The following is a 144,179-nucleotide window of genomic DNA, read 5'->3' as shown; positions in this document are numbered from 1 at the left end:
TTTCTATAAATACATCAACACAAAAAGGAGGACTAAGGAGAATCTCCATCCTTTACTGGATGCGGGGGGAAACTTAGTTACAAGAGATGAGGAAAAGGCGGAGGTGCTCAATGCCTTCTTTGCCTCAGTCTTTAGCGGCAATACCGGATGTTCTCTGGATACTCAGTACCCTGAGCTGGTGGAAGGCGATGGGGAGCAGGATGTGGCCCTCATTATCCATGAAGAACTGGTTGGTGACCTGCTACGGCACTTAGATGTGCACAAGTCGATGGGGCCGGATGGGATCCACCCAAGGGTACTGAGGGAACTGGCAGAGGAGCTGGCCAAGCCACTTTCCATCATTTATCAACAGTCCTGGCTATCAGGGGAGGTTCCAATCGACTGGCGGCTAGCAAACGTGACGCCCATCTACAAGAAGGGCCGGAGGGCAGACCCGGGAAACTACAGGCCTGTCAGTTTGACCTCAGTGCCAGGAAAGCTCATGGAGCAGATCCTCCTGAGAGTCATCATGCAGCAATTGCAGGGGAAGCAGGCGATCAGGCCCAGTCAGCATGGCTTTATGAAAGGCAGGTCATGCCTGACGAACCTGATCTCCTTCTATGACAGAGTGACGCGCTGGGTGGATGAGGGAAAGGCTGTGGATGTGGTCTACCTTGACTTCAGCAAGGCTTTTGACACCGTCTCCCACAGCATTCTCCTCAAGAAACTGGCTGCTCTTGGCTTGGACTGGCGCACGCTTCGCTGGGTTAGAAACTGGCTGGATAGCCGGGCCCAAAGAGTCGTGGTGAATGGAGCCAAGTCCAGTTGGAGGCCAGTCACTAGTGGCGTCCCCCAGGGCTCGGTGCTGGGGCCGGTCCTCTTTAATATCTTCATCGATGATCTGGACGAGGGCATCAAGTGCACCCTCAGTAAGTTCGCAGATGACACCAAGTTAGGTGCGTGTGTCGATCTGCTCGAGGGTAGGAAAGCTCTGCAGGAGGATCTGGATAGGCTGCACCGATGGGCTGAGGTCAACTGCATGAAGTTCAACAAAGCCAAGTGCCGGGTCCTGCACCTGGGGCGCAATAACCCCAAGCAGAGCTACAGACTGGGAGAGGAATGGTTGGAGAGCTGCCAGGCAGAGAAGGACCTGGGAGTGATGGTGGATAGTCAGCTGAATATGAGCCAGCAGTGTGCTCAGGTGGCCAAGAAGGCCAACGGCATCCTGGCTTGTATCAGGAACAGCGTGACCAGCAGGGCGAGGGAGGTGATCATCCCCCTGTACTCGGCTCTGGTGAGGCCGCACCTCGAGTACTGTGTTCAGTTTTGGGCCCCTCGCTACAAGAAGGACATCGAGGTGCTTGAGCGGGTGCAGAGAAGGGCGACGAAGCTGGTGAGGGGCCTGGAGAACAAGTCCTACGAGGAGCGGCTGAGGGAGCTGGGCTTGTTCAGCCTGGAGAAGAGGAGGCTCAGGGGTGACCTTATCGCTCTTTTTAGGTACCTCAAGGGAGGCTGTAGCGAGGTGGGGGTTGGCCTGTTCTCCCATGTGCCTGGTGACAGGACGAGGGGGAATGGGCTTAAGTTGAGCCAGGGGAGTTTTAGGTTAGATGTTAGGAAGAACTTCTTCACTGAAAGGGTTGTGAGGCACTGGAACAGGCTGCCCAGGGAAGTGGTGGAGTCACCATCCCTAGAAGTCTTTAAAAGACGTTTAGATGTAGAGCTTAGGGATATGGTTTAGTGGAGGGCTGTTAGCGTTAGGTTGGAGGTTGGACTCGATGACCTTGAGGTCTCTTCCAACCTAGAAATTCTGTGATTCTGTGATTCTGTGAAATATTCTCACAGTGTAAAGACCCTGGAGAGTATTTGTCACCTGCTTTGGACCTGTGGCACCAGACATGGATATGAAAAGATGGCATGGAGCTGGACAGGTGTGTAGTGGGTTTACGTGGCAAGGTTTTGGTAGCAGGGGGCTATAGGGGTGGTTTCTGTGAGAAAGATCTAGAAGCTGCCCCATGTTTGCGAAGGGCCCCATTGTTTTCCAGATCTGAGCCAATAAGCGATGTTGTTTGCGCCTCTGTGAGAGCATATTTAAGACAGCGAAAAAAACGCTGCGCCAGACAGCAGCCAGGAGTGAGAGAACAGCCTTGCACGTGCCAAGGTCAGTGTATGAGGGAGGGGGAGAGGTGATCCAGGCGCCGGAGCAGAAGTCCCCTGTGGCCTGTGGTGAGGACCATGGTGAAGCAGGATGTCCCCCTGCAGCCCATGGAGTACCGCGGTGGAGCAGGGTTCCACGCTGCAGCCCATGGAGGAGACCACGGTGGAGCAGGTGGCCCAGCACCGACGGAGGCTGCTGCCTGTGGAAGACCCCTGCCGGAGCAGATTCCGGGCCGGACCTGTAGCCCGTGGAGAGGAGCCCACGCAGGAGCAGGTGACCCGGCAGGAGCTGCTGCCCGTAGGGGAGCCAGGTTGGAGCAGTTTTCTCCTGAGGGATGGACCCCGTGGTACGGACCCATATCTGGAGCAGTTCTGGAAGAGCTGCTGCCTGTGGGAAGCCCACGCAGGATCAGTTCATCAAGGACTGCATCCCGTGGGTGGGACCCCACAGCACAGGGGACGAGAGTGACCGAGAAGGAGCGGCAGAGAAGAAGTGCTGTAGACTGACCATAACCCCCATTCCCCCATTCCCCTGCGCTGCTCGGGGGGAGGAGGTGGAAGAGGGTGGATGGGGGGGAAGGTGCTTTTGGTTTGCTTTTTCCTTTGTTTTCTCACTTCTCTCGCTTGTTAGTAATAGGCAATAAATCTTACTATCTCCTTATGCCGAGTCTGTTTTGCCCGTTACAATAATTACTGCGTGATTTTCTCGTCCTTATCTCAATCCTTGAGCCCTTTTCACATATTTTCTCCCCATTCCTCTTTGAGGAGGGGGAGTGAGAGAGCGGCTGTGGTGGAGCTCGGCTGCCCACTTGAGCGGAACCACGACAAGGTGACACTGAGCCATGTCTCTTCTGTCTCTCACATTAAATAGGGGGAGTTTCTGAGATGGGCTCCAGCAGTGGCCTCTCACAGGAGTGGAGCTGCTTGCCCCTCAATGCAGAAAGTTTCCCCTGCCCTGGGTGGCAGTGGCCAGCCTGCCCGTTACACTGGGCAGGGGTGACAGGTCCTGGCTTTATTCCTTCCTCAACCTCAGATAGGGAAGGAGGAGACAGGGCCTGGCAAGCAAAGAAATAAATAACATACACATTTAATAGAGTATAATCAAACTCATCTGCCAGTGGAGCATGCTAATTAGCTTAATGAGATTTCTTGGAATGAGAAAATATTACTTATTTCATTAACTGCATGACAATTGTGCTCCTAAATGAATCAAGAAATAAATCTAAGAATTAAGATGTAAAAATAAAGCATTAATAAAATAACCACTGCCAGACAAGTGCTTTAACCCAGGAAATCAGGTTAGGTTTAATACCCTGTAATATTTTATGAAAGAAATGACATGAAGCATCTGGAATATGACTGCTTGCTTCCAAGACAAGCTGCAAAGAGCTTCTCCCCTCCATGTCCCCAGGGTCCCAACACTAAGCATGCCTTCTGCAGCAGTTGGATCACACCTGAACCCAATGCCAATGAGGGGAACAGCATGGGTAATGGTCCACGATGGGGGCACCTTATGGCACCCACACTTCTGAGCTCGTGTTCATCAACAGCACTGCTTCTTTATCACCAGGGTGAGGGTGCAAGAAAAGTGATGGGGACGGGGCTGTTACAACACAGTTAGCCTTCTGGAACCTGCCATGGAAGTCTCCAGTGATCTGGTGGAGCTGTCAGTGGCTCAGACACCTCCTTTCCCAGAGCACAGGTGATATGTGGAGCTGGGCTGGTTCACTTTGATGCTAGAGAGCAGTAAGGGTTGCTAGGTTTGAGAATTTAGCTGGTAGGCTGGTAAAATTTGATGAATAATAGGAAAACTGCACTGTGAATAACAGGCATATTGGATGAATAATCTCTTGGCAAATAATATCTGATCTGCTTGAGTTGTCAGCAAGGGACATGTGCTGCCTGCGTATGCTGTGGGAAGGCACCGAATAGTCTGCAGCTTCAAATTTAAGCTTTGTTAAACAAAGCCAAACAAAGCCCATATGGTTTATGAATAGAAAAGGTTTTCATCCTGTTAAAAAAATGCAGTCATGTAATCAGTGGCTATGCTGAGCTGCTGGGTTGGGAAGGGAGTTAAAATGAAACAGTACAATCTGATTTCACTGTAATGGCAGAGAATGAAAAAAAGCAAGCAAACAGGGTCAGGGCCTGCACTTTTAAACACCAGAAGTTTCATTAAAAAAGTCACCTTAACAGGTCTCAGAGACTCCTTTCAGCTCCAAAACAAGGGGACCAGCAAGGAAGTCCCCAGATCATCCCTGTGCTGTGTAAGCATGTGCCAGTGGCCACGGGAAGGTGTGGGCACAGCTCATGGTGCTTCGCCTCACACGTGCTGCACGGACAGAGGTGTGAGCATCCCCCAAACCAGTGCCTGAACTCCCCCAGGTCACAGAGTCTGAAAGCAAAATGGAAATGTTACCTTGGGAGCCCACGGACACAGGGAACCTAATTCCTGTGTTACTTGCACGGTTCTTGTGTGCCTGGGGAGTGGATCCTGTCACATTCACTGAGTGTACCATCACTGCTGGCTCTGTGCAGCCCCTGACGTACAGAGGCAGTGGATGTAGCCAAACACTAAAAAAGTGGTGTTGGAGTGCAGGGACTGCTCCTCTGACGTTGCCCTCTTTCCCAAGCTCCCCCAGTCTTTGCTTTTTACTTTCCCTCCTGTTTTTCTGTAGACACTGTCGCACTGCATCCCTCTGCAAAGTGCCCAGTCCCTTCCCACAGTCTCCTCAGAGCTGCCCTTGTACAACTATCCTGATTCTGCTAAGACAGTGTTAACAGTTATTTCAGACGTTTTTTTTACTTAAAGAAAAGAAGCAGGATCCTTTCTGGGAAGCAGGAACCTACACCATGGTGATGTGCTTTTGAAGTGACACCATGCCTGGGGCTGGGTTGAACTGATTTCCAGAACTAGGAGTTTTCCAAGTACCGTGACAGGGTTGACCACAGCCACGGTGCATTGGTTCTGCCCTCTCTGGCTGAGTCCAGAGAATGGGGAAAGCACTTGCTAGTGTCCCCACACAGAACTGGAAATCAAACCTGTGAATCAGAGGAGGGTTCCAAGTACACGTGGACTACTTCAGTGCCCCTCTTTTTGCTGAGTCTGTCTGCATCAATGGCTTCAATTTCTCTGCTGCATATTGTGTGCCTTAAATGATAGTGATGAGTTTCAGCCCATGCTGCATTGCCAATGAGCTGCAATGGGAAATGCGTACTTTGAAAATGATAGCCAGCAGCTGTGGTGTTTCTTTTGTCCCCCGAGATCCCTGTTTGTTTAATAATCTTGTATTTTTCTGAACAGCACAGCTCATTGTGAAGGTAATCTTAAAGGGAAAAAAAAATGCCTGTGAACAGAACTGATTAAATATCAGAAAATACAAAGCATCCCGAAACCCAAATGACAAAGCCACCTGATGAAAAATCTACAAAGACATTTTAATTAAAATTGATTACAACCAGAAAAAACAAACATCTAAAAAGTCAAGATTAAATCCTTTAATCAATAAAGACCTTCACACTAATGGAGCCCTCTTGATCCTTCTGACATTGGCCCAATCCATTCTCTGAATGCCCTCTCAAAGAATGGAGACAATGAAAAAATGTCTAATTCAGCAGATTTCACAGCTGGATGGAACCAAAAACCCTGAAGCCACCAAGATCTCCTCATGTCCCTGGCCTTCCATCTCCATGGCAGCAAGGCATTTTCTGTCTGACCATGTCAGCTCACAGCACACCAGTGTCCTGGGGACCTTTCTTCTGATGTTCACCTTCCACTGCACCAGACTTCGGAACACAGAAAAATATTTGTTCTACTTGCATCCAAACTGCTTTTATACCTTCACTGAGGGCTCCACTTGACCTTTCTCTTGCTGAATGCACACCCACTGCCACCTGACAGTGTGGGTAACTGGATTTCCTGTGCCTACAGCCCAAATGTTCTGCTCTCCGTCAAGTGAGAGAAGATAGGGGTGGCCCCACGTTACTGCTGGGCAGTGACATCCTATTGCTAATAGTGTCCCCAAGAGGGACTTGAGTCCTGCTGTGTCACCTGGGGCACAGAGGGACCAGTCCCAACCTGCAGCACCCTGAACCCTGAGTGCTGCAGTGTTCTGGCTTCAGGAAGCCAGAGCACCATTCAGCTTCCATTGGTGAATATGTTAACCAGAGAGGATCTTTGTGAACTTCAGTGGGCTCAGAGCTTCTCCCTCACTACACTGATTGTCACCTTCTGGCAGCTGCCTTTGCATGACACACTCTTCCTTGGGACAGACCAGGCCAAGATTCGGATAGCAGGGCCCTACACCCACTCCAACACACTGATTGGATTTTTCCTACTTTCTTTTCTAGCAGAGAAACAACCCTCTATCAGGCCAGGCCAAAAGGACATCTGGAGCATAATTTCCACCAGGTCTTTGGTTTCTGTGTCTTCAGGGAGGGGATCCATCACCGACCACCTTGTGGTCAGACTCCTCTGAGACTGTCACAGGGAATGAATGTAGAAATGCATAAAAGGCACTCTTTGGCCAGAACCACCTAGGACAAAGTGCCAAGGCTCCATTTGATTTAGTGTGGATTTTATTTTGCATTTTGAAATAAACAGCAAGGACTGAATTCATAGTCTCTAACAAAACAAGATGACACCAGTTACAGACAGAGCAGTTATTCTAATGTCCTGCATGTACCAATTCCCCATCGAAGGGTAGTTAGTGATAACCAGCCTGGTGCCAAATTCACTAAGCCACATGGGTAAGTTGGGTGCAACTTTGCTAAGAGTCACCATTTTCTTAGTGTAGGACCAAAATAGACTTGATAACAGCATTTCCATTGATTTTTTTCCCCAGTACTTCCTTCCAGAATGGCATAGTGCCATGAATTTAGATCATTTTGTATATTTTGTAATATTCATTTCACAGAATTAACCTCTGTACTAAAAGACGAGAGAAGATTTTTGGTACTGGTGTCATTGAAAGTGGATCTGGTTCCCAAATAATAGGATCATCAGATAACTCAAGGGGGAAAGGATCTTGGGAGCTCTCTAGTCTGATTTCCTCCTCAGTCAAGGGTCAGCTCTAAGAACAGACCAGATAACTCAGGATGTGACCCGGTCTGGTCTTGAAAACATCTAAGGAGAGAGACTGCAGAAACTCTCTGGGCTACCACTCTTAATCCTTGTAATGTTCCTAGGGTGGAGTTTTTGTTACATCCTGTTGGAATGTCTCATCTCAGCTTGTCTGCAGCTTCTCATTCTCCCACCATGTGCCACTGTGAGAAGCCTTGCTCTTCCTTCTTGATCCACTGCCCCAGACAGTGGGAGCATCCCTCAGGTTTGGAAGGGAGACAAGGTGTTTAATGAAGATTTCAATAAACATTGTTCTGAAGACCTGGGGACCCAATATTGTTCTTGGATTTGTGGTGGTCTGGAGGAGCACTGCTGTCACAGGTGGTCCTGTCATCACCAGGACAGAGAGGAAAGCTGGTTTCTTTGCAGCTGTGACTTGCCTCTGTGCAAAGCAGCCTGTATCTCTGAACAATCCTGACAGTGCAGCAAAAAAGATTCCTGACAAGCATATAATTCAATTAGCTTCTCGCTTTCACATCAATGCAGTTCTAGCTCATGAAATTGCTTGTCATTTATCCATCACTCCCAGAGACTCCAGAATCCAATTGCCTTTCTTGAAGCCAGAAATGAGACACTAACAACAGGACCCATTAGAGATGTCATTCAGGGCTTTCACATCTGCTCTCCCTGATAATAGATGGAACTTTGTAGCAGATTGCAACTCTGGAAGAATTCGGGGCGGCTTTTTCCTTCTCTCTGGAGCCTGTGCAAAGTCCCCCAAGACCTCATGCAGAGGCAGACCCTACAGATGGCTGTGTCAAGACAGGCCAGCACATCTCCAAAAATACACCCAGCTGAAGCAGACCTGACTTTTCACGGTAATTGCTTGCACCAACTGATTTTCTTTTTAATAATGATTAATTTATTTGATGAATTTCACCTTTCTTTCCTGTTTACTAATTGCTTTCAGACAGATTGCAAAAATACCATAGTTATTTGGAGACTAATTCTGGAAAAGCAAAATGCCAGAAGGCCAGAGGCTTCCAAAGGGGACTTCATCTGTTCTCCTATGGTAGAAACCAAGCTCGCTGTTTGGGAGGGAAATCTGGAGCAGGCACAGAGGTGGAACAAGACAAGACAGTGGGACAAGACACGTGGGCTGCATGCAGAGGGGTACCTGGAGGCAACAAATGTTCCCTGTGCACATAAAGACCCTTCAGCAGAGAGAAACAGAATCAGTTCCTGACTGTCACTGAATGTCTGTTGGATGCGTGCAATCTTTATTCACCCATGGTCAGAGTTTTGGATAATGACCTACAGCCTACTATCCATCCAGACTTCAGCGGCTTTGTCTTTCAGGACAGAGCTGATCAAAGCCCAATTCCAGGTAAAGGGTTGTGTTTCGTTCTTCCCTTTGTAGCCAGGAGACATTGGGATACAGCTTAGTGCTGCCTCCATGCATGTGAACATATGGATACCTGCTGATGGCAAACAGCCTGACTGGAGTCACCTTTCTAGCAAAGCAAAAGGTTTGAACTTTCCAAAGCAAAGCGTGCAGCCATGCCCTTTCATCTGGTGCACCAGGGATGATGGTCTAACATAATGGCTGCACAGTGGACTCCTCCCTGGCACACATCTGGGAGTACCCACCTGGTGGAACTGGCCAGGCCGTGATCTCACAGCCCCTGGCTTTTTGTGTCCAAGACCCTCCTTCCTTGAAGCTATTGGCCTGCACTTGGATAGTTAACATCAAACCCTTGGAGGAGAATGCAGAATTTCTGTGAAGTAGGGCTACAAAATGGAATGTAGCTGCAGGTAAAGGTTTGAAGCATAACAGAGGAATCCAGTATACACCAGCACTAGCACCAGCATCCCAAGCCATTACCCTGTCTAGAAGAGCAGGCTCTGGCTGTTTATGCTGTCTGCCTGTGCCCTCAGAGTGCAAATATTCATTTTTCCTGGGATGTGATGCCAACAGGAACTGAATGTGCATGAGAGACCCAGCTAGCAAACAGGCACAGGTGGCTTTTATTCTCACTGTTCATTCACTGTGGCCATGGCTTGATGGTATGGACACTGGCAGCAGTGACATCGCAGTCACTGCTCATTGTCAGTGCCAACACAACTGCTTGGGAGATTGTGCTGAAACCAAGAAGTGAACTCATCTAATTTTACTTGATTAGCAAGGCTTTGCAGGTTTTATTAATGTTGGTCATGTCTCCAGCTAAAGGCCAAGGACAGGCCTAGCAACAGCTTTGTGGACCTGGCGGGAGATAAGAGCTGCAGCACAGGGTGAGGATAAACAGAGAACAGGGACATTATGGGATTGTCTATAGGCTGGAACCTTCCTCAGAGCCCTTCATCACCAAGCCACAGCCTGTGTAGCCTGCTGCAAAAGGCATAGCAGCCTTTACAGCCTACATGAGAAACACAAGGAATGGAACTGGGATTTAAGGTCAAGTCAAGTTAGATCTCAGGCACCACATACTGACATACCATCACTCCAAGGAACAAACAGAGCTGGGAAAACACTGGCATTTCTTGCTCACTGAGATTTAGGTACCTGAGAACACTCTCAAAACACGGAGTCTGGACTGTGGATATAAATATTCTTATTTGTCTGCAGACTCACTAGGATTTCCAGCCTATACAGCCCCGGCATTCACCCGTCTACTTCACTGCCATGGGTTGAGATGCTCCAAGAAGCAGCATGCAGTTCTGTTACCTGGAGCATCCTCTTCTCAGTGGAAGCAGCCAGGCTGAAACCTCATGTAGAACAATAATTAAAAGAAAATACAAAGCCAATTCTGCCCTTGACTGAGAGTTGCTGGAGCCCAGCAGGTTTTGGTGCTGCAGCTGTCGCTGCTTCCCTGCTGAGTCTGGGGCATGATCTTCACCGGGATTAATTCCAGACAAATGACTGTGGCCCTCCATCTGCTAGTTGGCTCTGAGTTTCCTTACTGAAAGGTCTCTGACGACTCAAGGAAATTCTTTTTGTTGTTGTTGTTGTTGTTGTTGTTGTTGTTGTTGTTTTTTTAACTACCCACAGAGCAGCACTCAGTACCATGCCCTGCGTGCGCTTATGATATTAACTCATGCAGCCTTGTTGAGTTGTGGCAATAACACATCTTATGGGCATGAATATTTTGAAAGACCTAGTCATTCAAAAACAAGGGCTTTAAAATGCTTAATATCTTTATAACTCCTTTCCAAAGAGATTATTCCCTCCTTTCTTCAGTCTTTTTCTGCACTTGCCACTGCACTAAAGCAAGCTAATTGTTCCCTGGTGCCACAGACACAACAGCCTATAAATCCCATTTAGGAACTATAGGTAGAGGCATAAGCCCAATTTGCACCAGGGCTCGGACTAAACATGAACGCTGGCCCCCATTACATGACCTGCTATCTTCCTGACACAGTGGCCTTCATGTGCAAAGAGCAGAAGCTCCTGGATACGTCACAAGGAAGCCACACAGCTACATGGGTGCAGGATCTGGGCTTCCCAAGCCCTTCTTACCTGCAGCGAAGAACAGGTTCACTCCAGCACACCGTCAGTGACTTTGTTGCTACTAATTATAATTCAATACTGTGTCTGTGGTGTCCAGAAGACCAAACCCTTTTCCTGTAGAAGATGGATCAGATGCAGAGCGAGATGCCTTACGGTGAACTTCTTACTGCCTGCCTTCTATGAAAGACTGGAGGAAGGGATTTCTCTTTAAAAGATGTTTTTTAGGGATGATCCATCAGTCTCTACTGTCTTTTCAGCAAGGAAGCACCTATGTGCTTTAAGGCCATCGTCTTGAGATACAAAAACATGCCACATGAGCAGCATCCAACCAGAACAACTTGGGTTTTGTACAAGGGATGTTCCCCTCTAACAGACTGTTGAGCACCTGCAGCTGGGAAATTATTCACAGAAACTCTGCACTGAGTTATTTCATAGATGTGAGAGAATAACAATCTGCCCACGAGCAATGTATGAGCTGAACAGGAGTTACACACCGAGAAAAAAGCTTTGTGCAAATCCTCCTCCTCCCCGTGCCTTTCAGAGCTTTTATTTCACCAGCTATCTGTGGGTCAGGCTGCGTACAGAAGCATGACAGAAATTGTGGCAGAAACATCTGTTTTGGAGGGAGCAGAAAGCATCTGCTGTCTGCAGATTGAAAAGGTAGAGCTAGGGTGACCGCACACCTGATGTGACCTGGTGATACCTGTGTCTCATTGACACTGAGAAGCACCAGCAAAGAGGGGCTGTTTGTCCTGCTCTATACATGGGAAACCTGATTTCCCAGAGGCAAAGGCAAACTGGTGGGTGCTGTTTGTCTCTCCAGCACTGCCCTGGGTACTTGCTGGTGTGACTACCCCCTGCACTGGCAGGGGCTGGTCACAGACAAGGAATGGATGGGACACTTGCGGTCAGTGGAGGTGAGGCATGGTGCTGGTCACTGTGTTGAAGTGGGCTCGATGGTGACCTGCTCCCTCTGGGTGTGCTCACAGCCTCAGCCCAATGGGGTGTGAACGTCACTGAACAACACCAAAGTCTTTGATTTTGCTCAGAGCTGCTCCCAGAGCTGTGATAGTCCTCAGAGAAATGCCTAGAAGGGTTTCTGAACACTGTCAGACTGTAGCACTCTCCACAGGCTACAGGGCCAACCTGAATCACTGGTTCTAGGAAAGTCACACTCTCAGCCTGCTAAAGCTACCGAAGAACACCACCATATACATTTATGTGGCAGCAGCTCTCTGTGAGACCAGAGCCGTCACTCCATCACTGATGATCCCTGGTACTTGGTCTGGCTGACAACAGAAGATTCCCTGGAACTATTTGCAGGTGGGTGTAAAAATAGACCTAAAAGTGAAGAGCAAGATACCCTCACCATGAGCATTGTGCTCCTCTTGATGGAGGATCCTGGATGACAAAAACTTGCCACCATCTCCCCTGGAGGTCTTCTGAGGACCCTGAGGGACACAGAAAGGGTGAACATAACCACAGAGTACAAAGATAGGTGTTAGGGAGATTTTTGTGTAACAAGTTTAGCTATTTTATTCAGGAAACTTTTCCATAATTATTAGGTAATTTGGACTATTATACTACTGACACATCAGTTTTACTAACAATAAATTATTTCCCCTATATTTAAGATGTATTTATTTCTGCTCATAATGACATTTTGAATGTAACAGTGTGCTTTAATATCCTCCCTGTAGACAGTGAAGGGATCATATCAAGCAGCTCTTTGAAGTCAGGTATGTTCCAGAACAAATCTGCTGAGCAGGTAGGGTTTGCACAGGGGGAACTGAGAAGTTTGCTGCTGCCAGGTGAAGTGGACAAGATGTTACACTGGTCAATGAGCCTAAAGATGAAAGGCAGAGAGGGAAAGGCAGTTTCTAATGACAGGAGCTAGTCAAGCCTGGAGAATTAATATTTCCCATGTGAGCACAGAGCAGGAATCACAGAATCACAGAATTTCTAGGTTGGAAGAGACCTCAAGATCATCGAATCCAACCTCTGACCTAACACTAACAGTCCCCACTAAACCATATCCCTAAGCTCTACATCTAAACGTCTTTTGAAGACTTCCAGGGATGGTGACTCCACCACTTCCCTGGGCAGCCTGTTCTAAAGTCTAACAACCCTTTCAGTAAAGAAGTTCTTCCTAACATCTAACCTAAAACTCCCCTGGCTCAACTTAAGCCCATTCCCCCTCGTCCTGTCACCAGGCACGTGGGAGAACAAACCAACCCCCACCTCGCTACAGCCTCCCTTGAGGTACCTATAGAGAGCGATAAGGTCGCCCCTGAGCCTCCTTTTCTCCAGGCTGAACAAGCCCAGCTCCCTCAGCCGCTCCTCGTAGGACTTGTTCTCCAGGCTCCTCACCAGCTTTGTCGCCCTTCTCTGCACCCGCTCAAGCACCTCCATGTCCTTCTTGTAGCGAGGGGCCCAAAACTGAACACAGTACTCGAGGTGCGGCCTCACCAGAGCTGAGTACAGGGGGACGATCACCTCCCTAGCCCTGCTGGCCACACTGTTTCTGATACAAGCCAGGATGCTGTTGGGCTTCTTGGCCACCTGAGCACACTGCTGGCTCATATTCAGCCGACTATCCACCATCACTCCCAGGTCCTTCTCTGCCTGGCAGCTCTCCAACCATTCCTCTCCCAGCCTGTAGCTCTGCTTGGGTTATTGCGCCCCAGGTGCAGGACCCGGCACTTGGCCTTGTTGAACTTCATGCAGTTGACCTCAGCCCATCGGTGCAGCCTATCCAGATCCCCCTGCAGAGCTTTCCTACCCTCAAGCAGATTGACACACGCACCTAACTTGGTGTCATCTGCGAACTTACTGAGGGTGCACTCGATGCCCTTGTCCAGATCATCGATGAAGATATTAAAGAGGACTGGCCCCAGCACTGAGCCCTGGGGGACGCCACTAGTGACTGGTCTCCAACTGGACTTGGCTCCATTCACCACGACTCTTTGGGCCCGGCTATCCAGCCAGTTCCTAACCCAACGAAGTGTGCGCCAGTCCAAGCCAAGAGCAGCCAGTTTCTTGAGGAGAATGCTGTGGGAGACGGTGTCAAAAGCCTTGCTGAAGTCAAGGTAGACCACATCCACAGCCTTTCCCTCATCCACCCATAAGCTGTCATGGGAGTCTGAAGGATCAGTTTAGCTGCAGAAAGTCAGCTCACCTTGGTTTTAGCAGGTTAAGGTGACAAGCAGTGTGACAGAGGTTCAATTATTTGCTTTGGTGTTTATCCCTTAGATGACTGTGAACAGCTCTCTCTGCTTCTTTTTGTGCAGTTACTAAAATGGCCTTTCTAATGCAGAGGGTGTCAAAACCAGACAAGTGGGAAGTCTATATGTATGTATGCAGAAGCAACTTTACAGGTTTGCACACTGATTTAGTGAAAAAAGACACCTTGCTTCAAGTCAATACAGTGCCATAAAAGCGTGTCTGGAGGGATCCTAAGCAGAAGTTAGATAATAATCCTCTTCACTACTGCACCGGAGGCCCGGCCAGGTTTGCATGCACAGAGCTGTTCTCTCCAAGACACTGCAGGAGGAATTGTCTGTGCTTTGAGGCTGGAGCCCTTGAGCGGACTTGGCTCATCACCAAAGGTTGTTAGTTGTAACGATACTGAAGATGGGGTCTTCAGTCTCTGCAGCTGGAAGGGCTGATCTAATTTTCTGCAATGAAATCAACCTCCTTAAGAGTGGTGGACAGCAGGAAAAGGGGCTGAAGCCACTTACAGCTGAGGCACTTACAGTCAGACTGGACGTTAGGAAAATCATTTTCTCTGCAATGTCAGGCAGCACTGCAAGAGGTAATGCAAAGAGGCTGTGGAATCCGTCTCTGGAGGCTTTCAAGACTTAGTTAGACAAAGCCAGGGGGACCTGATCCAAAAACAGCAATATCCAGATGATCCTGCAGTAGTCCTGTTTCATGGGAAGGTCCCTTCCTACCAACCCTTCTCAGTTTTTTTCTTCTCACTCAGATCTGAGGACTTCTTGGAAGCACCAGACTGATGGATAGAGGTGCATAGTTATGCTACACTTTGAAGAAGGTGTATTTCAAGGTGGCACCAGGCTGCAACCTAAAGAGAAACAGTCTGGGTTATAACTCTGATTTAAACCTGAAGCAGCCTTCAGCCCAAGCAGCACTTCAGGCCCACCAGTACCCCTGCCTGCTGTCCAAAAGACACTGAAGTGCTAATCAGCAGATGGCAAAATATCTGTTGTTCTGGCAACCAATTAATTCCACGTTTTGTAATGAGCCAAAACGGAGGTGGTAGAAGAGAGGTGGAGACAGTGGGAAGAATGTTTCTGAAGACATTGTTCTTTCTTACTAATCAAGTAAAATTTGCAGACTCTCCCAAACTCATTTCATGCCTTTGACCCAGATGCAGACTGATTTTAAAACATCCCATACCCATGCTGTGGTTCAAGTGAGCATCAGTAGATGTACAAGTGAGTGCCAGTGATGAGGAATGCCAGGAGCTGTGTTATTCAGCTGTGTTAAACAGTGGTTGACTTCACCTGGTCATTCCCACAGTCTTCCCTGCACTTTGCTGAACCACCACATTGTTAATTTGGATGCTGCAGGACTCACCTTCTGGAAGTCTAGTGATATTTGGTGGCTTCCAGAAAAAATTGGTCATGTTTGAGTTGTCTCTGAAAGGTGATGCATGGGCAGGGCTTCTTATGGTTAGAAATAGTTTGTGGCATTTGAGAGAAGGTCAAGCGGTGTGGTCATATCCCAGTCAAGCTGTTAGGCACGTGTCAATGTCCCTGACAAACCCGTTGCTCAGCACAGCCCAGCTGCTAGCAGAGTCTCTGGGAATGAAGTAGTACCCCCAGTTGGGAAATACAGAGTTAGAGAGCACTTAAGGCAGGCATAAGTACTTTGAACTGGATAGGATGCATCTGGATGGACCTGGGTTTTGTCCTTGTGAATTTCTAACATTTTTGAAAGGTCATTGTAACTGGAGGAGGTTCATGACAACTGGGGAAAGGCAAACCTTGTACCCATCTTCAGAAAGGAGCTAGGGAACTCCAGGTCATTCAGCCTTACCTCGATCCTTGGGATGGTTACGGAGCAAGTCCTTCTTGAGGCCTGGGGGAGAGCCAGTAGGGACTGACCAAGGGCAGTACAAATCTCTGTGCTACAGAAAGAATTGTTTGCATTATTTTCTAAAAGTCCTTTATTTTGACGTGAAAAAGTGAAGTGTACTTATATATGTATCTAGAAATCCCCCCTTTAGCCCTCTGTTTCTTTGCTGGTAATGTGAGTTTAATTCTAAATAGCAGTGTATATCAGGAGTGTCAAAACTCAAGGTGAATGGGAGTCTTTTGATATTCATAAAGAAAGTAAAATGGCTTTAACAGCCACTGTCTGTCCTTATGAATGTTACCGCTCAAAACAGAAGTTTGTCTGTGGTGGAAAATAAATGTCCTTATTTACATCCTAGCTCTTGGAAATCACAAAAGAAGCAGTCAAAACCTTGCATGAAAAGAGAGAGAGAACCATTGCACAAATGAGAGGAACAGTGAGCAGTTACAGATGGTGGAGAGACACTTTGAGATGCTTTGGAGCTGAGACATTTTCTAATGAGAAAGTGAAAATGAGCTTAACTGGCACAATATGAAAAAGGCACTACCTAAGAGATTGTCTTCTGCCTTAATCCAAAGGACACTAACAGGGATCGAGGAAGAACAAAGGTCTGAGAGAGAGCTAAAATTTGGACCAAGTGATTTAAATGGAAAGTTTCATCATTAAATCTGATTTACTGTGTGATTCTTAACTTGTAGGAAGCTCCTGAAACAGGAGTAGGCACCTGATGATCTTATACTCTGTGTGAAGAGCAGGTCTGAGGACGTTCATGTCCTCCAGACACACTGGACTGGTTCTCCAGCTGTGTTACCCCAAGAACAGGCAAAAAAACAAGAAGCCAGAACCACCATGGTGTGTCAGATTCTCCTTCTCCTTTCCACCTGATGTGAGGACCATGTTTCTTGGAAAGAAATTATTTGACCAACAAAGAAGTTAGATGAAGGTGAAATTAAGGGTGATATTTTCTGGTCCATGAGACCAGAAAATAAAGAAAAGGAGAAAAGGAGATCCAACGTGTGTCCTGCTATCTCCACTGCCTCCTCCTTTAAGCAGATGGCAGATGGGAGCAGGGGTCCCAGCCCAGCCCTGGCTGTATATCACAGGCCCAGAAATCCCTCATTGCCTGTAGCCACCCTGCTTTTGGCCATGCACCAGCCTGGACATGTCCGTGGAGGCCCTGTGCTGGTAGGAGGCTCCTGAGGAGCAAGGTATTCCTAAGAGCATGGCACCATCACCATGCCCCCGGGGGCTTTCCTGCCAGATCCCTCTCAGGAAAATGTCCACAGTGTTTGTATGGGGAAACTCTGTTTTACTTTGGTTTTGCCTTTGACAAAATATACTGACATGAATTTTCTAACTTTTGCAAAGTACTTTGAGTTACAGTGACAAGAGCCCCTGTAGTACTGCCTAGAATTTAGTTATTCAATTATTAATTACTGCTATCAATAATTCAAGCATTCTATTATTAATTGTTACTATTACTCTTACTCAGGCCAGAGGCTAACTTTCACAGAGCAGCTCACAGCCTGCCTAAGAGCAATGCACCTTCAGTTTCTGCCTCCAAAACTGCTCTTGTTTTGGCAAACAGCTTGCACATGCTGTTGTACCGGACCTTCACAGTCCTGTACCTCTCTCTTCAGCACCTAAATCCAAGCAGGAACCGTGGGTCTTTTCTGCACCTACTTGTATGGAAGAGCTGCAGTCTGAACACCTTTCACCTCCTGGTAGATGGACATGGTGTTTAAAAAGCAAGCCTGTTGTTCCATCAGTTTTGCAAATGAAAGTTAGAACTGCAGATATTTGGGTGGTTGGGTGATATCCAGGAATGCATGCAGTGCTGGGACTTTCAGTGTGGGCATGGCTGCATGGAATCAATCTTAAATTAGTGTGTTGTTAAGTCCCGTCCCCCCCCCCCTTTTTTTTTTTAATTCATGTTCTGATTCAAGCAGAGCTTTTTTTCATTACACACGTGATTTGGACTATAGTAAAGGTCACACAGCCTGTGTGCAAATCTGTTCAAAGAGACCTCAGCACCTGCACTTTGCAGAGATAAAGCCATCTGACCACTCAGCGCTGGGCAGTGAGCAACACTGGATGTAAATTCTCCTCCTTTTTGAACAATGACACAGAATCTACACCAAAAAGCCTAGCAACAGGAAACGAGTCAGTCTGAGAATAAATATTGCTTGCAAGCAGAAGTAAAATTCAGCATTAAACCCTCCTGAACCAGCCTTTAAGGTCAGCAGAGACAAATAAGCCTCCTGGGGTGTGATTCCTTTGAGACAGATGAATTGCTCCCTGGGAAGCACTCTCCAGTGCCCACAGAGGGTCTCCAGGATATCTGTCCAACTGAAGACATGCTTTGTAAAGTCTGGTGCTAGGTGCTGGGGGTAGTCTCTGGTCTCACCACCTCTGGTAGTGCTCACCCAACACTACCCCCGGGAGCACTCTAACAGAGTGATTTTGGTTGTAGTGAATGGCAGCCAACAGCCTGACATGAAACCAGCTGTCAGGAGACAATACCAAAACAATTTCACCAAAGACTCACTGAAGATGGAAGTGGAAATGTTCAATGAGGCTGTCAGCAGAGTGGTGGGGCAAGATCCTTACAGCATGGTGTAGCCACCGTGGCTGTGTCTCACCATGTGCACTGTGCACAGACAGTGAACCCTGCTCCACCATGGTTCATGGACCAGCTCTGTCTCCCACTGACATCACACTGCTGCTGCTCCAAAGCTCTTCAGTTAGGGATCATCTTTCTCCTCATCCTGAGTAACATACAACAGCACACAGAAAAACTTCTCTGGGCTAAAGTACTGTTGTTTTCAACCACGTCTTACTAAACACAGATACCTAAAAAGGATGTGAATTATTTTAGGAGGTCCTGAAGTAATTTAGTTCTTCTCTCTGCTATAGGAAGAACCCTTCATCCAGCCTTAGTTGCCTGTCTTAGTTTGTGATGAATAATTTCTGGAAGTGATCACAGAAACAGAAGGCTTCTCTGAGGAGCTCAGTACTGACAGAAAGCAGCAAGGCCAAATCCAGCTCCCCCAGTGCTACTGATGTTTTCACTCACTCATCTTTGTGCATAGTTTTGGCCTAAAAATTCAAGCCAAATCCACAGACTAAATGAGTTACTATCAGGGTCAGAAAATTGCCTCTGATTCCCATGCTGGCTCAGGGGATTTGACAGAGTGAGACAGCCCAGCAGAGGTGCTCCTTGGCAAAGCCAGATCCACTGTGGGAGGACGGGGCTATGCTCTGCAGAGATACAGGTCTCTTGCTGTCTGTCTGTAGGCTTGGACACCGAAGACCAGAGCAATGCAGTGAGAGCTGCTCTTGTCAGAAGAGCAGCATCACCGGAACTGTACCTCCTGAGCCCAAAGACAATGGCTATCACCTGCGGGAAATAAAATACACCTGAAATGCAACAGAATGTGGCTCAAAACCCTGAGACAAAACAAAACAAAGCAAAGCAAAACAAAACAAAACAAAATAACAAAAAAGCCTCTCTGGACAGTGGGTTTTGGCCAGGGGTTTGGTTTTGTTTCATTCATTTGATATTGATGGATAGATGCAGGATGAGGGTGTCCCATAGCACAGTTCTGCTGAATAGGTTACATACAGTCTCTCTGATAGCCTTCTACTGTGTTGTGACTTTAGGTCCATCAGATCCCACTCTATAGAGGTCTCACAGGCAACATAGACCAGCCTTTGCCAAATTCTCTCAGGCCCTCATCAGCCAAAAGTTCTCCATGCTATACAAGAAGCTATTAGCACCTCCCAGTGCACAAGCTGACATGTTCTGCAGAGCCTATGTTGCTTAGCAAGATCCTATTTACAAGGAAATCTCTCTTGTGTGGAAATACATTTTCTCACACATTATTTGCTCTGCCTTCCTCTTGTACTGTGAGATTTTCCTTCACACAGTGACAGGAGTGAAGATTCACAGGAGGGTTACCCTCTCCTCTATCAATAATATTCCAGAAAAGTGAACTTCACTTGAAATAGTGTGGGGAAGTGTGACAGCTTCCAGTGATGAAATCCTGAAAATAAGGTTACGACAAGTTAGCGGTATCACTCAGCTGCACCCCATGCTCATTTCTCCCACAGTAACAAGTTTTCTCTGTCTTCTGTTCTGGTACTTGATACTTTCTCATCCCTGCATTGTTTCTGTGCCATCCAGTCACACACAAAATCCCATCATTAAGATCCATCGTACATGAAACTGGCCTGGTGGTGTCCCTAGAAATTACTCTGTCTAATTCCTACAATGCATCTGGAAGGAATTTCTTTTCAGAAGGCTGAAGAGTGTTTTGATTTTCTCTTCTTAGAAGCACATAATTAAACTTTTATCTTCTTATTGTTATTATTTTTTTCCCTGTTGTTTCAACTCAACTCAAAATATTTCCTTTTTGGGGGGAGGTCTTTGGTACACCTTCATGTGGAGTCAAGCAGTGGCTTCCTGGAATGACAAATAACTAAAGGTATGCTACTACTGGTGGCTCTGAAACTCTCCTCTGAGGCTGGCAGTCTTATCACTCTGCATTTGCCATGATAAATTGCACTGAAGCAGAGACTCTGCACATCATGGGAATCACAACATTGTTGGAGCCTTGTGATCCACCCAGTGATGGATCTGACCCCATAGCAAGGTCTGTGCCTCACGTGTTCAAACTACTGCTCCCAGAAGGTACTTAGCCAAACCAGTAAAACAATCCCAGGACAGATTTGGAATATCTGGTCACAATGACAAAGTAATACAGTATCTTCTGTCTTGGGAGTGTGAATATGTTTCATATTGACTGAAAACCACAAAGTGCAATGAGTTGTGACTGAAATACTTGGGAGTGGTGTGTTCTATGAAAGAATAATGTGGCCTTTTCTCCTGTGAAAATAAAGCATCCTTAAACCATACACAGATTAAAAGTTGTATGTGTTCCTCTCCTGTGAGCTGTCCTCCCCATGTGGGGACAGTACCTGGCCAGTGCTGCTGCATTTGCAGAGCAAGAGGCTGGAGCATGAGAACTGCAGTGTCTCAAGCTCAGGTCCATGGAAAACCCATTCCATACTGTTTCACAAGGAATGATGTAAGTGTCACTCTTATCATTATGATCATTTCACAATTCTAAGCTGTGGGCATAGCAAAACAGACCCCAGGCTGGCAGGCACGCAGCATGGTGGTTGGAAGCTCTAGGTCTGCTGGGCCTCAGGGCTGGCCGCCTGCAGGACAGCACCACCAAGCACGGCTGTGGGACATGCTCCTATCTGGCTGGAACTGTGGCAGAATCACCTGCTTCTCCGAAATGGCTCATTCCTGACAAATTCCTACAGATCTCTTTATGGCAGGATTTCCAGCTGGGCCACAAACTGAAATCTTGGGCACTTCCCCTTGGCATTTTTTGTTTCCTCTCCAGGACTTGTCTAATTACACTGCACAGATTGTACCAAACAGTTGATGGCAGGATGTTGTGTTGTCTGTAGCCTAATGAGGATCTGCTTTTAGACAGGTAAATATAAACCTGTAATAAGCTGTCCTCCATACAGACAACAGCTCATACTGTTGACATGACCTACTCACTTATTTACAAAAATTTGGCCTCTGTGTGGCTATCTGCAAGAAGTGAAACACACTCTGTGTGAACCACAGTCATTTGTGAAGAGGGTGGAAATCCATCCCTTTTGTGATCATAAAATAGCTATTGCTGGTAACTTTGGTGGTAGATGCTAATTGCCAGTGATGTGGACTTGGACAAACATGAATGGCAACACCTATGTGCATAGGGAGTAATTAAGTGAATATTTCTGTCACTAAAACTATATTTTCATCATAAAATCTGAGTCAGACACATTATGTTGAAGGTAATTGCTCTTTGGGCTGCTCAGTAACATCAAATGCAATTTCACAGTACTTTGCAAGAACCTACTATTAACAACTGTATTAGAGACATTTGTCAAAGCTGTGGGAGGAAGTCCCAGAGTTTTTGCAATGAGGCAGGGGTGATCCTGCTCCCGAGCACGGGCTCTCTGGGAACATCTGAAAGCCTTTCACTTGCTACATTTTCTTTCCCAGGCGCTGAGCAGCAAAGTCTCAGCTGAACAGAACACACGGATGTCAAAGCTGTTTTCAAACATTAATGAGCTCCACAAATCTTTACTGCACACTGCTTGCATTTTTTAAATTAACATATTTGTTCACTGGATCTGTTCAGGGCTGATGAGCACCGAACCCCCACCCCCACCCTGTCTAATATTAGTGCTGCAGAGTTCAATTGACATCCTGCTCGCTACAGCCAGAAGCAAGCAGCGAGGTGTTCAGGGTTTCCTAAGAGCACGCTGTCAATGCAAAGCCCAGGAGGGTTTTCAAAGTTGTCCTTGCCTCATATGGAGTCCTTCATCATTTAGTGGCTTGGGCTGTGCCTTCTGGTTGCTGAGCTGACCTTCACAGTGCATGTCCCCCACCCTGCAGTGGTTAGTGCTGGCCGTCACCTCCCCACAGAGCTGCAGGGGAAGGCAGGGGGAGGCTCTAACACAGGGGCAGCGTGCAGGAGCCGTGTTCTTGGAGCCGTGTTCTCTGCTCTCTGGGGAGAATGCAGAAACTTTTCTACTCAACAAGCAAAGCCCTTGATAACCTGAGGTGTGCCTCCTCCCAGCCCAGCTCTCTTCCTGAGACATTGCCAGAGCAGGAGCTGGAGAAGTTGCTTGTCCTGCACCCCAGGAGATTTGTAGTGAGAAGGTCTGGTAGCAAAGGTCCCTCTCCTGAGGGTGTCCACCCTACCTCCCACCCACCCACCACCTTCAGTGTGCATCTGACCCTCTGTGCTCAGTGCCAAAACACAGGACAGAGAGAGGCTGGGAGCACCCCTATAGCTTCTTGCTGGGAGCTTGGTTTTGCTGCAATAAACTAGAGAGCAGATGAAGGTGGAGGGCAGAGGTGTGCAGGAATGTCACTGAGCAGCACCAGGACAACCAAAGTTACCACCAAGAACATTCAGGTTTGGAATTTAGGTCTAAACTGTACATACTCTCTGGATCTCTTCAGATTGAAGCAAGAGAATTACAAAAAGCAGCGGGGTGAGCGGTGAGGAAGTGATCATCACTCACAAGGCAGGTGGGTGTGATGGGCTTTTCTCTGCTGGTAATTCCTGGAGAGAGACTAGGCATGTGATGTACCAGATGAGGGAATCTCTTTTAAAGGGAAAATAGTGTGGAATGAGTAACAAGAACTCTATTTCCAAGGATAAATTACTCTGTGGAGTCAGGGCTATTTGCATAAGCACCTATCATGAAATGAATATTTATAGATCACCATATAGACTCCTGTGGGACAACTATACGAACAGCAGTCTCTTCCTTTTCCTCTGCTCGTGTGGTTCAGCTTGTGACTCCAGGGCCTCCTCTCTGTCTCTCCACACAGGGCAGAGGGAAAGATCAAGCATGATGTTTTGGTTTAACGTAGCTAGAAAGGGAGAGGGGCGCTTGGGACCTGACTTGGGTCAGCAGCTCCATGCTTATTCTTGGTTCTGTTGACATCTTAGTTTTTGACATGCTGGCATTTTTAAAAAAAACTTGTCCACCTCCTATCCACCCACCTTTTCTCTAATTTATTTTTTCTTTCTTTTTTCTTATTTTTTTATTTTTTCTTTTTTTCTTTTATATTTTTTTCTTTTATCTTTTTTCTTTTTTTTTTTTTTTTATTCTTTTTTTAAAATTATTATTTTATTTTTTTTTTTGTTTTTTCCTTTTGGTGTAAAATTGAGTTTCAGAGGCTTAGATTCTTTATAGGTACAACCACAGAGATTGTAGATGCTCTTCCAGAAAGAGATAATCTTTGTATTTTGGAGTAGATGAACTGTCTTTTTGACAGCAGCCTTCCAAGTCCTGCTGATTGCAGACACATACAATTCATACAAAAAGAAGGACTGCTTGAAATGAATGAGTTAATCAGGATGACAAACAGCTAGGAATATGAATTTCTTTTGAACGTTGCTCTAATTCTTCCCCTGACCTTGCTGTTAACATAGAATGAACTTCCTCTGGCTACATGTTCCCCTAGCCAGGTATTGCTGAAGCTGTCTTCTGCTGGGGAGCTGTCTGCTTGGACTCATCAGTATCTACTTGTTCTAGTTTATCCCTGTCCTTCCAGGTAAGACCCCTTAATGCCTGTCAGTGCCACATACAGCTTCAAAGAGATTGTACTGCGAGCAACAGGTTGCCTTTGAGGCTCATACAGACTTGCATCTCCAGCCAGAGTATTTAAAAGGAGAAACTATTTCTTTCTCCAGAAACTCATCTGAGCCTCTGCTCAGATGCTTTCAGTTAGAGATGGTTTAGATTAACAATGCTGGTTCTGAGTCCTTGATATTACATTTGACTATTCATAACCATCACAAAGGACAGATTATTTTTTACCATAATCCTTTAAGAAGCTGTAGGGAAACCTGTCATTTCCAAGGGAAACAGAGAATAAATTGGGACCTCTTCCAGAAGCAAGGGAGCATCACATATCTGGCATGTCAGTGAGCAACAGACACATATTTTTTGTGGTCAAAGATAGACTGCTTAAGTAGCTTTGCATGCTATTTGAGCACAGTATCAGCCTACTAAATGTAGCACTGCTTATCAGAGAGGTAGTTTTGAGTGACCCCCATGCAAGTTGTATCAGTGTTCACCTGCTCATGACAGGCAGTGGTGCCATGGGCTCCCAGTGCCTCCCCACGATGTCCCAGCCTACCCCAAACCAGAGCCCCTACATCTCTTCCTGAAACTGCAGAAAGTTCTTTGTAAATTCCTGTGAAACTTTCTTCTTCTGTTGAGAACAAATCATTTTTAATTAATGTACAGTATCAAAAGCTGCAGAACTTCATAAATTAATGCAAATCTTGTGTTTGTACAGTAGTATGAGTAGGCATATTACAGAGAACCAGTCTGAAAAAAAAATGAATAATAATCTCATGGTTTGAGTTCAGTGCACAGATGTCTACTCAGTAATGGATTTCTGGCAATCAAATATTTTCTTTAATGTTATAAGACAGCTTGGTGGTATTTGATCATGATTACCCAAAGCATCCCACCGTGTTTTGGGGTGTAATTGGATGGAAAAGTATTCTAGCAATTTATTCTATAAAGCAATTGTCCCATGAAGTAAATACTTCTGTTTATGAGATGCAGCTCATTGTCAAGGTTTCATTTCATAAGTATTTGTGCAATCTAGATCTTCTACCCTTAATACTTAACCCTGTATCTATTTTCTCTACCCTTGCTGGAAAAGTATGGGTGAATCTGGCTGCCAGAAGTACATAAAATCAACAGAGGAAGGTCAATTTCTCTGGCGATATGTCTAGAGAGGTCCAGTTAACCTGTGTTATAGAGATACTGCTTATACAGAACCAGAGATTCATTGAACTGCCTATGCACATATAACAGAGTTAAAAGCCCCTCATTTGATTTGTTCTCCTGCTGCCTTCTTTTTTTTTTTTTTTTTTTTTTTTTTTTTAAAAGGAAGCTGAGAAATAGCAGCTCAGACGAAACACACAAATCTGAACTACCTAAAATTATGTCGTTGGGATACTGCTACTGAAAGCCCATCCCAAAACAGCAAACTGCACTCAGGTCTTGGCTTTGGTCACTCCACGCAAATGTGCTGAATTTCCTCCACCCTCAAGGGGTGTAAAGCCAAAGCCCCAGATCTACAAGTCAGGCTGTGCACCACCTCCCTGGCTAGGGCTGCTGAAACAGTCTGGACATGGGAGAGAGAGAAATGCACTCTCTTGCTGAAATTCAGAGAACATTGCTTGCCTGGAGCCTGTGAAGAACCTCCACATGCGTGGTCGGACTGACCACTGCTGGCACTGTTGGGCTGACCACTGCTGACGTTCTTGGACTGACCACTATTGATATTGTTGCACCGACCTCTGCTGAAGTTGTTGCCCTGCCCACTACTGCCTAAGGACATTCTGAGAAGGGCCTGTCCCTGGCCACGTACCTTCATCCCGGTGGTAAATCATCTCACGATGTACCCCAAGAAGTCCCAGAAGGCTCAGCAGCTGTCCTGCTTTTGGGGAATGTGAGAGGTGCAGGTTAAGACCGCTGAGGACTGACCAGTGTCTGGGCAAAGGCTCTCACCTGGTTGACTGAGTGCAGTAGGTGATTCCATCTTCAGTTTGGTTAGGGGTAAGGATAGGGACAGGTCCTTTGCTATTTGCAGCTGGAGCCAGACTGAGATCCTACCTCCACCTCAGATGGCTAGTGGTTGTACCTGGAGCCTTGTTCCTCTAAATAGATGCTGCTAGAAAATTGTGACATGTCAAGAGAACAGTGAATGGAGGAACTATCGTGTCTGTTTTCTGCTTCAGAAACATTTCTCCATGTTTTCCGTGGAAAACTCTGATCCTGCCTTATGCAGAGAGCAGAGGCATGCCTGGCTTTTTGTTCCATTTCTATGCAAGTTTCCAGAGTCAGAAGGACAAACCCAAAAAGAAAATCTGACAACTTCTCTGTATTAGAACAAGAAACAGAGGACAGAGAGGGCAGAGTCAAGCTATGGATGCCTCTCGAATGCTACAGAAGCCTGATTCAGACCAGAGAAAACACACAGCACCTTACAGGATCAAGATAACCACAAAGGTGAGATGCTACAGCCAAGACACATCAGCCTGGTTTAGCTTCTCCTTTAGAAGTCTGTGAGGAGAAGGAAATAAAGTATTTGTATAAGTGCAGGTGGAAAGGGACCTCTGGAAGTCTTCAGTCCACTCTGCCTCGCAGAGCAGGGCAGTCTCCAATATCTGATCAGATCAGCTGTGGCTTTGTCTAGCTGATCCCAAACACCTATGAGGACAGACTATTCCTCCCAGAGTGAGCTGTTTCAAGTCTGTGCTACACTGAAGATTTTCTATATTAAAAAGAGACAAGACACAGGGGAGAAATATTGGTGCACAGAGGCTTTCCAAATGCTGATTAAATCAGTAGATGAAATAATTTGCCAGATCCTGCTGTTGCTTATCTGTTGCCAGATGTTCCCCATAGCTGTGAAACTGGAAGCTCATCTGCTACTCTTCCAGCATGCCCTAGTCAAACCTTACCCAAGCCTTCAGTATATGCAGTTCATCTGGTGTTTGGTGCTGCACAAATCTAGCATTGAGGGCATATCAGTTTTCTCATCTGCAGTTCTCCATCAGAGAAAATGCAGCAAGTGATGGCTTCCTAATCACAGCCTGAGACAAAGGGACTCATTAAGTATTAGAAGTCCCAAATTTAATTATTCTGATTTCTCTGCACCTTTTTTTCATTCTTCACAATATTGTCATTTATATTTATGAGATTACAGAGAGATTTAATGTGTTATAAACTTCCTAAATCCCCCAAGTAAAAAAAAGAAAAAAAAAAAAAAAGCTTTTAAAAAAAAGCCAAGTTGGGAGGATGCAGGAAAGAAGAGTGAGTACTGTTGAGCAGGGACATGTGGAAAAGCAATTTGGGAATATATTTCAGTGAACCTTGTCCATACACAGGATGGGGTCAGCCTATAGGAAGCCAGGAAGTTCCTCAGGAACTTATTCTGACTGTTCAAAGAGGGCCTGCACATAAGGACTAGTGTTTGGGTTTCCACACAGGGATCAGTGCAGCTGGCAGCTCCCCCACTGAACAGCCTTCTCCCACCCTTGGTACTGGCTCTGCTTTGCACCTTGTGGTGGGTGGTGGGGCACCACGGTCATTCTTCACCTCTGTGACTTCCCGCACCCAGCAGAGCAGGTTGGCCAGCAGTGACCCACCAAGGGACCTCGTTACATGGCTTTACCCTGGGCCCACCATGGAGAGAAGATATTCAAGGGGATCCACTTGTCTCCATACCAGTTACAGCACTGCTGTTGGGAGGTTTAGAGGGGGCACAGTGTTTCAACACAGCAGGACACACCTGATTTACAACTAGAGGACATGGTTCTCTTGGAGAGACTGGGTTTGTCCATGCAAGTTAAATTGCTGGAATTAGTCCCAGCTGCAGAGCAATCTCTCTTGGAAGTAATACTTGGAAAGCCTCAGGTGGTAGCCTCCTGATGTGGCAGCTATTTTTTCAGAGAAACAATGTGCATTCTTACCAACTGCATGATATACAGATTTCACCCCCTGTCTCATTTGCCTTCACAAATTCTTGGATGACTTCTTTACCAGAGCTCTCTGCAAAGAAGACTTCCCAGGTCTGCCATGTGCTGCTTTGCTTCTGCCCCTGAATCTGCCCAGGGATTTGGAACAGAACTATGCTAGCCTAGCAGATGATCGGACACTTTGGGATGGGATAGATGACACATAAACTTTTTTTTTTTTTTACTCAAAGTACAGGAACATTTAGGTCCCAGGCTTCATTTTCTCATCTGTAGTTATTCAGGATATCCTACAAAACCATCCAAAGTGTGGCTTTGACCAAAAACATCTCCTGAAATCACAATGCTGGAGATCAAAAGTCATGAGTCAAATCAGCATGAGATTGCCCACTTTCTCTGGGCTGTGTCACAGCACAGCAGCCATGCCTGGGGAGTACAAGGCAGATGCAGCCCTCCATGCCTTCTGGCAACTCAAGGACTTGGAACACAGCCATACGAAGGGAGCCAGGGCACTCTCATTCCCAGGGTAGACTGAGTTGCTTTGAAGACAGGCACTAGACCCGGTGGAAATCCCATCACTCGCAGAAGTTTTCATGTTGCATCTGTGTCCTGTGGGCATTGATCTTGTTCATCCTTTGCCTTCTGCTGGGGACAGCAGCACTCCTCCCTGCACCTGGAAGCTGCTCAGCCAGCACTCCTTAGTCTGGGCTGAATCAGCCCCTTCATGGCTGTGGCAATATTTCGGGCATCTCTACCCGTACTGCTTCTGGCCTGGCTCTTCTGTCTCCTGCAATGCCTGAAGACTGCAGATCTGTGCTGCCCTGTAAAAATTGCCCAGTTTCTGGCTCAAAGCTTGTGGAAAATAGTACCAGCAGTAGCCCTGTTTGAAAGCATGGATCCAGATGGGAGGCAAATGTCCTCTCCAGAGCAGAACTGTGCTTTCTAAACACTGGTGCAGCAACTGCAACCACTTTGTCCACTGCCGAGCCCTCTCACAGAGGTGTCTGTACCAGCTTTTCTCCCTAGTCTTGTTTAATTATTCTCCTTACTTTGAAATAACCACAATATTTGCAGAAAGAAAAAGAAAAAAGAAAAAAAAAAAAAAACCTTGCTGATGAAGTTCCAAAAGGAAACAAAGGAAACACAGAAGAGTGGTGCAGAGAAAGCCATTGCTGGGTCCCTTCTTCAAGGGATGTTTAAGGGAGCAATGAGTCTCCATGTGGCCAGGCAGCATTCTCCTGTCTCCATCCACACATGAAAAATCCTACTAGCACCTGTAGTACTTTCATAGGACACGTGACTTTGCCAAACTGGCAGATAGATTTTGCACACACTCAGAGGTGATTTGCAGCCAAAAAAAAAAAAAAAAAAAAAAAAAAGTTAAGATGCAAGAGCAAGAAAACTGTGTCAATGGTGTTTGGCTGTAGCCCAAGCCCAGTAACACAGCAGGCGTGGGAGCTCCCTTGGATGTTTTTGCTTGATGAACTCCCACTTGAAATGGCTGATGAATTTCAATATTTGGACAGATGGCTGGATTCCCAAATCTGATTCTAAAATACACATTGAATCTCCTCAGAGACTGCAATATTCTCCTTTGCAGGTTGTTATTTGCTTGGAAAAGATATTCTTCCTTTCTTGTTTTGGTGACTACAGTTGGTATCTTCTTCCCACTAGTAACTTCACTAGATCTGCGATCATGTTCTTGCTCAGTGTCTCTCCCCATGATGTTTGGAAGTGTTGTGCTAAGGTTTATTGTGTTTGCAATAGATAGATTCCTTCTGCAGTCAAGAAGGGCTCTGGTATTACCAAGGAACAAAGACTTGCCTCCATCTGCAAAGATAGGATGAAAATCATAGAATCACATTATAGTTGGGATGATAAAAGGGAAGTGAGAAAAACAAAACCAAAACATGATAATCTTAATTATGGTCATTTAGCCTTCCTCCAAATCAGTGTCATTCTTCTGAAAATCTTCTAGCATGGTCTAGCCTCTGCTGTACCCTTGCTAAAAGCAAGGCACCCACAGTGGAGAAGACATTCACAGTGGCCTGGATGAGAGCATAGTGTGGGTCAGAAGAAGAGTCAGCATTAAAAGAGAAATTACTGACATCCAGAAGTCCTCATCTGGCCACTAAGGGAAAAAGGGGAAAAAAAAAAAGAAAAAAAAAAGAAAAAAAAAAGAAAAAAAAAGAAAAAAAAAAAAAAAAGGAGGAGAAGGAAGTTTGTGACACCAAGTTTAGATCTAACTTAGGGTCAGGAGAGACCTCCATGCTGGTCAAGGGCCCATCTCCACTGTCCAGGTGACGATGGGCTACCAGCCCAGAAAAGACTTCCGTCAATAATCAGGCTAACACTATTTCTGGTTACTTCAGGGAGAAAACAAGGATGCTGAAGTCTCCTTGGTGGTTGGCAACAGTAAAACATCTGCAAAGCCCAGACGGAGGAAGAAAAGGAGAGGATCTCCTGGAAAAGCAGGAAGTCTTCTGAAGATTCTGCATCACAAAAGGGGCTGGCTCCAAGTGCTGTGTCCAGCAGAGGTGACCATGCTCTCCTGATGGGGCTTGGCATGGCATAGCCCTGGATCCTACCATGGATGTCAGTGCCACAGTGTCACACATCCCTTAGGGCATTGCCAGCATGGGGTATGAGCATTCAAGGCCATAGGCACTGCTCCATTCTCACAATTTCTGCTTGAGTTTGTTAGGTGGCAGGCTCCTCACTCAGCTGGGCAGTTCTTGCTTTAGACTTGTCCACGGTTGTGCAAATAGAACTTTTCTTTTTTTTTTTTTTTTTTTTTTTCCCCAGCAACCAGACCAGGTTGTTTTACTGACAATGATTTATGAAAGGCTCTCTTCTTTGAGGATATGGTGTTAATTAATTGCTTCTGGAGTACTTGGATAAAAAGAATATTTACTTACGCAGTACTCACAAACTAAATATTTTGTGCTTTTCACAAACATTTCTAATATGTGTCCACAGAACAATAGATCAGCCAAATGAAGCAGCTGCAGAAGAGACAGATCATACATACTTCTGAAGTAGTCAATTATTTAAATTAATTAATGAGTAATGACTATGCATGCATTTTGCATATAATTTGACTATTACAATGCCAGAGCATTCAGCTGGTGCCGTAGCAGTCTGTTACTACGCCTTCAGCAGAGACAGACTCTTCACAGCAATCACAGGGGGTGCTGCTTTACAGAAACTTCAGGGTTTCCCTCCTGGTGCTGCTGCCTGCCAGGAGGCCTTGAGAAACTGAAACTGCATCTCTGTGGATTAGCAGAGTCTCCTGTTTAAACTGGTTCCAAGGAAGAAAAATATGTGTAGGTATCTAACAGAGTAGGTAGGCATCTATTGAGATTTATTCTGTAAAAGGCTAGGCACCTAAAGCTAGATTCTTATCTGTATTCAGGTGCCTTCCTCCCACAAAATTGCTAGGGATTATGTGCTTTTAAAATTCCTACTGGGTGCTTATTTGCATCCTTATGTGCCCAACTACATTTCAGAAACTAATCCTGGCAGCCAAGCCTAAATGAATCCAGGGGGAATCCCCTCCCTGCTTTGGGCTCGCTCTGCAGTGCGGGGCATGTTCACATACCCTGCAACAAACACTCTGCTACCCATCGCTCATCTGCCCAGCCTTCCAGAGGTCCGTTGTTGTCTGTGTAGGACCCTTTCCTGCTAACAACCACCAATGCCCATTTTTTTGTGTCCTTTCACCCTTTTTTCTGGAAATTTTCATGAGCTGTACAGCTGTAATAAAATTTGTATGGAAAACTCTCATGTCACCAAAATAATGTAAATAGTGGTTGACATATGAAGACCCATTTTAATGAAACTGTGCCCATGGTGGTGGGGGAGTCTAGTACATATATAGATTTATTTATTTATTCATTTATTCATTTATTTGTACATAAATGTAAGTTATATGTATAGACATTAATATAGAGAATCATTTTTAATAAAACAAATGTTAAAAGTGGAGAAACAGTACTCTACAATTTGTTTAAAAAAAAGGAATTTAATTTATCTTGTATACAGACCATGTTGACAGCAGTCAAAATACAAAGGACATATTGCATGGAGCTATGCAATAACCCTGTTGGCTTTGTTTTGCATTACATCGTTGAGATCTTGTTTTTTGTTTTTTGGTGTTTTTTTGTTTGTTTGTTTGCTTGTTTGTTTGTTTTTGTTTTGTTTTGTTTTGGCATGTAATTGGGTTAGGAATTTGGAAGATCTGATGCTGCAGCACACTCTCCCTGTGTATTTACAGATTTCTTAGGACCCTGTATACCTCCCCCATAATAGAGGGAGGACAACTAATGACTAACACTTTAACCGTTCAGAACTGCTTCTCTCAGAGGTAACCATGGTCTGAGTGTTTTAGACTAAACACCCCAAGGATTCTTTCCAGTCCTGACTTTGGTGCAAGATAGCTAGTACAGCCATACAGCCAAACTCTGCAAAAAGGTAGCTGTTTCCCCAGAACTCCATGAAAATGGTCCCTGGTCCACGCTAACCCCCGAGGCATTCTGGTTAGTACAGCTCTAAACTGTGCCATGAAGCATGCTTCTGATCAGACACTTTGGGCTGCTATGCCCCCCTGACTTTGCTGAGATTCTTAGTCTGGATGTAGACCCAGGCTCTCCAAGGCAGGCTGCTGTTATCAGCTTTCAGTGTACTGAAGCCCATCAAGCAGCCCAACTGAGACAGAGAGATGCAGGGAGACTGCTTAAGCCTTATCTTTGCTAAATATCATTCTGGTTTAAAATGTTTAAGAAGCAGAACTGTACCTGAAGGAAATCTCCAGAAAGATTTGCAAAGGGCTAGGGAGCAGCGAGACCAGACAAAAGCTGTTTCTTGTAAGCCTGTAAGCCCTGCCTTGACATTGAGTGTCATTCAAGAGGAAACCATGGAGCTGAACACCAAGGGCTCCTCAATTATTTCACAGAGGCTGAGTGGGAGGGTGGCATAACCTTCAAGACCCTCAATAATAACTTCTGTCCCCTGGCAGGCAGGGAGGAGTCTTATAAATGATGCAGGTGTCATGGAGACATGATAGTGTCAGAGGAATTAAATCAACTAGAAAAGCATGCTGAAAGTGTCTTCCTGGACTGAAGTGGGGCATTAGCCCCTCTGAGTCCTGAAGCAAGGATGGGAAGCACAAATATAAGGGTGCCAACAAATTGGCCATGCTCCTGGGGCTACAGAACCCCTCAAAGAAGCCCTTTGTCCCCATTCCCTCTATACAGAGAACCTGGTGACCTGCCATGAAGGCTCAGAGGACTGAGTGGCCCGTTTTTTTCTCCATCCTGGTTGTTGGCTCAGCATCACATGTCCCTTGGTTGCTCCACAACCTGGTCTCAGCTCTCTGCAATGACTCTGGGGATTCATCTGTCTGTTCATTACAAGAAGTTGAGCCTTGGGGCACTCTTGGGCAAAATCCTCTCTTTCACTGTGAAGAAACGACCTTCTTTAGTGTGGAGAGGTGGAGATGGAGCCACTGCCAAGAAAAGCAGCTATACTGGAGATGCTCAGCTCCTGAGTGGAGAAAGATTCATCTCTACCAGAGCAACAGCACCAGCAGAGCAGCAGGTACAAAGGCCTTCCTGGTGGGCAGATGCCTATGTCAAGTGTCCATGAAAAGCTGGGGACACCAAGGTGAGTGAGAAGCTAAAGGGCTAATGGATGGCCTCCAGACTGCCATTATTTATCATAGAACAGAATGACTCGGGTTGGAAGGGAAGGTCATCCAGTTCCAGCCTTCTGTCATGTTCAGGTCCACCACCCACTAGATCAGGTTGCCCAGGGCCTCATCTAACCTGGCCTTGAACACCTCCAGGGATGTGGCATCCACAACCCCTGGGCAACCCGTTCCAGTGCCTCACCACTGAATTTCCCCTCTTGCTTGTTTCCCAAGCTGTGTGCATTGGTGTAGAGGCACTTCAGTTGGGCAATCCGTCATATCATGTTTCCAGAACAGTTCCTGATTACATTGGGACAGTTCACAGGTATTTCCCTGTTCCTGCTTAGAGTGATGGTGTTCTCAGATATGCTTTCTTCACTCAGAGAATTAGAACAAAACCAAGAACCCACCAGGTATGTCTCAGTGGCCGGACACGGGATTACAAGAAATCAAAGCTGATAGAAGTGGAAAAGGCTAAAGATTTGGAAGACTATTTCTGTATAGCCTGTAGGCAACCATGTTTATGTGGCAAGGAGGAAGCACTGCCTTCTCAAGAGATCACCTCACAAGATACTAAAAGGTTAAATTTTGAAGTGTAAGCCTATGATAAATAAAATACAACTGAAACTTGATGACTGCACGAAGAGCTATGGGTTAGCATAGCTTGGAGTGAAATGCAAGTCTGTGGGAGTGTGGGGAGAATGTTATGCACAGTATGCTTGGCAAATACTTTGGATCGTGAAAGCAGTTATAACAGAAAAGGCTTAGGGAGAGTCTTAAAGACTCAGTAAATTTCTCCCAGCTGGACATGCATGGGACACTGAATTCAGGAGCATTCAGGACCGTACGTATTGGTATGGTTTCAAGGCTGAAAGCAAGATGTAGCCCTGCTAACAGTTGGCACAAGTGTTAACTCTGAAGGTGCATTTCTATGAGGAAGAGCCTTTGAGACTGACAGCCCAGGTGGCCTAGGCCACAGGAGTGGTGCTAACGCAATCCCTTTCCTAGGCAGTCATGCCAGTATCAGCTCAGGGGCATGTTGCAGCAGAATCAGTCAGCTGGCATGCACATTTCATCCTGTCCCAAAGCAGGGTAGCTTGTGCTGGCACCCCCACCACAGTGCTTCACAGTCACATCTTCAGCAGCATCCTCTGCCACATCCCCACCACATCGCCATTGATGGCCTTTAGCAAACAGCAGTGTGACAGGGTGAAGGGTGTGGGCAGAGCTCTGGGGTCTGATTCCTCATGGGATCTCCTCATGGGCACTGCAGTGTGCTGGTGGGATTGGTACCCATTGCAGGGGCAGCTCTAGTAAGGTGGAACATCTGCTTTCATAAGGAAACCCACATTGTAAATACTTTTAAGCTCATTTTACTTTGCTTACAGGATGAACCAAGAGCTGAAACACTGTCTGCAACCCTAACTCTGTGAAGGAGAAGTAACTCATTAGAGGAGATTACAACAGGTGAATTTTAAGGTAATTCGTTAAAGCAAGATCATTTTTTCTTTGCTGCTTGCACCTCTACAAACCTCCAATGCAGATCACTGTGTTTCTCCTGCAGAGCTGCATGGTATTGTCAACATCACAGAGGAGCTCCATCCCTTTCAAACTGCTCAGGGAGGAGATGTTTTTAGTGATTGCTTCTTCTTCTTTATTTTGTTTTCCTTTGTTTTCCCCACAGATTAATGACAAGACAGCCCAGCCTCCGCAACTTGAAAGAATTTTTTGTCTTTCTTATTTTTTGCATTCAGAAATAATGAGTGTCACATGGCTGGAGAACCAGCGAGTGTGAAGGGCAGCAGAGGACAGTCCAGAGATGTAGGCAAAAAAGATATGTGGCTGAAGTAGAGATCCACAGATACTGTGAAGTGAAAGATCTCCTTGAAAAGTTCTTTGCCATAAGGGAAAGTTATCTTTCAATTTGCTGGAAAGAAGGGAAGATCTAGGAGGAAACACAGAGAGAAAACAGAGATCAAAGTCCAGCAAGTACATCGTTCCATCTGTCATGTGAGTGAAAACGGGAAGGACTGAGCTGGTGCTTCAGGAGCTGGGGTTTCAGGACATCCTCTTGAACAAGTCACCAAACCCCTCAGCCCTGGGGAGTGGGAAGACCTGTGATGTGCACACACCTAGCCATGAGATGACAGCAGGGTTGGTGGCATGGTGTGAGGGGATGTATCATTTATATTAGCAGCATGCCACCCTGAGCACTACTGATAGGTTATGAGCATGATGGGGTCTTCTAGCTGCAAAATGGCATTTGGTTGGAACCATGAGCCACAGGGTGAGTTTGACCTTGTGGTACTCAGTGTGAAACCTGTTGTTTTGGAGCATCACTTGCAGAGTATTGCTGAGCTTAGGAGTAAGAAGAATTGTGGCCTGATTAAACTCAAGGCACCTGGGACACTTTCACACACCAGGAGCTCTCTAAGAATCACTCCTGTGTGATTCTGAGTGATTGCAAGAAGTGCTTGGAAGCACTGCAGCAGAAAAGGAGGTAATATAGTGTACCGGGTCTGGCTGGAATGTTAACTTTCCCTGCAGAAGCCCATACAGTGCTGTACTCTGCACTTGTAGTTGGAACAGCAGTGTTATCACACCAGTGTTGTGTCTACTGCAGCAGTGCTGGCACAGCATCGGGCCTCTCTCTAACCCTCCTAGGGGGTGGGCAAAAAGTGAGAAGAGAAACATCACCAGGGCAGCTGACCTAAACCAACCAAAGGGATATTCCATACCATGTGATGTCACACTCAGCAAGAAAAGGTGGAAACAGGAAGAAGAGGGGAGGGGTGGGCTCTCGTTGTGAAAACATCAGTCCTCCTCCTGAACACTGGCTACGTGCGTTGAGGCCCTGCTTTAAGGATGTGGTCAATCATCGCTCATTTGTGGGAAGTAGAGAGTAATTTCTTTCCTCTGCACTTCCACATAGCCTTCATTTGTTTCATTTGTTTGTTTTCCTCCTTTTTCTTTTTTATTTTCCCTTTCCCCCTCCCTTTTCCCCCTTCCCTTTTTATTTCCCTTTAGTTAAATTGTTTAGATAATAATCTTTATTTATTTATTATTATTTATATTATATATATATATTATATTTTTATATTTTATATATTTTTATATAATTTATATTTTTATATAATTTATTTATTATTATTATTTCCCTTTAATTAAATTATCCTTATCTCAACCTGTGAGTTGTTCTTTGCTTTACTTCTTCCCCTCCTCATCTAAAGAGGGGGAGTGAGAGAGCGGTTGTGGGGTTTAGCTGCCCAGCACAGTAAAACCACCACATACAGGAAGGGAGTTTTCAGTCCCTACTGACTGAAGGAACCCATGGAGACACGGACTCTCTAAGGCAAGATCATTTCACTTCATTTCCACTACTCTAAGAGTCCTGCCCAAGGAACTGCCAACTTGACCAACAAGAAGAAGAAAAAATCAACCTCTGTACTCATTTTGCTGGAGCCTGTGTCATCTCCTGCTTGCTTCCCGCAGCAAAATAGGGAACAGTTGCCAAGTGGACTTGCTGGGGTTGGTCCAAGCTGTCACTGTGCAGTTTGCAAGGGGAGCTGAAAAAATGCAGTTGTCTGCAAGCCAGGAAACTTTCAGCTCTTTTATGATCTCCTTGAAGGTTTGGAGCTTTGTGCTAGTTGAGGAATGCAGGTGCTATAGCAATTAGGACTCAACACATTTTCATGAAGCCATTGAACATCCCAATTATACTGCGTTGACAAAGGCTATATTCATGACCACATCTGTTATTTTGACTTACAGTAGCTCTTTTGTAAGCCTAGATATGTATTACTCTTGGCTAGCTCCTCTGGGAAATCTGCTTGTCTCACTACCAGCCTTATGATTGCCCAATTACTTTTATTCCCACCTTTGCCCTATCCCATCCTATTGATTTATCCCCTGCTTTAAGGGTGGTTTTATCCAGTCCCCCAAAGTGGAATAGGCTGCCAGTGCAGTTAGCAATTTGTCAAAGCCTAAAGGTTCTTGGATCATGGGAAGAAGATCAATCCTGCAGAAAAAGAGTCTGGAACAGGACTTAAGCCCCAGCTTGGAGAGCACCATGCGACAAGGCTCCTTCATGCACGAGGTTCTGTAAGCACCAGACCCCACTGACAGCAAAGCCAACAGGGGTATGTGTCAGACCTGCTGGTCACCAAGACAGCCTGTCCCACTGACTCCTGGACAGGCAGCCCAGGTCCCAGCACTGCCTTGCAAATGAGGGAGATCCAGGAAGGGCTGCAAAGGGACATCAGCCACCGTTCTGTTCATCGCTCTTTGAGTCAGGCTTGACCAGTTGGATGAGAATAGGAGTAGTTATCTGAGTAAGAGGAGTGAGGAACACGCTTCAGTGAGGTTTCTTAATAACCTCAAGCTCTACATTGGCTTTCTGAATTTTCTGGCAAGTGACAGTCGGGATGATAAAGGAGCAGTGCCACTTAAAACACCATTTTTTGTTGCTCCATGGAATAATGCAAATGATGAAAGAAATCATGAGACTAAATTCTGTCAAAGATGTCTGTTTCTTTCCTACCCATCATTGGAACAGCGTGAGTCTTCAAGAGGTATCTCTTGCCCAGATAAGAGTCAGCAGTGCTACCACCCACCTTATATGGGATGACTCCAGTGAACTGAGGGCAGAGGATTGGTAGATGATAGAAAAAAATATGAAAAATGGTTATTGAGTACCCATCTAAACACAATCACAGCATGGACAAAAGCAAAATAAATTTATTCACATTCCCATCCTCTCCTGCGCTGCAAGTGCTTATATCTGAGACCATTTTTGTGCTTTTCATGGAGATCTGGTCTGTCATTTTGCAGAACTATTAGGTACTCACTTCATCATCTTTGTGGCAAAATGTTCTTGTGTTGTTTTTGTTTTCCTCTTTTTTTTTTTTTTTTTTTTTCCTCATTTATTTCCTCACTAATTGCTTTCTTTCCTTTCCCCTCCAAGCAGAGCTGGCTGGTATGAATGCTGAGCTAGCTCATCTGGGTGTGGAAGAGTGATCTTCCAGACTTCTCCTAGCAGCAGACATGTTGTCCTTGCTTGCTTTAGTGAACTTTCCCAGATTCTTGGCTGGTTCTGTGGACTGACTCTGGGATGGGATTTCCCTAAGCAGATGTCACAGAGCTGCCCCACTTGGAGGCATGAGAGTGCAACCATAGAACCATGGGTTACAAGTTGTTCTTTATACTATGCAGACCTCAAATGGGGCTCAGTTTTCAATTAGATTAAGCGTCTTCTTGCCTGTAAGCCTTGGAGTCTGAGAGTTCCTGTAGTTTTCCTTCTCATGCATTGTTATAAGAGGCTTGAAAGCCTCAAAAAGGGACCCAAACACCAAACAGCACCGTTGGACTCCTTTGAACTTTCAAGTCATTTGATACCCATAGCTCCAGCATTATCAAGGAATTTAGGCAGGTTTCAATGGCACCAAGAAGAGTAGCCAGCATTGCCTTCTCTGCTAGCAGTGTGCCCTGACACACTCATTTATGGCTTTATAGAAAGCCATAAAATGTTCTTTTTTTCACCCCAGGAAACCAGTAGGGCTTAGAGGACAGGGAGGTGGGTCCATGGAGCTGATCGGGTCCATTTCTCCAGGTGTTTTGAAGAAAAGTTATGCACTTTGATTTCCTTCAACGATCATCACAGTAGAGATAATCTGTCATCAGGCTGATGTAGTTTGGTTCAAGTACAAATACCATCAGCGGAAGGCCCAGAAAGGAGCACAAACTCACATCAGAAATGACTGTTCCCCTTGTCTCGTTGCTGCCTTGCACCAGCAGCCTTTCTGGGGCTGATCTGGTAACTTTCACCACATCCTGCATCACCTAGGCTGTTTGGCACTGACACAGAGCTGTCCCAGAGTCACCCCAGCAGACATCAGACCTTGGTTTGCCTCTTGGAGTTACTGAGAGCACTCTGAAGTTAAAATACATGAAGGATGCAGTTGTCCATCGTTTTCTATCCCCACAGAGCACAGCTACATCTAGACAGGGAAAAGATAAATGTGGGAACTGTGTTGGAAGCACTCTATAGAAACAGATACAAATGGTTCATCAGGAAGTGACTCCCACAGGGGGCTTCATAAGATGGGACCCATGGGGACATCCCTGTCAGTGCTGACCTGCAGAGGGACTGTGCGAGGAGGGTAGCACAGGAGTACAAAGGTGGGGTTGAAAGAACATCTGCTCCACCACACAGGCTGTGGTGCTGGTGCCCTCACAAATGCAGCACAATGCATCAGGGCAGCAGCAGTGCAAAGGTGCAGAGCCTGTTGAACAGGGGTAACCAAACTCAGGCAGTTACTGAAAGGCTCCCCAAATCCATATGTTGGACCCTGACCTGTCAGGAAGCAACAGCTAGAAATAAACCCCATGTGCAAATCTGTGTTATGGTAGTAGTAGACGTGCTGTTTGTGCTGGGTTTGGGTCACCTATTTAGGGGTAAAGAGCTGTATTCTGCACTGAGTATTCCCTGCTGTTTTTCACTATATGGTTGCATAGACTGAGGCCTTATCATCTAAGACCTGTCCTATACCTAGTTTTCATACAGTGTGGCTTCTGCTGAGTGTCGTTTATTAAGATGTTGGTCCAACCCCTACAGGGGAAGAATTCAGGAGGAATGAGATAATCTGGAAAAGCTCCCTTTTAGAAGTTGCTAAAGGCACCATCAGATCTGGGTTTGGTATTTTTAGTGTTTCTCCTGGTGGGTGGGGTGGGGTGGTGGGAAACAAAAAAGCTGCTCTTCAGGATAATAGGTAGGGAAAATGCATCTTTTCCTTGTACCCCTTGCCAGGTTTGCTGGATGAATGCAGTGCAAGTAAGTATTTTTAGGTGAGAGGGCTTATCAGCTCTAGAAAAATATTACCCAAGCTGATGTTCAAATGAAGATTAAAGCATGAAACCTAGCCAGAAAGGTATCACACACACAATTCTTCCTTGCAAAGCACTGGTTATCTTTCTTAGTGCCCACGGTCTCTTCTGAGAACCATCATCCAAAGTTACACTAGTTAGTCCAGTTGGCACTAGTAACGTTTTTGGGAATACATGAGGTGAAGAATCCTGAAGGTAAACAGTTAAAATATTGCCAGACCATGTCCTTAACCTACCAAGATTTTCTAAAGTAGATAGAAAAATAGATGTTTCTTTATGCTCCTTTTATCTATTACCTAAAAGACCCATGATGAACAGTGTAGTCCTTGATGTTGCATTGATTTAAAGCTTGTGGGACCACAGAAAATGCTTTGGGATATATCAGTTAATTAATAGTGAGTTTTGGAAAGACATCTCTTCTCTGCAAAAGAATGGATGCTGGACAGAAATTAAAAGAATTTGTGAAGACCCCAAGGCAGAATCCAATGAGTGATGGATCTGGTTTATGTATTCTTTGCAGAGGACCAGTTCCCTTGTCACTATTCCTGTAATGCTCTGTTAACTCAAATTCAACTTTATACTTCATGCATAAGCTTTAAAGGAATTAGTTCATGAAAGAGAAAGACACTTTTGTTTATACACTGCACTCATGTCTGAATGATTTTTCTCAGGTTTCTGCCAGTGGCATCAGCAGCCTTCGTCGACACAAATGCAAGGGACAGGACTGTGTGATGGGACTGCTGAGGTGCTCATTAGATCTTGTTTGTTTCTACCGTAAAGATCAGATTTAATTTAGCTGTTAAGTTTCATCTCTCGGTCTCACCTCAATGACTGGGCAGGATGTGAAAACTTTCCCTAGTGCCAAGCAGTTTTCACAGCGGTTTCAGTTGGTATGTCAAGATCAAGCAGAAGGAAGTGGAAACAGAATCCGAACAGGACTACATGAAACCAAGTGTGGGACTCCTCAAATTTATTTGTACATCAGTTGCTGATTCAAAGTTGGTCTTCAAGGTGAAGATAATGGCAGATCGAATCAGCCCAAGGAAATTCGTTTAGTTTATCAACTAAAGCTATGCACTGCAAGCAGTTCTGTGAGAAGACCCTGATATACCAAGGTGCTGAGAGACTCCTGGAGAAAACTGACAGTCCATTCTCTGCTTGGGTTGCATAGACAGTCTCTTTGCTAAAAATTGCTGTCTAGTTTTCTATCATTGAATCTGAGTCAGTTGTGACGTAGGGTATGTCTGTGATTCCCTGGTTTCTGAGACATGTCTCAATGGAGCCATGGAATTCAGTGGGTGTAAAAAGGAACAGATATGGGCATTTTTCTCAGAGCAAGATCTATGAATTAGACAGGCAAAGGAAGAAGTAAGAGATAAAAATGGGGAAACAAAACATAGGAAGGGGTCAAAGGGAATGCAAAGGCCCTTAGAAGTAGGACTTAATGAAGGAATTGGACTTGATTATCTTTCTGGGTCCCTTCCAACTTGGGATAGTTTTTGATTCTGTGATTGTATGATTAGAAATATCTCTCAAAGAACAAACGCATGATGGGAAAGCATAGCTACATAAGAAGCAGAGAAAGTAAATGGTGGGTAAGAATCTGTCTTCCTCCTTGGAAGCTTTTGAGAAGGAATCCAAATCGTCCATAAAGAAGAAGATGAAGAAATGACAACTGCAAGGAAGGAAGTGAAAGGGAGAGAGGAGGACTTGGGCAAGCACCCTGCCTGCAGATGGACTGGTTCATGAACTGATGGTGTTTGTAACACTTTGCTGCAAAATACATGGACGGCTGAAGGAAGGCAACTATGTCTCTGACTCCCAGCAAGATATGAAATTTCTACACCCAGAGGCTGATAGATGCCAAGAAGATGGAGTGAGTTCTTAGAGGAACCCCTGTTTGATGCAAAGTCTGCTTGGGTAGAAATGTCAGCCATGGATGACAGAGGTCACTCACAAGGGCATCATTCACTAACTTTGCAGTCCCTTCATGCATAGCCAGGTGGGTCAGCTCAGTACAAGCTTGCCCAGAACCAAGGAACGGACAGGCATGGGATGCAGGAGCTCTTGAAGTGCTATCAGGGGTTCCAGCTAGCTCCACCTGCTGCACCAGAGAAATATGGGGTGCCCCCATCCTCCAGTGTCACATCTTCCTGCCCCAGAAAGCTGTCTGGGACATGCTGGCCTTAAAGCCAGGTCCTGCCCTTGCCTTCTGAGTGCCCTTCACTCACCCCATGGGGTCTGAACCTGGACCTCCCAGGACAAAGTGAATCCTGGTTTGGGGAGCTGTGTGGAGAAGAATGCCAAGAATGTGCACGTCTCTGTCATATAGCCTTTGGTCCTGTGTCCTGAAAAGATGGAACTAACAGACACTCCTACCTGGGCTAAAATTATCTATCAAGCCATAAGTAAATCATTCCAAGTAGGTTTTACCTTAACACCACCAACAGTCACAGCAATCCCATGACCTGCTCACACTTGATCTCAGTGTAATAGCTGTCTGGCTCTGCCCACCACATTCTGTGACATGGTTTGGGTAAGACAAAACAGCACACGAGTTTCTTCTCTGTTTTCATTCTGGTTTTCATAAATTTCAGATTTCCAGCACTTTGTTCTAGCTATATAGATTTACTTCTCTGGTGACAAAAATATTTTTCAATTTATAGAAATGCCAGTTCAATACATCTCTATAGAATATGATGAGACTGGAATTGAATTTCCTGCTTGTTCAGTTTTTTTTATTAGTGTTTCTTTATCAAGCAGTCTGGCAAAACTAAACACATTTACTTTATATATTCAGTGTCACCATATCTCCATTTACCTTCTGCCTTCAAAATTGAGAACAATAATGCTATTTAGTTCTTTCTGAAGTGGACCCAGACTTTCCAGGTGTGCTTGCCTGAATGTCAGGTGGGCAGATGGGCTCTGGGGCATGAATTCAACATCTTCACCTGCATTCAGAGGGAAGGAGGAAGGAATACGGCATACAGCACTGTAAGCTGGCATGAGTGATGCCAGAAACAGCGTTACCATTGGCAGGACAGGAGGCATCACAGCAAAAAGCTGGGCCATAGTAACCAGAGGGGATTTCTGATAGCACAGTTTTCAAACACCACGATCTGCAATGCTAGAGGTAAATGAAAGAGATGTCATGGAAGGACAAGTACTGTGCTTTGCTACTAGCACAGTTATCTCTGGTCACCTTAGAGGCAATATGCATGGCAGAACCAAGAGAAGGAGGTGGCAATGGGAGGAACAAGAAGACTTTTGTGATGCCAGGTCCCAGAGCAGACTGGCAGCTGGGGAGACCAGCAGAGTGGGGACAAGTCACCTCAGCGAGGACAGTCTCCAGGATTATTTCTCATCTTCCTGTTTGTTTGCTTGTTTTGCTTGTCCCTGCTATCACATCCTGGTTCGTGCATTCACTGGAGCTGGGCTGTCATGATTGGCTGTGGGGGGGCAGCTGTGAGGAGTCTCCAATCTGCAAGAGGTGGATGTGAAACTCAGCGACTGGTGTTGGGGTGTGATGTGCACCTTGCCAGACCCTGAAGGGGAAGGCTGCCATTGAGACGATAAAGGAAGACATATGAAATAGTTCTTCAGGCTCCTCTGGCTTTTTACATAACAGGAGCAAGTGTCTCTTGCAGCACTGGGGCTCCTCAGTCACCCTAATGAAAGCAAAATGTTGAAGTGTTGACAGTTGCTTTTGATTTATTTTATTTTTTATTCCTTTTTTTTTTTTTTTTTCTCATCTGTTTTTTCTTGTCTGGTAAGCAGAGCAGGGAGCATTAAACAGACATCCCTGGCACTGCAAGAATGGAGCAGAAGACTCCTTACAGCTGGTTTACACAACTGCTTCTCAATACCTCTCAAGGCTTCCTTGTGCGGTGATGTTTGTGTGTCTAACTGGAGCCACCTAGCACAGAGCAAGACTGTTCACCCAAAAGCAGGTAGCATGGGTTTAGACTGACACACTTTCTGCTGGACTGTGGTTAAAAGCTTGTCCTGCAAGAACTAAGGAGTGTGTGTGTGCACGAGTGTGTTCTGTATGGAGCAGAATGGCAGGTTCTCACCCATGGAGGAACAACCAGAGTATGGACCTGTTCTTATGGGGAAGGAGTCCTTGTCCCCAGCCCTACCTACCTGTTCTCTTGTATTCCCAACAAGCTGGCCCAGGACTGGAAGTGCCAGGAAGCCTTGGCTTCTGTCTCATTGTCAGGTGCCCTTTATAATAAGTTCATGACGTATGGGATGCAGCTGGAGAGCTGGGTGCCTACCCAACCACTTCATCCCTCAAAGACCCAGCTCTGGTCTGTTGTGTACAAACATTTTCTTCTTCTCAGTTGACTCATTTCCCTGGGTGCGTGACCTGAGCACCAGAAACACCCTGACTGCATTGTTAGGTCAGTATCTTCCAAATTAGTGCTTTCTTTTTACATCTGACACTTTACATAAACACCTGGAGCTGCCAGAAGGCTTGTCAAAATGACAGTGGCACAGAGCAACATGCGGTGGGTGCCGCGATGCTGCCAGGGAATTCAGCCCCAGCACTGGCCAGGGCTCCTGCTAGACTCCTGCCCAAAAGGCTGTCTTTGGCCTGGGTTTCTCTGGCAACAGCTAAATAATAAGCAGGCAGACTCTTTTGCAAGGAACAAGTACAGACAGTTCAGATGCGTCTGGATCTGTTTGGAGCTACAGGAGTCCTGGAAAATTTGGCATGCTGCTGCTGATTAGCCTTTAATTTGCAATGTTGTAATTAAGGCCAAGTGCAGGGAATTCCCAACAATGCTGTAATCCTCTAAAACCAGGAGATGTGAGCAAGCCATCTCTCTCTGTGCCAGGGCTGTAGTTTCCCAGTTTAGTGGCAATTCAGACTTACTGGTTCTGGATCAAAGGAGAAGCTACTGATGCTGAAAGATAAAATAAGCTTTGGTTATTTTCCTGCTCAGAACAGAGAAGAGCTGCTGTCTCCTGCAAGACTTGCATGCCCAGGGTGTGCTGTAAGCTTTGAGCCAAAATTCCTCCCTAAGTGTGGTACATGACTTGTGTGCATCATATAAAGGGGGCCACTGATGGAGCACTTCCAGCATGGTTACCATTGAGGACACTTGTGTGGAAAACAGAGCAAGGGTTGATGGTCATCTGTATTCACTGGAGAAGGCTGTGATACTTGCAGTGATTGTCTTTTCCAGAGCTGTTTTGTGTCTGCAGAGTATGTGGCTGGTCATCCCAGTAAAGCTGGGTTTGTTGTTGTCTCCATCCATCGTTCCCAATCTCTGTGCACAGTGACATCCTGAGAGATGACAGGATATCTCAGGGAGGAGAAGGAATTACCCCTGCAAAGATCAGTTACCTGTGTTTGTAGGCAGTGTGTGTGTCTGGGAAGTCACAGCTTCAGGATGGAGAGGGCTATGGAGAGTTTGGAGAACCCTGAAACGCCCACGGGATTCACCTTCCGACCTCTGTACAATCTCTTTTCTTGAGTAGGACATTCAGAAGAAATTTCTGACACTTGGGGATCTGCATTGTTCTCCCTCCAGAGCCTGACAGTTCCCTGAGGCTAGATTTAGGGAGAAATTAAGGAAGGTGGTTTCCCTCTCCTCCCCTCCAGAGCCATGCCCAGAAGCAGACTGACAATTCATCCGTAGCCTTGCCTCACAGATGTGTTTGCTTCAGTGAACTCTGTAAAAAAAAAAAGAAAGAAAGAAAAAGAAAATTAATGCATTCAGTTCCCTGTAACTAGTGTCTTTTAATTTCTCATGAATAATTATTAGTCTATAACTCCAATCAGTTCTTAAGATCCTGCACCTCATCAGGAAGTTAATTACACTTAGTTAGCAATCGCAACAAAAGACGTGCTTCTTGTTGACTGCACCAAAACCTCATTTCTTTTCCTGACAGGGCTTGTCTTATCTCACTGGGAAGCATCTTGGCTATCGTTTATTTACAAGGCTGTCTTTATTTCAAAGAAATATTGAAGTGACATGACAGGAAGAAATCTGAGGAAATTATGAGAGAAGACTCATTGATGGTAAAAAACAAGCTGAGATTTCCAGTAATAAGTGTCAACTCCAGCAATGAGACGTCAGATCAGCTTACTACAGTGCATGAAAGACCTAATTCTCATCCTGCTTGTCTCCCTATCTTCCCTAGATACTCAATGACTGGTTATGGAATTACTTTTTCATTTCCAATTTGCATAGAGGACTGGAAAGCATGTGAATCCTCTCACTGCAATTTTCTCCCAGCTTTACTACACCAGCTCCTGAGTTTGTACACCTCATCTCTCCTGGCTAATATTCCTCTCTGAGCACCATCAGCATAGAATCAGAGAATGGTTTGGGAGGGTTGGAAGGGACCTTAAAGACCATCTGGTTCCAGCCTAGGTTGCTCCAAGGTCTATCCAGCCTGGCCTAGGGCACTGCCAGGGATGGGGCACCCACAGCTCCTCTGGGCAGCCTGCAGCAGGGCTTCATCGCCCTCTGAGTAAAGAATTTCTTCCAAATATCTAACCTGAATCTCCCCTTTTTTAGCTTAAAGACATTACCCGCTGTCCTACCACCACACCCCTGACACAGAGTCTCTCCCCAGCACTCCTGCAGCCCCCTTCAGGCACGGGCAGGCCGCTGTGAGGTGACCCCTGGAGCCTTCTCTTCCCCAGGCCGAACAGCCCTGGCTCCCTCAGTCTGTCCCCACAGGAGAGGTGCTCCAGCCTCTGAGCATCCTCGTGACGTCCTCTGGACTCCTTCTAACAGCTCCACGTCCTTCTGGTGCTGGGGACCTGGAGCTGAGCTCAAGGCCCCAGGTGGGGTCTGACGAGAGCACAGCAGAGGGGGACAATCCCCTCCTCGCCCTGCTGCCACGCTGCTGGGGGCAGCCCAGGGTGCAGTTTCTGGGCTGCAATTGCACACGCTGCCAGCTCATGTGGAGCTTCTCATCCACCAACACCCCCAGGTCCCTCTCCTCAGGGCTGCTCTCAGCCCATTCCCTGCCCAGCCTGGATTTGTGCTTGGGATTGCCCCAGCCCAACGCAGCACCTTGCCCTTGGCTTTTCTGAACCTCACGAGGTCCGCACAGGCCCACCTCCCAGCCTGCCCAGGCCCCTCATGACGGCAGCCTTCCCTCCAGCACATCGACCGCACCACGCAGCTCAGTGGCATCAGCAGACTTGCTGAGGGTGCACTCAGTTCCCCTGTCCATATCCCTTACAAAGATATTAAACAGTGCCAGTCCCAGTGCTGATCCCTGAGGAACACCACTTTGCGTGAGTTTCTCCAGGCTCCTTTTCAATGTTCTGGAAGAAAAGGCTCTCTTTTTGCCCTGAATGTGCGTATATGTCTCCATGGACTGGGAAGAAAGCCTTGGCAATCAGATCCTTTGTGGACATCTGTATAAACAGGTAATGTTGCAAATGTGCTACAGGTCTCTGCTTTCTGTTTGGAACCGTTCCTCCTAAGGAGGTGTGTAGTTACCAAGTTAACGTAGCATTTTTTTGCTCTTAAACAAAGGAGTCAGTTATTGTTAGTGTAATCTTTATCTCATTTATTCTTGCAGTTTCTGTAATTGTGTTTTTTTGTTTGTTTGGTTGGTTGGTTTGTGTTTTGTTTTGTTTTTTTTTTTGACTCATAATTTTACTAATTCTGATCATTCTCTTCTTTTTATTTTTGTTACGGTACCAGTGTTGCTGGTACCAGAACAAAAGGTGCTCTGTCTTGGACTCGATGATCCTCATGGGTCCCTTCCAACTCGGGTTATTCTATGATTCTATGATTCATCATGATGCTATGAAGAGTCTTAAAAGTCATAGGGGAAAATCATACAAACTCTTCCTTGATGCTTCTGAGCATCTCAGCCCTCACAAGTTGCTTAAAGATGCATTGTCACAGGGAAAGGGCATCTGTGAAATCTGTGAAATTCTTCTTTCCTTTAGATCAGTATTTTGAGACCTGTTATACTTATTATGGAGTCCAAATTGAATTGGCTATAAAGCCATCCAACCTCCCCTGGGGCAATCGTCTGAATAGGGAAGTTTCAATTGGCTGAAATTACCTGTCTATGTTTCTGATTTTAGCAGCAGCTGAAAAGGATAGGATTCTTATTTCTGAAGACTTTATGGATCATCTTCTCCAGGAAGGAGATCTATGGCAGATTTCCGTGCAGAGTTATAGTGCTCTTTAGTCTGCACAAGGTCCATCGTACCCCTTTGTATAAACTGGTCATGGAAGCTGGTGTTCAACTAATGGAGCAAAAGGTTAAAGGAGGAAAATCTGAATAGTAAACTAGAAGATTTCATAATTTTCCTTACATAGAGAATAGGTGCATAATATACCAATAACTTTAAATGTTTGCATCTGAAAATCAGTAATGAGCAGCCATCCTGAGGAGCAATCCTGGCCCAGCACAGTCACCTGGAACTGGAAATGCCTCAGGAGGGACCTGCTGGGCTTGGCTGCAGGACCAGGAGCCAGGAAGTCATGCCCTCCTCTAGCTTTGTTGATGCCCTTCGGGATGGGATGCCTTTGGGGACACTGTTCACAGAGTTCATGTCTCTGCTTCTCTGCTCAGTCTCTGCTGTGGTGGGAAAAGCACAGAGTAGAGCTCCCTGAGGCCCATATTTCACCTGCAATCAAACTCTTGGCATGGCTCATGACCTCCAAAATACCTTGGCTGGTTTAGGAAGAAGGGCTGGCTCAAGCCCCACGTCTGGTTTGCCTTACTCTTCCTAGCAGGTCTGTGCTTGATCTCAGCCTCTTCCCCGCTCCTCTTCACACCCAGAAGGGCACAGATCACAAGTGAACACCTCCAGGGGTCTTCTTCATTAGAGCTTTTGCAGCCCCACCTCCATTCCTGCCTACCACAGGGGGTTTACCCGAGTGTCTGTATGGCTCTGCTGCCAAACCCAGGAGTTCTTCACAGTACTTCGAGCATCTTTCTGTTTGTTTATAAAAATCCTTAATGTCTTTCACATTCATTAGCAGTTTGCCATCTGCTGTCTTAATAAAGTAATAAATGAGTGCCGTGGTGAGTTTCTTGACAAGGCTGAAAGCTTCATTTGCATATGCATTTTCATCCATCTTTTCTAATTCTGCTCACTTTCATCTGCAATGTGTTCTGACTCTGTGTTGCTATACATACCTTCCTAACTACTGTGGTGACACTGAGACAGGTGCTAAATAAAAAAATAAAAATAAATAAATAAATAAAACCCTTTGTGAGATTCCAGGTCTATCTGTTCTCAGTGGAGCTGCCTACAGCAAGAGGAGCGACCTTCACACCACGTCAGCATGGACCCAGACCCTGTATGCCAAGCCCTGCTGCTTAGCCAGAGTAGGCATTTCTCGGGTTCTTAAGACAACAAAGCAGGGTAGTATCAGGGGGCTTGTTCCCTCAGTCCCTCAGTACTGCAATATTTAGATCAGATATTTAATATATATATATATCCATTTTAACAGCTGTTCTTTTCTTGATATGGCATTATGCAGCAGGGGAGAATGATCCCATTCTATGGCAGTGCCTCAAGGAGTTAAAGACACCAGCAGAGAGTCCAAGATTGTTTCCCTTCTGGCTTTCTTTCAGCTTATCAATTATTTCTTTATTGCAAGAACAGCAGTGGATAATGATGGGCTAGAGTATTTTGGCATTCATCACCAGGCTCCTCAAACCCTTGGAGGCAGAAATTAGTTTGGGGGGCAGGTTTAGCATCAGGTATATTTGGAAAAGGTGACAATCAACCACAGGTTCCAGTTCTGTAGTTAATGATGCCCCAGAAACACAGGGTGAAGGAAGACTTGCCCAGTGGGATGACCTCGGTCACCCCTTCCCTGAAGTCCTGCTTCAGAACAGACCCCACAACCTGGGAAGCAAACTGCATGACTCATAGGCTAAAAGACGAAATAAGGGACTTGGCTGCAGATACCGTGTGTGATAGCCATTTTTTACTTTTTAAGAGAAAAGCTGCCAAAGACTGGACAAGCTCGGGTAGGGGGTGAATGGTAGAATGTGAGACAGACAGCCGGGTGATTTTGGGTCTCTTTTTATTTTCCCTGTGACAAATAGTTGATGTTCTCAAAAAATGCCATTTCAGAACTTTTTGTGAATAAGTAAATAGTTTCAGCTGGGAAAAAAAAAAAAAAAAAAAAAAAAAAAAAAAAAAGCAGAAAGAAAGAGAGCGAGAGAGAAGAAACAACCCAAGTTAAAGGCAAATACTTTCATTTCAATATTTTCCAGACTCACAATTTTGTTTTGAAATCTGGCTATAAATTATTGTTGTAGGAATGAAGGAAAACCAGCAAGGTCAATTGGAATGAGTTGTTTTTACTGTGTATTTCTTTTTTCTGCTGTTGCCGTTCATCCTTTGAATTCCATGAAGAAAATGGGAAGTTATTTACATCCCTTTTGTAAATCCCCTACATTGCTACCAGAGGTAATGCTCATCTTGGTGACCAGTCCAAAATGTTTGCTTGGAAGATCTTCATGGTCAGGGTGAAGACAACAGCCCTCTCCTTTGGAGAGTTGTAAAGGATGCTAGTGCAGCACTGCAGGTCACCGGCCTGCCTGTGTCCTTCCTCTCACTCACCTGCCTTGCCCACTGCTATGCTGCTGGGGGGGCTCTGCATTTTGTATATCTAGGGCAGGCTAAGGAATCAGGCTTGCACCTCCGTCATTGTAAGCCCACTCTCCCCAGATGGCCACCTGCCCCAGCCACTATTCCTGCCCCTCGGGGCAATGCTGCTGCAGAGTCACCCACCCTGCCCCAGCTCTGGGATGGAGAGAGGCTGGGCTTAGGTGAACATCTCCAGTTCTGCAGCAAAGCATTCCTGCTTGAGTGAGGAGCAACTCATGCTCAGTGCATTCAGCACTGGTACCTCTCCTTGAAGACAGGTGGGTGCAATTTAGCCCTGCCTTTTGTAGGCAACAGCTAATGCCCTTTTCCAAAATTCAGTTACTTGAACTGTGCTGGGAGGCGGCAGCCAGCTCTGCCCCCCTCCATTACTCAAGCCACTTTTAACCTAATGACAACTCTACTAACAGCCAAAATCAATACAATCTTGGGGTCTCAATCTAATCACAGCCAAAGAACAATCAGGGCTGTATGAGTTTCAGTGTGGGGTCATCTTGCAGTTTGAGTTAACCCTAAAGGTTCACCAACTCTTTTTTTTTTTTTTTTTTTAATCTGCAGAAGCACACCTTCTATGGGCCAGACAGGCAGCATGGCCTAGCCCCTTTGAAACAAACGTTAACTTGTCTGGGGACAAACAGAAAAGACTCACCAAGACTCACCAAAGAAGCTCTTGAATATTTCTCTATTTGTGGATGAAGATTGGGAACAATTAAACATGAGAAAAAAAGAAGAAAAAAAAAAAAAAAAAGTTGGCTTTGTCCCTGTGCAGGGACCAGATACTAGATTTGTCTGGGAAACAGCCTCCAACGGGTATGAGTTAAGAGAGCATCAAGGCAAGGAATGAGTATGCTAACGTAGGCACAGGGCTGGCGGAGACAGGCAGTCTCACTGGTGAATGTCTTCAGAGGTTTTGTGCATTTTTGCTGTCATACACACTTCTGTTCAGCTGTTTTCCTTTCCACCTCAGAAACTACGGAAAGTTTACTAAGAAAAAATCTTTTTCTTTTATTTGAAGTGTGAGGCATTGAGGCTGAAATTAAAACGTGTATCTGTTAAAGAAAAGCAGTTTTATTCAGAGAGGAATATTCTTGAAAGAAAAATAAATACTTAAGGGTTTTCCAGTCACTTATCCTAAGATACTGCAGTTAATCCATGCCCAGTGCTGGGCTCTGCAGGTTCTTGGGTTCTCATCTCAAGCCGCTGACAATTTGGTCCCTTTTGGGGAGCTTTCTAGAGGGACTAGGAATGTCATCTCCTTTTACCATGTAAATGTGCAGGACAACTTTCAGGTCAGCATTACAGGAGTAGGGAGGGGAGCAGTAATATGAAGAGAGAGGAGGGAAAGAGTTTGGTTCTCCCGCCTGGTTTCCCCAGAAAAAAAGGTTGATGCTGCTAGACTTGTGCCTTCATCGTGCCCATGAATCCCTTGTTCCCAAACACCTTGGTATGCACTGAGCTGATTCAACCACAGCTGGCAGTGCGGTGACATTGCAGGGAGGGCTCAGGTCTGGGCCAGCAGGTGGGTTTGGGTGTGCAGAAAAAACAGAACAGCCAGGGAGGAAAAGTCCTTGTTTCACCTTCTAAAGGATCAAATATTTGGGAATTTCCCTGAGACAGGGCAGACTTGCCCCAGATTTTCTTACAGGGGTGGGTCAGATTGTACCAGGTCCCACTGCACACATGGGCAGGGGAGGTGAACACTGCCGAAAGGTTGCTCCAAGCCCTGCAGAGTGCAGTGGGATGTTTTCCTTGCAGTGGAAAATGGCTCAGGGATCGGAGTGCACTTGAGGCCCTTCTTGTGCAGTCTGCAAGAGATCTTATAGCTCTGTCTTGAGTTTCAGAAGATGGAAGAGCAAATTCAAAGCCATGAGTGCTACATGACTCTGCCTGGTACATACTCAACAAACCCAGGAATTTGGGGCCACTCATCACTCAGATGGTTCCTCTGCATTATGTTTGCTGGTTAACACACACAGGGTGTCCCCAGCATGATGGAGGCGATGAGGAGTGGATGAAGAGTTGTGTGTAATGTGATGATTGTCACTTTGTGTTGTAAAATTCTGCTAAACTGTGGCCTTGAAGAAATCTAGTGACAGTGAGTCACACTAGAGACATGTCGCTGGTATCAGGGTATCATGGTGTCCTACCATCAGCTTCTCATATGTCACCCCAAGCCTGAGTCAGGGGAAGGAGAAGTCCATGTCTGTGTGGTCTAAGCAGGATTTCACCCCCCGTCCTGCCCCCTGGCACCCCAGGCAGTGCAGTGCCATCAGATCGATCGTCCCCTCTTCTACTGCTGCCCCAAACCTGGGCTCTGTCTTTCACCCATGACTGACTGCTGCTCCTTTCTGATGCATCACAGCCGAGACAAGGGATCTAGAACTGAACATAGCATCCCGAAAACAGACCTGACACAGTACCATTGCAGTATTTCCAAAGTGATGCAATCTGTGTGCTGTGGTGTAGCTGTTGCATCAAACCAAGACCATCCTCCAAATACAGCTGCTATGGGCATCCCGGGAACATGGAAATTACTGCAGGTGGAGTCACAGCTCCAGCTTCTGCAGTCAAAACAGGGGGGAATTAAGCCCGTGCTTAGTTTCTGACACCTTTCCTATTCGGGGGGGAGGGGGGAGAGGGGGAAGGCAGGCCTCTTGCAGGGAAGCTGCCAGCCTCACTTCTTGCTGGCATCCCATTTGCCTCTTGGATCTGCAACACATGGCAAGGAAATGCATAGGCTGCCAGAAGGGGCCTGGGAGCTGAGCAGCCACCTCCTGGACCAGAAGCAGAGCGGCTGGACCCCAAATTAATTCCAAAGGGACACCAAAATCAGCATTTCCCTCCTCTTAACATCTGAAGGACTTGATTAAAAATACTCTGCCCTCCCATCCATTAAGTGGTTGGTTTCATGATAGCTGACAAATCACCAAGGTTTTCAATGTACACAGATTTTTGCTGCTTCTGCAAACTTCAGTAGGATAAACAAGAACATTTTTCATTCATTTTAGGAGCACTCATACCAACTTTTGATTTCAGTTTGAACCAAGATTTTCCTTGTAATAGAACCTCTGACATCTGTCTATCTGTTTTGTCTGGGAGGGCTTTGAAAAACTCTCTTCAGATTATCCATGCTGGCATGTTTGACTTTCCAAATACAGTGCAGGGATGAAAGGTGACATGGCCATGAGATAATGGCATTTCAAATAACCTCCTTTCTTCAGGGTTTCAGGCAGAGTCACACCTTCAAAACCCCTCAGTTACAAACCACAAGTCAGAAGCATCTCTGCATTAACACACAGCCAGGCATTGACAGTACTTAATAAAACTGACTAGCACCTCCGGCAAGAACAACACAAACATCTTATGTATTTGAAAACAATTAATACTCCTGACTGAGGACAGGCTGCTCAACAGAAAAGCACACCACAGATGAGCTAAAAGGAGACAGTTTCATGGCAAGATTCACTAGGGCAACCTCCTGCCCACATGAGGATTCACTTGGCACCTAGAGCCCAGATAATAATAATAATAATAATAATAAAAAATTTTAATCAGAAAATCATCCTTAGAGGAAGGAGTGGTTGTTGTGTCTCTATTCACAGTTCCCTTCTCTGTTTTTCTGATGCTCATGCAGACACCAGTAGGACAATAGAGGGTGTAGGTTAGAGGGGATGGGATGAGAAGACCCAGCTGGGGTTCTGAGGAGCAGGCTCACAGCTGAGTCCTGGTCCTGGCACAGTTTGTGGTGGCCAGACAAAAGTGTTGGAAAAAAAAAAAAAAAAAAAAAAAAAAAAAAAAAAAACCTGCTGGTGAAAGATCTACATGGTCATCAGCACTCACCAGGGGATGTCTCTTCCTCCTCTCATCCATTTAATATTCACAAATTTCTTCCTGCACTCCATGAGAGATCCTTTTGCACTTGGTAATGACCATTCCTAAGGAACTGCCTGCAGCTCAGACAATCTGCTGTAATGCAGGCGACATCCCAGACTGCAGATTCACCTGAGTTTGCCATAACGTAGCACTCGACACAGGAGCAGCAAGCTATATTGCAATGAAGCAATGCTCCTGAGCCAAGAACAGATTGAAGAGTGAGACCACAGCTCCTGTGCAACAACCCTTGTTAGCAATCAGAACATCAGCAGTGGCTTTCCAGGGCATCTGTGCTACATCCTCTTCCCTCGGAGCCAAACTTCAGCTCATTTTGCCCAACTTCTGCATGAAAATAAAAAAGGCTTGGGACCCCGTAAGTCCTCTTATTGTAGGTACAATGTTTAGTGCACCACTGTCTCTCCACTGAGACAGCACTGCCTTACGGTAGGAGATGGGCCTGTTTCTCCTTTGGAGTAGCTTCTTGCTCAGCATGTTCCTCCTCTGTGCAGCTCCTGCTAACCCTGCACTCCTGCTGTCACAGGTATGTCTTTCCCCATCACAGACTGCCATCAGCTGAGCTCTCTCAAAGATCAGTGTGGCTCACGGTGACATCTTGGTCCCTGCTGGACCTGAAAATGGAAACTCTGGGAATTTGCAGAGTGTCAGGCCAAGCTGGATAAAATACCATCAAGGCTGCCCTTGACCCCTCTCGCTCCTCCTGGGGACCAGCCAGGGAGAGGAGCTGCTGCAGATGGTGAGCAGCACTTCTCTGAGCGCTCCTGAAGGGAGAAGGAGGAACAGCCAAGCTGCTCAGCATGGCCCCAGGCCCTCCACTCTGCCCTTGGCCCTGGAGCTGTGCAGATGTCTCCTCTGTTCCTCCCCCTGGCCACTGACTTTTTGCAACAACCTGGAAAGAAGACAGGAGCTTCTGCACAGCTGTCCACCGCAGCCAGGATGAGGGGCAAGGCAAAGGGCAACGTGTCCTCGTGCAACATCTGGAGCAGCTCCAGGGAGATCTCCCACTTCTCCAGAGAACAGGTGGTCCAGGTGGTCCAGGGATCAAGGGTGGCAGAACTGGCAGAGGTAGACCACGGCCCCCCATGCTTTAAAGCCAATCCTGCAAGCAGAGACGAGATGCTTGGCAGTGCTCTCCCAGCTTTGGGAGCAGCAGCACCAGCAGCTCTCAGAGGACCCTTCTTGCAACTCTCTGCAGAAGAACATTCATCTTCAGGGCCTTTTAAATAAGATCCTTCCAGCAATGAAGAGAAATAGCAGCCAATAACTATTAATCCCAGGATGTCTGTTCTCAGGAGGGAGTGGAAGCTCACTTCTCCTTTCCCTTCTTTGCTCAGACTCTTGCGTTACTCAGGTGCTAGTGCACAGGGTGGCACGGGGATGCAAGGCAGCAGCTGCATGCGGAAAGTTGTGTGCACATCCCTATGGACACACTGCTGCTCAGAGGGAAAGGAGACTTGACTGCTGTGTGCTGGCTGGGTGTGCAGCAACGAAAAGAAATAAAAGCTAAAGCAAATGTACATTTTTCTCAGCTTCCTGGAGGTATCACATGCCAGCTTTCTCCTGGAGATGCTCCTGAACATCTATTCTTACAGATATATTTTCACCTCTTTATTCAGGTCTATAAGAAAATTGTCTCTCAAAACTGCTTTTAAACCAAGTTTGAGGCAGGACAAATGCCAGCACAGGGAGGACGGTGGATGACCTTGGCCAGCACCCCAGAGCTCCAGGGAAAAAGCAATTTTGCATTTCAAGACATGGATTTACACTCCTACGAAGAAAAGCAGACTCATATCCTTCTGCAAATGGCTGACATGCAGTTTCTAAGGGCTAAATGAATTTCCTGAGAACTCATTTGTAAATCCAATAATTAGTTTATGAATAACAATTAATTAAAAATTGGCTCCCCCAAGAAATGTAGCATGTTATCCTGTCATTTGTCCTGACTGATCTTCACACAAGAATACTGCAAATGCCTGAGACACATATATAGGAAAAATTAACTGAAACCTGGCACAATGGCTATATTTTAGTAAAAATTGATTGAAGTGAAATGCAATTATTAATGATAGTCATGTATAATTGCTATGATTACAGGCTGCATTCTGGTGGAGGGACACATAATTCAGACAATTGGCATGTCAGAGAAAACTCAATTTGTCACCACCTCCCTCCCAAATACATCTGCTCACCATGGGGCACAGTGCCCAGCTGGAGACATGTACCCTGCTCTTCCAGGTTGCTGTGACCCTGCTCTGCATGCTCCCCACAGCAGGATGGGGCTTTTATCCAAGAACAGCAGTGAGTTCACAGCAATAGGCTTCATCCTGGATTTTAAATAAAAGCCAAGCTGGGAAAACTTGCACTGTGCTGCTCTGATGAGCCCATACGAGCACAGAGGTGGAGGCATTTGGGGACTGAGGTCACAGTAACCCAGACCCTCTAAAGCTATGTTCAGACTTCATTTTAACAAACACTGAAAGTACCAGAAAGCAAAAATTCAGAGGCAAACTACATTTCAAAGTGACAATAAATGTTCTGGAATTTGACCCCCCACTGAAGTAAAAAGATCTAGTAGGAGGGTTAGGTTCTGCAAAGAAGATGAACATTTCATGTCAATGGTAAATTTGAGTGGACTAAAAATAGTGTTTTTAAAGGCAGTGTTTGTCTCGCTTAAAAAGAAACAGCACCAATTTTGTTTCAGTGTGACATGTGCCATTTTTCTTCTGATTTTTTTTTTTTTTGGGGGGGGGGGTTCAGCTGCTGAAGCAGAATATTCATTCTTTTTCCAAATCTGCATGCAACCACGGAGTTTGTTTAAAAAACGAAATACTCAACATACCAGTACCTTTTGTCTGCTTTTCACTAGCTGAGATAAACCTAGACCAGCTCACAGCTGTACCCGCTATGATTTTTGGTCTCTCACTGAATCTGCCTTTATTATTTTTGAAATGATTTCAGGCTGATTCTGCATATCTTCCCATGCTTAAAAAGGAGATAATTTGGGTTCTTGATTAGTTTTTGTGTACAAAATTCTAAATTATTTAGAGTAAGTGAGGCAATTCCCACAGAAACAAACAGTAACAGTGACAAGTCACAAACGAAAGCAGCAGCAGAGGCAGGATTCATCCCTGCTGTCTCTTAGCATCCCAGAGTGAGAGCTAGTTGCCCCAGTCCCTTGCTGCAGCCAGAGGAAGGGCAGAGGAGTCCCTTTAAAGGATGCCTGTCTTTGATGCCTATCACAAATAGCCCAGTCACCTTGCCTGTAGAAAAGAGTTTAAAAACACTTCCCATGGTGATTTGCAGCAGGGTGGTGGGCTGGGACTGTGGGAGAGGAGCCTGGGCAGAGAAGGAGTGGCCCAAGCTGAGGATCCTTTATGGATGACCAATGGAAAGATGTTCAGAGGTGGAGAAGTGATGGGAGGAAGAGTGGCTTGTCGCAGTGCCACTTCTCCCGTGGGCCTTGTGCCCAGGCACGCATCCAGCATTGCCAGTGCTGAGCATCCCCTCTGTGCCACACTGCCCACCTGGCCACCATCCCTTCTGCGCAATAGCCCACCACCCTCTGAATCAATGCACCACATCCCCTGTGCCCAGGAGCAATGTGGGGATACAGCCCCACGCCCCCTCATTCCCAAAGAGGGGCAAAGATTGTAGAGAGAACTCGAGATTTCCAGCTTCCTTCTGGCAGTGACATTCCTCTCTCCGTGCAGAAGCTGTGGGACATGCTGGCCCAGGTTCTGTGCAAGGTTTCTGCATAAAGAGAGCTTTGTCGCAGTGATCTGCAGCTCTGCTGTACCCCATGCTGTACCAGGGCTAAAAGTTCCCATTTCTTCTCCTTTGCTAACAGAAGTTTCTCTTTATGATCTGTTTAGTGCTCACTTTCTTATAGCCTTCTCTAAACATCTAGGAAGTCCCACTAAAATACCAGCTTATAGCAATTTCAGTGCTAAGTCCAGAGCACAGTGTGTTTGGGCGGGGTTAGGCTTATGAGACCTCAAAGCAGGAACTGTGGTAAACTGCAACTTGGGGATCTTTTCACTCTCCTCCAAATCATTATTATAAACACAGAAATTCACTTTTTTTTCTTTGTTTCCTACATGCAGAAGAAATAGCAACATATCGTGGTCCTGAAATGTATAATTAAAGTCCTAGACCAGTTTTAATGCTGTCTTGCAATAATGATGAGCAATAACATGTTATTGTCAGAAAGCATCTGAGATCACACACATCCAGGTCTTTAAAGCTTATTTGATCTTTTTCTTTCTTTTTTTTTTTTTTTCTTTTCTTCCCAATCCTCGTATTTAGTCCTCCTTCCTCCATATGAAGAACTCTTTGAACTGTTTGAATAGGCAGCAAGACCATGCCCTCTTCTCTGATGTCAGTGAAAATCGTCACCCAAAGATTCATCCCCTCTTTGATTGGTTTCCTAATGACCTGGCAGACATGAACTTTTGCTTCCAGCATCTTCCAGTTCTCCCTGCTCAGGCTAAAAAGATAAGAAAATAAACACCAGTCCATCAGAGGAAGAAAGAGGATGATGCAGACAAATTATCAATGGGGGTTCCTGGGAAGGTCACCTGAAACCTCCGAGAGATGAGACCCAAAGAGAAGAATCCTCTTACCTGGGTGTCTTTTCCTTCATCTTCAAACTCAGAGGGACTTCATCAGCTCACAGATAGCCTGGTGTACTGAGCCATTTGGGAACAAATCTTAGGGAAAAGGCTTTCCAGCATAATGATTCTCCAGCCAGCCCCTGCAGCAATGCTACACAGCACATTTGAGCTGGTGTAGCTTTGATCTCCAGGGAGAAACAAGTCTCTCATGTTTAGCAACACCACTTGGAGTATTATTAGGCTGCAGAATGAACACTGGAAGTTCCACCTGAAACTAGGGAATATTTTGAGCAGGAGTACACCCTTTTCTAGATCTAAAGTTTAAAGGAAAACAACAAGACAAAGTTATCTCCTCATGAGCCGAGGTGCTGCAGGCCTCAAAAAACCTTTTGAGGTGGAAGGGGCAAAATAAGCTCACACAGCCAGAGCAGAGCTGTCTTCTCCCTGATAAGAGAGAAAGCATTTTCAGGGGGAAACTTAGGTTTCCAAACTCTGAATCCTTCCTGGGGTAAGTTCACTGGAGACCTCTGAGATGTGCTCAGGCACCGTCCATGGGTCAGAAGCACCCAGCATCCCATTTCCATAAGGTGAGCAGTTAGAGGAAGATCACACCCAGATGATAACGATTTTTGAAATCTCTGTAAGGGAATCTGTAGCCCACTAAACCTTTTGTGAAAGTTTATGCAGTGTGGGAATGGCATAAGGTTTATGTATGGGCAGAACAGGACCCATAGGTTTAGATAACATTGGAGAAATATTGGAGCAGACGTAAAATTCATTGTCTGAGGGGTTTTATAACCACAGAATAACAAGACATGTAAAAGCACAAACCAAGAGAATATTCCCTGAGAATATGCTTTGTTTTGGCAAAACAGAAATGCAAACTTTTTTTTTTCTCTCTTCAAAGGCAACGTTGTTCTGAATGTCACCTCTGAACAAAATGTTTCATTTAGAAGTATTGACTCAGAGCACTTTCCCCAAATTGGTATTTTGATTAAAATGACAAAGTTAAACCAGTCTTTTCATTACAAACAGATGTTTTCCAGCCCACCTGTTTGGCTGCTGAGATGGATTTCTGACACCCTGTCTTCCCCCAGGCCCTGATGAGGTCTGCTGGACAAGAAAGTTTGAACATGAGCAGAGATGGAAGGCAGATTGCCTCTCCTGTCTGTGACCCAACTCATTGCTAAGAACATCTTCCTGGAAGGGTCTAGATCCTGCCTGGACCCACGACTGGGACCTGGTAGGACTGGAGTGGAGTTTACCCACTCACCCCTCTTAAAACCAGAAACAAGTGGCCAATTTTCACACTGGTGCTGACTCTGCTACTAAAATAGAGCTGAGGTTTGCACCTGAAAGGGCATTCATCACATTCTGTGTTATGATTTTCATAAATCAATTTCCTCCTTACCTATAATAAATCCAGATAGTTTTTTTCTTTTCCTTTCCCCACCTACCATACATCATCTCTGAGTATAAAATTAATTGAATGGATGCTTAGTAAAATTAATTGTATGTATATTTAGTGGAAAATATGTTAATTGGTTTATGATTCAAAATTAATTAAGAGAGTCTTTTGGGAAATTTAGAATCATTTGTCAAACCACTTTCTTGCTTATAGGAAGTCCAAAATCAAAATCTCCCATACTTCTCCCAGTCTTCTTGGGGGATTGGACTGGATGATCTTTCAAGGTCCTTTCCAATCCCTAACATTCTGTGATTCTGTGATTCTCCAAATTTCTCTTGAGTTGAAGCTCATAAAAACTTTTTTGTTTGTTTGTTTGTTTATTCCTTCACTTATATCTGTGCCATAGATTGGTATTAATTTTCAGTTATTGACTCTGACTGTTGAGTGTCTTTGTCACGGTTTGTGCTATCTGTAGCCCACAGGGAATTCCTTTGTCCTGGTAAGTCTGCCACCTCCTTTTGTTCTGGATGTATTTTAAGCTATAGGTTCCCATTAAAATCTATGTCTTTGAGACTCTCCTGTAGTCATTCAAAAGAAAGAGTTCTTTGGCAGATGAGAGACATTAAGCAGTAAAGCAGAAGTGCTGTTTTCTCTGCTGGCTGAAAGGGAGTCTGGATGAGAACAGCCGAAGACGATGTCAACAGAGCTGATGTTGGATGTCAGATGAGATGCTTGCACCATGAAGCAAGACTCCAAGTAGATAACAGACTTGAGATAGATCTGTCCACACCTTTCTCTTAACAGAGCACAAAAATAGCAAAATGCCTCTTGAGCTTAGAAAAAAATGTGTTATATGAACATAGATTAGGATAAAAAGCTCCTGAAGTTAGAGAAGCTTTGCTCTGTTTTAAAAAACTGCCCACCTGCAGCCAGCAGGCCACCCTATTGTCTCTGCCATTGCAAGGGAGAAGAAGTTTGCTTTGTTTGTTTGTTTGTTTGTGTTTTTCCCCACAGTCCTCCTCCCAGTTCAAAACTCTGTGATACCTTTTGGTTTTCAGTAAAATCTGCATTGCTCAGGCAAAGCCACAATTTTTACAAGCTGCGTGCCTGCTCCTGGCTCCCCCAAGCAGATCCCAGCACTTGTTGGTGTTGCTGACTCCTCCTGGCCGTGCCTCCTGCCCTCTCCTCCTGCCTGTCCCACCAAGGCAGGGCAGGGCTCTGCCAGTACCATGGGGCTCCTCTGGAGCTTTGCTCCCTGCTGCCAAGCTGCACCACTTCTGTGCACGTTCAGGAAATGGCAAAGAGCTGGTAGCTAGATACTATCCAGTAGAGAAGACAATCTTCTGCATTATTGTTAAAAATAACTAAACACTGAAAGCAAAGCACTCTTCTCCTTGCTGAGGAAAGGGAGGGTGGCCATTTTGGCAGAGAATAATCCTCACTCACACATAAAGATAAAATAATGAAAAAAAAAAAAAAAAAAAAAAAAAGATTTCTCGAGTGGCAGTTTCCTTTATTGCTCAGTTTAGTATCTTTCCCCTAAATCAACCCCTGAGTATGAGAAATGCCCAACATTGCACTTAAATCAAAATGTGCGTAGCCCACAGATAATATCAGTGCCCTGTTCCTATTTCATGAATCGCCTCTGTAATCCTCTGGGATCACAGTCTAGTAGCAGCAAAGCAACTGTTCTGAAATGAAAGAGAGGGGCAAGAATAATCTGAGAGGTGATGGTGAAGAAAGGACCATTGTAGCATTATTTCTATGCTGAGCTTTTTTTTTGATAACACAGACTAGGAAACTATATCCTGAGATTTCTTCATCAAAGTCACTGCCTGTGTTGGAAGGATGGAGGAGTACTCAGAAAGACACTGGAAAATGGTTGAGAAATGTGTGGGTTTTGAGGAAATCCCCATCCTTAGTCATGGAGTTGCAATGGTTAAATACAATCAGCTAGTTTCTAGTCTGAGTTTCCTTGGCTTCAGCTTGCCACTTTTCTCAGCTGGCCTTTAGCTTCTCAAACAAGATCTGTGCCCTCAGCTGTTGGAGGCTTCTCCCTGTACACATTGTTAGACAGAGACCAGTGAAGTTCTGTAATCAAGAGATTTTCTCTTCCCCATCTCACCCTGAGCAGGGCCATGAAGACCCATGACCTTGTGGGTGAGGTTGGATGGAGCCGTACATTTGACTGCACTGCTCCAGGGCATGAGAAAGTGGGTTTGGACAGTTTGCCGTCCTTTACCCTTGAGTCATCACTGATCATTGTCACCTGAACACCTTACTTTGCCTTAGGCTTGAACAACTTTTGCCAGCCTTTGGAGTTCCTATCAACTGCTGGTGATGGGGGCAACACAGGGGAATCATTCTGAACTGCACAAGAGATTAACAGTCTGAGATGGCTCCAGCAGTAGGATCTGTGTTCTTGGAGGGAAGTGTTCTTGGCCTTATATACCTGCTGTGGGCATCTATGTCTGTGTTCCAAAACCAGGGCCATGGGTGGCACTAAGCCTGAGGCACAGAGGGTATCAAACAACACACAGTAGAAAATGAAGGATTTTCTCTTGTCCTGCAGTACATGGACCAGACTTAGACATGGGGCTGGAAGTGTGGGGTGGCCTGGGACAAAGCCACTGCACCATGCTAAGTCTTTTCAGAGGCTAGGCAGGGCCCTGAATGTCCTCAGCTGGGCTCTTTTGCCCTGTCCACCACCAGCTGTGTTAAAATGGACACCTAGCTGTGTGTGTCTTTGTGCCTCCCACGTGCCACAGCTGCTCTCGCATTCTGTGAACTTGGCAAGATCTTCTGGACAGCAGTGGTCTCATTTCATCTCCTTTCCATCAGCTTCATGGGGGACAGAGAAGAAAATGGCACAGCAGAGCACACAGTTAATTTACGGGGAAATTGTCTTTTCCTGTGGTCGGTTTTGTCTCCTGGCAGTGCGCAAAGGCAACACCATTATCTGTTTCTGCCAGCACTTCTAATGCTGAAATGTCTCTAATTAAAGGCATGCCGAGTTGTAGATACAGGATATCTTAATTACATGTGTGTGAATAAAGCATTTAACAAGATGTGAGAGGCCCTTCCCTTCCCCTTGGAGCCACCAGATCAAAGAGCAAACCCGCTCCCTTGGAAACAGACAAAATGTATTGGTTTCTGGAGGGCTGCTTTGTCACCAGACTTCTCTCCAGACTTTTACTGGGCTAGTGCCAAACTTTGAAAATGATTAAAGAGAGGGATGGTGCAAAGAGTGCACAGGAGCTCCTTCCGTTTGAGAGGTGCCCTTGCACACAAGGAAGCCCACAGCGAATCAGGGCAATGTTAGCTGCACTGCAGTATTGGAGTCAAACCTGCCTCCTGGAGCAAGACCTGAACTGTCCAGTTTGCCACTAGCTCATGGTCATGCTGAGTGGAATATTTTCATTCATTGACTTCCAGCTGGCAGGAACATGAACATCCGGTACCCTGCCACAGAGGTCCCATTTCCCCAGAAAAGTCTCTTTCTAATAGGTTCCTTGTAACACGTTCCCTCGTGGGACCTGTTCCCAGGCCTAGGTGTTGTGGTCACCTTCTGTACCTGGGCTGGTCTGGCACACCATGAGTCTGTCAGCTGGGATGACTAAGTGAAGAAGTGCATAACTCTGAAGCAGTCATCGACCTTCAAGTGGGGTCTTGGCTCCTCAGGCTGCCCTGGTACTGCGTTCAACAATTACTGGCAGTGAGGGGCTGGGAAGATTTATTTATTCCTGCTTACAAACACATCGCTGGGTAGTGCATGCTCTCCAAGCACACTGATTTGAGATCTTGCCTTGTCCATTCCAGCAAGTTTAGTGCGACAAGTCATCTACCAAGAGATGAGCCATCAGTAAGAGGAGAGCAGAGCACTTACCAGCTGGGGTGTTTCAAACCCTGGGTACCACTGAGGAGTGAGGGTGACCTGGGCTGTAAATGCTGAAGATGACTTGCTCTGCGATCAGGGAACTAACTAACTAACTAACTAACTAACTAACTTCCTTCCTTCCTTCCTTCCTTCCTTCCTTCCTTCCTTCCTTCCTTCCTTCCTTCCTTCCTTCCTTCCTTCCTTCCTTTCTCCCTCTCCCTCTCTTTCTCTTTCTCTTTCTCTTTCTCTTTCTCTTTCTCTTTCTCTTTCTCTTTCTCTTTCTCTTTCTCTTTCTCTTTCTCTTTCTCTTTCTCTTTCTCTTTCTCTTTCTCTTTCTCTTTCTCTTTCTCTCTTTCTCTCTTTCTCTCTCTCTCTCTCTCTCTCTCTTTATTTTTTTTTCTCCCTGCAGAAAGCTGGAAGGGGCCCTAAGAGGCATGGTTTCCAGCAGCTTTGTATCAGTTACACCCACTTTCATTTCACTTCAGTCAAACACAAAGGTCTGGGGCTGCTCCTGGGTTATGACCAATCTGGACTCATGTCCAGGGAAGGTTATGGCTTGATGCAGGTTTGAGTGAAATCAGTGCCTGGAGTCTGGCTTTCTGTTAAGTCTGTGAAAATATTAATTTCATCCAAAGTTAAGGGGAGCTATGCTTCTAAAACACTTAGGGAACCTCTGAAATGGTTTTATAGTGTGTTAACACAGGGAAAGATGTTCAAGATGCCTTCACTTCGAGACACATTTATTAGACCTCACTGGGTTCTGAAAGTAGAATGAAAGGTTCCTAAATCATTTTGGAAAATTTCAGCTCATCTCCCTGAATCTGCAATGAAAAACGAAGATGCTCTGATGGAAGCCCTGCCATCCGTGAGAAAAGCAAGTCATCAGCTGAAGCCATCAGTGATACTGTATCCCTGGCTGGAAGCCAGCAGAGTCTCCTTAAATGATGCTGCTGGACAAGTGTCCTTGGCAAGAGGGGAAGCGTACTTGGCTTGCAGAGCGCTGGCTGTGCCAGAGGGAATCCATCGGGAAAGAAACTTCTTAGGGAGTGCAGGGCTCAGGTGAAGGAAAAGAAAGGATGGGCTTCACATCAATGTTTTTTAACTGCTCTGCCTGCAGCTCCAAAGCATTAGACAGAAAAAAAAAAATATATATATATATATAGTAGAACAATATTTTTTTAGATTGTTTTGTTGTTGTTGTTGTTTGTTTGGTTGGTTGGTTGGTTGGTTTGGCTAGTTAGTTTTGCAAAGGCATGGAGAGTGGGCACTTACCCTGGTTCATAAGTGTGTGCAATCTCTCTCCTCTCCAAGGACAACCTAGATCTGACTAGGTCTTTAATTCAAATACAAAGGCTGACACATACTGGGTTTTACTCATCTCTCTCATCAGAAAGGCGAGAGAAGGGAACAAAGCCACCTGAGCTGCTGGGACTTTTGTCCCCTTCACTCGCTGAGGACAGGGTTGGTGCCTAGACAGAGGAACAGATGACTCCACTCCTTGCAGCCCCAGCAGGGATGGTGCCCAGCCAGGTGACAGCATTGCCAGTGCCTGGCTCATCCTCTGCAAGCTCTTTGCCTTTCCAGGGGCTCTTCCAGGCGCTTCCACAGCTCCTGCGCCTGCACTGGATGCTGCAGACACCTTCCAGGGGTGCATACAGAGAGCGGGTGCAGCCTGTCCCAGCCTATCACTGCAAAGCCTTCCAGCTAGCAATATAACAAAAAGCAACCACCCATATTTCCCCCGAGTTTAGATAAGATTTCCTTCTTCATGACATTGCTGTTCTTCATTGCTGTTCTCCATGGATCAATTTCTCCCCTGCCTGCCTTAGCTTCTTTCTGTAGTGGATTAAATTGTTTTGATTAAATGAAAATGCTGGTGTATTACCAGGGAGGCTCAAGGCATCCTTATCATATAAACAAACTGCAAAGAGGTGGGTAGGACAATCACTGAGTGAGAGCTGCACGTTGCAGAGAGAAGTGTTACACTGAACGTTCATCCCTGCAGTTCATTATCTCATGGCAATAAATTTTATATCTCAGCTTTATTTTTCTATAGCCATAAAGCATAATGGACTGTTTCCAAGTTAAAGCCGTGATGCTGGGCATAATCTGTCCAGCAAGCAATAAAGCAAGGTGTTTTTGAAAAATTTCCTCTATTGCTTCAATCCAAACATAAGCAACCTCCTCAAAATAATTCAAGGGATGAGCGGCTGGCAGCTTCTGATGAGTCAGCACCGCGCGTGGGGAGAGGCTTTGAGCACTGTGTCTGACTTCTCTTGCAAGACACGAAAAGGCAGAATATCCACCCAAGGTAACTGCCACGCTGTTGCCATAGTTACCTGAACACTTTGTAGTCATCAATAGATACATGTATATTCTCCTAACACACTGCTATGACCAGGAGTTAATACCATCTCCATTTTATAGATCCAAGGCAGAGAGATCCCAGGGACATGCAGGAGCCAGAAGGCAAATCCAGGAACTGAAATTCAGGCTGCAGATTTATATGTTAGCCCTTAAATGTGGCCTTGAAAGTCTGGCCCTGGCCTGGTACAGTCTCATTCATGGCATTTTCCTTTGGTACCAAATACTTCCAGCTCTTATCTTGGTCTGTACTTTGATGCTGGAAGGGATACCACTGCTGCAAAGACATCCTGCTTGGGAAGTTGTCTGCTTGTCTTCAATGCTGGAGATGAGCATCCTGTATCAAACAGCATGAGAGCAAGTCCCTCATACACTCAGGATACAGACTGGGGACAGGTAGCACAGGGACTCCCAGGAGCTGTGTTGTTTTTTTTGTTGTTGTTTGGTTAGGGTTGTTTTTTGTTGTTTTGTTTTGTTTTGTTTTGTTTTTTCCAAATGCAACTCTGGCATACACCCAGGAAAGTTGTACAGGACTCATCATAAATCATATTTTTAACTATTTTTGGCTATGCCATCTAAAGGGGTCAAGGAAAAGGCTACCAAAGCATTAGGTCTGTCAAGTACAAATATTACCAACACAAAATTGTATTTGCCTTGAGGTTTATATATATATATACACATATTTGTTACTGTCTCACTGCAATTTTTACTGGGAAAAAAAAAAAAGCTATATTCTGCCAGCCAGAAGATAAATTGAGCTCAAAGCTTATTGCAAATTTCAGCCTAGGAATGTCTATTTGCCTTACAAATGCTGTCCCTTAGTAGAGATAGTTAATAACTCTTCTCACATTAGATTAATGCATAAAGGTAAAAAAACTGTTTTATACACACATCCACATGCATACAACATGGTAACTTTTTTACAGATGATATGCACTCAGTTTCTCAAACTGACCCTTGCAACTGCAAAATGACAGTCTGATAGCACTGCGAAGCTATTTCTGAGTATATCTGGTATTTATGCAGGGTGAAACACTGAAAATCCTGCTAATCCCTATCTACATTTTGAGATCTCCAGATAACTTGGGAAAAAAAAGCAGTTTCCATGCCTGTTCACAAACAGGGTCTACTTCAGCATCTAATTACAAAGACAATTCTATAAGATCTGTGAAGCAGTCATAAATGACTGGGCTTCACCTTCCTCACTTTCCTCTGCTCTAAAATGATATAAATCCAAAGTAGCTTCACTGAAGACTCTGGACTTAAGAATACAAAATTAAGTACCAAAGGAGGCATATGGTGCTGAAGAGACGTGAAAGTCATGCCCACAGGCTTCAAAACGTGGCCATAAGGTGCAATGCTCTACTATGGAAATGGAAACATTGCTGCCTGGTACGAGAGGCTCAGGAAGGAGGTAACCTCCTTACTAAATCAGCAGAGGTTTGGAGCGACGTGCAGGAGAGAAACAGGGCCCTAAAGCAGGGTTGTTGGTGCAAGGAAGAAAAGCAGAGTGTGTGCAAGCAGTGCTGCAGGCTTTCACCTTCTTGTCATCAGTCCTGAGTGCATGTGGTATGGCATCAACACCGCTGTGCAGAGGCAGAGACCATGGGACACAGACTGTAATTCCTCCATTGGTTCTTCCTCTGATGTGCTGTTGGTTGTGTATTAGCTTCTCGTTCCCCAGACATCATTCACCTGCTTAGATTACAGACCTTTATGTGTGCTTGTATGGCTCATGGCACAAGGGGAACACTGGATGGAACCTTTTAGAAATCCTGTCATCACACAAAAAATCAACATGCTGGGCCTAAATGGCCTGAGAGCATCCCTGCTGCTGTCTGCGCTGATCTGGTATAGGAACGAAGACCCAAATAATATCTCTCAGGTTCCATACAACTTCCTGTTTTAACCACAAAATAATATTTAGGCTTAGGACAACAACATTGGAGAAGTAACTTTTGGGTTTGTGCCATTACCGAGGGTGGGGACTCCTAAAGAGAGCTACTCGACTGCTATATTGAACTCTTTTCCTTGACACAAATTGAGGTGCAATCAGGTGCATAAAGAAGTCCTGCCTGCAGTCTCTGATGCCTGACACTTTAATTTCAGCTTCGTTAACACAGTCTGGTTGGCCAGAAACACAGCAAATACCTCCCTGGCTTGATCCAGACCTTGCTGGAGTCAGAGGAGATTGCTTCATTGGAGAGGCTTCCCAAGTGCTCATGCACAGTGCAGGTGAAGTGGATCTCCTTGACACCCTCAGCTACAGCAGATCAGCAATTTCAGAGAGCAGAGGACTTTTACCATCAGCCAAACCTGCCAGCTGCACCTGTCCATCCTGCTGCAGAAAAAAAAAAAAAAAAAAAAAAGAGTTCTGTAAAAATAAATTTTCATTAGCTTTTGAGAATCATTTCTGCTATCCATCTAGCTTAATTAAAATTTACCATTCAAATTTCAGAATAGCATTACATGCAAGGAAGGTTAAATGCCTCCCTCTTTTCCTCCTCTTTGCATTCTGGGAAAGGTTCCATGAATAGCTCATTCAGAATATAAATACTAGCTACTAATTTTATTTCATATTAAATGGCCTGCAAAGTAGATTTCACAAGACTTTGTACCTAATCAATAAAATTAAAACAGTTAAGGAAGGGATTTGCTAATATAAGATGCTAAAAGTGTCTGTCTTTAATTAGTCCTGAAAAGAACATGCTGAAGTAAAAGAGCTTTTATGTCATGTCTGTATTTCCTTGTCCACAAATATATTAATTCATGAATTGGGTTAAAATGTAGTGCAACACAAACTGCAGGAGCCCTCCCATTCATTTAGGTTGCATTGGGTTCTTGGGTGGAAGAAGGTGTCCTCCAGGCCAGCCTGGGAGCAACTTACAACGTCAAATCTGAAGAAGTGTCAAGGTTTGTCAGGACTGCCTGTTCACCTGTGGGTGAAGAAAGAGGGGTTTATGGGGCACTTCATTACCAAGTGTGTGTGGGGTGGATGCGGGTGAGATCTCACAGAAGGAAATGGAGAGGAGAAAGGAAGAGCCTTTCAGCCCCAGTCACATTGGTAGCACACACCTGAGGCAGACCTGGGTGAAAGCGGGGCCTGGAAAACGCCCGGGACTGAAAACAGAAGTCTGACCTTTGCCATGCTATCTTTCCTGATTTAAAACAATAATAATAATAATAACAACAACAATAATAATAATAATAATAAAGTCTATTCATATATACAATTGGCATATTGCATTCAACCACAATTTAATCCCTGAACAGATGTTACTCATGGAATTTAGGATTATACTGGCCCTGGCTGTGTCACTAAACCATGGAGGCACTAGAAAGCTGTGATCTCAGCTAACTGGTCACCTTGGCTCTTTCCATGGCTATACAGTTACTGCCAGGGCTGCACAAATGATTTGGATGAGGAATAAGCACAGCTCCTTAGTAATCATGAGCCAAGCTGTGAGAAGCTGCTTGGTATGGAACATCATATCCTCCATCCTTTCTCCCTCAGGGGGGCCACTGTGAAGGAAGCAGCACAAAATTCACAGATCTGAAAGAGCAAGATCCAAGAAAGAAAAGACTCCTGAAGAGAATGAGAGAGCACAAGAAGGAGCTAAATGGTTTGTCCCAGTGATCACAGTCCTCTGGAAGAGAACAAGGAGTGTCGTGTGGCTCTCAGTGGGAAATGTGACGTTACTGCAGGCCAGGGATTTCTGTTTGCTTCAGTAAAGAGATGCTGCAGGGATGGAAGAGCACACATGCAGATTTTAAAAATAATAATAATAATTAAAAACAAACAAACAAACAAACAAACAGCTTTTGGTTTTGTTCAAGCAGCTCTTTTCAGGAGCAATAGACAGCCTGTGACAACATCCAGACCTTCCAAACAGCTGTCTAGAGTGGAAAGAGCTGACCAGCAGCTCTTTTTGACACTCATCTCAGTCTGGTTTCTTAATATCAATTTATATTTACTATCAATTTATAATTACTGAACTGGTCAAACCCAACATCTCCCTCCAGCAAACATCAGTGGGCTGGCCAGCATGGTCAAACACACAAAATCAGCATGCACAGAGTGTGTGTGCACAAGCATCCACATTGCTCTGGCTTCCAGGCCTGACCCATCAGTGCTCTGATGGGAACAACATCCATCCAGGGCAGAGTTCCATCACACCTCCTGTTCTCTCACATAAAGGACAATTCCCCTTACCTTCCCAGCCTGTCCCACCCCCCATCCCCTGAGCAAAAGAGAGATGCTGTAAATACAGGACTTCATGGAAAAAGGCAGAAGGAGCAAGGATGAATTACTAGGATCCACAGAAGAGGACATAAAAAACAGTCAGTCCTGACACAGGAGAAGACAACCTTGAATGCAATAGTTCTGTAAAACTGACAGCTGGTAAACACAGAGCAAATGGAAAGAAACTGCATCCATCCTGTCCCTCCCTGGGATTTACTGCCAATGGAACAAGGGCAGCTCATGCTGAAGGTAGCAAGGATCAGTGCTGCTGCAGGTCAAAAGCAATAAATCAGTGGCCAGTAATAACTACAGCAGACAAGATCTCTTCTTTTGGTCACTTAACATGAGTTTTTTTCAGGGATCCAGAATCTGGAAATGCCCATGAGCAGCAGGGTCAAGTGGTCAGCTGAAGAAGTTGCTGGGCCACCAGCAAGCTAGAGAGAAGAGGTGAGAGGTTGAACATGCAGCAGCCACACTTGAGGGTCTACCATCACACCTGCCCAGAGGCCCTGGGAAGAGAGAGGGTTAGAAATCATTTGTGGGCTTTCTCCTGGACATTGGCACGGTCACCTACTACTTCCACTTTTTTTCCTGCGTAGCCAGTTCCCTTGCTAAGTAGTTAATTTAAATAGGAACATCTATCTTCTAAATTGTGTGTATCAAACAATCAATCACTTGGAGGCTGAAAACCTCCCCAAATCTGTAATTATGGTGTCACAGCTGATTGTGATGAAAGTGAAGCTGTCAGGGAGACATTTGTGAGACAAACACACTTGCGCACAGCAGTTTTCCCCAGAGTGCTATGGCAAGCTTTCCTGCCATATGGGGCCATGATTAATAGCCCAGCCTATATGTAAATATTTAGCTGTTTAGGAAGCAACAGGATCCAATTACCTTTCAACCTATTTCTCTCCTCGTGATAAAATACAAAGTGGAATATTTTTTTCTTTAAAAACAAAACTGATGACTCATATTCTACTGATGATATTAAAGACGTTCTTCTCTGCCTGAGGTAATATAGGCTGAGAGCTCAGCTGGGCTGAAATCTCTTATTTTCTCATTACAATAATGTCCCTCTCCAAGGAAGCGAACACTGGCGCTTTGTGCTGATAACCCCTCCTGACTGTCACTGTGACAGTGGCCTGGAAGCAGAGCTCTTGCTGGTACATGATAAAATCTGAAGCAAAGCTTTTATCATGAGCCCTGTGGTCTTTAGGACGATCCTTAAAGCTCACAGCTGCTGGAAGGAAGAGCTGCCTGAGAATCACAGCAGTCCCTGTGGGCAGAAACCAGACATTTCCAGCTCTCAGAGCAGCAGGGACAGTTTGAAGCTTGGTTTTATGTGCACCCGGAAGGGTGAGGAGAAAAATAAGATTCCACAACTTTTTTAAATTTCTTAAACAATTTTATGATTTCTCTGCCCAGCTCATTGTTTTTGACTGTGCTCTGCCCTACCAGGGCTATCTGCCTCCATGCTCCAGTCCTCTCCATCCTCCCTGCAGAGCCCCTGCACATCCCCTCCTCACCCTTGGCCGGTTACAAGTTCCACTTGCCATCTTCTTTACATGACAAATAATTCTACCACAGCCTGGGGCTCCAGGCTTCCTCCTGCTCCCAGCTCCAGGCCCAGGGTCATGGCTGGACTGTTTGGGAAATGTCTTTAGTCATTCCAGAACTAATTGCTCAAGGAAACACACGCTCAGAGGACGGGGGCACATCTGTGATGGCAGGCTGAGGGAGCTGGGGTTGTTCAGCCTGGGGAAGAGAAGGCTCTGGGCAGACCCCACAGTGGCCTCCCAGTGCCTAAAGGGGGCTGCAAGAAAGTTGAGGAGGGTCTTTTTACAAGCATATGTAAAGAGGGTATTTATGATTAGATATGAGGAAGAATTTTTTCACTCAGGAGGCGGTGAGACCCTGGCACAGGCTGCCCCAGGAGCTGTGGGTGCCCCATCCCTGGCAGTGCCCAAGGCCAGGCTGGATGAGGCTGGGGGCAGCCTGGGCTGGAGGCAGGGGGCCCTGCCCATGGCAAGGAGTCAGAATTAGATGGGCTTTAAGGTCCCTTCCAAACAAAACCATTCTGGGATTCCATGATTCTCTGATAATTTCCCCCCAGATACCTGACCTCAGAGCAAAAGGCTCTGTTGGAGCAAAGGGCAGCAGGCCCTGGGGCTCACTGACCGCTACCGCCCCACCAGCCCCTCCCAGCCCACGGGTTCACAAAGTCAGGGCCCAGCCACAGACGAGTGGCATTCTGGGCTTTCAAAGCTCACTCCAGGTACAGCCACAGGACTCTGAGCACAATGTACTTATTAAGAGAGCTAGGATGTTAGTAGTGCCTAACGATGCAGCTTGGCATAATGGAATTTTCAAATGCAGACTTTTCAAGGTAGGGACTGGGGACCCTCATGCAGAAGATAGATGTCTGCTGCCCAGCTCCCATGGGATCCTGCCTGGGGTTCCTGTTATGATCTGTCTTCTGCACCGGTCCTTGGGAAATAATGCCAGTGGGTTCCCAGCACAGCTGGGAGAAGGCTGTCCCCTTGGCTTCTGTTGAATGGCTCTCAGGCCAAAGCTGGCTGTGCTATAGCTTTGCTGCTCTAAGTGCTGTCAGTCACTGAGCACTGTGGTCGATGAGGCTGGGAAGTTCAGGGCCTGAACTCATGCCATGCTCCTGACAGGCAGGATGCCCAATCACTTTTCAAAGCCTGTAATTGGTGCTGTGAGTTGTCGTGTTGGTGTTCCTACATAGAGGGATGCCCAGGGAACACCGCCTCTGGCTGGCCTCTCAGCTGCTCTGCCACTGCTGCAATTTGTCTGTGTAGGTCTCTGCTGTGATGTGGAATAGTGGCTGGAGATCCTGAGACCCCAGGACTAGTAGGAACATTGACTCCGCACACAGAGGAGGAAGAAAAATAACCCTGCTTTGCTGCATGGAGGTAGTGCAGAACCCAGATGAGGAGGCAGGATGGTGCTGAGCTTCCCTTTGGCTGCAGTGCTTAACAGGGACTGAACTTGCAGCACTCTATGACCACTGTACACCCATGACACCACTTCACCATCCTTCCAAAGCTGGAGGTTCCCAAGGGCTTTCCATGGTCCTCTGGAGCCTCTGCCCTGGAAACCTTTCAGCTGAGGAATCAAAGATGGACCATGCAGTGTGCTCCTTCCACCTCCCCGGGGCCGGGGCTAAGGGCGCAGATGTGGGCACGCCAACTACTGCAGTGAATAGGAGGATGGCAAAGACGTACCAGGCACATGGAGGAAAGCATTCAATGAGGGAGGTACTGGGGCAGTCCTAAAGATGGAAGGCCCTTCTTAGAGAAGCTTTTACATGGCATGAGAGAAGCAGAACTGCCCGCAGACACTGGTACAGCTCAGAGATGCTGAGCCTCCCCCACACCTGCAGGCTCCTTGTCCCTGCCCAGCCCCAAGAGGGCAACTCCTGGATCAGCAGTGGTGTTCCCCATCCCCACGGCCTCCTGGAGGGCATTGGGTGCACTGGGGTGCTGCCTCCTCTGCAGTTCAGGCCCATGGCCAGGCCAGGTCCTGGCACAAGGCTGCAGCAGGAGGCCACTTCCAGCAGAGAGATATTTCAGTGATAATTTGATGTTTAACCTGGAAAATGCGTATTTTGTGAAAAGAGAGATTATTCTTTCCCCAGTCCCCCAATAGCTGCTGTTTTAAAGCAATTTCAAGACAATCATTCCTACCTGCATTTTAAGCAAAATGAGTTGATATAAAATACAAGCAGTAACCTTTACCATTGCCATTAAAAGAAGACTAAATATGATTAAGAAGGTCACCATCTGCCCTGCAGAGACACCTTGCAGTGAGGGTAGTTTTGAGTCACTTAGTTGTATTTCTTACTTAAATTGGAATTTATTTTTTATGTATATGCTTTTATATTATATATTTGCATATATATATATATATATATGTATGTATACATTATATATGTGTGATGTGCTTTTCCCCCATAATAGAATACTGAATGTAGAGTCGAAGACAATTGGCTCTTTGGGATGAATCCCTATTCCTTTAACGATTTTGATTTTCTTTTGAGTGTAACATTAGCTCACAGTTCTATAGTGTTACAATATATATATATATAAATATTTATTTTTGGGGGGGGGGAAATAATTATTGACTTTTTCTGTCATGTTTTCCTCTGGTTTGTTTCTTTTTAATTATGTTTTACATTGCACTGACCCCAGGAGATACTGAAAACCTGACTGGACATGGCCATCACATCCAGTCCTTGTGTCCGGCCTCAACCACTCAGTGACTCTGGAGCTGTGCACAGCACAGGGCCAAGCAGTGGAAAGGTCAGGCAGCACCAGGTGAGCAGGGTGTTTCTGAACATGCCATCAGAGTACCCACGTGAAGGACTCAGTGGCTTTCTGCTGAATAGGAGCATCTGTTGGGTTTTCCTGTCTGAAAAAACTGTGCACAACTCCTCATGTACATGATGCGAAGGTCTCTTTTGGTGCATACAGAGCAAAGGTATTTTGCATCCGTCAAAAAAGTGGGCTCTGCTTCTCCTCCCAATGGCTCTGTGAGCCTAGCTGTGTCTCAGGGGGCCTTAGCACAGCTATTTCTGACTTTTGCTGATCACAAGGGCCTCAGACAGAACAAGGCAGTGTGAAAGGCTGCTACTTCCAAGACAGAAAGAAGAAAGGAAAGACTAGCAGCAGCAGGAAAGGCCCGTGCTGTGAGTGCCTCTGGCATAGGGGAGGCTGAGATCAGAAAGACAGGGGAGGCTGGGAAGGTTTCAAACCTTTTCAACTTGGGGCTTGCTCAGCAGTTTCTCCTCTGGATGGATCCAGGTCAGTGTCAGCCCTCTGGCCACAGCCATTTTGGTGTTTGAAGGGACAACATCAAAAGAAGGTACAGAGATAACTTGCATGCACTGTGGCTTGAAATGGATTAAGGGAAGGAGCCTCTGGAGACCAGTCCTGAGAATAAAGTACAGATTGCTCTGACCGACAGTGGGATGGAGGCAGGGAAGGGCCTGGTCCAGCAAGCCAGCATGGGGTTGTGTATCCTCATTAGGGTCTGGACTCACTATTGCAGATTTGTTTTGCATTGATGCCAGGTTTGGTGGGCTCAGAATGCTCCCACAGCTGTCCAAGGTACAAGGTTTAGGTACATTCACCTGTGATCTGCAATGCAAAGAAATAACCTGTTTTACACTATAATGTCTTCATCCACTTCTGACTGTGCTCCAAGGAGTCTCTGGGGACATGCAGACCCAATGATCTCTGTGTGCCTCAGCCCTTGGTCTGCCGATGTCCCACAGTTTTCTATCACAGAGGAAGACCTTGATCTCCAACATAAATTCAAAAAAGTCCATGAAGCCAGTGCGTTGGCCTGGTGTAAAAGCAAAGAAGATTGGAGCTGCCCTCTTTTCTGAACTGGAGGCACCTTTTAGTGGCGGTTACTGGCACTGAAGCTGACAGTGTATGGTGGCTGAGAACCTCTCCACACGTACTATCAACCCACCCCATAAGATACTCTGTTGTTTACAAATCACTTTTCATTAATTCTTTGGAATGCATTAAACAGATTGAGATGGCAACAAAACCAGGATTTGCTATTTGGCTAATTTTTGTCCTCTTTGAAAGCTGATAATCACTTTTTAGGGCTCTTGAATGGACAGAGAGCATTCTCTCCAGACTATACTAGGTCCATATTTTATCACAGTGTGATGAAAGTACATGCTAGACAATGAGCAACAAATAAAATTGTCCAGGCTTTGCCCAGCAAAAGTAAAGTCCAGATCAGCATCACCTGCACTGATAGAAGAATTAAGACTTAATGTATTGTTTGCAATGGGATGCCACATACTTTCGATGCAGAAGAAACCTATCGGTTCCTTCCAAAATCCTGAGACATGCTGTTAATTACCTGGCCAGGTCTTCCTAGTCTCTTGCAGAAAAAAAAGTAAATGGAGTCCCAGCCTTCAACTGTTTCAACACCAGGCAGACCTGGGCACATGAGACCAAGCTGAAAACACAGTAAAAACAACTGAGCTATTATTTCCTGGTGACTAAAGGAGCAGAGAACCCCAAGCCTTGCGTTAACACACAAAGAAATAAGATGGATTTTTTGCTGAAAAACATTTATGTTCTGGGAAGGACCTTATCAAAGTCAGTAGAAGCAGCACTGTATCCCTGCTTTGTTTTCCTGCTCCTCTGTGATGGTTCAGGTGCCCATAGCTTGGGTGTGAGCAACTTCAGACACTGGTTGGCCAGCCTATGGTATTGCAAACAGTGGGCACTGGGTTAAAGGCTTCTCCTGTTGCCTCTGTCCACAGTACACTTAATTGGGATCATGGGGATCCTCTATCCATGTTAGCCTATTTTTTCTTTCATTCAGACAGGTTTTCCTTCAGTTTCCATGGAAATAAACTGTGCAGAGACCAGAAGGATATGCATGCAGTCCTGTCCTGCTCTGAGCATGCCCATGTGTGCAGTAAAAAGAAAGAGCTGAGGGCACCCCACTGTCTGGAAATGCTGAAATGCTGCATCCACCATGACCTGTGGAACAAGATACAGGCACAGACACAAGGCCTGGACGTGGTATCCTTGCAAGTACAAGGCCTGGGGATTAAACCCACGGCACACAAAGCCTGATAGTGTCTTAGCTGGTTGTTTCACGCAGGACAAAGCAATATAGCACTGAGCTCACTTCTTATTACATTTTTAAGGGAGGTCCTTCTTCCCACGCTTCTCCAAGAGGCACAACAATATGTCAGATACGTGATCAGCCCCAGGTTCCCCTGGCTGATCAGGGCTGTCCCCTCTGAACAGCACCAACTTGGATCTGACAGAGATAGGAAAGAAAAATTCACAGTGGGAAGGAAACCATGCAGTTATGAGTTGTGGTTGTAGCTGGCCTCCCTGAACCCACATACAACACTACAGGAGATGAAGCTGCAGAAAAGCGTTTGCATGCAGAAACATTCTGTGCTGATGCCAACATGAAACTTGTGTGTGTGACTTCATGTCACCCTGCAAGGTGCCCATGAGGTACATCCCGCAGTGTCCGTACCTGCTGAGCACATCAGGTGCCTCTGCACAACTTCTGCCACCCTTTGCTTCCTGCCATTGCTTCTCAGGTCTAAGGTAGAAGGAACACAGGGACCAGAGAGAGGCTACATGGGGACTGTCAAAGGCAGAAGGTGATGTTTTAGCACCACAGAGACTGAAAAGACAGAGTGCAGGTGTTCTCTGGGAGAGTAGGGGGACAACGTTGCTGCAGCCTGGCTTACCTAAAACCCACCCTGTCATATCAGGAGGGAGAGAACTGATAGTGCAACACAAATCCAGCCAAAGGCATGTGCAAGTATGAAATTACCTCCTGGGGAAAGTCAAGACTTTGGCATTCAACCCTGTGCTATTGCAAAAGGGGAAAAGCAGAAGGTGGAGATGTCATTAGACTATTAACAACTATGTGCATGGTACAGTCATTGCAAAACAATCTGACAAAATAAGCAATTCCAGAACCAATGCCTCCTGCTATTCCTTTTAATTTAAGCATCAGTAGCACTGGCAAATATCCCTGTTCCTTCTGGCATTTCTCGGTGTACAGTCACAGCCATTGGCAGGGGAAGATTTGTATACTAGACCTCTGGTCCAAAAGCAGGGGCTAGAAGGTCCAATGCTGTTGGCTGGGACAGGCTCAACATAGGACATGATGCTACTATGTACAGTCCTTTTCCTTTACATCACTTCCAGCTTGTAGCAGTAGGTCTTGAAACCCAACAGCAAAGTGTTTCTCAAAGATGTGGGTTGGTCCATGCTTATCTTCTTTGTTCCCCACTCCAGGCAGAGGGATATTTTCAAAAGCTCTCTCTTCTTTGGATTTCCTTTGCTCATATCATCTTTTTACAGTGTGTTTTAATTCTCCGTATAACAAATATTCCACAGAGGAAACACCTAGGCTCCTCAGGCTACAGAGATCTCTCTTTGTTGAAGATATTCCAGAAATACAGTTATGCTATGTGAACACCAGTCATGGTCTCTGGCATCTGGTAAGGAGTTAAACACTGATGTAATACCTCCTGCAGAGACCACAGCCTATTGAATTCAATAAAACTGTAAACCCTGTTCTGAAAGCTGTTGCAATGAGTAGGATCCGCTATCACCATGACATGAGTGACTTTTGTTTTTTGTTTGTTTTTGTTTTGTTTTGTTTTTTGAAAAAGGCAGCAGCATTCTTCAAATCTTAAGCATAAATAAGCAAGTTGTGAGCTTTTCAAAGATATTAATTAGTGGAGAGGGACAGCATACATTAATAATCTCAGTCACAACAGTTTGCCCAGATGTTCATATAACATGGGCATGTTTTCATTTCCAGCTTTTTAAGTAGATCCTCCAAAATAGCAAAAAGTCTATCAATTTCAACATGGCAAAATAACATCATCTGTAAGTTCTTCCTGAAGATGAGTGACTATGAGTTGGAAGCCTCTGCTTCAGGGCATTTTCTTGATATATAAGCAACAACGGCATAAAAGCTTTATAGCTGGTTTCCAAGAAACTGAAAAGCAGAATGCTTTCTCAGATAACCATAACTCAAAAATAGCCTGTGCAATTCAGCACTTACTCATATAAACAAAGCACTCTCCTCTGGGCTGAGCCCAGACATGAAAGATAAGATGAAGGCTGGAGCTGCCCTCAGAAAGTAAAAAGAATGGTACATTTCCAATTGGGCTCACAGTGGATTCATCCAGCCTTGGCACAGTCATGGCAGTGACTGCACAGTGCCTGTGAAGTACTTTGACATCACCCAATGAAAGACACTGTTAAAGAGCTAAGCGCTGTTGTAATACAGGCAAAGCCAGAAGGAAACTTTGTCAAGTGTTCCTCTGCCTTCTTGCATCCTTAGATCACACTCTGCTTAAGTGTGTTTTTTTTTTTTCCTGTGATGATAAGAGAAACAGAGAGAGAAAGAGAGAGAAGAGACTTGAAATGAGGAAAAGATGAAAAAATGTAGTAATTTTTAAAGGAAAGTAAAAAAGAGGAGTGTCTGAACAGCAGCAGGGACTAGTCTGAGCTTACCACGTCTTGCAGCCCTCCATGATTGCACCAAGGCACTGTGGGACTCCCAGTGGATGTCTGCAATGATTCTCTCAGCGAACGGGGTGTCATTTGGGTCTGTATTGCTCCTCAGGCCTGCCTGGACTTTGCTGCCCGGCTGAACTGCTATGTGAGAGCTGGAGGCACTAGGAGATATGAACAAATTGGTCGAACTAGGGGCTTGTTCAGTCTTACCAGTCAAACCAAGAATAGCAGAAGTGAAGGACTCAACTATTAACAGAGCCAATGGATAGCACTATAGAAACTGAGGTCACCAACCAAGCTTATCCTGACATCTCACTTCCAGGTCACTGCACTCTGCAATTGCAGCTTCAATATCCTTCTCGCCCCCTTGCTCTTCAAGAGCTGTCATTTTAGTCCTCATACAAATCTCCTTTTCTGCCTCAGTCATACCAATTCATCTCCTTCAGCAAGGAAGGAAGCAATAAACTCCACCAAGGTAATCCTGAACATTTTCTTGATCTAGGGATAAATTTGGATCTGATGGGACTTTCATTCTCCTGTCTAGAGATGCCAGCTTCTCAACGAAATCCCTGACAATGTAGCTCCTACTCCAAATAGAGGACACAATCATGCTGTTTTCCCATAGCTCTTGCATCCTTCACACGGCAGTGTGACTCCTTTAGCAAGCGCATGCTTTGTAAAGTACACCTGGAACAGAGAATAAAGGGCCAGTTCTGTGGTCTTGACACAGTAGAGTATTTGCTGGAAATGGAAGGGTCTCCAAGAAGTAGGTACATGATTCCTTCCATCAATGTGGCACAGCAGTGTTCTGCTGACCGGTGGCAGTCAATCAACCGTGCTTTATTAGTCTGGTTGCAAAAGTTATGTTTTTTCATAAGAAATTATCTCTGATAAAAAAAAAAAAAAAAAAAAAAAAAAAAAAGTTGAATCAGCTAAGAGCAAACATAAAGAAAAAATGATGACAAGCTGAAAATTGCAAAGCTTTGAGAAGTTATGAGCAGTTAGAACGCATCTAGCACAGAAGTCTTTAGGTGACCTAACCTAGCTGCTGCTAATGTTCCAGCAGTAATAAACAGTAGTCATTTCCCGTGTCCCTCTCCTTGGAGAATCTCTGCTGCAACACTGGTTGGTACTTGAATTCCCATAGTTTATAACAAAGCTATTGTCTGTTATCGCAAACACAGTGACATTATTACAGAACTTACCCTGCAGCAAGATAAGAATTAGAGCCAACCTTAGCAAACACCAAATATTTACTTTAGAAAAGGAAAAGATATTATTTCATAAATCAAAAATTGTTCCCTTGGCCCTTAGAAGAAGTTTAAACGCAGCCCCGATAATTACAAAGTACAGTGTATAATGCCAAACCTGTCCGTGGCTGACCCATTACTTGTGGATTCCCACCTCAGCACAATGCCTACGAGACCAGTCAGTGGAAATCTCTGACTGCCATTCACTTATGTCCTGCAGTGGATAGGGGAGGGGTGTTCAGTGGAAAGGCTAAATGCCTTTGGAGAATGAACAGAGGTTGCACAGAGGCAGTGTGAGAAGAGCTGGAGTTATTACCAGTCTCCTTCTGTGTGTCAGGTGTTCAGTATGTGAAACTCTTTATCTGTCTTGCCATTACCTAGCTCTGTCTGCTCCAGAATGCTTTTCAGAGTTTCTTTTTCCTTCTTCCCTGTTCGTTTATATCCCTGTCTGTCTCTAGATGGTCTTTATTTGCCTACCCTGTTGTAGTGCCTTAACTGCAGAGCTCTCCACACCCCTCCATGAGCTGTATCAGAGGTCGTTACAGATGTCGTGGTGCAGGTATCTGCCCCACTGCACTGCCATGAGCCAGCGCTTGGTGGAGCAAAGCGGATGGAAGGAAAGAGAGGTGCATCCACACCGCAATGACCCTGATTCACCTCAACCTACTTGATGAAGCTGCTGATCAAAGCAAGTTTGCTCTAAGTGCCAGGCTGAAGTGCCTGCAGCAGTGGATGTCCAGCCCACCCCGTGCTGCAGGGACAGTGGAGGGACAGGGCAGGCAGCTGAAGCAGGAACATTTTCAAGAGCTGCGGCAAAATCTGCTGAGTTCATTTGCCAGGCTGGGCCAGCTGGGGTGACCCTGACACCCCACACTGCATGGATCTGGCAGAGATCACAGGGGCCTGGGGCTTTCTGCAGCCATCCCAATCCCCAGATGTCACACTTGTGAAAAAATCTTGAAGTTGTCATTGTCCCCAGACTTTTGTAGGTGCTGTCATATTGTTTAACTCTCCCCAAACAAATGAGCAAGCAAACAGAGCACTTCAGAAAACTTCTGCAGGGGAACATCTTGGACTGCCTGCAAGTGGAACAGCACCACAAACTGATGCTGCAGGGGCAGATCCTCAGCAGGGTGCTTGTGTTTTAAAGGTCCAGTTTTACAGGTCTTCAGTGCTGCTAGGGATAATGGTGGCAAGAACCCTGGGACAAACAGGAATGATTGGGATGGCCCTTTGTTCTGAAACCTATCGTGTTACACGAAATGTTTGTCAGACCCCTGCCAGCACAGGAACAGAGGTGAGTCCCCTCAGCAGTTGTGTTTAATGAGAGGTCTCCCACACATGCATGGGGCAAGAAACTTTAGTAACCTGGTGACAGAGAGTCACAGAACAATGCAAAATTACAGAGAAATGTCGGTCTCTTTAATAAGAGACAGGAGCCCAGCAAGAGATATCTTCTGGAGGCATAGAGGACAATCACATCAGTGGTGAAAACCTTGCAAAGGACTGGCACAACAGGAATAATGGGACTGAGAAGTTGCCCATAAGAATGTGTATGTGATTTGGAAAGTCTGATAAGATATAAGATATAGGTATAACTCCTCGTATAACAGATGTCTCATGGATTTCAGGCCAACATGGAGCAGACAGATCCTTCCTGCCTGGCCAGTGAGCTTTCAAAATGACCTGCCCCTCTCCAAGAGAAAGGCCCTGCCAGCATCCATCAGAGCCAAATGCCCTTGTAGGGGCCAAAAGCAAACAGAGACCAGTTCTGGAGAAGTGCACTCTGAACATAGACACCTCAAGGAGTGGAGAAAGCTTAGTTCTGGACCCTCCTCGAGCAGGTGAATGTTTATATTCAGTGTTTGGTCCTGGCATCCTGCTGCTTCCCTCCCTCCAGCTCCTGGCTTGGATGGGAACTGTGAGCCGTTCACCACATTCTGATTAGAATTGTCCCTCTCGCACATCAGCTACTCACGCTGCATGTCAAGAACTTATCAGTGTACTGTAGTCTTATGCATTTAGATATCTAACCCAGCTCTCCACACTGCTGTTGCTACTTAGCTTTTGTGCATACTCTTGCACAAGCTGAACTGATGCAGGACCTGCCCCTGGGGGCTCCCCTGGTGACACAGAGGGGAGTAGGAGGCCGCCAAACAGTTTCCCTAAAAGACATGAGCACACTTACCCTGGAGTGGAAAGCTTGCATCCTTGCTGGGTTTGCATTGTAAACTGATTTTCTACAGCTCTTCACAATCTTCCTGATGCTTATTATGGTTGGAAATATTAGATTCCAGGCTCTGCATGTTAATTCTTCCTTGTCATACTCTACCCACTTCTGTGCCCCTGGCCAAATGGTCTCAGGGTATCATCTGCTTTGTTTCACAGAGAATACTTGCTTGTTGCATCTCATCTTTATTTATCAGGAGTTGTGTCGACAAGTCTTTAAAAACCCAGCTGATCTCTATTGCCTGCTTACTGAAAATCAAAAGAGCCTGCAGGAAATTGGATAGAACAACCATTAGATTAAATAAAAGCTGCCCCCTCCATCTCCCTTGATTCCCTAATCTTTTCCGCAGCGAATGTAATGCACACTGTGTTAATCTATGGGACACGGGAGGCTGTGCACTCTGTGCTCGTGGGCTGGAATTATATCAACTCCTATACAGGATAATTAAGCAACACATTTTATTGTCCTCATCATTTTCACAGCCTACAGTGTCTTTTGGGGAGAAGTTGGGAGTGGAAAGAGGAAGAAGGGTTTTTCAGCAAAACTGAGCCTACGGGGAAATTACAATTCCCCCCACTGGCTCTGTCTGTAGCAAAGACGTTCCCAGCAGCTGCTGCTGTGTGCCTCAAGCAGCAGGGAGCAGGGAAATTCCAGCTTGTCCTGTGTAATTCTTGTTCTTGCTTTCCCTCCAAGATGTAGGCAGTGGCCACAACCAGATGAATTTGTCTTGAAGTCAAAAATTAAAAATAATAAGTAAAAATGTCTGAATTTGAGCCACCTGCTAGTGTTTGACCTTCATGTCCTGGACCAGTGGAGCCCTACAGCTCTGCTCTCCTTCCTTCAGAGATCCAAGGTTTTAAGTTTGGAGTACCAGATGTGGGTCCCATGTTCTCCTCTTGACACCACCCCATCATCCACAGTTCGCTTGTCCAAGGTTGCATTGGCTTTCTACATCACAATAGCTAAAATTCCCTCTTTGCAGCTGTGTCCTGAGAAGACTTGCAGAGGTAATAGTGCAGAAAGTGTCCTAAAACCCCGAGAAATGAAAGTCACATCACATTTCAGAGACCAGCCCTATTTCATAGGCTCAAGAACAGTATTTTTTACTCTGGAACCAGTATTTCTTTACCTAACTGATACACTGAAACTATGGAGTGTGTAAGCATCCCTTAGAGTCCAAAGATAAACCCACCATACCCTTCAGATCATGATTTAGCCATTGTAGGATCCTTTTTCTTTCTGCAGACTTCCAGGCTGCTCAGTTAGATGGGAAGAACTTACATTATAAGAATTTGCATAGTTTCTGGTTTAATTAGCACTCAACACTTCCTTGTTTAGTGTGTTCAGTCCCAGACTACTGGACCAAACTGTCCCTAAGCTTCTATGTACCTGCTCCCTCCCCTATCCTTGCAGTGTTGTGGGTCACTCTGGGGCTGAAATTGAGCTCCTCAGTTTGATGGGAGTCACACAAGAAGGGCTGTGGGATTCTGAAGGTCTGCCTTGTGCTGACGTGGTGAATGTGGAGATCTCCTAAGCCTGGTGTGCCATCCCATGCCTCTGTTCCCATGTGTGTGAACGGACTGTGCAGTCTGCAGCCAGTGTGCAGTTTTCTTGCCTTGCTTAAATGCACACTGCTGTCTGTCTGAAGGCACAGGGGAGATGATAAAAGAGAATGTTGCAAATGGAGTACAGGGAAAGGAGGCAAAGACTATGAAAATAGACAGCTATCAGCTTCAAAGACAGTTGAGGTGTCAGTATCTGGGACTTGCCATGCCCCTGAAGCTGTGCAAACTTGTGAGAAGAGCACAGAGCCTGTGGTAATGAACCTCACTGATAAGATGGGTTCAGCTCCCTGCTCACACCACTTTTCAGCTTCTGGGTTGAAGCTGCTTTTATCATGGATAGCCCAGTGCCTGGATATGTGCCTGTTTGCTCCTGCCACCCAGGGAGGCCCACGAGCTCCTCTCTGCCATTCCTAGGTGAGTGCACTGCTCACAGCTTTTAGGCCAACATCAGCTTGATATAGGTTGGGTTTTCCCTTTACACACAGCAATCCACAGCCCCAGGACTAGCCCCAGACCCCAGGGCTCAATCTTCACCTCGTGTCAGCAGAGCTTTTTCCGCCACTTGGATCCATGGATCGCCTATCACTTCCCAGTGTGAGTGAATGGTCAGGGATGTGGGGATAAAGCCGAAGGATTGTACACAAGTGGAGTGGTGCCTAAGCCTTGCACACAGGCTGGTGGCCACTTCTCACTGAACCAGACCCTGATGAAGAGGTAAGGACCAAAGTGTCAGTCTGGATATCACACGCTCGGGTTTACTGGAAGAGGAAAGGGGGTCTGTGGTTCCACTGCCACTGTTGAAGCTGTGCAATGCTGACGTCCTGCCCCAAGCCCTGGCCGATGCATCCAGCCCTGCTCAGTTCAGGAGAGAGTCTGGTCCATGACATTTTCCCTGGCATATCACCAAGATGCTCTGAGCTGTGAGCCTCTGCTTGCGCTTTTGCCCTTCTGGTCTATAAGGGCAGCTTGCCCAGACGGCTAAAACTCACAGCCTGAGGGCAAAGGTTGTCCTTGAGGAGCCTGCTGGTTCTGAGGATCTGCCTGGCTCTGCTGAAGCTCAGCTGCAGCTCTTCAGATGCAAAGTGAGCTGGCTGCCAACCTGATTCTGCTGCACGTTACAGGGTGCGAGATATTTACCAATTTTCCATGGCTCAGGATTTTTGTTTCTAAATGCAGAATATAAGCCCAATAAAGCCAGCAGCCTTGCCTTATTCATCTTCATTGCTATTTAAAGGCCCATAACATTTTCAGCTAAAAAGGTGTCTGTATTTGTCTTTGAATACTTTTGCCAGGGACGACAATTAAAGAGCAGACTAACTTCTAAAGAGGGCTCTGTTACACCAAAGATTGTTATCATCCTCAAGAGGATTCAGGGCTATGAATCACTCAGTTTCCCAGAAGTTTAGTACCTGCTGCCATGAGGCAAATATATTTTATCTCAAGTGCATTACTCTGACTCACTGTAATAAGCACAGCTTGTCAATGCACAGTTGTTCCAATCCTAAAGCTGTTTTGCTTGATATTATGGTTAAGTGTGATCAGATTTCTTGAAATTTCTTTGCAATACCGTTGAGCAAACTCATTGCCTTGGAAGTCAACCTGAGTTCACCTCCTTACCATCACTCTCTAAGGACTGAACACTTCCCATCAGACCTCATCCCCTCAGCTCCCCAGAGCATGCTGCCCTTTATCAGCTGTTTTGACCACCAGTGGCCATGGGACACAGCCATGTGAGGCTGGGAGAACACAGCCCCGGCCCCCCCATGCTGAATCTTTTAACAGATTTTGTGCTGAGCTCAAGTGAGCTCCTGGCTACGGATTGATTTTATCTTGTCTATGGGGACTGTCACACTAAAAGATAGCAATAATACCAATGCTGTAATGTAGGCATGAAAACTTATGAGTGAGCAGAATTTCTCTTAGGCTGGTGGAAAGGGAACAGCAAGTCCACACCCTGGGGTCAGCTGGGGAGGCAGAGGTGTCCAGGAGCAGGGCAGGGATGCCAGAGCAGGCAGAGTTGTCCTGCTCTGTTTCTCACCAAGGTCATGCAAGCTTCTCCCATCAGCTATTCCAGCCATTTCTTGTGGCTGGAGCTTTTTTCTGCCAGGAGGACAGAGGATTAAGCAGAAGAGGAGTGATGTTTTGAGCCTTCAGAGAGATTAGGTACTTGTTCACAGACGAGAAGGACCTTTGGCTCCAGTACTGCTGCATATTCATGGATGGGGGAAAAGCTTGTCTCTGAGTGGAGCTCAGCAGCCTCAGGTGAACCTGGCAGAAAACCCTGCATTTATTTTTCTGAACACTGTGCAATGTTATGATTCCACAAAAGGCCTTGCTCTCCCTGTCACTGAGAAGAATAACATCCCCATGCTTGCTGCGACCCTTTTATGTGACAGAGTATTAATTCCAATGGCTGGTACATCTGTGGAGCCTGCTCTGATTACACTGCTGGGCCAGGTAACAAAGGCAGGCAGGCCATGAGGATAGCCATTAGACAAGCCCCAGGGAAAGAATTGCCTCTGGTGTGACCTGCACAGAGAATAGAAGCTAAGAAGGAAAAAAAAAAAAAAAAAAAGAGAGAGAGAGAAAAGATTAGAAAACAGCAACAAAACATTTTTTGTTCTTCTACACTGTGCTATTTGAAACAGAAGCCAGTACTATTCCTCATAGACCCTGTAGATCATGAGTGCATTTCCTCCTGAAATGTCTAGATTTGCTCTGAAGTTCTAAGGTTACTTAAAACATACATAAATATATATATTTGTTTATAGGTATTTTATAAACACACATATATTTTTGCATATCTGGTGTCTTAGTCTTTTTGTGATTGTGATTTTTTTGGGTTAAATTTATGTCATTTCCAGGTTTCTCTGTGAAGCTATGAAAGACAGGCAATCCCATAAAAATGACTCTAAATCAATGAAAGAGGAGTTCCTCCTACAATAACATGAGTATGGAATCCAGGGCTTTAATTCCTCTACTTCACAGACTGTCAGTACTTGTTTAAAGATTTGTATCTCTTTGCACTGGTCACCAAAAAATGCTGTTTCCACTGATGAAATTAATGTGGAAAATGTCAGCTTTTCTCAGGAAGCTGATGTTTAAACAGAAATCCCCCTTATTCAGAGCAAAGGGATGTTTTCCCATCCATTATCCATCAAGCCTCAGTGCTTGATACAACGCTCCCAGCCAGGATTTGGTATCTACTTTTCCAGACCTCATTAGTTTAATCACACAGCCTTTCAATATCTGTCCTTGAAGGAGACAGAAAACAGACACGCACACACACACACACACACGGAAGGTTTGGGGACCTCTGTGACACAGTCCTGCTGTGTGGCTGTAGGAAAATCCCTCGACTTGTTCTTCCTGACCACCAGCCTGCTCTATGGAGTCACCTGCTTCTGGTGTTTGTTTTACCTGCTACAAGTAAGTAAACAGAAGATGATGGATTTCCACCTGAAGTAGACACCTTTGTTTATCCCTCCCTAAATTCCAGGCTATAGAGTTTATGAATAAGCCATGGTGAATGTGCAGAGGGGGAGTTTTCTTTTAGCCCTTTCTAAGTCTGCTGTGCTGGCATTGGAGATGATGTCACTGTGAGTGCAGCCCATGTCCGAGCACATCGGCCACTGCAGGGGTCGGTCCTGGCCCTAGAGGTGGGCTGCACACGGGGTGGTTGTGCCAGGCTTCCCCAGGGGTCACTGCTCACATCTCAGCTCAGAAGCTGTGCTCTTGTAGGCACATGTTTGCATTCATGCCACTCGGGAATTCAAACGACTGCATTTTTGAAGGGTTCATTGATCACTTATAACTCAAAGTCAGGGTGTTTATAAAACAGCACAGACCTGAAAACACCAGGCAAACATACTATTTACTTTATACTGCAGGAATGTCCCAGCAGAAGCTGACTCTGGCTCAGCAGAGGACCCCCCCCAGGCTGCCCCACTTTGGACGACACCAGCTTCTCCCAGCACCCAGCATACAGGAGAGGACTCCCCTATCCCACCAGCGGGCCAGGACAGACAGAGCACGTGGAACAATCACACAGGGCCAGGATGTGGGAAAGGTACCCTCCTGCCCCAGGAAACCCCTTGGACAGTGGCAATGAGGGGAATTGGCCTCCTGCCATGTCCCACCTGTCCAGAGATGCTGAGAAACATCGTGACTCGAAGCAGGAGTGAATGCAGCAGGAGGGAGCTGAGGACTGCTGCCTATGATGGTGTCAGCCCATTTACATTTCTAGATACGCAGATCCTGTAGTCAGCCATCACTGCAGGATCAGAGCATCTATCACAAGCAACAACAACAACATTATCTCTTTACCAGCACTGCCGGCAGGAACAAGATTAGGCCAGTTATTTTTATTACTGGTTTTATTTTGTGTTACGCTGTTTGGGAGAGGTATCAACTCCATCTGTGGAAGTGTGATGTGATTAAGCCAAGGAGTTATACAAAAATGAAGACAAAGTGCTTTGCCTTTTGTTTGAAGGCAAAGTTCATCTTTATTTGGTCTGACAGCACAGTCCAGAGGGCTGAGCTAGCTCTGGAGAAAGATGCCATCAGGGCCAAAACTGCTTGGTCTGGGGAGAGACTGTGAATGGCTGAAGTGGGAGAGGGAAATGGAACAGCAGGGAAACAGCGTGGGGAACAGAGCCTTGGAAATACAGTCTGTTATATGGCATTTGGTACATTTGTTTCCACCTCATGAGTGAACCCAGGGACCTGGGATGGAAACATGAATGTTGGGAGATCTTGTGCCATTTGCACTGACTGTAGGACAAGCCATATTACAAAAAATTAACAGTTCCAGTGACCGTTAGAGGAGGGAAGAACAACAACATTCACAAATTAAGAAACAAATACCGCTCAGTTAAATGGAGGCTCATTAGCACTGCACAGAGCATTATGCACTGTGGGGATGAAGGAACATGGGACCAGAGGGGACTGCTCACAGTGTGACCAGTCCCCACCACTGGAACCACTGGGGTGTATAATTCTTTGTGAAAATAAGTCTTAGGAAAGGCAAATAATCCTGGCCCTTGGCTCTGGGCCCTGTTGAGAGGCTGTTCAAGGCCTTGAGGGAAATGTGCTCCCCTCAGAGCAAGCATAATTTGCTTTGTTTATCTGCTCATGCTGTTTCCCACACCGACACAAACCACCCCTCCTCATGCTTGGACATCTCCCTCTGACAGTGCACAGCAAATATTCGGGGGGCCACAGGGCACTTGTCCTCATTAGGCAGAAGAGGAGTCAGAATGGGGTGCTGCATCAGCGCATAAGGGAGAGAACCAGCTAATTGCAGTCCCAAAGGGACATTCAAAACTGAATCAAATTAATGTCTTGCAGAATTCTTGCTTTTTGTTTTCATACGCAGCAAATAACTCCAAGGAGGATTGAACGGGGAGGTGCTGTTGCAATTCTCCTTAAATGACAGAGAGGGGGCATAGGCTCGTGTCAAGGGCATGAAGTAGCACCAGGCCATTTGTTTCTGGTAGAACACAGTGTACCATCATTGGAAGGAACCTTTCTGAGGACTGGCATTTTCAGATTACTATTTGGAAAGAGAACCCTGGGTTCCCACACCGTTCCTGGGGCTTCTTTGTGCTTCAGCTGGTGGATGAATCTTTGCAAATCCAAAGAGAGGAGAATCATCACTTCTCCAGGAATGCACATCTGTTCTCAGAAAATACAGCTTGAATAAAGATACAGTGGGGGAACATGAGGTAGAGAATGATCTGCTGGAGGAAAAGGGACATCAGGCCTCCACAAAGACAAGCAGCTCCAGAAGCTGAGCACCTGAGGAAGAGAACTGGGATAACCAGAGGATGATCAGAGGAACAGGAGGATTACTTTCACATTTGGTAGATGAGCAGACTTTTTCCCTGACTTCAGCATAATGTTTATTTTTCACTGAAGCTTCTTCTGAGCTTGGGGAATAATAATGAACTATTATTTGCAGATCAGTAGGATCTCAAATCTCCAACCTCTTTACAGACAAAGGTGTTAAAAGAAAAGGACTGGGAAGCATCCAGTTATATGCTCCCCTGCAAGAGAACAAAGAGATCCCAAGCCAGAGCCTGGAGAGAAAATCACAGCACAATGCCCTGCGCCAGTTACCTGGTGAACTGACCAGGGAAAGGTGACTGAAATGGGAGGTGATAGATGGTTTTCACTGAGCACAAAGGGTTTTCATATGACCCTTCTTCCTCTTTATTTGGGTTCAGAAAAGAGCTTAGCAGCTTTGGTGAGATGATTTTTTTTGAATAGGCCCAGGGTCATAAAGATGATCAAGGGACGAGAGCATCTTTCATATAGGGAGAGACTAGAGAGTTGAGGTTGTTCATCTTGGAGAAGAGACAGTTCAGGAGCACATTTGCATGTGTTCAGTTCCAGTGTGCATAAATGCTAGATGGAAGACAATGAGGAAGTGGGAGCCAGCCTCTGCAGTGATGCCCACTGACAGGAAAAAAGACAACAGGCACAAATACAAACACATCAATTTTATATGAATGCAGTCAAATAATCTGCTTTACTGTGAGGGTGGCTGAACGCTGGAAGAGGTTTCCCAGAGAGACTGTACAGTCCACCTGTGGAGACATTCAAAACCCAACTGGAGGCAGTCCCATGCAGCCTGCTGTAGCTGGCCCTGCTCGGGCAGTGGGGGAGAATTGAGTTGATGATATCAAGAGGTCCCTTCCAGCCTAAATGATTCCAGGATGATGAAGGTTTACATCCATGGGAGGTGACTGGGATCCCAAGCCCCACTGGTTTCATTGGCAGAGAGCTTGACCTACGAAAGCTAAGGGAAGTCATTCTCTATTCTCCACTTTTTGGGATAATCTCTGCTAAATCCCACATAACTCTTGCAAGATTAACTCTTCCTACAGGGCAAGCAGAGTTTATAGTCCCAAGAGCGTGGTGAACTATGCAGTTCTGAAAAAGAAGAGATCCAGCCATATCCTCGTCAAGCCACAGGAAAGATCTGCTGTCCTAGGACAACTGCATCCATGTCTCTGTGCACAGGATGGTGGTGGTCTCTGGGTATGTAGCACCTGCATTACCAGAAATGTCCCTGACACAGCTTTGTGAGGATGCTGCTTCACGCAGGCCCTTGGCACAGGGTGGATTCTCCCCGGTGTGGCCCAGTTAGCACCATCTAAGTTACAGCAGCAGCAGACCTGACAGGGACAAGCAAAGCACAGTATCACAGCAGTTTGTGCTGCCGACTGCTTTGTTTCTGAACATCATAATTACAGTCCCAGGGTGATACTGTCAAGCTTGGAGTTAGTAATTTTTCTGCAGCTATTAGAGCTGAATACTTAATCCAGAAAGAAAACATTAGAAACCCCTCTGAGCTAGACATCAAACCCTGCACTTAAATGAGTAAATGTCCCAAGGACATCACTGTTGGCTGAAGACACCATGCTGTGGTCAACATGTGTCCAGCAACTGAAGTGTGAGAGCAGAACATGCACACGTGCCCTGGCTTGTACCATCACCAGCAAAAGGTACGCAGGGCCAGTGAGCCCATACACATATCTGGGGGAGAAAAATATGCTGTCTTCCAAAGGCACAGTCCATTGGGGGAAGGTAAAGGGTGGGAGAGAGGACAGGACTCAGCGTACAGGCATTAGCTGTGGCAGGGAGAGAGCTGGGGAGTAGGGCAAAGAAAGGAAAGCAGCCTGCAGGAGTTAGTGTGTCTTGTGGCAGAGGGGGGAGCACACTGGCACATTGGGCAGGGTGGAGTAGTAGGGGAAACTGAGGCAGGGGAGGTGCATGAAGCCTTGGAAAGACCAAAACAGAGCAGGAGATGTGAAGAGCTGGAGGATGGAGAGCAGAGGTGTCAGAATATGCCTGTGAGGCACTGAAGGTGGCAGGAAGGGAAGATGGGGCTGGGACAAGTGATGTGACAACACTTTGGTGGGTTAACCATGGTCTGTTATTGTCTTTGTTCAGCTCCAGACCCAGAAGATCAATTTTTGAACAAACACAGCTGATCCAGCCTAGACCTACTCCCTGGCATTGGGGCTCAGGGTTGGGTGCCAACACTTCCCAGAGTTTGACAGCATCAGCAATTAATGACCAGAACTTGTCGTCAAAGGCATGCTCTGCTAGGCTTCCCTCTGCTTTTACAGACCCAGCTCCTTGTACAGACTTGATTTTATTTGTATGAAATGGTTTCTGTTGGTTGTTTTGTTGTTGTTGTTCCAGTTTGGGGGATTTATTAATAACCATTTCTCCAGAAATTGTGACTAATGAAAATTTCCATTCTATGTACTTTAATTTGAAAATGCTAGTGGGTAGAAAACAAGCAAAACCTTTCATGGATTTTTTCTTTTTCTCCAGATCTTCCATTCTGCTTTTTGCATCCGGAAACTGAGAGAGGATGCCTCTACTTTCTGAAACTACATGGAGAAAGCCCTTCTTGCAGAGATTAAATAACAGGACCCCAGAAGTACAAACGGGTTGAGAAGTTATTGAGAACATTTCTTTTTATGAGGGAAAAAGCTGTTATTTCTTTAAGTGTCTTTCCCCAGTTGTTTCTGTGGCTTTCTCACCAAGGGAAACATAGAGCAAGCAACACAAAAATTGAACTTTTCAGTTTGAAAACACAGCTAAAGAACATCCTATTGCAAAAGGAAAATGCTGGTTTAGTTTCCAGCTGTTGCCTGGAAACTTAAATGCAGAGCATTTGACAATTTTGTCTCACTTAGAAATTTCCCCTGGGAAAACTTCCCAGTTTTCAATCAGCTCCACTTTTTGAGCTTCACATGTCTCTAAATCCTCCACTGACAACTTGCTTCATGGCAGAAGCCAGCTGGAGGGGTTTTCATAACCTTGTTGTGAACTGTCACCATCACAGACCAAACCCACAAAGCTCCCTGCTCTGTCCTCATTGACAGAGGAGAGTAATTGATTCCTGTAACATCCCACTGACTGTTTGTTTCAAACCCTCCGTACCAGAGATAGATTTTAATGAAATGTTCCACTTTTACACACATGAAATATATCAAATTAAGTTTTTGAATGTGAAATAACAGTTATCAAATGCAGCCAAAGACTGTCAGAATAACCAGGATATAGGCTGAATGAATGGGAAAGGCGGAGAACATTGCTGTCTCTTGCAAAAGGTTCAAATCTGGGCCAGGATGCTTGTCCCTATTGTCACTGAATCTGTGCGTTACTATACCAGCTCTGAGTCTTTCCTCACTTAGATTTAGTAGGGCTTTATTGGGAATGGGATGTAAATGATAAATTTTTCCACTTTTGCTCAGATAGCCCTGTTTCTAGGTGCTAAACCCTGATTTCCACATAAATTTTATGAAATCTGGGTTTGGTCCCTCATCCCTCACAGTATTCACAGATATGTTGTTATACAGCCTGGAAAAACAGGTGAATATTAAAGTAAAATTTGCTGATGACAGTGTTTTTTCAGTGTAAGGAGCAAAAGCTGAACAGGCAGAATTACAGAAGGATTTCAAAACTGGTCAGTGAAAGGGCTGCTAAAATTCTGTGTAAATCTTTGTAGAGTCATCTGCTTGATGAAAAAAATGATCCTAACTTCCTATGTAAAATGGCGAGCTCTGTGTTGGCTACTGTGGCATGGGAGAGAGCTCTTGTATTGATGTAATAATTTAATATCATGTAAATCAGAAAGATTATAGCAGAATTTGAAGGTGTTCAAGGAGCAACAGGGAAAATGAAAGATGCAGAATGGCTTCCAAATCTATAACACAAAAGTAGCTGTAAAAGTGTCAGCTGCATTAGATGGCTCCAAAATCCAGAGGTACCGAGAAGAGATGGACAAGAACTGATTTCTTTGTGGTTTAGGAGCTTGGGGTCATCAGATGAAGCTAGTAAGAGACAAGTTCAGGACAAGTGCGAGGTGGAGGTGCTTTATATAGTGGAAAACAAAGCTCAGGACCTTGCAGGAAAGCTACAGCACCTAACAACAACATAAATAAATAAATAAATAAATAAATAAAAATTAAATAAGCACAAAATAATTTCGAACCTCTGAAGCACAGAATTGTTCTGCAACCACTGCAATGTAGCATTCCCCTTCACTCATGTAGGCAAAGTGAATATAAACACTCATATCACAGCATCTACCCACCAGAAGGCTCTAGCCATGCTGCATTTTAGCTTTCATCATTCCACTGTTTATTTTCAAAGACACCTGTCAGTGGATTATACTTTAAAACTGATGAAAAAGAGGGTCAAACTGTAGTTTATTTCAGTCATACTGAAACTGCTGCACATGGCTAGAATATTGATTTCCCTTTCTCAGAAGAACTCAGAACTAAATCAGAAGTCCCAGTTTTTCTTCACAAACACCCTGAACCCACCTCCAACTGACTGAGCTCTTGTGTAAAACTTCACTTCTGTCCATGGCATTCAGACTTCACTGGAGGATTCTAATCTGCCATGGGAAGCAGCAGGAAACATTTGTAGATTTCATAATCACAATGCCAGAGACAGGGAATATCACAGGACAGGTTAAAGCACATACTTCTGCACAGGTCTTATCACATAAAATTTGGCTCAGCTGTTCAGATTGGAGCTGCAATGATTGCTATGAGATCAAAGTGATCTTTACAGAAGAAAATCAGGCCATTGGATGCATTGTGGATCTAATATACAAAACTGGGAAAGCTGCCACCGATGGTGGCCAGCATGTGGAACAGAAAGATCAGAAAGTCTCTATTGATCCTCAGATACATAATCCACATGAAGAAGTTGATGGTCACTTGTTACATATCTTTGGTGGATGTCATGACCATTGCCAGCTGTTGCTGTGTTGGACTAATGAACAAATTCTGCAGTTTTCCAGCAAACTGAACTCATTTAATGTTCCTAAAAACAAATTCTGCACACTTATTTTGAAGAGGCAGCTTTAAGGGCTGGTTTCCAAGACAGTGGATCCTGCATGCTCAGTTGACATTCGTCGACTCAGCTGTCAGAGGTCTGGAGCAAGACAAGGAGAAAAGAGGTATACCTTGGATGAGAAGAAGGGTACATCAACCTTGTGTCCTCTGTCTAGAAAGAATCAGAGTGCAAACTTAAGTACAAGTATGAGACGTGTCCTTCTCTGTCTTCCTCTTTGCTTCCAGTCTGTAGCTCAGGGAGCTTATAAATGAGAGATTTTAAATCACTACTTAACATGTCTTCATAGTGTGGGTTTGTTTGTTTGTTTTTAATAGCTTCATGAATTCCTGCACAATTTTGATATCCACGACACCTTGCAGTAATCATTCCACAGTTTAATTATAACTTGAATGAAAACATACTTCCTTATTTTTACTTTAAACTGGCCGATGTATGTTACATATTAATTACATTAGTTACATATATTAATGATTCTTTCTTGGTTTGAGGTTTTAAAAAATAATCTTATAATGTACTATTCTCCTGTTGCATGCCACTTACAGTCTAGAGGGGCATTCTTGTACCTCCTAGGACATTGTTTTTCCTGATGGAAGAGTTCCCTTCAGTTTCTTCGTTCCCCCTGTAGAGATATATACCTGGGAGGTATACTTTTGAACATCCTTATTCCTCTTCTGTATATTTTCCTAGTTCTATTCCTAGTTCTATTGCCTAGTTCTGCTTGATCTAGTTAAAAGGTTTTGGATAATCCATGAACACCATGTTGATCAAATCACACTTGCTCCTCTGCTCCTTTAAAGAGCACTAATATGTCTGTGAAACATGTCCCCCGAAAAATGTTACGCAGAGGTCTTTACTTTTTATCATATTTATCCGCAAACCTGCCACTTCCAAAACCCAATGGGGTTTTGTAACTTTTCATTTCATTAATTTGAGACAGTTCCTCCAATTTATATCCCATAAAGAAGAGTTCCATGGATAGAATTTCCCTAAGCTCCTCCACTGCAAACATCAATATGAAGAATTCATTTAGCTTTTCTGCTCTCACCTTATCTTCCTTGAGCTGCTCCTTTCATGCCTCACTCATTTACTGGCCTTGTAGACTCTCTGGCAGTCTTCCTGCTGCTGATGTGTTTCAAAAGGATTTATTAGTAGTTTTTACACTGTTAGCAAGTTGTTCCTAGAAATATTTCTTGGCCTGCCTTATTATGATTTTACATTTATCTTGCCAGAGCTTATGCTCTTTTCTGTTTTCCCCATTTAGACATAACACATGATTTAGGACTTGTAGAAAGCTAATGCTTTGTGACATAAGTTATAGTGGGGGGAAAAAAACAAGCTTGATCTTGACCAGGAATGTTACCATGGTGTTCCTCAGAACTCAGATTAGAGGTAACGCACACCAAATCTGCTATCACCCCAGAAAGACTAGTTCTCATCACATCACTGTTTTGATGTAGGTGAGTAGTGCACTTGTCAAAGCACTCTCTATGAAATGCAAGGCTGGAATTCACCCAGTCATGGTGCAGATCTTGGCATACAAACCAATACCCCCACTTCCCTTTATAAATCAAATCAATCACAATCTAGAAATGCCCACAACTCTCCTGTGACTCTAAAGGGAGTGAAAGACAATGTGCTCAGACATCTGCACCACAGACATCTACACCACAGGAGATCTCCCTTTCCCCCCGCCATAAGGATGTTCCATGTTCAAGAGCTCTGAGCACTTTGAAGAATGAGCTTCAGGCTGAATCATTCACAGAGACCCTTGGGGACGACAGGAGGAGGGCTTTAAGGGAGGCTGTGTATGAAGATTATACATATTCCAAGCCTCTATCAACTTTTTTTTTTTTTCAGAGGAAATTTCAGGAAGAAGAGTTCTTGCATAAAAGCCAGATCCCCCAGGGTGACATTGGTTAAATGTTCTGACAGCTTGAATGTTGCCTGATGGAGGACGAAACTTCTCAGAACTCTGCTATCGTATTGTAACTGGGTTACCTATATTTGGACTTTTTCAGTACATTTTATCTCTACACTAACTTTTGCCATGAGTTCAGGGTGATTTGAAGGTAAATAGGAAGCAGAAAGGATCTCTGCTCCTTTAGGGGTGGCCATCTCCACCCTAGATGTCATGCTGCTCGCACAGCGCTGCACTAAAGGCAGGAGCAGAGCAAGGTAGGAGAGCTCCCCCAGCAAGCATCACATGTACACCTGGGTGATGCACTGCTAGCTTCACCCCTCTTCTGTTTCTATTAATTCAGGAAGTTTCCATTCCTGAAACTGCACTGATGAGAAGCCAGGTCTGGACAGGATGTGTGGTGGGTACTGCCGGTGTCTCCAGGGAACAGCAGTCTTCCTGCACTGGTAGATGTATTGAGAAACGTCTCTATTTTACATGGTGCTGCAGATTAGCTGGGAAATGTATTCTCTATAAATAAGAAAGAAATACGACAAAAGCATTTGCTTACCTGGGAACTGGGATTTTGTCCAGTGTACCAACATAACCCTCTTAAGGAAATAGCTTTGTCTGATTTTGCTAGCAGAAGGTAAGGATATGGAAAGGTTGATTTACAGGAGAAGCTCCAAGAAGAATTAGCAGGTCCCTCAGCAATGTGCACTAGTGCACATTTGTCAGAGGAACCAGTGACCATCAGATAAGTTCAGGATGACAAGAACAGCTCCAGGGTCACCCCATGAAGCCCCATCAGCAATCATCTAAGAACCAGACTGGGCACAAACTTACCCATGGCATGGTTCAGGCTGAGCTTCACGGGTTCTTCTAGGCCAATAGACATGCAAGGGCAGATCACAGAATCACAGAATTTTCTAGGTTGGAAGAGACCTCAAGATCATCGAGTCCAACCTCTGACCTAACGCTAACAGTCCCCACTAAACCATTTCCCTAAGCTCTACATCTAAACGTCTTTTGAAGACTTCCAGGGATGGTGACTCCACCACTTCCCTGGGCAGCCTGTTCCAGTGCCTCACAACCCTTTCAGTGAAGAAGTTCTTCCTAACATCTAACCTAAATCTCCCCTGGCTCAACTTAAGCCCATTCCCCCTCATCCTGTCACCAGGCATGTGGGAGAACAGGCCAACCCCCACCTCGCTACAGCCTCCCTTGAGGTACCTAAAAAGAGCGATAAGGTCACCCCTGAGCCTCCTCTTCTCCAGGCTGAACAAGCCCAGCTCCCTCAGCCGCTCCTCGTAGGACTTGTTCTCCAGGCCCCTCACCAGCTTCGTCGCCCTTCTCTGCACCCGCTCAAGCACCTCGATGTCCTTCTTGTAGCGAGGGGCCCAAAACTGAACACAGTACTCGAGGTGCGGCCTCACCAGAGCCGAGTACAGGGGGACGATCACCTCCCTATCCCTGCTGGTCACACTGTTCCTGATACAAGCCAGGATGCTGTTGGGCTTCTTGGCCACCTGAGCACACTGCTGGCTCATATTCAGCCGACTATCCACCATCACACCCAGGTCCTTCTCTGCCTGGCAGCTCTCCAACCATTCCTCTCCCAGCCTGTAGCTCTGCTTGGGGTTATTGCGTCCCAGGTGCAGGACCCGGCACTTGGCCTTGTTGAACTTCATGCAGTTGACCTCAGCCCATCGGTGCAGCCTATCCAGATCCTCCTGCAGAGCTTTCCTACCCTCAAGCAGATCGACACAAGCACCTAACTTGGTGTCATCTGCGAACTTACTGAGGGTGCACTCGATGCCCTCATCCAGATCATCGATGTTACAGGTGAAGGCGGTCAGGGCAATTATGGGCTGTCCGTCCCCTGAGGAGCCTGGCAGCAAGGTCAGATCTTCCCTTCTCACCTCTGATGGGAAAAAGAAACTGGTTTCTGATGAAATTCAGCAGCCTCGTCTAGTGGTAGGAGTCCCTGCCCGTGGCAGAGGCAGTGGAATTAGATGATGAAGGTCCTTTCCAAACCAAACCATTCTGTGATTAAATAACCCCTGGAAAAGGGATGGTGGGCAGTGTTTAATGGGGCTGTCTTCCTCCCTACACTGTAAGCAGCTGTTACCCAAAGCTTCTCCAGCACAGATTCACCCAGGAGGGAGAGGAAGTATCCCAGCAGCTGACAGCACCTTTTGTGAGCTTTGAATCATCCTGACAAACCAGAAGCACCTCGGGTCCATCTGTTGACGCCAGCAGGGACTTCTTAAAACCAAGCAATCCCCCTGTGTATACATCTCAAAGCTGCTCCCCAGCCTCCTTCACACTTCCAAATCTTGTTTTCCATGGCTGCTCAGAACAGAGGCGAAGGAAATTTCAAGGGCTTTAAACAACCATTTGCAGTTAATTTGGTGAAGTCTCTCCAGGCAATTAGCGCTGGAGGCTCTCAGCACCCCATGCTCCCAGCATCAGGACTGTGCTCTGCCTGGTACATTTGCTCATGCAGGGAGGGAGTTGCTGTACACAATTAAGTAGCCCAGACACTTAATTTAAAGTGAAGTGAAAATAAATGGGTGACTGTAATTAGTTATTACAGTTTATTAGCGGCTCATATCCTTTGGCAGATACTGTCTTTATTTGCTATTTAATGGGATTAATAACTTCTTAAGTAGGCAAGTGACAGTGAAGAGCAGTTACAGTTTACAACTGGGAGACAGGCACTCTCTTGCCTCTTTCTTCCCTCCCCCCTCCCCTTTTTTCTTTTAAGAGGGATATTTTCTCATGTCTCCCCTGTAATACTTGCTGAGTTTTTGGCACAGTAAATCAATAAGCCGTTGTGACAGGCAAACAGATAGTGGCTGCTCTTTTAGCTCATCTTAAGTGGCTGTGATTCTCAAGTCACACAGCATCAGCCACGAAACCCACCTGGGGTACACTGACTCCCCTGGAAATCCTGAGGTCTCCCAGCCAAAATGGCTCGGCTCAGTCTGATGTTTCCTTGGAGAACTCAGGCCTTGCATAAGCCAGCCTCTGTGCCTCTCCCTGTGCCCCAGGGTGATGTTTCAGGAGGATTTCTAGCAGGGTGAAGGTCAGTAAGTGGTGCTGGGTTTCTACAAAGAACAGTTTCTCCCACTGTCCCCCTTCTCCGGGCTTCCTCCCTGCTCTTCTTAAACCAACCTTTGCTCAGGACCTCTCCCGAGTGCTTCCCCCTGGCAGCCATTCCCCTGAAACCCTCTTTTTTTCCAGGCAGAAGCAGTCTGCGTGTGAGCAGCCCTGCTGGACTTAGCCACCAGAGGAGACGGCTTGTTCATCTCTTCAGGGGCAGCACAGGCAGCGGGCAGAGGGGAGCCCCCCGGAGATGGACCTGGCCCCATCTCAGCCCCCCAGAGGACCCTGCTGAAGCCACCCCACCGCTGCGGCCTAGTGCTCTGCTGCCGTCCCAGTGTCCTGCTGCTCACCAGGCAGTTGACATTAGTTGCAGTGCCCATGGTGGGTTCCTTCTGCCTTATCTTTCTTCCTGTCACCCACCTTGATTTTATTTACTAGCAAGCAGGTCTTCCGTCTTCCTATCTGCAGCTTCAGGATTTGCTGTTGTACATCACATCAAAGGGACTTGGTTCTTAATTGCTGTTTCTGTAGTGGAGTGTCTTAATGTGTTTGGGCATAAAATGTCTGTCTTATTGCTGTCAGGACAGATTTTCAGTTTTATCCTTTTTTGAAACTCACCATCAAATCAGCCAGAGAGGAAACTGAACACTGGAGAGAGGTATTTTTTGGGAAGGGTCCCCTACATCTGAAAAGTTATACATATATATGTGTGTGTGTGTGTTTGTATGTGTGTGTTATATGTGAGGAATGTTTTAACAATTCGTGTCCATAAAGAACAATTCTGTTTGAATCCTGTCTGCCTCTGGGCCCTGCACTTAATTCTTGAACCACAGATGCAGTGTGTCCCAGTCTCCCCCTCATTCTAGTCAATTTATCACTTCTTAAATTTATGAACCTGTTTGCTTTTGTTATTCCGGACTTCTATTTCTAACACTGCTATAGATGTGTCTGTGAATGGCTGGGGAAGAATGTTTTAATTACTCGTGTGTCTGGGAGTTTCAGAACAACTGATAACAACTGGTGACTGTTATGGGATACTATGTGGATCTTTGGTATCTGGTTAGGGGGGGGCCGAGAGATAAAGAGGAAGGAGAAAGAAGCTGAAGGACGGCTGGGAGACAAGACTTGAAGAAGATGTTCCGTAAACTTGGGATGGTGCCCAATAAGTACAAAGGGGGAGAGGAAGACTGCGAGCCTTCAGCATGGAAGACCCCTAGAGACCCCCAGAAGAGACCCCAGAGGAGACTGCGCATGCTCCAGTAGGAGGGACTGCACCCCGGAAGCTAATTTTAATAATCTATTTTTTTAGAAGTAGTAATGAATATGTATTAGTCTAGGAGCATAAAAATCAGCTGCTTGATGTAACTGGTGTGCGTCCTGGTGGAGCGGAGACTCCCAGTGCACCCAGCGCTGTTTGCTTACCTCTATTCCTTTATATTCTTTCAATAAATCCTATTTTTTTTTTATTTAATCCTAATTTGAATCCTGAGCCATTTATAACATATATATATATACTTTTTTATTATTATTTTATTTTTTACTGATTCATTCTTAAGATATAGGAATTAGAGAGCTCCACCAGCTACTGAACCTCCTAAGTTAGAAAGCTGGGCAGGATTATTAAATACAAGAGAAATGAATCAAGGGGAAACATGTGCCTTGTAGCATCTGTGTCAAAAACCTGTGTTGAGCTGTGCAAACAAAGAAGCAAACTCAATACTGCCTCATTTACATTTTTTCTTGACAGGACAACAAAAAACAAAATCTCCAGGCAAGCCAACAGGAAGGAAGAGTAATAAAATCAAAGCAGGGCATGCTGCTGTCTTCAACCTAAGTTCTAAGAAACTGAGTAGTAAGATCCAAGAGTTTTTTAAAGATTATACTATTCCTTATTTCTCAATGAGGAAAGAGTATGACTTGGCAAACTGTCCCTGCCTCTAACCCTGTGAAGTGCTTCAGCTTTTGTTATTACTGCAAACCTCATCCTTGAAAGAGACCTAAGCAAGTTTAGACAGCCCATTAACTGCCCATTATTGGTGTATGCACTCCATCAAGATTAGCATTGCAAATGACTAGCAAGGGGATAAACTCATCTTGAACATAATTTGCTGCAAACTGTTGTTCTGGATTCTGCAGTCCTGTGGAAGGCCAGGGGTAAAGGAGGGAGCTGCAGGCACAGACCATGCATATCAGCATCAATCCCAGAAATACAGTCATGGGCTAAGATGTTATAAACTGAATCCAGCAGACATCAAGGGGTTCAATCCCCCTTCTTATGGCTATCTGACATGTCATCATGCAGAGTAAGATTCAGCTCCAGATCAGGGTGTCTGTGTCTAGATGTCCACCTGCAGACTTCTTCTGGCACCTATCTTACCTCTGTTGGGTCAGCTTCTCAGGGAGGACTCCGTTCTGAAAATGTGTCTGGGAGCCTGAATCAGGACTCAGCAAAAATGCAGAGACTCAATGCCTAACTTTGTGAAGTTAGTTGCATTACCTCTGCAGGATTGTGTATCTGACTTGCTTTAATGAAATGTCTGTATCATATTTAACAAAGCTCTCGATTTCCAATATACATGGTGTGCTGTCCTCTTTATGATGCTATATTGCACTGACTCAGTGTGGTCTGTCAAGGTCAATTTACAGAAAAATTACTTACCAGACAAGGATGAATCCCTAAATATTTATGACCGAAGTAGGAAGTTATTATTGTAGGATCCTGTTTCAGTAATGAGTCTCCTGGTCTGGGTTGAATGTGACATGTACAACAGGGTCATGCACAAACAAGTTGCTTGAGTGATGCGGCTGTATTCAGCTGCTGCACCTGGATGTGGAGGAGCTCTGCACAAGAGCAGGGCCACCTGAGCCTCTTGGCTGGACTACCAGTCTACTATGATCTGGCCGAGATCTTCCATTTATTCATGGGAATGAAATCCACCGTATTTCTAGGGCTATTTATGATTATTTCTAAGTTAATGTACACAGATCAAATTCAGGGCTGTCTACTCAAAAATGCTCTAGCACATAAGGGAAAATACATAAGTAAAATCTTTTAGCAACAACACTGGCAGCTTAGGTGGATATGACAGCAATGGCTCATTCAAATAGTAAATGTGTGAGTTGTCCTTTTGAGAAGCGCTAACTAGTAAAATGATAATACTTCCTAGAAGACAGCAAAATGCAAACAATGTTGTCACTGCACATCTTGCAGACAATCCACTTCCCTTCTGTTCATTTTGAAGACTCATAAGGTTGCTTATTCAGACTTGGGACTTTTGCAAAGCTATTTGCTCTGTTCTCCAGCTTCCCTGCTGTTTGAAATTCCCACTTCAGCTGCACCACCAAGACACTGTCTCATCTGCTGCCGTGGGCCAGACTGCAGTGCAGAATGTAATGTCTTGCTGTGATCTGTGCGTGCACACACATTGTTCCTTTACAAAGTGCTGCATGTCTCAAAAAAAGGTGTTTTACATCATATTTATGTTTCTCAGACACGAGAGACACTCACAATATGATAGAAGAGAGGAAATGCCTCTGCCAGTGGGTGGTGGGTTTTGCTGTAACATGATCAGAAAGTAAATTATCCCCGAGATGAGAGTTCATAAAGTTTCTAGCTGTCATTTCCATCCAGCTTAGGATGTTAGGAATGTCCTACAAGCCTCTGGCCAACACAAGGTGTATCACCTACTGGTGGTGGAAATGGCCAACAAAGCTGATCAAACATTTGCTCAACTAATGCTTCTCAATTTGTTTTTGTCAACTAATGAACAACAACCTTGTGCAGAGCTAAGGTGAATATCTCCATTAATGAACTGGATTTGCACATTTCCAACAGCTAGTGGAAAGGTCCTACAAGAGCTTCATAACAGTTCAAGCATATGAAGTAGGGAAGTCTTGCATTTCTTTATCTCCAGCCTTGTTGTTGGGACCCAAAGTACAGACAGGTTACATGAGATGTCCAAGATCACTGTAACTACAGAAAAGGAAGTGCCCTGATTTCAGCTTCCACCTCACAGCACTCAGCTGTGCTTTCGACCTGCTCCTAGTATGTTTAAAGAGAAAAAATAAAATAAAAAGAAAGAATGAGCCTAGAGCAACCCTGAGGAGCTCTGCTGGTAAGATGGTACAGTTTACAAAGGCTGAATACACAGAAGAACCATTTTGATCTGCAGGTGATTTCAAGCGAAGCATCTGCTTCACTCAAAATTCAAGACTGATTCTCCTGTAATGCCATAAACAAAACAGGTCCGGTCCCATTTCAGGAATCTTGGGGTGAGCAAGACATCTGCTCAGGGCAGATCTGACACAGTATGTTCGGGAGACTGTCTTTCTGGAAAGACAGCTGGAGGACAGGCAGGATGGCCTAGAGCACCTCAAGAGGCATTAGGCATCTCTGCTTAGGTGGCCTGTCACTGACCTACTTCCAAGGAGGCTGAGGTCCATCTGGAGTCCTGAGCACGTCATGCTTTGCTGAGCTGGGGCTTGCTGAGCCCCTCTTCCAGCTGCTGTTGCAAGACTTAGAGTCAATCAAGCACTGCCCTTGACACAGTGACAGCCCCGGAGGCTGTCCAGCTGTACCATTTTCACTCCCTGAAGTCTCAGCTCACTTTGCTGTTCCACTCATGACCTCTGTCACTTGCTGAGAGGGAGTACAATGATAAACATCTTATGTCATTCACCTGAGTGAAGATGTCGTGTGATTTCACCATGTAATGGTGTCAGTAAGTGAGACAGCAACACCAGGGACATATTCTCATCATCCCTGAAGCTGGACAGTCCTGTTTTGCCTGCACAGGAGGTCAGACAGGTTGGTCATGCAGGTCCCTCCCAGCTCTACCCCCTTTACATACATAATGCAGATGCTGGCTTTCCATCCCAAGAAGACATCCTGTATTCAGCAAAGGTCAGGAAGACTTCGATACTGTGGAGAGAATGGTAGAGCTAGTGCCAAACTGCAAGGATTTTAGTTTTTCTCGCTACAAAACTGCACATTTTTTATCTTAAATGAGTGTTTGGCTTCAGCCCTGCTTTTCCTCCTGATAGTTCCCATTCTTCATCTACCCATGACTGACAGCTGAGCACTGACAGCACCGACTTCCCAAGCAGGCTGGCTTTGTAGTTATTCTCTCCATTTTTTTCTGCTTCTAGATTGCATGGATGCTTTAAAATAATAAGTGTTTTAGGACCTGCTCCAGAAAACACTAGCATCAGTCTTTACATTGACTCCTGTCAGTAACAGATCACACACCTGTTAAAGGTCTTTTAATGGCTTTGAGGTTTGATAGGTCAATCAGGAGAACCTGCCGTTGACTTGTAGGGGCTGGAGCATGGCCAGAGCAGGTGGCACTAGGGCAGTTCAGTCACTAGCAAATGACTGTTTAGTGTGAGCACAATTCACTTTCTGAAAGCTTAAAATGTGAATGTGACCATATCCCAGAGAGGCAAGAAAAGGTGTGTCCCTGAGCACAGTCAGATCTCCCTAAAGATGCCCTACCTTGACTCCAAAGTTGGATTTATCTGGGGAATAGAGATATTCAGTATAATCTTTGTTGAGACTTTCAGTGACTGTGATGAGCCTGAAGTTGGATTTTTCACAAGTGGAAAGCCCACAGATGTGGTTGATGCTGAATGCTTGGACATACTGCATCTTACCTGCTCGGCTGCTGCCTGCCAAAGGCTGGTTGCTCTGTAGAGGTGACCCTAAATGCTAGAGAGTCAGTGAGAGTTGTTTTGCTTCTCCTTACACCTCATCAGAGAGCAGTGCTGAGCCAAGACTTCAAGCAGCAAATCAGGACACTTAGTCACTGCTGCTGTGGTTGTTGAGGGTAAACAGAAGATTCACAGATCAATTGGAAGAAGTTTTTTTTTTTGTTTTTTGTTTTTTTTTTTCTGAGCCTCAAAACCCAAACAAAGACAATGATGTATGCAGTTAAAAATTATGAAAGGAAGTACCAATACTGAATGAATTACTCCAAGTCCCTAGCTGTAGAAATCTTTTCAATGACTCTCCCTTAGATTTAGATGATCATGTCTAAATTAAGGAAACTAATTAAACACTCATCGGCTAGTTTGCAAACAGCAAGCAATTAACTCCAAACATACTCACTGCTTGAGTTTGCTCATCAGCAATGAAGACAGCACCCTGGACAATGCAAAATGCCTCGTGCTCTTAAGGCTCTGCTCTGCTGTGAATGGCACAGACTGGAGTCATGGAAGCTGTAGAGCATCCAAGAGCTTTTTGGAGCAGGTATTACTACCACATCAGTACCCTGGTCCTGTTGATTTTAGTGAAATGTAATCCTCTCCAAGCTCCAGGAGTACTAACAAATCTTCCCACTGGGCAGACACTGGGAACCAGAGCCCAAGCTGCTTGAAGGGGTGTCGCAGCACTCTCAAAGATGGGGAAGATGATACTGTCATGGGAAAACACAGGCTTAATTGAGTCAAATAAAGAGATATAAACCACAATTTTTTCTCTCCTGACCACTTCTAGCCTTGACATGAAATCATTGAAGTGCCATGAACATGGAGATGACCCCCTCTGCACTCCAGGGCCCAGAGTAGGTGGGCAGCCCTACCTAAATTTGTCTCCTGGGCACAAATGTACCCATGGAGAAATTTCTGAAGCATCTCTCACTGCCCAGGATGTATTTTTGTTGCATTTTTGCTAAAACTCAGGAGAGCAATTTTCAGGGAAGTTTCAGCATAAGGCTGGTTCATAGTTATGAGAGAATATGGTAAGAAAATTGTTATCTTCCCCTGCAGATAGCTACCAGCTATATTTCAGAGGAGCCAAGCTGGACAGCTAGCAATTTCTGTGCTTACACCATTGCCTGAAGTACAGATTTTACCTAAAGGCAATGATGTGAGCAGGGGAAGTAGAAACAAGTATAACCAAGGGGTGAAAAAGCAGAATGACCCAGGAGGCCACTTCAAACAGCAAAGCTGGCAAGAAGGAAACACATGCATCACAGTGGGGTTAGGCAGGACAGGAGAGCAAGGCTTACCCAAATTTTAAATAGACCCACTGGTAACACTTTGGTGGGCATTCACAGTGTGAACAGCACATGAGGCACAAGTGGGGATAGACAGAAAGAGGTGTTTTCAGTCACACTGGAAGCAGCGTGTGGCCAAGCTTTCACTGCATGGCAGGTGAATGCCATCAGTTTTATAGGTCAGTGCCCAACATGGCGAAGTAATTACAAACAGCTTCTAGATGACTCTGCATAGCAGGTGTCCAGCCTTGTCTGAAGGAGTAGAAAATACCATGAGCGTTATCATTCTCTCCTGTAAGAGCTGCAGCTGGGAAGGGATGAGTGCTCTGTAACACTTCCCCAGCTGGCCACAGGGACTCAGCCCTTGGCAAGGAGTTGCCATCCTCCAGCTCCTGGGGACCTTGGGACAATAGGACCAGGTAATTCACTCTGGGGCTGTCCTGGCAGCACTTCCAGATGGACTTGAGGATTTGTCTCCATTCTCTGCTGTAGAGGGGTAACACAGCTGTGAAATGGGCTTCGGGGCACATGGTGTTTGCAGAGTGCAAAAGACACCAAAAACGGCCAAAGGCTCTTCCTGTGTTTCCCTGCCTGGAGCCAACAAGGGATGCTGTCAGCAGGGATGCTGTCTATTCTTTTGTACCAAAAAACAGACCCACAAGTTTGTGAAGGATCTCACGGACCTTAACTGTCTGCTCCACACCTTTCCCAAAGTAAAACCAGCTCTACCTCTTGCCTAGCTTCTCCTTGATGACTTAGCTTAGACCCTCCTCATGCAGTTCATCTGGTGCAATGCTGATTGTACCATTAGACAAACATTTATTGGCCGCTATTTCTTGGCACAAGGCCCACCTTCACAGCAGCCTTTTCCAAGCTGAGTATACAACTGTCTTCTCTTTCCCAAAGTTGAGCAACCCCAATGAATGTGACTACTCCAGGATTTTAGGTTTCTGATCATCTTTGGCTTTTATCTGTGGATGCTGTTGGGTTACTGTGATCGTCTCACTGTGCAGCTCCCCGAGCTGGGCATGGTCCCCCAGCTGCACCTGGTGGCCAGAGCAGTGGTCTTCTCCTCCAGCCCCAGCTAGATTCCACCTAAAAGGAGTGCTTTGCACCATCCTTACTGAACTTCAGACTGTTTTTTGGTTGTTTCCTCAGTGTCAAGTTCATTTAAAGTTCTTTTCAGTCCTTTGCCACCTCAGGCCATATTCGAACACAGGGAACTTGAATATCTTCTCTTCCATGATGATGGAAGCTCATAAATGAGGATGGTGAACATGCTTGGAGAAGGCCTTATGTGTAAGCTGTCTCAGGCTGAAAAAAAGCTGTCGGTAGTTGCTCTCTAAGCCTGGTTGTCTGCCCAGTTCTGTGTCACCATGTGGTAAATTCATCTCAAACATATTTCTTCAGCTTGTTTATGGGAATTTAATGACTGAGAGAGTTAAAAGTGCCACAGCAGCCACAGCATCAGATATTATCTATTGCTTTTGTGTTGCCCACAGATCAGTTGCCTTCTTAGGGAAATAAATTAGATGGGTTTCATATGATTTGCTTTTGACAATCAAGGCTGGCTATTACTCACCTCCATGTATTTTCCAGGTGCTACTCTCCTTAATTACTTTTCCAGGAATCAAAGCTGCGGTACAAGTTTCCAGTACTAAGATGTGGGACATCCAGTACCCAGTTCTTTTTCTCCTCCAAGTTCAAACTTCATAAGCAGAGAGGCATGATGCAGAGACTGAAATGGACTGCACTGCCCGGGTGGTGGGAGATGCTTCCTCCAGAATGCCTTCCCTCTCCTGCCCATACACCCACCTGACGAGGGGCAGATTCCCCAGATGTGTCCTCTACAGAGCAGGCGAGGTCCATGCCTGTGCTCCCATGCAGGGATGCTCCAGTCTCTGGAAGTGGGAGCTCTGACTGTCCATGGTCTTTATCATGAGCAGTTACCCCCACGTCTCCCTGGTCTAACCTCCTGTTCATGCAGGCAGCGAGACCTTGTCAGCACTGCCCATAGGGAAGAGCTCCCCAGGTGTGTGAGCTGTTTGATGCAGCTCTTACTGACTTCACTGTAGCTCCCCTACCAGAGGAACATCCCAGTGCAGGGGAGGAAGGGCTCTCCTCCAGCTCTGGCAGGCAGGGCTGGCATTCAGCTGCTCCTCAGCAGGGGGAAAAGATGCAAAATACTGTTGGAAAACTCCTATGAGATTCTTACAACTACTCACATCCCAGCTGCTACAATATCAAGAAACCTCAGAGCTGATTTATTGACCAGGCAGTGTCAAGAGCCAGCATGCTGGTTGCTGGAGAGAGCAGGAAAGCTTTCTTTTTCTTGATACCCACCCAGCACAGAGCTAGCAAGGTGAGGGGAGGGTTCAGCAGCCCAGTTGTTTTTCAGGGGCTGTATTTGAAGGCACATGGTGCCAACAGTCCCCACATCACTTCCCACGTGGCTGCTCACGCTCCCAGACCTACTCAGCACCCACAAGTTCTTGTTTTCCCCTTCCCTCCATGTTGGTGGCTCTCCGGTGCTAAGTGCTTCAGAAAATCTGTTCTTCAAGGGGACCTGTAGCACCAGAAAGGATGGAGAGAGGTCACATATATGTCATAAATCTTGCAAATATTTTGAGAAGCTGGAATTATCTCTGTCTCTGCAGGTTTGTCTTTTTTCTTTTTTTTTTTTTTTTTTTTTTTTTTTTAACCTGATCATGCCCCTTGACTCCCTCACCTTCTTGATATTGCTAGTTTTTGCCTTGCTACGAGTTACTTCCAGTCAATAAGTGAAAATTCCTCTTTAACAGTTTTCTTTCTTTTTCTTTATTTTCTCTCTTTCTCTCTCTCTCTCTTTTTTTTTTTTTTTCCTGGAAAAGAGCTGCAAAATACACCCTTGACAGCTTTCCTTTTAACCTCATTTCCAGAGCTCTGCTCTTGTTTAACAATAAACCACACACATCATTTACTGTTATTCTGTAAGTAACACTCTGCGATTCAACTTGGATTTATTCAATTTCACGCTGGAGCAAGCTATTTATTCCTGAGTCTATTTTCTTATAAGCTTAAATCACAATTTATCAGGGTTAAGCATTGTTTTAATTTAAAATAAAATATGAGAGAACTCATTGCACAAGGAGCACGATCTGCTACAGCCGAGCATTTCTCCCGTCTCGGAGCCGTGGCTCTTCTTTCCTTCCACAGCCCTTCCACGGGCACTGGGCAAGCAGGGAGATGTTTTACACCACACAGGGCTCCTCTGGTGAAGTGACCTGAGGTGCGACAGCAGGATCAGAGAGGAGGGGTTGCATTTGTTGTTTCTCTGGATGGTGGTGGCACCGGGTTTGAGGTAAGCATGAGAGGATAAATCATCCATCCCTGAATGCCGGGGAGCTGGGAAAGGTGGGGGGAAGGCTCTCAGCCTGCCAGGTCCCATTGCACTCATAGGCAGGGAGAATCACAGAATCCTTAAGGTTGGAAAAGACCTCCAAATTCATCTGGTCCAACCATCCTCTTACCACCAAAGGGCAGCAGCAGCAACACAAATTCACAGCTGTCCCCACAGCAAATGCCCAGGGGCAGAGGATGTGCTGTCCCCTGCAGCCCCGCAGCCCCAGCACAGAGTGCTCTGTGTCCTCTGGGCTCCTGCTCAGGAGAGGAAAGCTGTGATGATGGAGCATCCTCTCGCTGCATCTAACATATATCAAGTGCTGTGGGAACCAAGGTGAGGCTGTATACTGATGGGTTAGTGAGGTTAATTAAACGTTGCCAGAGGAAAGAAATGAAGCTTCATTGACAGAAGGCAGCAGGTCAACTGCACAGGTGAGCTGAGAAGGCAGAGCAGGGCTGGGACAGGCACTCTGGTGAGGGATACCACAAAAAGCAGTGCTGGGTGAGTCTCCTGGCTCCACACTTCGTGGGACAGAGGAAATTGCTTGAGAAGCGGGACCAGAGAACAGGGCAGTCAACCAACAGCCTGCCCTGTGCCTGCTGCTCTGGGAGCTGTCTGATGGCAGTGAACAGAGAGAGTCTCAGTGCACAGCTGGCAATAAAAACCATGCAGGGCACCAGAAACAGAGAAAGAAAAAAGGGGTGTGAGCAAAGATGGGCTGCAGATTTTAAGGGAAAGCTACCAAAACTAGAGCATTTCTGTGTGTTGGCATATGCTGGAAGAAGAGCAACTAAAAAACATCAGTGTGGTGGGGATCACTCCTGGGAAAGGTATTATAAAGCAGTTTTTCCTCATACCCAGCTGTAATATGAGATTGTAAATAGACTTGAAACGAGTCACAAGATGCACAGAACTGCAGACCTTGCCCTTTATAAACCACTCGCCTGCCACATGGTGCCACCCGCATTTTGGTTACTTAGTGGGAATGGAGGTTCTGCCAAAAAAAAAAAAAATCAAAAAACAGAAACAAGCCTTTTCCAGTGTCCATAAACACGTTGTGAGGGGCATTCATGGAGAGTTAGATAATTGTGGAAACTTAGCATTAACTACAGCAGCAGATATCTGCAGAGCGACAGACGGTGCCAAACAGCTCCTGGTAAAGCAGGAGGAGAATGGGGAAGCAGCTGGTGTAGCCACTGTTGGAGGCAGCAGCTCCCAGAAAGAAAATGTTTCATGAAGCAATAGCAATGTGAGCCAGCTGCCAAGCAGGGAAAAGCTGGGATGGGGCTGGTGCACCACTGAATGGACCAGAAACAGATCTGCTCCTGCAAGAAGTGGCTGTGAGGTTCACCAGTGGGTACCATGGGGTTTTGTGGCTGCTCTGAGCTCGTCAGAAGTGTAGCTCCCCAGGAGGGGTTGTTGCAGCAGATACATAGACCTGTACCATGTGCAATTAAAAATGGAAAGGAGCTGTGGAAGTGGATGGAAACCCTCACCCCACTGAGCTGGAAACAACTGGAGACTCAACATAGCGCTAAAACAGGCACACTGACTTCAGCAGCCGCAGGGGTGGAGGAATAAGGGGTTCAGAATCAGCAGAAGTGTGGACCTAACTTTATCAAGTACAGGAAGTTTTGCAGGAAAAGCCTCAGTCCCAGCAGCACAGAGCTCCAGGGCGCAGTGGGGAGGCCTGCAGTGGTGTTCCAGGAGCCACTGTAGGCACCACCCTGCCAAGGAGACCTTAGCCTCCCGTGGAGGCATGGGCATCTCCCTGGTCCCTGCCAGAAGACAACTGCTGACGCTGGATGAAAGCCTGGGATATGCTGCACTCTGTCATTTACTCCCCCTCAATAGTCCAGCTGCCACCTTCTTTTTTCATGTCCTATCAAGAACACTGTTCAAAAATTGTTGGATGTGGCATTTTATAACCTACAAAGGCATATTTTTATCTGCTTTAGAGTTTGCAGTTTCCACAAAATTGCTAGAGGTGTGGTATGAGCTGGATACAAAACCATTGGCTGTGTACGGAATGCATGCAGCAGAGTCCTGCCTCAAGGTCACTCGTGGGCTAAGTAAGATGCTCTTAAAATTATTATGGTGGTTTTCATGAGTACTGAAGAGGAGGAGTGGTAATAACACGATGGTTAAGATAAGTGTTGACAATTCAGTGTTAGGAGAGTCTCACTAGCGTGACTGTGAGGTTTCCTATGCACAGTGCTGCGTACTGACCAGCACCCGCACCGTGGGACACGCTGGCTGGGGATACACTCCTGTGGGACGGGGGACACGGGGCCCCTCTTGTGCATCTTGTTCAGGATGTGCCACAAGGTCCAGAGCAATGCTGTGGTGTGACATCTCCAGGAAGACTCAGTCCCAGACCACCACTGCCTGAAGCAGGCACAGTGATCCCTGCACGGAGGCACAGTGCCGCCCACCCACGGCAGGACCACCAGCCCAGCGCTGAGCCCCACAGCACAGAAGGCTCTAGCACAGTGCCCTGATGGGGACAGACAGCAGGATCTGTCACCCTGTCATCCAGACCTGTCACCCTGACAGCTTACAAAAGAAGGGTTCTGCTCTGACCACTTGTCCTGAATGCTTTGGATCCAATGTTGTTCTTTTCTGAATGCACCCTTTCCCCTAAATACGGAGTTTCAGCCCCAAAAGTAAAAGTTCCAGAAGGACATAGTAGAGGGCAAACAAGAAAAAAGAGAAAGAAAATACCCTGTTCAATGTAGTTGGAGCTAGTTCTTGTGGTTGTTCTAGAGGCTGCCATTTGCACCTACATGCAGACACAATACGCAAACCAAGGCATCGGGACAAGAAGCTTTCTCAAATAAATATTTTTACATCTTTCAAAATCACAGATGAATCCAGCTGCAAAGGGTCTTCTGTGAGCTGCAGAGGGTTTTGATCTGATGGAGGACACCATTCTTGAGGACATATTTTTCAATACTTCTGGAAAGTGAACAAAGTTGTTAGATTTATTTTTAATTCTACATTTGTTTGAAGTTATATCTTTTATATCTTTTCCTCAACCATTTACTCTGCCAGCAGAAAGTGTCTTTCTATTTTTCCCCCTTTTTCTTTTCCAAACCCTCACTGTTGCATAATAGCAGAATGACAAGAGAGCTTTGAAACTGCCCATGTCTGCCAGCCATCCAGTACTGGCAAAATTCTGCAGAAAATTAGAACAAGGAGAAAGAAAATTTGCAAAATGGGGAAAAACAATAATTTTTTGATACTTAAAATAAAATGTAAAAAGCTTTCTCTAAATAATAATAATAAATAATAATCAATAATAATAATAATAAATAATAATAATGGCAAATGATTAATAATGATAAATAATTGATAATAATAGCTAATAATAGGTAATAATAAATAATAATAATCCTCCCACAAGAAATTTAGAGAATCTGGACTTTCTGAAAGAGAAACAGAGTGATTTTGTTTTCCTGGCAGAGTGATACATTTTTGACCAGTTATCTAAATCTCCGTAGCAGAATAGTGATCCCTTGTCCATGTGTGGCACTTTCTGCAGTGGCTATCAATGTGCTACCAAAGGAAGTGAAATTAATCTGCAGTGGGGAAACTGAGTCACAAAGAGACATGATCAGCTCAGCCGCAAGGCGAGGAAAAAAGCCATGTCATCTGCAGTCAAATCCAGGCTTTTAGTGCTAAACTGGAGGATGACTGGAGGAAGCCAGCCATGCATGCCATGCCTGATGTCAATTAGTGGTGAATGGCTGAGGTGATTGGAGGCAATGCGATCTCTCCCCTGGCAGCCAGATGCAGAAGCAGCAGCTCTTGGAAAGACACAGCTGGCAGGGGTCCAGGGTGTGAAGGGTTACTGTTTTCAATCAAGCCAGCCAGAACATTAAAACAGATGCTGGGTGGATGAAAAGTGGTGTAGCATCTCCCTTAATCGTGTCAGTGTTTCCCTCCCCTGTGCTCTGCTCCTTGGGGCCTGCAGAAAGCCCCCACCTCCCATCCTGCTCCTGGAGCATTCATCCCTCTGCCCTGCTCCCTATAAACCAGCCCCTACAAACCCACCTGATCTATCTGCGTGCAACACTCAAGCACCAGCTGAGCTCTACAGACACCGATGCTATCTTGACAGAATCATGCTCTGAATCGCAGGGAGGGTTCCACCCAAGACAAGGACTCTCACCAGCTGAAGCATGCCCGGACCTCCCAGCTGAGTTCCAATCACTCCCACTATTGCTGGAGTAGTACAGCTGTTAGATTTGTCAGAAATACCTGAGAGAGACCAAAGCCTTTTCCCTTTTGGCACTCTGGGCATGGAGTTCACAGCTCAGCCCCCCTGTAACTACTCCTAAATGTGGGGAAAAATTATAACCCTCGATGTGAGGACCCAGGGGGGCAGCGATTAGCAGACACCCACTTCTGCTGTGCACAGAGAGTGGAAGCCAGTGTCTGCCTAAGTGTCCCGAAGGTCACAGATTGATTTAATAAAGGTATCTGCCTAGAAAGGCAGCCTGATTTCCCATGCTGGAACAGCAAGCAGCACTTATTAGCTAGACCTCAGGGCTTTGCTAATGAGCTCGCAAATGTCTCACCTGGAGGCATGCAGGGCTGAATCCTGCTCGATGGAGATGAGAGTTGTTCCCTTTTAGCAAAAATTAGTGATTTCTCTCAAGAGGAGTATGCAATGCTTCCTGCTCCTTCTTCCCACGCTGCTGCTGGGATTTGCAAGGATGGGTAAGCAGAGCTGGGGCTTTTTATATTCCCAGAGGGAGCTTCCCCTTAGATCAGCACTGGGTTGTATAGTCAGGATACAGCAGAAAGAAATTTCCACCTGTAGATGAACAGCTGGTAGTTAACAATCATCCTCACCACTGCCAGCACCTTGCACTGCTGCCAGCTCTGTCCCATGGTAGCTCGTGGGCTCGTGAAAATTCATTCGCTGCCTGTTTTGCTTCAGGGAGCAAAGTTTGAGGCTTGTTGAAGGCTTTTTGTGGAGTCCTCTGAACTATTTGTATTGCTGCCTGCAAGTGGCTCCTCTAGCAGAGCCCCATGCATCCTGTCTGGATGGGGACAGCAGTCTGGAGTCACCCTCCAGCCCTGCTGGGTCTCCAGAGGACGCGGTGACGGTGCCCAGCCATGGCTCAGGGTCCTCACCTCGATGCAGGGAAAGGCCCTGCTCTGCAGGGATGGAGAGGGGGAGCCCACAGCAGGACACGGGCTCCTGCCTTCCCCATGCTGCGCCCTCTGGCACTGCTCACATCACCCGCTGTCACCCACAGAGCCAAAGCTGATGGCAAAGATCAAAGAGGACAAGAAGGTGGCAGGCATCTTCATTATTTTAGGAGTTGAAAGGGATGTTTACAGCTTCCTGAGCGAGGTTGTGCCTCTGTGGTAACATTCCCAGTGCTTTCAGCATTGTTGCTGTCATCTTCCGTGATTAAACTTGTTCTCTTTTGATCCTTTCATGCAATGGGATGAAAACAAAGCAGGCAAAGGTGCAAGATCCAGAAGTATTTAGTCAGCACCCTGTTCAAAGTCTTTTCTTCTTTACTGAGATGGGGCTAAATGGGCCAATAAAATGAAGAGACAATTAATGAGAAGGAAACCAGAACCAAAAGACGCAATCATGGGGGCAACTCCTGTGCTTATGCGTGACTTGACACCCATCAGTATGGAAAAGCAAAGAAGATTTAAACTCCAGAGTTGACAGCAAGCCAACTGAATCTGAAGCATGGATAGAAAAGGAGATTCCCCATGGGGACGGAAAGATGCTGAGCTCGATAAGCAGCTCAGCTTCTCTCTGCAGCCAGAGAAACAAAAATTGCTTGCTTCCAAACACCTTCACCCCTCCAGTGGAGAAACTTTACTGGGATTACAGAGAGGCAGAAAAATAACAGCAAGCATAAAAAGATCTGTTACACCTGCGAGAAGATCCCTGGAAGGATTCTTCTTAGGTCAGGCATGTTGATGGCAAGGAGCTCCCCAACCAAGCTTCCCTACCCCATGTCACCACTGGGGTACAGCACACTTGGGCTATGCACATCTCAGATCAGAATGAATTTTACATGTACAATAAGGTGATTTCAAATGATGACTTTTCATGGCCTGTGAGGTTTTAGCACTGTGCTTAGAGAGAAATGTGGCAGGAAAGAGGAGGTGTAGAACTAATATCACATAAGAGAAGGCAGAGGATATGGCCTGATCTCTTCTGGTCCTGTGCTGGGAACAGACAGGCATCCAAATAATAGAAAGCTTCCAAAAAAGCAAAGAAGATGCCTCTGGCATTCTTTGCTCTCCTTTATTTCCCACTCAGTGTCTGTCTGTGTTGCTGTTCTGTGTGATGGCTCCAAAGAGGAACCTGACTGCATGTCTGAGCAAAACCAAGTCTGCCACCACCACAGGAGATGGGGCAGGAGGTTTCTGGTTTAGCCTTGGAACAAGGTAGGAATGGGATTGCACATGTTTGTGTCACACCTGGGGCCTTCCTGGAGTGAATCCTGGGCTGAAGGGGGGAGCTGAGTTGAACATGTCCAGGAGCTGAGCAATTGACAGGCCATCCAGGTGGAACTGTCCAGCATGGAGCCTCCAGAGAGCAGGACAATGCGTTCCCCTCCTCTAACACAGCTGACAAGTCTTGCCCTGGGCTAACAGCAACTATATGCTAATAGAGTGGGTCTGTGAGGCCCATGTCCACAAACCTCAGGGTGAGAGCTTCCTGACTCAAAGGACACAGTTCATTACAGAGAGACATCTACTCTGTCCTGTTCTCTGTACTCAGAGCTTTCCTTTTTGCCTCAGCAGATGCTTCCAGAGAGGAAACTGGGCTGCAGAAAGGAAGTCTGGAACAGTACAAGATTTGACACTTAGAGAGAAAAATGGAAAAAAGAAAAAAAAAAAAAAGAAAAAAAAAAAAGGAGAGGTATTCCAAATCTCTTTCTCCTCAGCATTTATCAGCCTCTATCCCAGCACTGAGCAGTTCCAGCTTATAAAGAATGACACATGCAGAGCACAAAATAACAGGGCTGCCAAAGGATCCTGAAGGGAAACAAAACCTGCAGCAGCTCAGAAGGGGATTGAAAACCCACCAGGAGGCTACGCAGCCAGGTTGGTTTGCAATTAGTGTGATAGGGGCTGCAAGAACACGCTCCTGCAGGGAAGAGCCAGCCCCACCACTCGCTGAAGGACAGAGCTTTGCTGCTCTGCAGTCCAAGGAGTTGGACTTGGTGTCTTTTGATGACACAGTGCCTGCAGCAGGAGACCATTTGGTGTCTTTACCAGCTGATCTTCTCATACATGCAAGGAGAATACTTGGTGTCTTGTCCTCTTGGCTTTCCTTGCATCAGCTCCAAGGGGCCGTGCATCAGTTCAGCCTCTGCTCCTGCAAATAATAAATCTGAGGGTGCTCCCACAGCAGGGCTGTGGCTGTCACTTCACTGTCACTCTAGGCCACACTGGTATCCCTGCCTACTCAGGAGGGGAAGGGGACTCCCTGGCATGAACCTTTTCCCTGGCAAAAGACAGGGAAAGGTGTTTTTCAGGCCACCTGGCCTGGACCAGAAGGGCACGTCCAGGCTGAGGCTGCAGGTATCAGGACTTGGGAGTCAGTCTCAGGCCTGAGCTGCTCTTGGACCTTGAACCTCCAGGGGTCCCCATGTCTCAGGCTGCTCCCAGCCCAGCCACCTCCTCTCAGGAGCCCTCAAACCATTTCCAAGTGTCCACGTGAACTGGGGAACACCATGCATAGCAGGCAGCAGCTCTTCCTCCTTCTTCCCAGACAGTCTTACCTGGGACTTGACATGGATGTTTTCCAGGTCAGATTAAATTCCCAGGAAGTCCTGTACAAACTGTCTGACCCTCCCAGCTGTTAGCCACGGACCTTCAGCAGACAGCCTCCTGCAATCTCCCAGTGTCCTGGGGTTCCTCATCCTGAGACTGAGCCAGGTGATGGACCATGGGCACACCAAGGGTTACCCATCCAGCTGTGATTTGTGCTCCTTAACCAGGTCTCTCAACCTAACTCAAAGCCACTTGTAATCTGCTTCCCACTTGCACAGACTTTCAAGAGCAGGAAATACATTCCTATTGTCTGGTTACAGATATCTTGATTTGGCCATTATATTTCTTGGTCATTTTCCTGTAAACCTCAATAAAACTGCCAGGGTTGCTAGAAGAGTGGTTTTAGAAAAGAAAGCTGGTTCAACCTAAAACTTATATTCACCTTAATGAAGATCCATCTGGTGCAGTACAAAAAGCATGGAAATAATGAGCAGAAATGTGCTCAGTGATAACATTGTTCACTACCTGACAGTGGTCATTGCTGGGAACTCCCCTGCCTGTTGTGAAGGGACACAGGGGACATTGTCTGCCCTTGTGGTCTGAAATCAGTAAGTACCGATAAATGGGCAGGTTACTGAAAGTTTGGTCCCATTGCAGGTGGGACAGCTCAGAGAGCTGCTGCGAAGACAGGGGCAGGTGGGACCTTAACGTGCGTTAGGCAGGTCTGGATGTGACTGGTCTCTCTTATGGTGGACAGGCTGCCAGGTGATGGTTCAGAAATCCCAGCCTGGCCTGCAGTGACCGCAGCCAGCAGAGTAAGTGGTAGCAGTGAATTTTCATGTCCTTGTATTCCTGCAACAGCGCCTTCCTGCACACAGCATGATCCGGTTTGTGTGCTGGTCACTCAGTACTTCCACGGCTTCAGGTGGGACAGGGTCACGGGCAGCTGCTGACAGGGTCACAGGCAGACCCCAGCTTGAAACTGCAGTGTCACCCCTGATGGGCCATGTGTATTCAGACAGAAGCAACCAGCTAGAAGAATTTCAGTCCAAAAGAGAAATGAAGCTACCCATGGCCTGCCATGCCCATGTCCATATGTATCACCCATGCTCTTGTCACATCTGCAGTAGCTGAGCTGTGGGCACCACAGATGAGGGTCTGGATTAGAGAAGTTGCCTTGGCAGAGGTTGGTCTACCCAGGTTCCTGCTGTCCCCATCCTCTGCGGAGTGCCATGGGCAGACCTGGGACTTGCAGGCTCCCTCCATCTAATAAATCCATTCATTAAGGCTCACTGAGCTCTATGCAAGCCACATAATGAGGCATCTAAAAACATGTATTCAGCATTCTCCCCTGATTAGGTGCCTTTGACGGGGAATGGTGACACTCATGTAATTAACACATCGTTAAGGCAACTGCTGGTTCCTTTCCTCTGCTGAGTTATGACATACCTCCTTACAAAATGTGCTCCGTGGCTCTTGAGTGACAGCATTCTCTGCTCCATTCCCTGTTCACATGCAGGGCCCCAACACAGCTGGGTACTAGGTTTTGGGGACAGCTGCAGGACGGGCAGCAGATGGGATCACTCAGCTCCTTGCATGCTAGCAGAAGGGAGAGGAGACTTGTCCCACCCTGACTCTCCATTTCTAACCCTCACCGCTGAATCTTCACATAGTAACTCATCTCATCTTTACCACATGTCAAAATCTGCCCCTAGGACAAGTCACCACCAAAGAGGCAACTGGGCTGGATGTGAGTTGTGCATCATGGGGCAGAGCAGTGATTTTGTGGGGGGAAGGACAACGAAGCAGGCATGGACTAGGTTATGTTTCCCTTAAGGCTGCGTCTCCAGTTTCACATCATGATTCTGGACCAGTTGAAGGGTGTTTATTTATTTGTTTGTTTGTTTGTTTCTTTTATTCTGTTTACCCAAAGACCTGGGTTTTCTGAATCACTGTCAAAAAGGATGTTCCTGGGCATCATACCCTTGTATCAGCCCTTATCTACCACATTGGCCCTTGTTTTTCCTCCATTAACTCCCACATTCCTGTTCTCCATCTGCCTGGGTACAGTCCCTCCATCTGTCAATGCATGCAGACCTTAGCACTCGGTAGAGCCAAGGCCAACATTCCAAGTCCAGGAGGTGGCAGAGGCAGACGAGTCAGGGACAACACTTGACCTCCAAGGTCTTGTCTTAGGGCAAGGGTTGTACTTACACCAGGGAGGAGGAATGAGGAATAGCTACGTCTGACCTTCCAAAATGGGTTTTCAAAGATCCACGGTCAATTTTGTATCGAGGCAAGAGGGAGACAGAAAACCTGTCTGGGCACTGACTTTCAAAGTGATTTATCTGACCATGTAGCAGCTGGGAATCCAAGTATAAAGCATGAGAGACAGGTTAAATGTGCCAAGGCACTTTGTCTTCTGTCAGCATTAATATGCAGAATTAGGGCCTGGGAGACGTATCCTTGTAAAAGTATTGTTAAAATGACTAAGCCTTCCCAAGGCCCAGCTGAAACTTTCACTTGTAATGAAGACAGCTTGTCCCTTTCTGACCAAAACTGTTGGAAAAAGCACAACAAAATCACATTTGGTTCCACCTTCTCTCAAGAAAAAGAAAAAGAAAACAACAACAACAACAACAACAAAAAAGTTCTTTTTCTTATTTTGATTTGTTTTTTTTTTTTTTTATGACAAAAAGTGAAGAAAAGCTTGATCTAAGTAGTTTTCCATTAAATTGTTCTTTCACAAACCAGTTCCTTACAGAATTGAAATTCATAGAAAACAAAACAAAAAAAAAAAAAAAAAAAAAAACACGCAAATGGTTTGAAGCAGGCACTTTCTCTCTGTCGTACAAGATTTGTGTAGAAAACATTTATTTAGGATTCAAAAAGTACTGATCATTTCTATTCTGTCAGTGATTATGGCAAACCTGGATGAGAAGCTTCCATGGCCACACAGCCCATGCCTTTCCAGAGCATCACAAACTGCTTTCCACATCAAATAACCCAAGGTAGTCTGGCATCCTTGGAGCAGCTTTAGCTCAGAGACTGGTGCTCTGTTCTCCTTGGCCAGCTTTTGCCGTTGCAGAAAGCCTGCCTGAAGTTTCTGTCTTCTGGTGACCACAACCCGATGAACTTTTAGCCTGGACTTGTAGATATCTAAGGAAGGGAGTAACCAATACGCCAGCTGGTTTGCTGGAGAACAGTTATGATTGCAATAGGGCTGGCAAATCCCTTCTCAAGTGCCATACAAGGCCCACTGCCCACACAGAAAATCCCAATAGCCTAAATAAAAAGGCCATGCTCTGGAAGATGCTATTTTCCAGTCCCAGCCCTTGCTTCCCTCCTGCTCCCATTAGCTCAGGTCTTGCGTCATGCCAATAACGCACGGCTTCAAGCACAGCTACCTTGTTTTGTCGCCAGTCACGGCCAACATTTAAATCTACTCTGTGCACTTCTTCCATTTAGGAGAGCGGAATTACAGCAGAGATTTGTATTGGTTTAACAAAAGCATTTGCTAGGCAGCTTTGGAGACTATTAAGCGGAGAGCTGGGTTTCATGCTAATTTTCTTTTTAATAAAGAACAAATGGGCAAGAGTTCCACACAAAAGCGCGTGGCTGCTCTGAAACGAGCAGGAACGGAGCTACGAGCGACACAGCCCTGCTGTGTTATTATGTTTCGAGGGTGAATAACTCCTACAAATCATTTGTATACATTGTATAAATGGAACGCGCAGGGAATAATTTGAAGCAGGAAAGCATTAAGAAAGTGAAGGATACACTCCTGCGCTCGTTTGCTCAGCTTAAACTCCTTTCCTTTGTTTGCTGCTCTTGTTAGAGAAATTTTGCCTTGGTTAAACTTAAAATATGAGTGTGATTATAAAACCCAAATATAAACCACCACAGAATAGAAACCACTATTCATAGCCACAGAGCGCAGGAGCTTTACATAATTTCCATAGTGTGTCACGCATTTCTAGGAAGGAGAAAAAGGTCTTGAAAAGAAACAGCTGACGGGGAAATCATTAAGAGAGATTTTTATGCACACAGGGTAGTCTTAAATGAGAATAATGTTGCTCAGGAAAACAACACTTGCAAAGTTATTTGGGCCTAAAGTTCCAGATAGATGCCTCATGGGGTTTGCAGCAGAGCTGAATTAGGGCAGAAGAGGCAAAACGTTTGCACAGGAGCTGTGCCAGGCTGCAGGGGAGGATTGCTGCTTCCACTGACCTGTTGTGCTCCTGGCTGGGGACAGGAGAGCAGGGAGCAGGCGAGGTTGGGGGGGGAGACACAGCAGCTGTGGGGTCAGTGGCAGTGGGACAGTAGCAGTGGGGACAGCAGCATCCCTCGCTGCAGTGCAGCTGAGTTATGGCTTAGCTCAGAGGCACAGGCACTATGTGAGCCCATCTCCTGTCCAGAGATATAAAGAGGCTAAAGACACATAAAGGAGAGAAGGGGATGGATGGGTTCACCTGAGGAGTTGCCTGCCAAGCTGTTCTGGGAAAGGCACAGTGGGGGGAAAATGTACCAAGCCCTTACCATGAAAACAGAGAAGGGCTCACTCGGACCTGGGGTGAGTAGCGTTGGCAGGGTCTCTGTCTAGATGCACTCTAAGAGAGAAAGTATTTTGGCTTTTCCTCCACCTGTAAGATTCACCTGAGCTAGACTGAAGTTAAGCACTAGAGCTGTCCAAGCACAGCTGGGCTAGAAAGAGTCCCCAGCAGCGCAGTGCTGGCAGCAGACCTAACAGCCTGCAAAGCCAGCAACAGTGCTCGCTCCTTTCCTGCAATGCCCTGCGAGGTGTGGTGGCAGGAGGAGAGGCAGGGATGTGCCCAGGCAGCTTGGGCTGGGACGGTCCCTTTAAGCAGAGTTTGAAGCCTGGTGCCAAATGCTTGCTCCTGGTTTTCATTTATTTATTTATGCTTTTAATTCCCTCCTAGATGCTGGGAAACATATTTGCATTTCATTAAAATGCATTTTCCCCACTTAGTTCTGCATTCTTTTCTGGCAAATGTTCCCGTTTTGTCATTTTCCCTGGGCCTGGAGCAGACTCAATGCACAGCAGCTGCCTTGCTTTAGCAGCCACTTGAATCTCTGTGGGCTCTGAGGGCTGTGCGGCTTGCTGGAGTCTCACTGGTCCTGTGCCTGAATCAATGTGAGCAACTGACTAGGCTCCCTGCTGGTCTATGGAGCATCAGCAACTGCAAGTCATTGCACCCAGAGAGGGCCCAAATTGCAACCACAACCATCAAGAGGTCCCAAAAGCCTGGGATCACCTTCTTCCTATCTCCTCTATACATGTTGCATAAGTTCATTCCTTGTCACTGCTCCTAAGGAATGTTCTCACCATCCCTCTGCCCTGTGCATGTTCGTGTCCAGCTCCTTCCCCCAGCTGTATGACATATTGACTCTTTTCCCCCCTCCCAGAGGAATATATATCCCCCTCCATCACTGTCTTGTACTGCTCTGTACACTGACAAGCTCAAGGCTGTCCTGATCCTCCTTACAGACCAACTTCCTGCTTCTGGCCATCAAACAAGTGACCTTCTCTCTGGAAGAGACACTTTTTCACGGCGTGTCTTACTTAATTACATCCCAGCTCAAATAACATCCATATTTAATTAGAAGAGGTGTCATTGAAGTGCTCTGCCCTTCCCAGCTGAGATGTCCTGTTCTGCATTGCTCATCAGACCATAGGACAGGCTCGTTGAGGCTGGACCTCGGCACAAAGAGGGTAAAATGCAGCCTCTGTGCTTTGGAGTGGAAGCAGGTTCTTCTGGTGATTTGTTGCATTTCAGTATCTGTAAGACATTCTAAAAATCTCCACACCACCAACCACTTTTTCTTTCAGAGGTACATTTAAGATCACCAGATGAAAGACACTAGAAATGCAAAGCATCATTAATATTTAAGTCAGATATGAAGAAATACAAATTTAAGCATTGTAAAAATTAACTGGGTAAAGATATCATTTCCTGCAGTAAAGAGCTTAAACTAATTCACATACTTTATTGCAGAAACCGTCTCCCTTGTCCCTGTATCCCAATCCATTCATGCCCATGGAAAACCAGGTAGATCTGGTGGCACTGGTGTAATGGAGAATGGGTTTGGGATGCCCTGAGCATCACAAAGCACGGGTGGGTGAAAGTCCAGATGACTGTGACTTCAGCATAGTCAGTTTCACCACTCTGTGCCAGAGAGCAATGCTACCCTAGCAGGGACCCCCAGGTGTCCTCTCCTCCATGCAGAGAAGGGACAAGGAATGTGGGCTCCAGTTCCAGGCAGCTCCCAAAGGCCGGGCACCAGCAAAGCTCCTGGCCAGAGCCCTGATCCAGCCAAGAGCCCAACACGGCTGTGTGGGGACCACCGATTCCCCGGGGACACAGCAGCGAGGCAGCTCCATCACGGAGGATGTCACCAACTCCACCACGGGAATGCAAATAAATCCCCTCTTTTCTTCCTGGTAATTTGTTTCTGCGTAGAATAAATTGAATATGTAATTTCATTTTCTCTCTCGGAGCATTAACAACCTTGGAATTGTTCGGATTCACAATGAAGACAACAAACAAGTAATTACCGACAAACTGATATCGCTATTGAGAAGAGAATGCAATTGATTTTAATTCTCGTCAGCCCTGTTTACTCTCCCATTGCATTAGGCATAATAAAGTGTTACAGTAGATTATGCTCCGTTGTAAAGTGGTTCTTATCAGACACCACAAACTGCCTCTTCATTACAGAACATGCCTACCCCATTATGCTCTTCACCTGGTGTCCCCTGGGGAGGGGACGCCGCCGTCCCGCAACAGGGACTCGTGCAACCTTGGATGCCAGGCTCTCTCCTGCCCTTCCAGGAGCTCTGGGGGTCTATATAAACACATGAGGAAGGAAGATGCAGAGCCAAAGTTCATAGTCACCAGGACCTTTGAGCAAAGGTCTGACCCATGTCATATTTTTTAGTGATTTCATGAAGAGGCTGCTGGACTGTAATTAATTAGAGATAAATTTATTGTGATGTGAAATCTGATGAACAAAATTCAACTTATGGTGCATTGGTTGAAAGACAGGTCTCTTGGATCCTGTTTTTTGCTGGCTGGGGTTTGTCTCCCAAGGAAGACAGGACTCCTGGTTTCTGTCCCTGGATCCATCACTGTTTGGACATACAAACTTCATCCTTCTGTGCCTTGGTGCTTCTGGATGTTGAAGAGATGCAGAAATCTTTCCATTTCTCTCCAGAGGTGTGAAGATTTGCTCAAAATCTGGTTTACAAGTAGTGTAAAGGAGTGTGGTGAGCCTTTCCATCTTGGAAAGGATGCTCTGAGGGTAGACAGATTATTTCAATGCTCATGGAAGGATTATAGAAACATGGAAATCTCAATGTGCAGGGACTGCTGGAGGTCTCCAGTCCAGCATCCCACTTTGAGCAGGACAGTCATGTTAGGTCAGGCAGTCATGGATATGTGTAGCAAGATCTGGAGACCTGCCAGGGATGGAGATAATCTAAATGACCCATTCCCACCCTTATGGCTGCCATCTCTAACCACCACCTCCTGTCCCATCCTTGTGCCCCTGTCCTTGCTATGGGCACACCTTGAGCAGTGCAGCAGTGCTGCTAGATCCCCTCATGGGCTCCCCACCACTACGCTACACAAGCCCAGCTCCCTCCCAGCTTGGTGTCAACTGGGAGCTACTAAAACCACAAATCCTAGCATCCCAATGAAATTGCTGCAAGCAAAATGTCCTAAATCCCCCAGAAGTGACCTCTTACTCCTGGCCCTGAAGCTGAAAAGTGCAGGAGGTCAAATTCATCCCATGGCCACATCCTGCCTCCTCCCAGCTCCCCAGCTCCTGGCAGCAGCCACCTGGCTGGCAGGGCTGGGGAGGATGCAACACCCAGCCCAGAGGCCAAGGGATGCCCAGGAGTTTGCTGCATGGGGCTTCAGAGAGGTTCAGGTCCTTGCTTGTCATCTCACAGGAGGCTGCTTCCCCAAAGCAATCATTACAGCTGCCTCCTACCACCATTTCCTTTGCCTCACTGCAATTTCTGGAACTGTCTCCTAAGAATTTTCTGCAGGTATTCCATGGTACGTCTTTAAAGTGGGGCTTTTTCCACACGCTCATGCTGCTTTCTGACATCTCCCTCCAGTTCTGTCAGATCTTTACAGGCAATTGACGTTCTGCTTTTTAGTCCTTGTGTTATGTACTCAGTCCACCAGCTTTCAAAATATTTTTTTTTCTGAGCACAATTAATTCTTAAAGAAAGTCTAAATCATGTATGATCATTAAAGGAGGCATTGTCTCATCTTAATTATCTTTGCAGAGGTTTCTCTGGTCTTTCTGAGTTTGGTAAGAAAATTGTTTAAGCACTGTCAGATAACTAACTAATTCCCCAATTAATATAACTAATGCTTACACTTACATGGCTCTTTATTTTAGAGAGCAATTGCAGCATTAAGTGACCTTGATAAACTCAATATATTAAGTATCTATCTCTCAGGACACAGATACACTGATTTTATTATACAAATATTCATCTTCATTACAAAATGTTCCCAAATTGACATCTTTGAAGAGGCTTCTCATTTCATAAACAGCACAAGTTGTTACACTGAGGGAAAGACATTATCATCTAGTTAGCACCAAAATTATCCAATAGAATTACTTGGTATCTCTTTCAAAACCTTTTCTTCCTTTGAAATCCAACTGAATGTGGAAAGTGAAAAGTGGAAGGTGTTACCAAGAAATAAATCCTCTTACACCAAAATCTACAGACCTTTTTGAGTAGGTTTAGATGAAAGCATTGGGATTTTCGTGCAAAGGAAAGTCTGCTTAAAGAGCTCAGTAATTCTGGACCAAGTACTTCATTTCCTCCCATCTCTTGCAAGTGGGGACACTTTCTACAACAGAACTCTTGCAGGGTCTGTCATGTGTAACAGAGTCCTTTCCATCTCAGCAGGTGCTTTGTGCCAGGTTGCTGTAGCCTGTTTATGGGTGAAGTGATGCTGCTGGATTTTTACATTTGGCCAAACATACCCTGCTCTGCATGCTAGCATTTGCTATCAGTTTATAACATTGAATTAAAAAGCTCTACTCACTGTTCATTAGGTAGCACAATGCCAGTGCCAACCCTGACATGTCTCAGTCACTGTGCATGAAAGGAAACTCATACAAAAACCTCCAAGCCATGCAGAGCCTGCAGCCTGATGCCTGGAGCTGCAGCAGCAGGCTGGAGGGAGGTCTGTCCTTTGGCACAGGAAACAAGAACCTCCTGAAATGGCTTTTTGGCCTGAGCATTTCTCTTATTCAACCAGCCAAACCCACATACGGTCACTGCCAAAGGCTCTCACAGAACCTCAGAATGGGCAGGGTTGGAAGGGACCTCTGAAGATCATCCAGTCCAACCCCCCTGCAGAGCAGGATCACCTACAGCACCTTGCACAGGATGGCACCCAGGTGGGTTTTGAATATCTCCAGAGAAGGAGACTCCACAACCTCTCTGAGCAGCCTGTTCCAGTGCTCTGTCACCCTCCCAGTAAAGAAGTGCCCCCTCACACTGAGCCAGAACCCCCTGTGCTTCAGTTTGTGCCCGTTGCCTCTCGTTCTGTCACTGGGCACAACTGAAAAGAGACTGACCCCATGCTCTCAACACCCTCTCCTCGGGTATCTATATATATGTTACTGAGATCTCCCCTCAGTCTCCTCTTCTCCAGGCTAAACAGGCCCAGTTCTCTCAGCCTGTCCTTGTGCGACAGGCGCTCCAGTCCTCTCATCATCTTAGAAGCCCTCCTCTGAACTTGCTCCGGTACTTCTATGTCCCTCTGGTACTGGGGAGCCCAGAACTGGGCACAATGCTCCACGTGTGGCCTCAGCAGGGCCAAGCAGCTGGGGAGGATCACCTCAGCTTCATGTGAATGGTGGAGTCAGCAGCAGTGAAGCTGGTCATAGCATCTGACCCAGCACATCACAATAACTGCATCAACAACCATTTGGTGCCAGCTGCGAGACCAGTCCTACAACCTGCTGCACCACGGCCAGCTCCTCACTGAGCCAAGCATCCGTCCCCAACTCCCAGAATCTGTGGCACCCCAAAGCCAGCAGAAGGATGTGTCCACCCTGTCTGGGAGACTGTTGCCCACTTACCTACCTCCCATGTCTGCCATAGGATGGGACACACCAGCCCAAGGGAAGTCTGCCTCCTGCCAGTGACCACAGGGAATGCCTGTACAGTAGTCTTAAGTCTTTTTCCCTACCTTCTCATGTGTTAATTTTGGGTGAATGAACTCCACTCTCTGAATGTTGCATGTTGGAAGAAAATCTACATTAAAAAAAAAAAAAAAAAAGATAACCTTTTAAAAGCAACTGAAAAGGAAAGTAGAATTATGACAGATAACCATAAGGTGTAATTATAACTTAATACAATATTATTTTTTTTAACAAAATTCACAATGAATCCCTGCAGCCAAGGACCTGAGGAGTCAGTAAGAGCTTTTCTAAAGTCATTGAAGAAAGGAGTATATCCCAGTGAGGGCTGGGCATGCTAAGCTTTCAAAATACTGCCCAGAGCAGGCAAAGATGACTGTGATTATCAAGAAAGAAAAAAAGCTTCTCTGCAGAAGAATGTAGGTGCCTGAGGAAGATCTTCTTCTAGTTCTCAAGTGTTGAAGAATATGGCAACCAGAAACTCTCTCACCACATCACCACAAACAATGCAGCAATGTTTGATAAATCCATTTTAAATGCAGACCAAGTTTAGACAGATTTTTCCCTGTATCCTGTTAATTCCAAGATCATTTTATAATACTAGTTTAATGCATTTTAATTGAATTTTAATTTCTATTCAAGTGAGCTTAACACAAATTATCAATTAAAGATGCATAATTTAATGTGAATAGCATTCGTCAGCCTGATAAATGTGTGTTAAGCTATATAACTGCTTAAATAAATATACATAAAGAAAATGTTCCATTCTTGGTAGTAGTATGAAGTGCAAGACTTAACAGCCTGACAATATTTATTAACATGTTCTAGCAATTACTGACCAAAATTTAAAGAAAAAAAAAAAAAAGTTGTTTTTGATTTAATTATTGAAGACAACAAACCCTAATCTTTCTCACTGCAAATGATTTCCTTCTTTCTGCTGTGTAGAGGCAACTGGTTCCCCAGGATGCTGAAACACACTCTTCCATGTCAAAGTCTCCTACCAATGTCAAGCAGAGCAATTGTCCTGACAGAGCATCATAAGGGAACTTCTTGATCCCTCACAAATTCCTCACAGTTCTGCTTGATTTAATTTCTTAACCCTCACCTCATACCTCAGTGTGGCATGGGAAGGAGGTAAAAGTATTAAAGTGCACCTTGAAACACTATAGTGGAAGAATGGTGAGAGAAGAGCACAGTGGAGAAGCCAAGGGTACAAACACAGCTAATGCTCTCCTGCAATGTGTCAGGTTATGAACGCAATCAAATAAAAGTTCAACTTTTCATGGCAATTCTTGGAGATACTGGAAAAAAAAGCAATGATGTTGGCTGAAGAGCACTAAGACTGATGTGTCATATGAGGAAGTGCAAGGATTGTAAAGAGCTGCAGTGGTTCCTATCCTTTTGGAGTTCTGAATTTGAGCTGTGGTTGAACATGGGAATGCAACTCCAGAAAACTGAAGCTTCACTTAAACTTAACAAAACTGAGTTAACAGGTCGCGAGAAAATGTCAAATCATCTTATGGATTTATTTATTTATTTATTTATTTTATGGGGTGGGGAGGGGGAGAAGATGAAGAAGCTGCAGGTGACTGAGTTATCAAAACGGAAAGAGTGTGCAGAGCACATCAAAAGACCATATCCCCAGGACAGAACAGCAACAAAGAATTAGAGAAGCTTGTGACAAGCTGAAGGCAGGACTGTACACATCAAATATATATATGTTAATAATAATAAATAACACAATAGTTTACACAGTGCCAGCTTTTGGACAGAGGCATAGTAACTGCAAAAAATGCTATTGTTTTACAAAAGCCTAAAGGAATGAAAACACCAAAGCAGAAAGAAAGTACAAAGGATAAGGGAAAGAACAAAATTATATGCAGAAACCTTTCATTAATCCAGTGATCGGGATGTCATGCTTTATGTTTTATTTCAACACTGGCCAATGATGTAGGGCTTCCTGCTGCAACTGAAAATGCTAAAACCAGTGATGAGAAAGCCTAGTCAGACTGAAGAGATGTAAAATTCAAATCAGACAATGAGAAAATCATTGTGTGAGTCTGCAAGCTGACTTAGAGGTAAAACTGAATGCTATGATGATAATTTCATAATAGTTTGGGGAAGCAGAACATTCATTTCAGGGCTGAGAATGTTTCCTGCACAGAGTGGGACTCTTGTCACCTCGTTGTAGAAAACAACATCTGAGCTAGTCACCCTCGACTCCCCTGACAGCCAGAGGAGAGAAGAGACACTTCTGGAGCATGATTCATCTGCCATAACGTAGACGCCTACCTAAGGATGAGATGAAGGTGCATTAAAATACCTAGAGCTTCTGTCAACTATAAAGGGAATATGGACTAGCTCAGAAGTAAATATTTGCACTGAAGATGTCTAAATCTGTTGGATGAGTCCTGCCCTAGGTCTCTCAGACAGAAATTTTACTGCTAAGGACACAAGACTCTCAAAACAAGAAAGAAGGGAGATAAAGAAAAAGCAGAACTAAGGAAAAATATTATCATGATAAAGGAGAAGTCAAAGCCTTGGAGAAGAGACAAATACTACAAAGGAAATGCAAAAATGGGTTTTGATACTGCTACAAACCATGCAGAAAGAAAAGGTAGAACTAACTCTAAATTGTGATATACGCAGGTAAACAGGCTCCAAACACTTCAGCTGTGTGATTAGGCCGGATTGCTTTAGTTATACCAAGATAAATGACAAAGTGGCTCTGTGTTACTCTTCCAAATAGTGAGAATTGGAGTTAATAGGGAATGTCATTGCTATATATGTCATTTAGTGTATACATGATGTATCTGTGAGATAAGCAATGCTAGACATGGTTGTGGGAGGCAGCAGAGAGCAGTGGGCTGTCTTGACAACACCTGCTATGCAGTAGTTTGGTTTGAAGCTTTGGGCTCCAAACCCAGGGAAATATAGTTTAATGGATAGGTGGGAAATGGAAGCACTTTCTTAAAAAGGTCCTTTGAGAAGTTGGTAATTTAGTTTGGTATTATTGGATTTTGGGAAAGCACCCTTGGAACCGGGGCTGATAACCTAGTAAAATATTGTATGTTTGGCAGGAGTCTGATAGATTGCATAAACATTGATGGCAAATACAGAGTCATGGTGTGTTCTTGTGAGTGATTTGAAAAATTGGAAAAGAAAATAATGTATAATAAAAGGTCTCTTGAGCTGAAACTTTTACAACCTTGAGTGACAAGTAAACAATGTCAAAGGGGAAAGAGAAAAGTCACTTGCTTCTCATCAAGTCACTGCATACTTCTGCCTAAAGGAGGCCAGCCCTAGCCTGGATCCTAAAGCAGGACATAGCTATAAGTGATATCTTCAGTTCCTTCAACAGAAGGAACATGCAAAAAATAATAATAATAAAAAATAATGGTAAAAGGTGCATAGGATGTATTTTATGTAAATCCATGATCTGAGAGTGAGTTCTCTCTTAAGACCAACAGTTAAGAAAGATGGCCAAGTGGCCAAGGATGAAGCAAACATTCCTGCTGCCCATGGGTTGGACTGGGATGCATTTTCATCCAGCAGGAATGAACGGAACGTATATAACTCTACTTTCATTTTCCATGCTGTGGAGCATACCATATCCCAGGCCAGGGATATATGGACATTAATCTTCCCCTTTCCTATTCAGACATATTCCTGGTGTACAGCCAGCAAAACTAAAGCACAGCAAATTGATGTTATTTGCCTAATGTTTTAACAAATCTTGTGGCCAAGCTGGGATGGGAACCAGAGATCTGTTTCCTCATGCAGTCTTTTAACTCTTACAGCTATATCTCCACTAAATAGCTTGAAATAAAGTCCTTCAAACATGCAGTAAATCCAGTCTCCTTTGGAACCCCATGAGAAATATCTCCTTCTGGTGAGACTCATCTCTCAACATCATTCTTCAGAGGGTGCTGGATCCCTCATTCCCTTGGCTTGAGCTTTACTTATTGTGGGGACAGCTCATTTTCCATCACAGTGTCATGAAATATCTATCTTTATCACACCTCTGTAGATATCATTACCAATGAAATCTGTGTATCGTTAAAAAAAAAAAAAAAAGGAAGAAGAAGAAAAAAATCAGGTTAGTCAGATGAGACCTACTTTCTCTAAGGTTGTTTACTGGTGTTAAATATACTCATTTTCATTCTTGACAGAATCCCATCTCACTCTTTATGGTGTTTGTATGACAAGCATCCATCTCTCAAGCCCACAGGCATTTGCCCAGCTGCAGTTTTGGCAGACCAGTAGTGCTCTTCTTACCTTTAATGGTGTCTCCAGCATTTCTAGGCCTATTGGCAATTCATGCTCTTAGCCAAGGAAGACAACTCTTTCAAGTCCCCTGAGTAAAAGTTTTCTAAGCTTGCTGATATAAATATTTTCACTGATGACAAATGCTGTTTAACATCATCTTTAGTTGTCAAGGTACCAGAAAATAGTTCATCATCCTCATGTACTATTCACCTCGCTTCTTCCCAAATTCAGAACAGGTTTATTTTATGATATACTTCAAAATGTATGCTTTATTATCCCTTTGTTGTGCCAGCCACTGATTTTCCCAGATGCATCAGCTTGACAGTTATCTTCAGTTCGCAACTTCTAACATATATTAATTGCCATCAGCATTCCTGGCTTTATAATTATTATTTTATTTTTTTCACTTGTGTAGCTGCTGTCTGTGCTTCCTTTCTTCACTGCACCATTGAACCCTTGGAGAAGAAAGATGGAAGTGAGAGAGCCCAGGCAGAGAAGCCCATAGCCAACACAGCCTCCACACCACGTCCTCTGCATGTCTTCCCCTGGCACTCCCTGAGTATTTATCCACCAAGATGGGGAGCAACTGCACAGTAACAAAATTCTCTGCTCTGATCTGGAGTGGGTCAGCTCTGGTTTCTTCCTGTCATGGGGGACCAGACCCCCAGAACACACCTGGTGCAGGGGAGGAATCACCAACTGTAATGGCAAGCTGCAGAGACGGGGGGGGTAACGTACACCCAGACACCTCATCCCTGGATTTAATGGGTTAGCATAGACCCCTCATCACCCCTTTTAATGAAACAGCCTGGAAGGCAAAGGCTGAGCACTTGGGGCCGGCTGGTGTTCTGGGTGGCAGGTCCCTGCGGGGTCACGGACAGCTACCAGCTCTCCCTATCCTCAGAGAAAACAAAAATGAAATATATTACAAAGTTCCAGGTTTTTAGCCAGCTGTAACCACGACAGGTGACAAGGAACCAATAGAGATACCTTCAGAGATGTCATGACTTCTTATTCTTCCCCATCCATGAAGTTCTGGTGATTCACAGGTGACGGAAGAGCCATTCCCCTGCTGCTGCAACCTGCAGCCAAGCTTCCTTCTGTGTCAGAGCCCTACCCACCGCCGGAGCAGTGTCAGTGCTGTGCAGCTTTGGGGGAGGCCCAGATCAGCAGAGACCTGAAGAGCAGAGCAGGAGAAGGAGCCTGACTAGCAGCTGAGCAGTGTCTGCAGGTGGAGGCCAGAGCACGAGCTGAGCCTGCTGGCACAACACTCACCCGCAGAGATGGTCTGCACTGCCCCAGCATGGGTTGGGGAACAGGAGAGAGCCCCACAGTGTGGCCTTCCTGACTTGTGTTCATACTGGCTCGGAAGCCTCAAATCATTTCCTACAGCAAACTGAAAAACAGCCCATTCTTGGTCAATATCTCTCTTTTGCTGAGGTCCTTTCAAATTCTGTTCCCCCCCTCCAACATTCTGCAGCTCTGCCCTCCTGATTTCTCTTATACGTCAGTGAGCTTGCTGACATCTTCTGAATCTGATTTAACTCACTGAGCTCCTAGGCAAATGTTAAGAACCTGAAAGCCTGACAAATTCACAAAGCATTACTGATTCTGAGAGTGATTTTGACCAGCCCTATTTAAATTCATCCTTGGACAAAAAGGTCATTCGAGAGCGACCTGAAACTCTGCTTGTGAGGTCAGAGACATCAGGATTTAGGCTAACACATCAAACCAAGCAGGCAGAAATGGCAGGGGACAGTACTCAGCTTTTGCTGGAAAAGGATCTACACCACGAGTTTCCTGAGGACATCAAAGTCCAGCTTGGTATTTGCCATGTGATCACTTGCAAAAAAATAAAGTCAGGAAAACTGGATGTGGCCAGAAGACAAGGGGCTGCTGATCTCACATCAGGTTGTGCTGAGATCACAGATGGTAAATAAGGGACTGGAAATAAATGGTCCAGGGTTGTCTGCTAGAAGAGAAGCTCAGTGAACAAGAGGGTGGAGCAGTTCCACTCACAAACAGTATATTCATCAGGAAAGGTCAAAAGCCCAGGTGTGCCTTGCCTCTCCTTGCCTTGCCTCTTCTCCTACATCACTCTCAAGCTGCACTTAGCTAGCACATGGAGCACCTTCCCTCTACCCAGTAAGCACTAATTATCCCATGAAAACGGATAGCAGGAGAATGCAACTACCCCAGACCTTCTCGAGGCTAGATACTGACAAGGACATGAAGCAAGGTCTCACCCGTTTCAGAGGAAAGCCCTACTGCCTGCCTTCACTCCTGTGACCACATTTGGTGGCTACCTCATGTGCTGTAAGCTCTGACCTGATCAAGCCACCACAGGCAGAGAAAGATGATGTAGGGGTAAGGTAGGAATAAGGCTTCAAGCAGCTCTGAATGTTGCTGGGTCCTTGGTCGCCATGCACATATGTAGCAATGGGGACTTGGGCATCTCAGGGATTATGCCAAGCCCATGCCTCAAAAGGCTTAACAGGGACCAAAGGAATGTCACTAGGTGTCTAAATGCCACATGAGCTCAGCCAGTTACCTTTAGTGTATTAATGCTAATTTATACCAGTGGAAGAGTGAAAAAGTAATTCTGGTGCCCTGCAAACTTGGAAAAGAAGAAAGAGCACATATGAAATCTGAAAGGGTCTTGGAGAGGTGGCAATTCCTCATCCACCTTCCCCAGCTTGACAACAGAAATGTTTTTTTCCTTTGGATGCCTTTCCTTTTTTTCCTAGGATGCCTTTAGGACAAGCAAGCCATCCTAGACAGAAGATACTTGCATCTCTCAAAGCCTATGACCCTAGCATAATTATCTGGAGTCCAAGCCTGTAACAGAATGATGATCTTGCTCTGGATTATGTTGGCTCAACCAGGGACAGGAAGAGATAAGAATTATGGGTCCCAGCTGTAGGAGGGCTGTTGAATGTGGAGGGTCTGAGCAATGGTGTGAGGTCCAGCCATCCTCTGGGAATATTTCACCTTCCTGACTCTTGCTTCACCAGAGAAACAAAAGAGATACAGATGCTGGGTTATAAATTTTAAAGCAATTCTGCTCTGAACCTCCTTTTGAATTTAGAAGTGAATCCTTCATATAAATGGATTGAGAAATTCTTCCTCTGAAGTCATCCATCTCTTTATAGGACATCCTGACACCAGCTGAGTCAATCCAATGTCCATTGTTGATTTGAGTGTGTTCATCCAAGGCTGACATGACATTTCTTTTGTTGACAGAGCTCATATGTTACGGTAGCCTGTCCTTCATATTTCTCTGTCTTTCACTGCTTCAGCAGCTGCACAGCAGTAGAAACTGCTGCATTTACTTATTTCACTTCTTCAAGGTCCATTTCCTAGACATTCCCTGCTCCAGCTAAGGACAGCATTTGTCTATTCATCCTAGATTTCAGCTGGAGAGGGATTTACCCTGCAGATTATTCTTCAAAGACCTATACAGTGAAATTCTCCAATGCACCAAGGCACTTGATTTTAACATCAGAATCAGATACATAATAATGATATTATTCCACATCTTCCATCCCAAAGGATTCGTCTCGAAAGCTAGATCTTGACAGACAGCTCTACAGGTGTGTCTGAATGAGCAACATAGTCAGGACTTCATGCACCATGGCAGTTCTGGGGAAAAACATGACAGTTAATTTGAACTTTGTCATGTCAAGCTCTAAATCTCACAGATTGCTGGGACAAGGATTCAAGCAGACAGCTCTGCTCTTCCAGAATGATGGGGTCTTCCTTGCTGAGAGCAAATCTCATTTGTGCAAGAACTAGGGCAAGTCCAGACTGTGGAACAAGCCTTGTACTCTGACTAAGGAGACTGGGAAGGTGCTCTGGAAAAGTTTCACCTCATGCTGGGCCTGTCCTTATGTCCTGCAGAAGCCTTTCAGAGACAGTGGGCTGTGCAGGATGGATCACTGGTCACACCTGACACTGATGCAAGGCTATATTATCATCCTATACAGATACGGATCAGTGTGGACATAGCTATGTGCACAGATACAGATTTTCATGTAGTTCCTTTGGGAGAATCATGAACAAACCAAACCAAAACAAGAATAACAGCAAAAGAAACACATGCAGAAAGCATTAGTGACACTGACTGGAGCACACACCTCTGGAATCGTAAGTGAGGAAGGGCTGAAAACTGCTATGGACAGATCATGGGGAAAGGTAAACAGAGGCACTGGGAAGATCATTTGGTTGCTGTGGTACTGTCTTCCTGTACCTGCACCAACAGTGCCTAAGCCCCAGAAGAATAAAGTAATGCTTCATTAGCTGTTTTCTGCCATGCAACAGATCTTTGTGACCTGAAAATCATGCATACTGATGAGTAAAGTCACCCAGAAGCCTGATAAATATGTGCTTGATTTACTGAATAAAACTGAAACCATGGCAGTTCATGGCACAAGATGGTGCATTGTCTTGGTTTTGGCTGGAATACAGTTAACTTTCTTCTTAGAGGCTCATACTATGCTGCTTTTTGGACTTTTTTTTGTGAAAATACTGATGATAACACCCCAATGTTTTAGCTATTGCAGAGCAGTACTTATGCGGAACCAAGGACTTTTCTGCTTCTCCCGCAGCCCTGCCAGTATGGAGGCTGGGGGTGCACAAGCAGCTGGGAGGAAGCCATCATCCTGGGCTGATTACCACCGTGTGGTGACAATATTTCTGGATGTGTCACCGATAGCAAAGCCTAAGCCAGGACTTTACACTTGCAAATTCCTGTCTGAGAAGTAGCCCTGTGTCAGCTCTGGCAGCACAGCTCACCAAGCTCTGGCTGTGACCCATGCATGCTGTACCAGCTGTGAGGGGCTCTCCCAAACTGCTTGTAGGGGACACTGGGTCCATGTGCTTTCAGCATGGCTAGGTCAGAGGAGCTGGAGCTGGCAGGAGCGTACTGGGCAGTCTGATGTGTTGTCCTTCAGAAGAGCTGCCATTTTGCCTCCTCTGGGTAGTTTCTGCTCTGCTATGCTTGTGTAGTAGAAAGTGAGATGTTCAGGAAAAAAAATAAATTTCAGTTTCAAAAGAGGAAGTGAAGGAGAAACAAGAGCTACTGAGAGTCTCTGCCCTACCAGTGGCATGTGACAAGCATTTTGCTCCAATGGGGCCAACAGGCACTGGTTGCATCTCACTTTGTCTGGCCTGCTAGGGTTCAAGCTGCACTATGCACCATCCATCCATACAACCCTGTTCAGTGGGGAGCTGGAGGCTGACGTTCATCTGTTAGGAAGCAGTTGGGTGAAGTATTTTCTGTGGCTCTGCTGATGTGGACCAGCTCAACCCATCTCCATCTTCAAACCTGGGCTCCCTCCTGTCCCCTGAACCTACACGGCAGGAAGGTTGGGGTGTGACATAAGAGGTTACAGCATGGGAATATATAAGGTCCAGGAGTGACTGGGAGCAGCAGCCAGGATCTGCATGAGCACTGTTCTCACCAAGCAAGTACTATCACACAAGCAAACCATGTCTGTGGGTATAGCCAGCTCGGGGAGATTTTCCTGCTAGAAACCCTGCTTTAACACCCATGGTTGGGCTAAATGTATGGTCCAACCTCAGACCCCATCTTCTCGCCACCCCAGCCCCAGAGTGGGTCACAGGCTTTCCTAGGGGAAATCAAGTCTAGTTCTTCAGTGCTGTGCTGCTCCCTACCTCATAAAGTTGTAGTAAAGACTTACGAGGGATTTTCTGCACAGCCAGCCAACCAGTGCCCTTCACAGCACATCTCCAGCCCTTTAAGTATTCATGAGGCTGGGTCTGCTGCCTAATTGAATTTCCTCTATGAATGAATCAGTTATTTTCCCATCTCCTGCAGCAAAGATGCAGATTAAGTGTGTAAAGCTACGATAGTACACTAGGAAAGCAATTCCTTTCTGATTAGTGGCTAAGCAAACTTGCCCCTGCTGGGATCATTTTTCCAGCATAATTCTTTTTTCTTCAGACAGCCTGAAAATCACAGATTCATAGAATAATTCATGTCAGGATGGACTGCCAGAGGCCTCCAGTCCAGCCCCTGTTCTGAGAAGGGGTGCCTTCAAAGTCAGAGCAGGTTGCTCAGGGCTTCATCCAGTCAAGTTCCAAGTATCCAAGGACAGCATTAGCAACATCACTGTGCCTTTGCTCCAGGGCTCCATGTCCTTCACTTCAAATTTTTTGTTTTTCCTCATATTTAGTCACTCCTCTTTGCTGTGTCTTTTGCCTCTTACAGTTTTGCAATGGACCACCACCAAGAGTCAGGCTCTGCTTTTTTGTGGTTGCCCTTAAGGTGTTGGCGACAGCAGTAACATCTCCCTCAGCCTTTTCTTCTTGACACCAAGCAAATGCAGCTCTTTCAGCCTGTTCTTGTGTCTCAGCACAACCATCATGAGCTCCAGCCCCCAAACTAACCACAGCACTTCAAATGTAATTTTAAAAGTGCTAAATAGAAGTAAATTATCACCTCCCTCAACCTTCTTGCTAATTCTTCCTAATGCAGCCCAGAAGGCAATTGGCCATCACAGATGCAAGACATGTTGCTGACTCATATTTTCCTTGTTTTACACCCAAAGCTACCATTAGCCATACCGCCCTTTACAAGGAATTACTTACGACACCATTTTCTTCATGAATGAAAAGGAAGAAGAAGACACAGACAGAAATTCATATGATGGCTGATAAAGAAAGAGTAGACAGGAGACCAGATCCAATACTAGGAATACTAGGCAGCTGTCTCAGCCTTGCTTCCTGTTCACATCTTGTTTTTTTGGAGATTTTGGGTGTCACAGAAAAGTTATGCTGTACAGATGTCTTAAGCTCTGAGGTTAGCCAAAGAAGCTGCATGCTTTGTCCTTGGCCAGGAGATAATATCTACCTGGATAGTAGAAAGAAGGGGGAAATAGATCCCAGTGGCCTCATCATCTGGGTCACAAGCCCATAGGAAGCAGGTAAGGAAATAGCAAGGACAAGGGATGGGAGAAGATGCAGAGTCAAGGTGACACACTGGATTGGAAGACGGCTGCTCCACCCAGACTGCAGATAGCTCACAAGCTTCACTAAGTCCTGGATTCAGACTTACATCAAGCCTTGCATGTGGGACTCAGAGCAAGAGAGCTTCTGCTCATCGTTACTTGGTTGGGTTTTGCTTTATACCCTAAACATTTTGAGGTAGTTGGCTCCCAGCAAAGCTGAGCTCAGATGCAGTCCTGGCTTGGTCTTTTCATCATCGGGAAGGAAAGTCCCTCCTCTGCGTGGTGAGCCAGTCCCCACAGAACTGCTGAATGGGAGCGGACGCAACCCACTGCAGTGTCCAGTGCCATCTATTGCAAGGATGTGCTCAGGTATATGGCACAGACCTGGTGTGCACATGTGTACAATGGATGGCAAGAACCATGTGGGGCTTTTGTGAAAGACGCCTGGCTGCAGTCTCTGCATCCTAGTACTGCACCTTGAGATTTGATCTCTCCACAATATCCAGCCCTGATCCGCTCCTCTCCAGCCAGGAAGAACTTCAGTGGAGCTCTGCACCTGCTGAGACCTCCAGCTGCATGGGACTGTGACAGCAGCAATAGCTACTTTATAAAGCAATAGGAAGCAGAAGGATTGTGAATGAAAAAAAAAAAAAATTCCTTCCAGACCCAGTCTTGTTCATAACTGGAAACTTCTACATTCACAGAAACTGCCCCAACCCCTATCAACATGGAAGCCTGCACCAGTTTGGGGTGAGTTTTATTGTGCTGCAGGGTTAGGAAGAAAGATGTAGTCATCATGGCCAGGCAAGGCAGCTCTGTCCTTTCCTGGTCTTGTTGCTAGGATCTCAGTCTCCATTCTATTTTGTTGTGTTTGCAGCCTAATTGCTTTCTTCACCACCTGTGACAATAGTGCTGACTTGAATAACAGATCGACCACCCCAGGAATTGTTCTCCACTGTTCCTGGCAAAAGCTTCTGACGTTGGCCTTCTCTGCCAACCAGAAAATTAATCCTGGCAAGAATCACAGCATCTGAAGACATCAGGTTACTCCTCAGTGATGGAGATTGTTGACTGTGGTGGGCAATTTATAGAAGTGGGCCCAGCTGTTAATTGCCCCCATGCCTGGTGCCACTTTCCTGCAGGATTGTGGCAGGTCACTAGGCTTTGCTGCACATTGAAACTCAAAGCCCTGGGTTGCAGCAGAGACAGATGCTGCTGGTAGTGGGTCTGGACAACCAGTGCTCCACCCCAGGGCTGATTTCCCAATTTCTGCAAGAGAAACACCATTCCTCCACACTCTTTTTCCTTGGGGGAAGCCAAAACTGTCATTCATACATGAATTTTGTGAGATGAGAAAAAGTAGTGGGGAGCAGCTGCACCACCCCATCATGATGTTGAATGATAAATTTCAGCCACCACTCCAGTGTTGTCTCTGTGCTTCAGTAATGAGGTGACTGTCCTCAGCTGCAAGGATGTGGAGATGTGGGTCCCCAGAGTGAGAGGAGAGACAGGGAAGAGAACTGCACCCCTTCAACCCCAGCTGACATCACAGGACCTTGCAGACACCCACTGATGTCCTGGAGGTGGGAACACGCTGATCTCAGCATGCTCCCCACTCCAGTGCCAGCTGAGCAGAGCTGGAGGCAGCACCTCCATGGTGGCACTGGGAATCTGTGGCAGAACATTTGCTAATGCAGCCACAACATGGACAAAAATAGGGCTGAGCCCTCAGGCCAGTCAGCTCCTGGAGATTTGGCAAAGGCCACCTGGTTAGTCAATACTAGGGGATCTGCCAACCAAGCTGGACCTGCCCAATCAAACCTGTTCCGTACTGTAGAAGGGGATAAAGTTCCTGTAGTGCATGTAAGAAACATGCTGGGTAAAACAGTCTGGGCTACTCCTGCCTCAGGAAAAGGCAAACCCATTTGTGAAATTGCTTTTGCTTAGGGACCTGGATACACTTGGTGGGGAATGCAAAAGAATGGAGAGGTCCAGTGTGTACCTCAAGGGGATTTAATACTGGGTAAGAATAGCCCATGAATTGAATTGTATCATGTTAATTACTATATAATACTGTATGTCATCACTACCATGACTACTATATATCCTAGATGAAAATGGTGACTAATTAGAATGTATGGGAAAAAATGTATCCTGAGCGTGACATAAATAGTATGGAATAAGGGGTGGATAGATGTCCTGGTTTCAGTTAGAACAGAATTAATTTTCCTCCTAGTAGCTGGTAGAATGCTGTGTTTTGGCTTAGGATGAGAAGAGTGCTGATAACACCCCGACGTTTTAATTGTTGCAGAGCAGTGCTTATACCAAGCCAAGGACGTCTCAGCGTCTTGCTCTGTCCTGCCAACGGGCAGGCTGGGGGTGCAGCAAGAGCTGGGAGGGGACAGACCCAGGACAGGTGACCCAAACTAGCCAAAGGGGTATTCCATACCATCTGACGTCATGCTAAACAATATATAGGGGTGGCCAGCCGGGGGAGGGACACCGGACTGCTCGGGGTTAGGCTGGGCATTGCTCAGCGGGTGGTGAGCAATTGAATTGTGCATCACTTGTTTTGTATACATTATTATTAGTAGTACTATTATCATCATTGTTATTATTATTATTATTATTGTTATTATTATTATTGTTACTATTATTTTCCTGTCTTATTAAACTGTCTTTATCTCAACTCACGGGCTTCACTTTCCCGTTTCTCTCCCCCATCCCAGAGAGGGAGAGAGGAGGGTGAGCGAATGGCTGTGTGGTGTTTAGCTGCTGGCCAGGTTAAACCACGACAGAGATGAACTTCACCATCGCTGGAATGGTCAGACCTCCAGATCTGGGAAGTGCTGGTTCCTGGGACCTTGGATCTCTCCTGTCCTGTCACCTGGGCTGTTCCTGGGCAGGCAAACCAGTGGATCCCAGTCAGTGGCAGGTGGGAGGTGAGGGTCTGCTCTGCTGTGGCTCTTGGGGGTGTACTCATGCAAATCACACTGGAGAAGAGTTTTCTTGTTCAGCTGCAGAGAAATGTACCTTGGAATAGCCCGGGAAGCAGTCTGGGGAAGTCTCCTGTGCAAATGGGTCAGCTGCATGACTGA

This window comes from Netta rufina (assembly GCF_964035555.1).
Source record: "Netta rufina genome assembly, chromosome: 19".
NCBI lineage: Eukaryota > Metazoa > Chordata > Aves > Anseriformes > Anatidae > Netta > Netta rufina.
This window is presented reverse-complemented; position numbering follows the sequence as displayed.